At 42.8% G+C, this 144179-nt stretch overlaps 2 protein-coding genes across 7 annotated transcripts in view; both read left to right on the forward strand.

Annotated features, from left to right (window-relative positions):
- Nucleotides 1–783: 783 nt before the first annotated feature.
- On the forward strand, nucleotides 784–95802 carry ACAP2 (ArfGAP with coiled-coil, ankyrin repeat and PH domains 2). Of its 6 annotated transcripts, XM_083177561.1 has the most exons (25): nucleotides 787–1350; nucleotides 25979–26036; nucleotides 26928–27047; nucleotides 28619–28672; nucleotides 34846–34904; nucleotides 35937–36120; nucleotides 46173–46217; nucleotides 50361–50456; nucleotides 54529–54603; nucleotides 56469–56581; nucleotides 56848–56868; nucleotides 61344–61395; nucleotides 61552–61652; nucleotides 62047–62152; nucleotides 62280–62482; nucleotides 63646–63715; nucleotides 65141–65235; nucleotides 66469–66644; nucleotides 69303–69407; nucleotides 77203–77295; nucleotides 79363–79571; nucleotides 79827–79936; nucleotides 82641–82751; nucleotides 84601–84662; nucleotides 92038–95802. In XM_083177561.1, the coding sequence occupies exons 1-25, from the start codon at nucleotides 1298–1300 to the stop codon at nucleotides 92139–92141; spliced, it is 2475 nt and encodes an 824-aa protein (XP_083033687.1). In that variant the 5' UTR covers nucleotides 787–1297; the 3' UTR covers nucleotides 92142–95802. The 6 variants fall into 6 exon arrangements, with proteins under 6 accessions (XP_083033692.1, XP_083033687.1, XP_083033688.1 ...); XM_083177562.1 differs by lacking the exon at nucleotides 56848–56868 and having other exon boundaries at nucleotides 791–1350; XM_083177563.1 differs by lacking the exon at nucleotides 69303–69407 and having other exon boundaries at nucleotides 795–1350.
- A 12502-nt stretch (nucleotides 95803–108304) lies between these two features.
- The window catches only part of XXYLT1 (xyloside xylosyltransferase 1), a 242156-nt gene continuing 206281 nt past the window's right edge, over nucleotides 108305–144179 (forward strand). Inside the window, exon 1 of the mRNA XM_083177567.1 lies at nucleotides 108305–108881. Within this exon, the coding sequence (XP_083033693.1) occupies nucleotides 108414–108881 (468 nt within the window). The 5' untranslated portion in view covers nucleotides 108305–108413. The remainder of the gene's footprint in view (nucleotides 108882–144179) is intronic.

Genomic DNA, 144179 nt, shown 5'->3' on the forward strand with positions numbered 1-144179 from the left:
TGCAACTCGTGGGTGGGACAGCAAAACAGTGTGTTCTGTACGGATTACTTAAACATCCTTACAAAACTGGGACATTGTCAGCAAAAACGGTGTGACTGTTCTTTGAAATGAGTTGTTAGTTCTATAGAACCTGCAAATGATCTCATCCTTTTCATGAATTGTGTTTTTCTAGTTTGAGCACATTTTTCTTATTAATCTGTTTGCTATGAGACTGCCCCTGTTTGCTCGTGTGCATTATATGCTATGTGTGAGCACTGAGCATGAATAGGACAGCTTGTAGCAAATCAAATGATCATGGTCATGGCAGTCCAGAATATACTGTAGATGAGGATGAGCGAGCCACAGTGACCCATCCAGCCATGCATGATGACAGCGAGGGGCAGAGCAGGGGCAATACCATGGCTGCTAAGATGTTATCACAGACAGTATTGAAGCAGAATCACTGATACCTTGGCTAACCAAATATTTATAATGTACTAAATTAAAATACATTTATTACAGGCAATTGTAATAAGCATTGTATGATGTGGGATTGGTGTGCCAAATATCTGCTGAGTCAGCACAGCCAGCACCTGCTCTCCTCACTACGTCAGAGAGAAAGTGCCCCTGGGCATGACTGGAAGACGGGGCACCTTGGATTCCTGCTGGTCCTGCATCAGACTAGTACCATCGGTATCTACAGTACAAGGAAACTACGCTTGTTCTGCTACTCATGCGGGGAGGGCACACACCGTAGCTGTACGGGGTACACGCACTCGCAGTACCCGGAGCACACTGTCAGTTACTGCTCCTATTGGACCGGGTGCCTCTTGCTAGTAGCGCCTGTGTGACCGCCCGGAGCATTTCCAGGGCAACGGCAAGGATGGGTTAACACTATCTCCCCTACCTCGCCCCTATCCTTTCCCAGCAAGCCCAGGCCTCCACCCTCCCGTGTCCCTGCCCTCCCTCCGGAGTGACTCATCCTACTTCCCAGTTCCCTGGTCGGTGGTGTCCTTAGTAAAGCCCTCTAAAGCACGGAACCCCGCCCTTGCCGCGTGGCCATTGGCCACCGAAATTGTCCTTCAGTTTGTTGCCATAGTGATTGGGCGGGTAGAGGCGGGGTCGGCGCTGGTGTGTGACTGGGTTAGAAGGGAAACCCGCTGTGTCAGTATATAGGGAAAGGGAAGCTTGCTCTGTACAGCGCCACCTAGCGGCCTCCGGTACCTTGCTTGCTTCCCCCCTCCTCCAGTCCCGGCTGTACTCAGTGATCGCGGCCCGCTCCCACCTCCCGCAGCCTCCACAGCTCCAGGCCGGGAAAATGAGGGTGACTGTGGACTTTGAGGAGTGTCTGAAGGACTCGCCCCGGTTTCGGTAGGTCGGGGACTCTCCTGTATATGTGTCACAGGGCGTATAGGGAACTCTGGGGTGTCTTTGTCGAAGTGTGTGATCGCACAGAGGTGATGCAGGACATTCTACGCCTTGTAGTGCTCCAGCAACTGGCTAGCCTCCTGCAGTACACTGGCCAGTGGCAATGCATGCAGTGTGATATGGCTTTGCCAGGAGGCTGACAATAGAGGAAGTGCAATCACTAGCAAGTGATCAGGGGCTATGGGGCTAGGCTATAACTAGGCAGGCCGAGTGCAAGCTCTGTTGGCAAGTCACCTCAGTGTCTCAGGCACTGTTTTGAATGGACCTGTCAGTGTTGTTGTTGGCTGTCACCTTTTAATAACTACTTTGACATCTTTATATAAACAGATAGAGTTTGCAAAGTATTTTTACTCAACAGATCCAAAGCTGTAGTAAAAAAAAAAAAAACCCAGATACCAGCTAGTGCAAGACTTTGGTACATAATGAAGACTCTGCAGGCTGAAAATCCAGATATTGTATGTTTTTGTAAGGCATATGACCGTAAAATGTAACCCTTGCGTGCTGTAGAACTATAGAAGTTTGGCTTCACTGAAATGTCTATTTTAAAATATATTATGCCCTAAGGCATGCATGTCCAAACTGTGGCCCTCCAGCTGTTGTGAAATTACACATCCCAGCATGCCTTGCCATAGTTTTAGCATTCCTAATAGTAAAACTGTGACAAGGCATGCTGGGACTTGTAGTTTCACAATAGCAGGAGGGCCATAGTTTGGACATGCCTGCAAGGCATTGGTTCCCAAACTGTGTTTTAGCATCCTTGGATGCTTGGGAAACTTGCATGGGTGATCCAGGAAGGATCCATTACCAGTGTTTAATCCATGGTCAACATTTCGGGGCCACACCTCCACGTTGCCAGGACAATAGTAACAACAAAATGCAGGTGAAAATGAAAACTATATTAAAGCCTTCAGTACAATTAGCCTCCCACTCGCGTGCATTATACACTAATGATTTGCATAATATACTTGATAGTGTTCTGGTCACAAAGTTCCACTTTAGACCTTTCAGACCACAAGACTTCCTGACACATTACTGCGTGGTCTTCTAAATGTAATTGTGCAACTATTTGGTGTATTTGTTTGTGCAGCTGGGGTGTTTCTTTCAAACTTTACCACAAAGATCCTTTTTGTGGATGTCTCAAGGATTGTGCATTTTCTTCCATCATAGCCACAGAAAACTGTGCTTCTTGTTTACGCTTACTTAGTTTTATGTACACTATCTCATGCTAGAGCCTTGCAATGGGTGCCTTTGTAATGGCCTTGTGCTTTGGGAACTTTGTATTAGTGTGCTTGGAAACTATTCTTCTTTTGGACCTCAGTGACAGTCATATCCGTACTGATAAAACAATTGACAGCCAGTTAGCTGTATTCTCATTCTGTTATTGTTTGGAACATACGTAGCCACCCCTTTGGACGTAGCCACCCCTTTGGACCATTCCTTTTGTGCACGATACCATTAATAAATTGGTCAAAGTAAATGGTAAGGAAAATGTCAACAGATTCATGTCAGCCACTTCAAAATGTATTTTGTATGTATGTGTGTGTGTGTGTGTATGTGTATATGTATGTATATATATATATATATATATATATATATATATATATATATATATATATATATATATATATACACACACACACAGGTTGAGTATCCCGTATCCGTATATCTATTATCCGAATTATTCCAAAAACCGTGGTTTTTGGAATCATTCAAATTTTTTTTTTTACCCTCCCTAACCCTCTTTTTATACTTACCAAGTCCCAGGGCGTCCACAGCAGGCCTCCGGCATCTTCTCCACACTCGCGCAATGCATTCCTGGGACCGCTGGAGACCCGGAGAAGATATCGGAGGCCTGCTGTGGACGCCCGGGGACTGCGTGGACGCCGAGGGACCACCGGACACCACCAGGGGACAGGTAAGTATGGCTAAAACAATTTATTCTAAAAACCGGAATATTCCCCTATCCGGAATGCTCGTGGTCCCGAGCATTTCGGATAGGGGATACTCAACCTGTATGTATGTGTGTATATATATATATATATATATATATATATATATATATATATATATATATATATACACACACACACACATACATAATTACATTTCTATTCCTTAAAATGTTATGTACTGTATAATATAGTTGTGTTTTTTTTTTTTTGGTACTTGTTTCCTAGCGCGGCGCCCGTCGCAGGTGATCGCATACCTTAACTTAACGTATGCGATGGATGTGACCGATGCGATTTCAGGGCTATTTTGGGGTCTGGGGTGGCATTTAACATTGGGCCCAATGTAAAATTGGGTCTCAGGTACCATTTTACATTGGTTCCTATGTAAAAATCGCATCGTATGCGATTTGGTTGCATGCGATGCGATCAACGCGATTTTTTAGGACCCGATGGACACAATAAAAATCGCGGGTGCCGTGCTAGGAAACAAGTACCTTTTTTTTCTTCTTTATGATCTATTATCCACAAGTTCCTGAGAGGATACTAACTTCAAATTTTGTGTGGGAGAAAGTACATTTGATCGGCTTTTGATTTCTATCTCTGGGTAAAGCTGTCTGGTGACTGAGTTTGTTTACACTGACTAAATGAGTAGCCATTCTCCTCCACACAGTAAATGTAAATTACATCTACCTGCTTTATTCATTTACTTCTAAAGGGGTTGGGATCATTCGTCAGACTGCATTTAGGTCTACAGTCATTAGGTCGACCCCACTAGGTCGACTGGCAGGAAGGTCGACCTGACTTAAGGTCGACATGGGCCAAGGTCGACATGACTTAAGGTCGAATTTGCATAAAGGTCGACATGAGGAAGGTCGACTGGTCATAAGGTCGACATGGGTTTTTCACTGTTTTTTGATCCGAATGTCGACACAGTCGACATGGACACAGTTGGCAATGAGAATCGGACCCTCGCATCGCTCGCTTCGCTCGCAATGCTTCGGGCACGGTGCCTCGCTGCGCTCGGCACACTATTTTATTCTCCCACCACGCCCTAGTGCAGGGCTGGGGAACCTTTTTTGTGCCAAGGGCCAATTGTATGGTGGAAAAATCCTTCGGGGGCCATATGTAAAAATTACTCTTACAAATTCCCCTGCTGCAGCCGTCCCACGCTCCGGCGGCTGCCGCTGAATAGGACTGACAGTCTCCGGTTGCTGTTGATTAAGAGGAATCTCGCAAGAACTACTGACATCTCGCAAGAAGTCCCCTGTACTTGACTCCCGGCAAAGCCGCCGGGTGGGTAGGAGGGCCACTCAGACCGGCTACAGGGGCCGCATACGGCCCCCGGGCCTGAGGTCCCCCACCACTGCCCTAGTGGATGGTAGGGCATGAAATACCGCATGTCGGCTCAAAAAACAGTGAAAAACCCCATGCCGACCTTATGACCAGTCGACCTTCCTCATGTCGACCTTTATGCAAATTCGACCTTAAGTCATGTCGACCTTGGCCCATGTCTACCTTAAGTCAGGTCGACCTTCCTGCCAGTCGACCTAGTGGGGTCGAACTAATGACTGTAGACCTAAGTTCATTCTAATAGATGACCGCATCCCTTCTAAAGAGGGGGAGGGTATTGACGTTACAATCCAGGATGAGATATTTTGACTATATAGTCAAAATTGCTTCAGGATCACATGCAGATCGCACAGTTTTTTTTTACCTTGCTATCCCTATGCGCGCTCGTGGGGCAGCACAAATCGAAACCCAGGTAGACAAGGCAGCACAAATCGAAACCCAGGTAGACAGGGCAGCAATGACTATATGGTGCAGATCTGCACTATAGTCAAAATCGCATTCATGTCGGGTGGCTTGCCGTGCGATTCGATCCTGATGCGATCTGATCACATTGGGATCGAATAGCAAGCCTAATCGACCGTATGTACACACCATTACCTTTAAAATACAGCAACATCTCCGTAAGTTAAGTGCACTGCAAGTGGGGGGGATAAGTTTGTCATTTTAAAAGGGCACACAACTCCATCACAGGCAGCAACTGTGATGAACTTACATTTGTAAACAGAGGTCCTCCTCCTCCTCTTACTCTGGCCACATAAAATAATTTTGCGCCATAATTTTGTTGCATACTGTGAAGTTTGCGCCATTCCTTGTCACATACTGTGTAGTTTGCATCATTACTTGTTGCATACTGTGTAGTTTGCATCATTACTTGTTGCATACTGTGAAGTTTGCGCCATTCCCTGTGTCAGAATGTGAATTTCACCCTCATTCCCTGTGTCAGAATGTGAATTTTAGCTCATCATGTGTGGCATACTGTAATGTGAAGTTTGGCTCATTCCGTGTTGCATAATGTGTAAGGGACGTATTGCATTTGGAGGGGTATATTTTACACAGGGTTAGATGCCGGTAGATCCCCGGTAATTAAGTTTACAAAAAGCAGATCCCGGATTGTAAAAATCCGGCCACCCCTGATCTAGATTGTCCTGTTTATGTTTGTACTCCCACACATTGTAGTTTACTATGAGAATCAAAACAAGTGATGAATGACTGTAGATCTTTTTGCTGTCTAGAATATACGTTTCTAATGCAGCAGAACATCAGGACCACCCCTTAATATGAGCATGGAGCTGTGGGCAGGTCTGGTCTCAGTTATAGTACATGTGCATTGTAGAGTATGATCTATGAAAGGAAAAAATCGTGAAAAACTATTGACAATCTATTGCATGTGTTGACCTTTTGTCACTGTTGACCTAGTGCATATCAGCCTTTTTGGCTGTTGACCAGTAGTGGTCGACTATCGAACTAGACACTGGACCTAACAGCTAGAATGAACACTACAGCCATGGCCAAAAGTTGTGAGAAAGTTTGCAGCTTCTGTGTTTTTAGAACTTTTTGTCAGTTACTATGATATTCTGAAGTAAAATTACAAGCATTTCAAAGGGCCAATTCAAATGTCATATAGCGCCTGATCTCTGTCTAAAGCACAATGAGAAAAGCCCCATTTGCACATCCAAACGGGTGACTTTTCTTGACTTTTAGCTCTTCACCCCCGGGGGTAGCAAGCTAAAATGATGTATGCGCTCCCATCGGCAGAAACATTTAAATACCTTCAGCACACGGGTGCCGGGACGGACAGCAGATATTTGAATTCCCTCCCATAGGCTTTTATTGCCAATTACATTAAGTTTCAAAAAGTCAATGGGTAGTATTCAATACCCTGTTTTGGATTCGCTGTGCGAGCGCCATGCTTCCGCCGTCCTCCATGTCTGCCGCCAGCCCTCCCTTTCAGCTTATTCAACTCGTCAGGGGCTCAGTGCCGCTGACGGCGAAACTGATGAAATCTGTCTCATTCAGCAGCAGGGGGATGGCGGAAGGCAGGGGGACGGCGTCAGACATCCTGGCTGTGGCAGGGATGGGGAGCGGCCGGCGCAGAGGATGGGGACGGGTCCAGCAGCAGCAGACCTCCGGCTCTGGCAGCCCCAGCGCTGACATCTACTATCACAGCACTGAAGCAGCAGCATGGGAACACTGCTTCATCCTGTACTGCTGCTTCAGTGCGGTGATTAGTAGATGTCATCACTGGGGCAGCATTGCTGTAATCTGTGAAGGTGGCTGAAAGCGGAGGCTGGCAGTGACAGCAGCTGTGCTGTGTGTCTAGAATCTGCTACAGCATAAATAATGGCAATTATAAAGGCAGTGAGCATGCTAACCCCTGGCAGACATGTCAATCAAATGGAGGGGGGAAAAAATCAACCAAAAAATTAAAATATATGGTACTTGTGTAGTTTCATGGCGCCACTAGATAGGATACGATTTAGTATGCGATTTGACATCAGATATCGCATAAGATATAGTATAAGATTTACTATCGATTTCATTACCCGACTATCCACTAGGGCGTAGAGCTGATTTTATATAGTGTGGCGAGCGCAGCGAGCCACCAAGCCCGGTGAGGGGACACGGATGTTGTTTCAAAGCAAGTCACCAATATCGCATTCCATTTGCATGCAATTCCATAAAATACATTCCGTGTACCCTCGCGGGGCTCGCTGTGCTCGCCACGCTTCGGGCTCGGTGGCTTGCTGCGCTCGCCACGCTATATAAAATCAACTCCACGCCCTAGTGGATAGTGGGGTAATGAAATGGATAGTAAATCTTATACTATATCTTATGCGATTTCTGATATCAAATCGCATACTAAATCGTATCCTATCTAGTGGCGCCGTGAAACTACACAAGTACCAAATATATTAATGTGGCGCTTGTAAAGAAATAAAATAATCAAGATCCTTCAAATAATTTTGTAGACTTGTAGACACCAAAAAAACATTTATTTAATAGGTACAAATTTCAGTTCACCTAAAAAAGATGTCGAAAGCAGTAGTGTTCACTCTAGAAATTTTTTAGGGCAGGGTGCTGACCACAGGAAGGGCACATTTTTCAATTGCGAGGGCACATTTTAATTTAAAAGGTCAAAATGGTGACACCTGAGCTACAAACAATCAGCACGTTTATGCTACAGTATATAATCCACCTTGTGACACCTGAGAGCGTCACACCATCAGCACATTTATGCTATATAACCATCTTGTGACACCTGAGCGTCACACCATCAGCACATTTATGCTATATAACCCATCTTCTGACGCCTGAGGGTCACACCATCAGCACATTTATGCTATATAACCATCTTGTGACACCTGAGCGTCACACCGTCAGCACATTTATGCTATATAACCATCTTGTGACACCTGAGCGTCACACCATCGGCACATTTATGCTATATAACCATCTTGTGACACCTGAGCGTCACACCATCAGCACATTTATACTATATAACCATCCTGTGACACCGGAGCGTCACACCATCAGCACATTTATACTATATAACTCCTGTGACACCGGAGCGTCACACCATCAGCACATTTATGCTATATAACCATCTTGTGACACCTGAGCGTCACACCATCAGCACATTTATACTATATAACCATCCTATGACACCGGAGCATCACACCATCAGCACATTTATACTATATAACCATCCTGTGACACCGGAGCGTCACACCATCAGCACATTTATGCTATATAATCCATCCTGTGACACCGGAGCGTCACACCATCAGCACATTTATGCTATATAACCATCTTGTGACACCTGAGCGTCACACCATCAGCACATTTATGCTATAAAAACCATCTTGTGACACCTGAGCGTCACACCATCAGCACATTTATGCTATATAACCATCTTGTGACACCTGAGCGTCAAACATCAGCACATTTTAGGCTATATAAACCATCTCTTGCGACACCTGAACTTCAAACCATCACTTTGCAAAGTCATTTATGTAATGTATGGATCAGTGGTCACCAAGTAGGTTGACAGTTGTTAGATTGACATGCAGGAAGGTCGACATGGGTCAAGGTGAATCTGACATTACGGTCGACACAATCATTAGCACAACATATTAAAGTAGATCGACAGTAAAAGGTCAACATGGGGTTTTTCACATTTTTTTTAATACGAATGTCAGCAGTGTTGAAATGGACATGGAGGAGGGGAGGGTGGGGGTAGTACCGCATACACGCCCTAGTGGATGGAGGGCATGAAATACCACTTGTCAGCACATGTGTCGGCTAAAAAAACTGTGAAAAACACCATGTCGACCCAGTGCATGTCGACCCAGTGCCTGCATATCATTTATAAAAATGAAATTTTTTAAATCATAGCAAATAATTTAATTAAACACTCAATAAATCACTCCAAAACAATGAAACAGGCATTGTGATATTGGTGGGTTGGGGGGGTCCTGCGGGGGGGTCCTGCGCTATCACAATGACTGTTATTGGTGGGGTGGGGGGGGGGTCCTGCACTAACAGGCATTGTGATAGCGCAGGACCCCCCCCACCCCACCAATAACAGGCATTGTGATATTGGTGGGGTGGGGTGGTGCTGCGCTATCACAATGAATGTTATTGGTGGGGTCCTGCGCATTGTGATAGCGCAGGACCCCCACCCCACCAATATCACAATGCGCAGGACCCCCCCACCAATAACAGGCATTGTGATAGCGCAGGACCCGACCCCCCACCCCCCTACCCCCCCCCCCCAAAAAAAAAACAGTAATATGCCCCCAAAAATTACCTACAGGGTGATTAAATCCTTGAAGTGCCCCAGGTCCATAGAGGATAGCCATGGGCACACACTGCCTAACAAGGGTAATGCCAAGGTGGTGGGGTGGACAGGCAGGGGGGAGGCGGCATGCTGCTTGTAATAGCCCTGACACGCCACTCACCTCTTGCTATGTGAGCGGCATGTCAGCTTGGCAGGAGGGAGGAGGCATGCTGATTGTAAGAGCTGACTGCCGCTCACGTAGCAAGAGGTGAGCGGCGTGTCAGCGTGACAGGGGGGAGACAGTACACGCAGCTCAAGCTGCGTGTATCATTATGCAGGGCGGGGGGTGGAGCGGCCAGGGAGAGACAGTACACGCAGCTCAAGTTGCGTGTATCATTATGCTGGGCGCAGGGTGGGCGGAGCGGCCGGGCAGAGACAGGCACATATTATTATGCAGGGCGCAGGGCGGGACAATAAGGGCAGGGCGGAATTGAGACCACAGTTCTCTATTTTGGCATTGAATACACTTTTGGCGAACTATGCAGAAATCACCATAGAGATACAACAGCGAATAGCGGCGACTATGAAACGGCGAATTGGCCAGCAGTCGCTGTTCGTTTTCTGCGAACAGTCATCATTGAATACGGCGAATATAATTTTTGGCAAAATAATTTGCCGTTTCGCCAAAAAAAACACAGCCCTGTTCGATTAAAAAAGCTGTGAATTAAGAGCATTGAATACCGCCCAATATTTGAAGTGTTAACCCTTCTTTTAAAGACCTCTTTAATTCACCTTTGCATGCTGTCAATCAACTTCTGGGCCACAGACCGATGCCTGCCCATTCTTGCCTGAACAATGCTTTCAGTTTGTCAGAATTTGTGGGTTTTTGTTTGTCCACATGTCTCTGGAGGTGTAACCAGAAGATCTCAATCGGATTAATGTCTGGGGAGTTTCCTGGCCATGGACCCAAAATTTTTGATGTTTCTTTTTCCACTGAGCAGCTAAGTTATCACTTTTACCTTGTGGCATGTTGCTCCATCATACTGGAAAAAGGCATAATTCATCACCAAACTGTTCTTGGATGGTTGGGAGGAACTGCTCCTGGAGGATGTTTTGATACTTATGTTAGTTGGGCGCCCACTATAGTTAGTACGCTCATACCCCCACTATCCATGTCCGCTTGGAGTTGATTTAATATAGTGTGGCGAGCGCACGCGGAAAGCTAAGCAAATAGCTTAGTGGGTGCCCAACTAACATATAAGTACCGATGTTTTAGTATCATTCTTATTTATAGCTGTACTGATATTTTGATATATTGAGACGAAACCCCACTCCTGAATGCGTCAGGATGCTTTACTGTTGGCAACACACAGGACTGATGGTAGTGTTTGCCTTTCCTTCTCCAGACAGGTATTTTTCCAGACGTACCAACAGCCTGAATGTGGATTCATCAGAGAAAATTACTTTACCCCAGTACTCAGCAATCCAATTTCTGTACCCTTTGCAGTATATCAGTGTGTCCCTGATTTTCCTGGAGAGAGAAGGCTTCTCTGATGGCCTTCTTGGCACCAGGCCATCTGCCAAAAGTCTTCACCTCCACTGTGCATGCAGATGTACTTTTACCTGCCTGTTGCTATTTCTGGACATGCTCTGTACTGTTGGTGCCCAGATCACACAGCTGAATCAACTTCTAGGAGATGGGAATCCTGAAACCTTCTTCACAACTGTTGAACCTTTTGCCTTAAAATTCTTGATTATCCGATAAATGGATGATCAAGGTGCAATATTACTTGCAGCAATATCTTTGCCTGTGAAGCCCTTTTTGTGCAAAGAAAGGATGACTGCACACGTTTCCCTGCAGATAACCATGGTTAATAGAGGAAGAACAATGTTTTCAAGCACAACCCTCATTTTAAAGCTTCCAGTCTGTTATTCAAATTCAGTCACCATAACTGAATGATCTCCAGCCTTGCACTGGTCAACATTCTCACATGTGTTAATGAGAGAATCACTGACATGATGTCAGCTGGTCCTTTTTTGACAGGGATGAAATGGAGTGGAAATGTTGTTTATGGGAATTAGGTCTCCCTCAGACCGTAAAATACTGGATTGGCGTTTTGTCCAATGGTAGACCACCACCATCGAAAACCGGGGCCAAATTCGGACCCAAACGAACGGCTCTGTATCGGCCCCTATATTTTTCATGGCAAAGAGGGACTTTGCAATTCATCTGATCACTCTTCACGACATTCTGCACAATATGCAAGTTGCCATCATAAAAACTGAGGCAGCAGACTTTAAAAAATAAATACATTAAAAAAAAAATTGTTTCATTCTTAAGGTGCCCACACACGCACCGATCCCGGCGGTGCGATGCTATACGATGGGGTGCGTGCTCCCGCGGCACCCCATCGTACAGTACAAAAAGTATGTGCTGCACATACTTTTTGTACTAGCTTTTTCTAGCATCGCATCGCATGCACATCGTATGCACAAGGCATACGATGCTATGTGTGCTAGTTAAGCCCACAACGCACGCCGGGATCGGTGCATCTGTGGGCACCTTTAGAATGTTTTGCCATGGCAATAGACCTCCATAGTCCTTTTCCATAATATGCATTTCCTCATTTTTGCCTTTACAGTGTGATGCTATCTGGCTTGTATTGTAAACATATGTTAAAGCTGGCTACAGACACTTACAAAAAACCTTTTCTGGGCCCACTGTTCCCTTGTGCTATCAGTTGGAGCTTTTCCAAGTTCAGGAGTTAAGTAGTTTTCTCTGCTTTAAAGGCAGTTTTGCATTAACAGGCACAGAAACATTGAATATACTGATTGTGTCATGTTTATTTTGGAGAAATTCAGAGGAAAGGAAATGGACAAGGATAGGAGAAAAAAACTACATCTTATACTTTGCATCTTTTCTAAGCCTTATGTCAAAAACTGGAGATTATGGTTAAAAAACCCATCAGATAATTTACTGTCTCAAGTTTGATATGCACTTTGCTGTTTCCATGTAATGCTAAATGCAAAAAAGGAAGACCTAGATCTCCCAAAGAGTATGTGCTTCCTGGCTATAATCTTGTGACTGAAGCCTTGTTACTGGACATAACTAATAATACAGAGCTTCCCCTCTTGCTGTCTTCATGTAAACTGCATGACCAATGACCTTTATTTTCTGCAAATATTTATATACACTATCAGGCGCAGTATAATTAAAGCTCTATAAACAATTGCCACACCAGTTGCTTCAAATTTATGTAAATGTGTTTGGATTGATAATGTCCTGCGCTACCTTCTTACATGGCTGCCTTAGATTTGTCACTTATTAGGTCTCCCTCAGACCGTAAGATACTGGATTGGCATTTTGTGTATGTGACAAATATACCAGGTGCCGTAAGATAAAATCAGGGTAATTTTAATAAACAAATAAACAAACATACATAGAAAAATGACTAGTGTGGATTCTTACCCCTAATACCACTTTCACATCGCCGACACGTTTTAAAAACCGGTATTTTAAAATGGTAATTAAAACGGGTCAGAGCCTTTACATTGCCGCAGATTACCGTTTTAAATACCGGTTTATACCCCTTTTACATCGCACTTTTAAAACGGTAAATTGCCGTTTTTTTTCCCTTTTTAAAACGTTTAAGCCTGCACTGTGAATGCATAGCATTGTACACATTCACATTGCACAAAAAACGGCAAGGAACCGTGTAAGACTCTGCTTTTTACACGGTTCAAACTTTAAACGGTAAATCGGCTGTGGTGCATTCACAGTGCAGGCTTAAACGTTTTAAAAAGGGAAAAAAACGGCAATTTACCGTTTTAAAAGTGCGATGTGAAAGGGGTACAAGGGTTTTTGGAGCCAGCAAGGGATGGTGTGAGGGCAGGGATGCAGTCTGGAAGGGCACCCTGCCTGGCTCCAAAAAAACTCAGCACGAGGTAAGTCCACAGGTACAGATGATGTCAGTCACTGACACTGATGGGGTGTGTGTGTGTGTGTGTGTGTGTGTGTGATAGAGCGATTTACTGCATTTGTTGAGCTAACTTATAGGGCCTACACACAGCGATTTTTAGCCATTTTCTAAGCGATCTGACTAGATCGCTTCGCTACATCGCTGGGTGTGTATGTAGGGGCCATCGATAGCAGTGCGCAGCCCTGTAGGTAGCTATCACTGGTAGACTAAAGAATGAACAGTCCATCAATATTGGCATCGCCATTGTTCTCTCACAGGAGAACACTGATGCTGACAGCTCGCCCTGTGTGTGGGCTGTTAGCGCTGTGTGCTGAGCGACAGCGCTGGGTGCTCAGCCGACCGAGCATAGCTAGAAAGCCTACACACTTCAGCATGTGTGTAGGCCCCATTAGATAAAGGCCTATTACATAAAGGCCACAAGACTGTGGAATAAAACCATGGATTCTCTTAATATATGCTTGTAGTCACAACATATAAAAAAAAACATTTTTTTTTTTTAAAACAAGGTGGTTTAAACCAGCCAAATCCTGTGAAACAACCACGTGTCATCAAATTCCAAGCATTCGTTTATTAGTGAGTTAAGCTTTGTGCGCCATATAATGCTGCAAGTATAAATGTAATTAGCTTGGACCTACTGATCCCACTTGGATAAATAATTTTGTTGACTCCTGATCGCTATGCTCAATCTCCCATGGATGAGGATTGAATAGATGTTATGCCAGTCAATGTGCAATTTATGTACTCCACAGAGTCCTGATTTGGGTTCCACAGAGGAGACTTAAGGTGCCCACACACTAGAAAGATCTGCGATCATAAGATGTGCGCATAAATTAGCCTTCAAATCTTTTGTCCGATCTGGACAAAAGATTTCAGGCAAGTGCACATCTTTACCAAAGATTTTTCTTAAGATCCCGTGTGCGTTCCTATGGATCTTTTGTTAAATCTTCTGATCTTTTGTGCAGCACGTAAGATCAGAAGATTTAGCAAAAGATCCACGGGAGCGAGCATCGGCCGATTTTCGACCGATTATCGGTAAATATCGGCCGATATATCGGCCGATTTATCGAGAAATCGGCCAATCGGCCCAAAAAACGTTCTAGTGTGTGGGCACCTTTACAGCTGGTCTACATTTGGTCTTAGGCCACAAATAGCTGTTAAGCTGGCCATACATCAGAAAGATCGATCTTAAGATCGATTGCACTCATGATTGTGTCCAATTTCCCTTCAATAACCCGGCAGTCCTTGGTGGTTTTTGGACACACAATGTGCACCCAATCTGCATACAATCCATCTTACAATCAATTGAGATTGTATGATTGGATACAATATCTTTCTGATGTATGGCTGATTGTATGATGGATTGTGAGTAGATTGTGTGTCCAAAAACCACCAAGGACTGCCGGGGATTTCAAGGGAAATTGTACACAATCGTGGGCGCAATCGATCTTAAGATCGAACTTTCTGATGTATGGCCAGCTTAACTTGGCTCTGGCACTTCTCCAATTTAAACTGCCTGGGTGTGAATCGCAGCGGCGGTGCAAGTAGCAGCGAGACAGACATCAGCGATGACGCGCCTTGATCTCATGTTCTCAGGATGTAAGGAGTGTAGGTGGTAACAAGCGTCCACAGGGGAGATGGAACTGTCTGTGGAGAGATGTTTTTAATATGCCAGGATCACCTGCAGAGCTGTTTCTGCCATCAGGCACACGCCATGCAACCAGGGAGGGAGAAGGCTTAAGGTGGCCATACATCAGAAAGTTATTGTACCCAATCATACAATCTCCATTGATTGTAAGATGGATTTTATGCAGATTGTGTGCACATCGTGTGTATACAATCACACAATCTTCCTGCCCCGCTAGACTTGGAGGATTGGTCTTCTAATCTGACGTGCTGCACGTAAGATCAATTGGGATTGGGAGCCACAGTGAGATGTGTTTGGCGGCTTTCGGGTGAGTGTGCATCCAACCCCTGGCATTCAGAGAAGCAAGCTACGGGACTGAGTGAATGGGTGCAAAGTGGGGAACATACAGTGAATGGGGGCATACAGTGAAGGAGGGGCGGGCTGGGGGACATACCGAGAAGGATGGTCAGGCAGAGGAATATAATGTGAAGGGGACAGAGTGGAGGACATACAGCGAATGGGGGCAGGCAGGGGAATATACAGTGAATGGGAGCAGAGTGGGGGACCATTCTGATGTGATTAATGATTCAAAGAATGTCAGGCTAAATAGTCGGCCCCCACACATTTTCACCTCACCAAATCTGGCCCTCGTCATTTGGACACCCCTGGTCTAGGGGGGCAGGCTAGAGGAAATACAGAGAAGGGGGGCAGGCAGGGGAATATACAGTGAAGGGGCAGTCAGGCTGAATGGTCGGCCCCCCACATTTTCACCTCCCCAAAATTGGCCCTCATCTCAAAAAGTTTGGACACCCCTGTTGTAGGTGATACAGGTTTTATATTGATCCATCCAACTTGTAATCGGACTAATGCTTAAGGCCCCCATGTACTACCTTGATTTGGGCCAATTTCACTGGTTACCAACGGAATGGGCTGATAAATTGACTCAAATCGGGTGAGAATGACGTCCCCTCAGGTCTGATGCATAGTCCCATACGCATCGGACTTGAGTCGGAGGTCGGACCAGCATGCAGGTCTGATCTCGGACCTCCCTTCTGGCGGTGGGGAACAGGGGTCGCATGCGATCCATCATTAGTTAAAGGACCTCATGTGATGAATCACTAGCAATCAGCTAGCCATGCACTGCTGTGAGAATCGCAGTAGTGTATGGCCAGCTTTAGTTTAGATATATGATCCACATTGCACATCAAGTTGTGGGACAGTAGATTTAGTGTAGAAACAAATGAAATGTAATGTTTGTGTGATGTATGGCCATCTGTTGCTAAGACGGTGGTTTGAAAAGGACTGCAAAATAAAATGGCAGAGACATTCAACCGTGTGGGAAGAACATACATTGAGAAAGATCTGGAGAAGATACCCAAATTGGTTGCCATCCATATATAGGTAATATTGGAATCACAGCAAAGTATTTGGTTTCTGAGAGAAGTAGTGTTGATCTAAAGGAGAAAAGATCCAACTAGCAGGGAGAGCAGAAAAGAGATTCAGAGAAAACTGCCCCCCCCCCCCCCCCCCCTCCCTGGAATTCCAGTGTTTGAGATGTGACCGACAGTGTCAGATGCAGCACACATGGTTTTTCACTGATTAAACCGTTGCCCTCTTTAGCCTATGAAGTATTGGGAAAGAAATGATGGTGCATTAGATGGTGTGAGGACAGGAAAGGTAAAAGATGGGTGTAGCAAGCCTGTCTGGAAGCTTGGACAGGTATGGAAGTTTAGATGGTAATCAGAGAGTATGGGTCAGATTTTATTTTTCCTGGAATTGAGCAATAGCCACATGGTTGAATTGGGTGTGGTATATTTTACCGACAGTCGGGATTCCGACAGTCATTACTCAGACGTCGGAATCCCGACTGCACAGCGGGGGGAGCGCAATGAAGCCCCTTGCGGGCTCGCTGCGCAATGAAACCCCTTGCGGGCTCGCTGCGCAATGAAGCCCCTTGCGGGCTCGCTGCGCAATGTAGCCCCTTGCGGGCTCGCTGCGCTCACCACCTATTTTATTCTCCCTCTATGGGGTCGTGGCCCCCCCCACGAGGGAGCAGTCGGGATTCTGACGTTGGAGTAATGACTGTCGGAATCCCGACTGTCGGGGAGTCGTCCGGCACCCGATTGAATTGTGGACAGAGCTTCTTGCACAGGAACTACTTCTCCTCGGATTCCCTGTCTATGTTGCCAGCATGTGAATGTGTGATGTCATGAGCATGGTGGTTTAACAGAAAGAATGGGAAATCCTGAGAGAAGAAAATATGATCATAGTGTTCATCCTAGCACCTGCCATATTTGAAAACCCATGCAGTTCCTGTTCCCTGCCTGGGGTGTCGCTGTCTGCTGTGGTGTTTCTAGTACAGGTCTGGTTTGCATATCAGTGCTGATATACAGACCACATTGTGCTAGAAGCACTACAGCGGACAGCGACACCTCAGGCAAGGGTGAGGAACTGCATGGGTTTTCAAAGATGGCGGGTGCTAGAATGAACAGTATGATCACATATTGGTAGAGCGGTGTGGCAGGATCTGTCTGTAGCTGCTGTATTATGTGAATTTCCAATAAGTCCTTTTCAGAACATCTACTTGTAATCCTGAAACAAAATGTTGAAGTTTCCTATTGGATGAAGTGTGCTACAACCTGCAAAATGTACTTTGTTTATATTATTGGAACCTTGCCATTATTTTTTTTTTTAAACACTGTCTACTATTATACCAGAAGTACAGTATATGAGACTTTAGCTGTGACCATGTTGGATTAGCTATGTCCAGAAATATTCTTGCACTTGAGAAAGAATGGAAGATGTCCAAGGTAAATAAACAAAAGGGAGTAGAGAAAAATAAAATCAGCTACTTACATTGTCCAGGACAGTAAAGTTACAAATACAAAGTACATTTCTTCCCAAAACAGAAATCTGGTGCAACACGCTACAGTAATGTACACACGGTCGGCAGCCGTGCTATTCGATCCCATCAAATCTCACAGCAAGCCAAGGGATATGCATGCAATTTTGACTTTATTGTACAAATCTATACTATATAGTCAATGCAGCCCTGTCTATCTGGCTTCGATTTGAGCTGTACGGGAGCACATATCGGGATCGAATCGGGATTGAATCTTTAAAAAACCTGATGTCAGCTGCCCACCCAACGCGCATATGTATGAGTGGTCTGGACCACCCTTACATATGTGTGCGCTTCTAGCATCTTTCGATGGTCGGCCACCATCGAAAGATGGGGGAGGTTCCCACTGGCATGCGTATGGATGTTTATGTAAAACATCCATTCGCATGCCGGGCGAACAAACCTGGTGTCCGAGGGGGGGGGGGGGGGGTTTGGTTGACTCACAAGCATGCAAATTCCAGCCTGAGCGAGTCAACCAGAATAAGGGCCTATGTGCAATTCTGATGCGATTTTGACTATATAGTCAAAATTGTAAGCTAAATTGCACCATGTGTACACACCATTACACTCCTATATATATATCTTGTTTCCATGGCATTCTTGCTGTATGTGTATTTGACCTCATTGCAGTAAAACTTTGGACTTGTTTGTAACATGTACTTTGTTACTAATCGGAAGAGGCAGTCTTAATATTTGACAATATCTTAGTAAAATGTAAATGCATTCAACTGCTTAAAGGGCTTCCCACTTAATAATTATCTACTAAACTCGCTAAGTTCAGTCAAAGTAAAAAGCTTTGAAAGCTAGTCTGCTACCTTGTGATTGCCTCTGTGTTTATGCATGTGTGAAAGAGATGTAGTTTCACTCACTGCCAGTAGATCGTGTTTCAGTTACACACTGACACTAGACATACACACACCATACATACACATATATATGTGAGAGATAGAAGATTGCTGCCAATCTTCTATCTCTAAATAAGGGAAGCTACATTGTCTTCACCCGGGAGGGCACCCAGGTCTTTCTATATTAAATGGAGTGCCAGCCGCACATGGACTTATATAAGATCCCTCTTCATTTATAATTACGGACTGACATCAGGGACCTTATTCTGGTTGACACGCAGCGCTGCAAAGTTCGCAGCTTTTTTAGCCCGCTCGCATTGCCGCCCGCTCCTTTGCAGGATGAATTCGCCTGCGTGGTTGCGAATGGGCGTTTTGCATACACATCCATTCGCAGTCTATGGGGCAACACCCACATTATTCGATGGTCGCCCACCATCAAATGATGTGTTGAGTACACACAAACTAAGACATTCTCAGGTGTCTTAGTTTTGCGTGTGTCCTGTGCGAGGACAGGGCAGGCAGCTGACATCATGGCACTCCCATGGGCATTCCCATGTTCCCGTCACCCGCACTGCTGTGTCCAAGCTCCCGGCGAACACTCTGTTTTCCGTAGCCGCTTGCACCCAGTGCATTAGCATGGGAGTGCATGGACCAGAATAAGGTCCCGGATGTATGTTGAGTGCAGAATGTAATTCTGTTTGAATTGTTTGCAGTACCTATGCTCATTTATCACAGTCTACCTAAAGAGGGGATGCCGCTAGCTGAGAGCTTGACACTTGAGGCACCCACAACACAGGCAGAGGTGCTGCTGGGGCAGAAACCATGTTGCCATCTTGATCTTGTGCCTACGGTGTGGTCCTGGTGATCATTTGTTCCTGTATACCTGTAACTTTTAGCATTTTGCAATGTGTTGAGATTTTGGAAACACTCAACGGTCCCAGCCTTTCCTTGCTCACATGATTGTTTAGGCGGTACATACCTGCTAGCTAGAGTATCAGATACGTATTTCTTCTACTTAATGTTTATTTTCTCACTCTTAACATTTGTTTAAAATTAATCAAAGGAATTCATTATTTGTGCCCCCAGTTGTGAGTCAGCTTAAAAAAAATCCCATTTCAAAGAACTATAAGTAAAAGTGCCCACACATGGCACGATTTTATGAACAATCCTATCTGTCACCCTTTGTTTCCCTTGAAATCCAGAATACTCCTTTGCCAAACACAATTGTGTAAATGATCAGAGGATTTGATGGATCATTTAACAACGACAAATCATTAACACATCATTGGCATATTATTCATGACTACACATGGAGCGATGTGTGCCAAATCCTGCAAGACATGTACAGATGGAGCCGCTCTCATTAGATTAGAATCGCCATCCCCCATCCCCGCCAGCCACCATCCTCCGACAGAATGAGACACTCACGTGCCCCATTCTGTCGGAGGCTGTACAGCCCTCTGCCCGTCTCCCTGGCCTTCTCCCTGAAATGGGGACAGGCAGGGAAGCCTTCGTTCCCTGCCACCTTGCTGACGGGGATGCGCTACATGTGTGTGGGCAGCTTTAAACATAGGGTCTGATTCAGTCCTGTTAGCAAGATTGCAATTTTTGCAGGTGGGGTGAATGTAACATGTGCAGAGAGAATTAGATTTGTTGGAGTTTTTTTTGTTTTTGTGTAGGGTAAATATTTGCTGCTTTATTCTAAAGGGGCCTACACACCGTAGCGATTTTTGAGCTTTCTGAGTGATGCCAGATCGCTGAGCAAACAGCGATGTGTCAGCCCTGTGTGCTGAGCCATCTGTCAGGGTCAGTGTTCTCCGGTGAGCACAATGGCCCTGCCTGGCAATATTACTCACCAGGCGATAGCTATGGCTGTGCCCCTTCACACAGATCGATATAGAGGCATTTTCTAAGCAATCTAGCGAGATTGCTTAGAAAATGCCCCTAAATCACTCCATGTGTGGGCCCCATTACACTGCAATTTCGATTTCAGTTTGAACACGTCTTAAGCTGCCCATACACGGTCCGTTGTGGACCGGCTCCGTTCTGTACTATGCTGCACATACTTTTTTGTACCAGGTACACAACGCATCGGATCGAGTGCGATGCGTGCTATTTAAGTCCCAAACAGATCCATTAAACGGACCGTGTATGGGCAGCTTTACTCTGATCTAACGCTCTCATTTTGCTGTATACCTTATGTCATTTGTTCCCAGTGTGTCTCGGCTGCAAAGCTTTTTTTGCAGGGGTGCCTTAGTGCCGTGTTCCGGAACCTAATCAAATTATTTGTGGTCCTGAACTATAAATAATTATAGGCAAAAACGGCATACGGTCATTGGGTCTACAGCAAGTTCATGGGTCTAGGTTGACAGGTCATTAGGTCGTCACAAGCATTAGGTCGACAGTCAAATGGTCGACATGGGGTTTTTCACAGTTTTTTGAGCCGGCATGTGTTTCAGGCAGTATTTCATGCCCTACCATCCACTAGGGTGTGGTGGGAGAATAAAATAGTGTGCCGAGCGCAGCGAGGTACCGTGCCCCAAGCATTGCGAGCTAAGTGAGGGGATGCGGTGCACTGGAAACTCTGTCCATGTTGGTTAAAACAAACAGTGAAAACCCCCATGTCGACTGTCAACCTAAACCCTGTCGACCTATTGCTTCTGTCGATCTTTCCCCATGTCGACCTTGACCCATATCGACCTAGAACCAAGTCGACGTTTCCCCATGTCGACCTAACGGTGTCGACCTAAGGCTTGTCGACCAACTTGCTGTACACCCAATGATCCCAACCCGGCAAAAACAGTACTGGTGTCTGTTAATAAGACAATCCAAAGCACAAATGTATACCACCACATAACTGATCCTAAGGATGACAGGACGACACAACATACTCATCAATAAAAACCTTTTTCTCCTATGGGTGCCGTGAAACAAATGCAGATAGTTTAAGTCACTGTGATTCAAGAACCACTACTTACGTAATACGTCTTTCCTTATAGTCTCCGCCATAATTTGATACATCTGTTAGAAATGGGCTGTAATAATGTTATCCCCAAGCAGTGTTTAATATTAAATGTCATCATTTTCTCATGGCAGAATACAGTGGAAAAAGTATTAAACATGTATAAAAATAAATAAATAAATTGTAGTAACATCCGAAGCATCTCTCAAACATCTGTATTCAATTTGTGATATTTTTTTCTTTGTTTTCTTCGCCGTCCACGTCATTTATGGCTCGCATGCTTGCCGATCGTTGTTTATCAGCTGTAGTAAAATCCTCATACATGCTGCAGTTTGTAGCTTAATGAATTTAATATGTGAGCTCTCATAGGCTGGCTGCTTTATATCTTTTTGTCACATGCGCAGTCAGTGTACCTCATATGTACCCTATACAAGATTTTGCATATAAACTATGCAGCCAACTCTCATGCATTACATTTTGCCTGTGCTCACAGTACTATGATGCGCAATTCTAGTTCCGTATTTGCATTCAAGTTTGTCTTATTTATTTATTGTCTGTTGCTGTGGAACCTGTGGTGCACTATAAACAAAAAACATGATAATGAAGGGTGGCCCTTTCTTCACCACAAGGCATTGCCTCTATGTCTGGTGGCACAACAAGCTGAATTGCATTCTCACGCTCCCCTTCATTGTTTGGTCTGTAAACATCACAATATATGGGTTCTATTTGTTTTAATACATACAATATATAGATTATTTCTATCTGTTTTATCGAACAAATTGGAATCCATTGAAAAAGCCAGTTATATGTGTGAGGCACTTTTAAGGCCCCCATGCACTAGTGTGACTTATTGGAGCCTTGAAGAGGCATGTGATTTCCCTTGAACTCTTTGGCAGCGTTCTGGGCGGCAGTATCACATACGATACACTGTATGCAGTCCTTCTGCATACGATATATCATACGTGATCCCAGTTATGGCTGCAGAGTCTGATAAATCTTTGTGGCAGCCATGGTGATCTCCGGCTCCAATCCGATGCGCAAGGGACTGTATGTCGGATTGGAGGTAAAACAAGATCTGACACTTATCACACGATTCTCAGCGCAAGGCATCGGGTTTTGGTAAAAATCGCACTAGTGTAGGGGAACCTTTATTTGGATCTTCCACAGCAGTTTATTTTCTAAAATTAATATTCGTAGATTATGGGGGTGATTCTGGCTGACACGCAGTGCTGCATGTCTTTTAAAGCCCACCCGCAGAGATGTCCGCCCACCCCCCTCACATGCCGCGATCCCCGCACGGCTGCGAAGGGATGTTTAGCATAAACATGTCGCCCTATGTGGCGACACCCACATCATTTGATGGTTGCCGACCATCGAATGATATGGTGAGTACACGCAAAACTTAGGCCTGGTACACACCAGAACGATCCTGATTGTTAGCAGATTGTGTGATGGTCGCATGATCTGTTGGAGCACACGATCTGCTAACGATCTGCATCCAATCTGATCCCAATCCGATTTGAGTCTGTATCCAGTTGAATGGATCTTTTACAGATCCTACTTGCAGCAGTTAGGATCTGTAAAACGACCAAACGACAGCGGGGACGCGCATCAGATTGGAATCGGATCGGAATTGGACCTAAACATGCCCAATCTACATACAATCTGCATCCAATCGGTCGGAATTGGATCCAGATTGATGGAATTGAGCCCTAATCGTTCTGGTGTGTACCCCCCCTTAGACACCGGTGTCTTAGTTTTGCACGTGTCCTGTGGGAGGACAGGGCAGGCAGCTCACCGGCACACGCATCATCGGGATATTTGCATGAGAACGCCCCGGCCCACTGCCCCGTGAACCTCGCCCACACTGTTGTGTGCAAGCACCCAGCGAACACTGTGTTCGCCATAGCCGCTCGCACACAGCGTATGCACATTAAAACCATTGCGCTGCCATGCGAATGGCATGAATCACAATCACCCCTTATGTCTGTTAAGGCTTGCTGTGTGGATGGATTGGTCGACCTAGAGATAGTCGGCAGTCATTCTGTCGACACCGTTGGGTCGACATAAAGCAAGGTTGACAGGCGTCTAGGTCAACATGGGACAAGGTCGACAGATGCTTAGATTGATACAAGCATTAGGTCTACGTGGTCTAGGTCGACAGTCAAAAGGTCAACATGGGGTTTTTCAACCGACTGTATCCCTGTTCACTTTCCTCTGTATGAATGAGCAGCACTTCACATGTCAGGTTTTCAGTGTGTACCAGGGCTCTGGAGCTTGGCATTTACTAATTATAAGCTTGGCTTAAGCAAACATAAATAGCTTAGCAGAGTGACATAAGAACAGTTTGCACAAAGGCAGGTATATAGATATTACCTGCCCAAATAATCCAGCCATTTAGCCCAATTGTTATCTGTGCAATACACCTGTATGTGTAGAAGCTAGACTGGTCATTTTGGTGTAGGACAGAGAAAACTGTTCCCAGCCTGGGTCCCGACTGGCCACTGACCTACTGCCGTGTTTTACTACCTTTTGCTGTTTGGCTAATGACCTTCCCCACAATATGATGAAGGCCATCAGATGACTTTCATTTCCCACCTCTAGCTTCACATCCAAGCTGTTTGGTTTAGAATTTGAACTGGGACTTGGGGCCACACATACCAAAAATGTACCTCAAATAAATTGATACTTTTCCTGTTATTTTATTTGCAAGCACTCACTGTTTCAACAATAACGTTCAATGAGCAGCGCTTTTATGTGGTTGTCTTTTAAAAAAATATAATTAACATCACTTTTTAATTAAGTATTGCTGTAATTTTTACGCTTTCAAAAATTCTACAATGTGTAGGGTTGGACTGAGCCACAGAAGTACAGGGGAAACCCCCACTGGGCCCTACTACTGTATATGTGGCCCTACCCCTTTCTCTAGCAATCAGTGCACTTGAATTATACATATGTTACATTATATTGCATATGACTATGGTGTATTTGCTACAGGACTTTGCTGAGTCCACTTACCTGGTGGGCCCTTCATGCCCCAGTCCAATGACGTACAGGTCATTGGACTTGGTATCCGGGTGGTAGGTTGGTATACAGCCATGGACTTGGTATCCAGTTGACAACATTTGGTTGACATGTATATGGTCCTTTTCTGTGCTGACCTTTTGCTTGTGTCAGCCTTTTGTCACTGTTGACCTTGTGCATTGTGAACTAATATACTGCATCCCATGGACTCTAGTCCATGGTTCTCTAGCATTTCCTTTTGGCCCCTAGAATGACACATCACATGATTGGTGTTACATACATGCCATCTACATTTATAAAGCATTTATTGTTTAGTAGTTAAATAAAGCACTGACTATTATGCTGGTGAAGTACTGTCACCAAACTGGCTAGGGAACTTCTAATAACCATGAATGTAATGTTTTAACCCTTTAAAGATGTGCAAAATATCCGATAAAAATGTGAACCATCTTTCAAATATTTTAGCTAATTTCACATAAAAATGTTGTGTAAAAAAATATTCTATTTCCTGTATAAGGTAAACATTACAGGTCATTATAATAAATACAAATATTTGCTTGGCAATTTTCACACGTATTTTGACAAACTCACTTGGCACACAAAGGGTTAATGTGTAATGGGCTAGTTTACTTGGTGTCTTGTAGATTACGGGCGGTATTCAATGTCGAGCGCTATTTCTGACTGGGGAAATAGGTCCTGCCGCCTATACATTGCTGCAGTTTCCGACAGCATTGAATGTGGATTTTCGACAAAACAGCCGACTTTAAAACAAGTTGGCTCTGTTTTGTCTGAAACAGCCATGGATTGTCGAATTCACAACAGTTTCTGGACAATTCATGGCTATTTTTGCCGACACGTCCTTTATACGACACTCGACAGGTGGAATTTTAATTCCACCTGTTGAGTTGCAGACGAGCTGACCAAAAATGGCCCAGGATTCCAACTGTTGGGACGTTCCGAAAGTCAGAATGCCACATTGAATACCCCCCCTATATGTTTGTTCCTTACTTTTTGTAGGTGACGTTATGCAGCAATAGTCCTGATAGTGTTCAGCTCTCATGAAGTATAAATATCCATTTTTATGGCTCATTATTTGTATGCTTTCCAATATGTTAATGGGATTAATATGTACAAAACCTGATCTTTTTCCTACAGGGCAGCCTTAGAAGAAGTTGAAGGAGATGTATCAGAACTTGAACAGAAGCTTGATAAGGTAAAATACGTGCAGAAATAAGTATAGAGCACGGGCAAATTCATTTAGCCACAGTTAATTACCACTGTCTAATTGGTCTGATGGGGCTGTTTGTTTATAGTCTACAGTTGATGTCCATTTATAAAAGACTGAGGAGGCTCAAGCAGAAATCAACATTAACTGCACTGTTTTTAGAGGCAGCAAAACTGTTAACCCATAGTTCCAGGAACCTATCTTCTAGGAACCTAGATTCTATGGATTAATGGGGCAGATGTATTAAGCCTTAACAAGAGATAAATGCAAGGGTGATAAAGAGAGATAAACGTCCAGCCAATCACCTGCCAACTGTCATGTTACAGGCTGTGTTTGGAAAAAGTCAGTAAGGAGCTGATTGGCTTGAAGTTTATCTCTCTTTATCATCCTTGCATTTATCTCTTGTTAAGGCTTAATACATCTGCCCCAATGTGCGCTAGTGGGTAATTTACTGCTGGAGGGAATGGACCTATAATTGCATAGCTTTATGCTGCCACCCTTTTCCCTTCTAAATGAATTACGCCCCTTTTTTGTTGTACTGTATCTCGTAATGCTCTATTAACAGAGAGAGAGCGATAAGGACATTCCTACCATTTTGTTTGTGACCCAAAAAGTTTTATCCCTATTTTAAATTTTAAAGCGCAACGAAATTTGATGCACTGTATAAGAAACTGCTAATAAATGTTTGTATGCCAGTGAAAGGATTTGTTACATTTAGTAATTTTCTACAATGAACAAGTGGAGTGTGAGTTACCTCCAAATTGTTGGCTCTTTCCATATAAACAACACAGTTCACATTTTTTTCCTGTACGTACATGGTAGATCAGTGTGATTTATATGTTATCGGACTTGATAAACATTGCACTTTCTTCCTGCCAGCTGGTGAAACTCTGCATTGGAATGATTGATGCTGGAAAAGCTTTTTGTGTTGCCAACAAACAATTTATGAATGGAATCCGGGACCTGGCCCAATATTCCAACAAGGATGAAGTGATTGAAGTAAGCAAAATCTACTCAACACAGCAAGCTATGCAGAGCAATGTCCTTCTTACACTGTGCACATAGATAACAGAGCACTCGGTCAGCAGTGTTTCCAGTATGTGGACACTGTAACCAAAGTATCCTTATAACATATGATTGGTTATTCGTACCCTGGGCTGCTAAATTGCAGAGCCCTGTGGTCAGGTATACGCCATCCAGACAGCGTGAAATCCTGCCCCGTGCAAGCCTGCGAATTGCCTAGCCCGGCTTGCAAAACTTAGCTGGATTGGCGGTTCACTGCAAATCCATTTGCAAGCTGCTCACCATCTAATGATTTTTCCAGTGTGTGCAGTCTGTGCAAAGCCCAGGGCTCACTTGGTGGCTGCAATAGAAACAGGGTGATCAAGGCCAGAGCAGGCCTGCGTTTTTTCTGATACTCATCTGGTTACCACCCCCAAATGCCGGCTTCCTATCAATCAACTTGTGTACAGCCAGCTATAGAAAATAAATAAACAGGATTTTATCACAGAAAGCATCACGCATGCATATTAAAAGCCGTACACATACGCAGTTTATGTAGCGCCTTGAGTCCTGTTGGAGAAAGTGCCCTATATAAATAAATCTAACTTACTGTACTAACTAACAATTATTGCTCAGTCTGCCAATTTGCAGCCTTGTGATCAAGTTTATATAACCCCCATGGTTTGCACAGAGATTTTAGAAAACAGCATTGATAAAAAGGACCAGAGAGTGAATGATTTAACATCCAAATGCAGCCTTGCAACTTTTTTTTTTTTTTTTTTTTAAGTGAAAAAAAAACACAATATTTATATACTTGCAATCCAGCTAAATAAGCCATGAACACATCAAGGGGGTTTATCCAGTTATCAGCAACAAATCATTGAGAACAAAAAATAAGAAAATATTTTGTTTCAGGGTATTTCCCGATGTTTTGCTGCTATTTTTTTCTGGGACAATCCTATTATGACGTCTGAAAAAAGAAATGGATTTGCATTCATTTACCCAGTTCGTTTAATCACTGTTGTTTCCCCTTGTAAAGCGCAGCGGAATATGCAGCGCTATATAAGAAACTGTAAATAAAATAATAAATAAATTCATGTTACTGGAAAAAAAAAAAAAGCGGTAAAACAAAATCCCCAATAAGCTGTGGGTCTCGCCATCTCTCCAAGGACAATAGCATAATAAAGTACTGTGGGTTATTTTGGATACCTCTCATTAGCATACACTATAAAAAGGGTCACAGCATGTAAACTTTCATCTCTGGTTCTTTAGGGTGAAGCTGGTTGTTGTATACTGAGCATTTACATAAAGGTTTTTATTGCACTGTTTATCTTAATAGGTTCTGCATATTCTCCTAATTCCCCTCACTATAACCTTAAAGGGTGTATGGTTTATATAATATATGGATGATACAAGGTTCCTTATTGTCCTTTCAAGTACAGTAAATACTGTTTTTGTAGTTCATAATAATCTACACTAGAAGCTCTCACAATTAAGTGAAACTAACTGTAAATTCTAATTGTATTAATCTTTTATTAAATTAATGATTTATTTCCTGTGTTCTGCAGAGCAGCCTGACAAAGTTTTCTGAAAGCCTTCAGGAGATGATTAATTATCACAATGTAAGTATCTTACGTAAAGGATTGTGTGATTGCTTGCAGCTTCACAAAGCTGTTATTCTAGACATAGATAGCTGGGGCCTCTATCACGGAAAGAATATATCTCTGGTTTCATATACACTTGGTTATTTTATTACAGACGTGTCCTCATACATCTAGCCTCAGTACAGTATGCAGCGTGAGCAGTCGGGTCCTGTGCAGGTCTACTAATGTCACGTGTCTACTTTTTTTGCCAAAAATGAATCTTTATGGCAACGCAATGTTACTAGGGTGTACAAGGAGACTTCTGATTCATTTGATATGATACTTGTATATTGTCTGTTTACGGAGCATAGCAGAACATGTTTTGTAAAATTGTTTACTGTACCATTGTGCACAGATTCAGAGACTTCATCACACACACACACAGATATACAAGTGTTATATATCAAAGTAATCTGCACAATCTTTTTGGTACATTGATTAAGGCAAAAAAAAAAAAAAGCCTGACCCCAGAAGATTCTCACACTATATATTGAGGGGTTGTTTGGCGTGACTGCACCGGAGATGTATGAGGACACATCTGTAGGTTTACCATTTTGTTGATGCATATATCTCCTCAGACATTCATGTGATATCAGCTCGATGTATAAAAGCAGGAAGGCATGGTCAAGAGGCCCAGCTATGGCATAAAGAATAATGGGGTAGATTTATTAAGCTCGGTGAAGTGATAATGTGTCTGTTTTTTATCACCGGCCAATCAGCTCCTAGCTGTCATTTTTCAAACCAAGCCTATAACTTCACATTTAGGAGCTGATGAAGTGCAAATTGTACTAGATGAGCTGGAAGTCAGGAAGTGTCTGCAGGGTGTTGCCCTGAGGAAGGCAGCTGGCCCGGATGGGATCCCCGGAAAGGTCCTTAGAGGGTGTAGTGCAGGGCTCGACAAAACCCGGGGGCCAGGTCGCTACGGCGACCAGATTCTGCTTCCTGGCGACCAGATTTATTTTGCAGTGAGGGTGGAAGCAGAATCTGGTCATATCAGCGGCGCCCGACCCCGTTCCTCCCTCCTCCTGTCACACAAGCGCCCGCAGTGCCTGACCTCCGTCTCCCCCTCCTGTCAGAGCAGCGGCAGCGCTGTGCCCGATCCCCTGCCTCCCCCTCCTGTCAGAGCAGCCGGGCACAGTCTCCCGCAGTGCCTGACCCATCTCCCCCCTCCTGTGACTGTCACACGTGCCGCCCTGGTGTTCACGCTAAGCTTTCTATGCAGGGCGCAGTGCCCTGCCTGGATTTTAAACTTCTAAACACGCCCTGCTCCTCCGCTGCCCCCTTTCGTGCTGACATGCAGCTCAGCAACCAAGGCGCTGAAAGCTGCTGCTGCAGAAGCCTTTCCGATTTAGACCCACCGGCCAGATTCACATGGAGCTGCCTGCTCCATGTGAATGCAGGCAGCTCCTCCCCCTATGCGTGTGTAATGAGCGGCTGCCCAGGATCTCAAGACGCCGCTCATTACATCATGCGCAATGTGTGCTGGGGCAGGACGATGGCCGCCACCACAGTGTGGAGGTGCGCAGCAGGGGACATTCTGTTCGCGGGTGGGCGGCTGGTGTTACAGGTGGCCCGCTCTATCACTGCATGCATCTACTGAGAGGGGAGCCTTTCCACAGCAGTGAGGACTCGTGGCGAGAGACGGTCTCCTATCTTGGTGAGTGAGCCCAATTCAAGCGGCCCATTATATATGATAACATTTATGTCTGTGTGCCCATAGTTCAAATAGGTCTTCAATTTAACTGTAGGATGTAATTACCCTCTGCTTCCAACAAACGGGGGGTGTGTGTGTGTTTGAATAATGTGCCCTGCTTGGTGATGATGGGGGGGGGGGGGGGTGTCAGCACCCTGCCCTAAAAAAAATCCTAGGGTGAACACAGTGGCCCGCATTCCCTGACCCCTGCCTACCCCTCCTGTCAGCAGTGGCAGCGTGATGCCCGATCCCCACCTCCCCCTCCTGTCACACCAGTGGCAGCGCACCCGGGCACAGTCTTCCACTCCTGTCACACCAGCGGCCCGCAGTGCCTGACCCCTGTCTCCCCCTCCTGTCAGGCTTAGCCCCCTCCGCCACCTGCCAAAAGTCCCCCATTGGGATGCAGGTCTTTCCCCCAGCCCTGCAGCCGCACCTCCACTTGTCCGGGGCACTGTTGAACACCACCAGTGCCACCGCTTATTGCTGCATGGCTTCCAGCATGCAACCCCTGGCATGTAATGGGCATTATGGCACTTGCAAATTTTGGGTGCGCGCCTTCGGCACGCACTGTCCGTCTTATTTTTTTATCTGGCTCCTAAATTTTCATCCTGGCTCCTAGATTTTAAATAAATTTGTCAAGCCCTGGTGTAGTGAGCAGTTGGCATGGATCTTTACATTGCTGTTTAATTGTTCGCTACAGACTTGTGTTGTCCCAAAATGTCTCAAAGCTATGACGATTATCCCAATACCAAAGAAAAATCCCCCGAAGGGTCTGGATGATTACCGTCCCATCGCCTTAACATCATTGGTGATGAAATGCTTTGAGCGCTTGGTTTTGGGACACATTAAGTCTCATTTTACTGCAAATTTTGACCCATTCCAGTTTGCCTACAGAGAAATAGGTCCATGGATGATGCGATTCTGCTGGTTCTGCACCAAACGCTGGGCCATCTTGAGGAAAGGGGTTCCTATGTTAGAATTTTATTTGTGGATTTTAGTTCTGCTTTTAATACCATTATTCCAGCATCGTTAGTTTCCAAACTTTTTAATTTGGGACTAAATGGGTATCTGTGTAATTGGATTCTACAATTTTTAGTGAACAGACCACAGGTAGTGAAGCTCGGAAATCATATCTCCGGCGAGGTCATGGTTAGTACAGGCGTACCACAGGGGTGTGTCCTGAGCCCGTTGTTATATTCTTTGTTCACGCATGATTGCGTGTCAACTTCAGAATCCGTGCAGATGGTGAAGTTTGCGGACGACACCGCTGTGGTTGGCCTGATAACCAATGACAATGAGGTAGCGTATAGGTCTGAGGTTTGCAGACTGTTTGAATGGAGTAGGCAAAATTGTCTGCATTTAAACACAAATAAGACCAAGGAGATGAGAATAGATTTCAGGGGAGGTTGTGGTAGGCCAATACTTCCAATTTTTATTGAGAATAAGCCTATTGAGGAGGTGCAGGTTTTTAAATTTTTGGGGCTACTCATTTCAAATGATCTTACGTGGTTTCTAAACTCTACCACGGTGGTTAAGAAGGCCCAGCAAAGGCTTTTCTTTTTAAGGAAACTCAAAGCTGTATGCTCCGACATTAAAACACTAACTAGATTTTATGGGGGCATTGTGGAGAGTGTCTTAACTTATGGAATCATAGTTTGGTTTGGGAGCTGCACCGTGGCTGAGAGGACCGCGTTAGATCATGTGATAAAAATTGCAGGCAAAATTATCGGGGTGTCTTTACCATGCGCCCATGAATTATACAAAAACAGATTGCTAAAGAAGGCAAATTGTATTTGAGCAGATCCTAGCCATCCAAAATACGAGGCTTTTGAAGTTTTGCCATCACAAAAACGCTATCGCAGCATTCCGGCACGTACAAAGCGTATGTCAAATAGCTTTTTTCCCACTGCTGTTCGTATGCTAAATGCTGTAAAGTGATATGGGAATTGCCCTAAATGTTTTTCTTTTGTGTAGGTTCTTGTGTTAAGTTTTGTTGACAGTGCATTGTTGTGATGTATTGTTAATAACAATAAAGTATTCTTATCTTATCGGATTGGCCGGTGATAAAAACCAGACACTTTATCACTACATCGAGCTTAGTAAATCTGCCCCAATATGTGATCTAAACTAATTCCACAAACAGAAACATCACAAGTGGCTTACACAGTCACAAGATCTTAATCACATATGTGGTGGTGTGAGAGATTTATACAATGAATATGCAGCCAATCAATGAGCAGTAAATGTGTTAGGCCAGCATATCAACATAGACCAGAATCTGTAAAAAAAAAAAAAAAATATATATATATATATATATATATATATATATATATATATATATATATATATATATATATATATGTTTCCAGCACCTCATATAATCCACGGCAAAAAGAATTGACTACTTCATAGGAGTACCTAATAAAGTGCCCCATTCTTTAAGCTTGACATAGTTATTTTGAAAGTATTAATTGGTATGTTCGATACCTTTGGTTTACCTAGCAGGTAAAACTCTATAGATTAACCGAAAAAGGGAGGGTAAAGCAATGCACACAATATTGAAGATAAAAATTTATTAGATTAAGTAGATTGGATGAACTACCCCGGCAGCTGCAGGAGATTCCACTCATAGTTAGTGCCCCCATTTCTGCCCCTCTTTAGGTTCAGTCCTGTCATCGCCCAGTCTAACCATTACATTCCATTTACCAGTGCTAACAAGCTGTATGTGATCCCCGTAAACACCATGCTTGCCGTCATAGCTCACCGTCTGTATTCAACTGCTCCCCCTTCACTCGCTGTTTCCACCTCGCTGGTTCTTTTTCAGCAAGGTGGAAACAACGAGTGTGGCCATCAAATCGGCGGGGCTCACCACAAAATGCTGTGGGCTCGCTGCATTTGCAGCAAACCTCGCAGTTTAAGGGGATTTCCCCAGAACATTGAATACAGCGAGGGTGTTTGACAGTGAGGATGGCTTGTTTTTGCTGACCCTCACCGAAAAGAAGCCATCCTCACTGCACAAACCCCCTCGCTGGCGGCATCAGGATCGAATCACATGGCGCAGTGTACACATTCCCTTTTGACTATATAGTACAGGTATGTATTATATAATCTTGCCTGCACATCTATTTTTCTATTCGATCTCAATGCGACGGGTCACACATCAAAAATGCATTGAATGCGGCTGAAAACCAATTGATGTCTATTTGATTTTGACCATATGGTTAAAATCAAATTGAAACCTAACCCTAATCGCATCATGTCTACGGGACATTACAATGATAACAATCAAGGTGATTTTGTTGGAATCCAGATCTGGGTGATACCAGTGATTTTGCATGTGTTAAGGGCATGGAGCAAATTTTTGCTATTTTCTGAACAATCTGACAAGATTGCTTAGAAAGTAAGCACATATCTCTCCGTGTGTATGCCCCGAGATATTAAATATCTCCTGCTAAGTCAGTGCATGCGGATTCGGTATGAAATGCCGGCGGTCGGAAACCCGACTGTTGGAATACCGTCGGCGGAATCCCAACCACCGAAATGCCGACAAGGGGGGGGGGGGCGTGGGTCGCCCCCGTCTCTATGTGTTCAGAATGAGAGATTCTGATCGCAATCTCTCATTCTGAACCACTACCCCGCCTTTTTTTGCTTAAGCAAAATCGCTTAGCACAAATCTCTGCATGTGTATGTGCTCCCCATTGTAGATCTGGACACCACGAAATCACCTACCCTAAATAGCTTAGCAAAATTGCTTAGCACACATCTCTACGTGTGTATGCCCCTTTACACTGTAGTGTTGTGTGTAACTTTGTATATAGGTTAGTTGTTGTTGTTTCCTTAAAAAGGGCTGATGAAGAGAATGTGAAACATGCTACAAATGTATTGTTACTTGTTGTAAAAAATACACTTGATCAAGATTTTTAAGAATATTTGTATTCATTTTGTGAGTTATTTGCAATGGCTAACGTGCTGCCATATTTGTTATTATGTTTTACAATGAACTGTATCCTAAAACCATTCTATTGATTGATTAAAGGCGTATTTACTGAGCCAAATCCTGAACTGATTTGATAGTGCATAAGGAAAAGGATATCCTCCATGGATTGTAAGAAGGAAACTGATACTTTCCTCCATAAATTGTTAGTGGCTAAACAAGCATTAGGAGACTTTTTATTTAACATAAAACAAAAGCGTCATTTAACTGTTAGTACAGCTAAGCAGCCTTATTGCATTTACATTGTTTTTTTTTTTTTTCAGTGCTTTTTTTCTAGACTTTGTCTCTCAAAAGTAAAGGTCTTATGTCTCAATACTTTGAGGACACCAGAGCAGTTTCTTGTTCCTGTTTATATAGGGGTGTATAATGTGCATGAAGTCAGACAGTACATTTATCATTGCACACTCCTCCAATAAGCTGTTTCAGTTGCTTTAGGATTTTACTTTTGTTGCTTAAATATTTCAGATTCTGTTTGACCAAGCCCAAAGATCAATCAAAACACAACTCCAGACATTTGTTAAAGAGTAAGTTACCGTTCTTGGAAGTTCTATTATACATGTATTGTCTATTACCCAAAGTTTCCACTGTACAGCCAAAAGTAGCTACTTTTAAAATTGTACTTCACCATTAACATAATACCTGTGTTATAGCCTGTGATTTGCTGACACTTCTTTTCAGCAATTTGATTTAAAGAGGCAATCATTTAATAGGAAAAACAAAATGACCATGTTTTTACACTTGGGCCTTTATTCAGATCTGATCGCAGTACAAATTTGTTCTCAAAATGGGCAAAACCATGTGCACTGCAGGTGGGGCAGATGCAACGTGTATAGAGAATGTGTGTACACACGGTGAGATTCCCTTGCTATTCGACTTAAGATTTGACTGCTATACAATCTTTGCTAACTCTGTACTATCTACATACAATTCATGCTATCTACATTCAATTTGCTTTATATAGTTATTGCAGCCCTGTCTATCTGGGTTTCCATTTGTGCTGTCACGGGAGCACGCATCGGGATCGCAAGGCAAAAAACCTGTGCGATCTGCATGCGATTTTGACTATATAGTCAAAATCTTATTCTGGATTGTACCGTGTGTACACAGCATTAGATTTGTGTGAGTTATTTTGTTTCTGTGCAGGGTAATTACTAGCTGCATTATTTTTACACTGCAATTTAGATTTCAGTTTCAACATACCCCACCCAAATTAAACTCTCTCTGCACGTGTTACATCTGCCCCACCTGCAGTGCACATGGTTTTGCCCATTTCGAGAACAAATTTGTACTGCACGTGTTACATCTGCCCCACCTGCAGTGCACATGGTTTTGCCCATTTCGAGAACAAATTTGTACTGCAATCAGATCTGAATTTAGTATTTATCCTTGTGATGTGTATAATACATGAAATTACCTTAATATGCGTGAGTATTGGGCACATACTGTCCACACATAATAATGCATAGTTGGGCATAGACCTGCAGTTATTTATTTTGTGACATTTTAAGAAGCTGATTGAGCAAATTCTATAGACTAATAATCCCTCTTACTTACAGGGATCTTAGGAAATTTAAAGATGCGAAGAAACAATTTGAAAAACTTAGTGAAGAGAAAGAAAATTCCTTGGTGAAGAACGCCCAGGTGCCCAGAACCAAGCAACATGAAGTGGAGGAAGCTACAAACATCCTGACTGCAACTCGGAAGTGCTTCCGCTATGTTGCTCTGGACTACGTCTTACAGGTAACGGAGACTTCAATAAAGTTTTATTTGAACCCCCTTTCAACCTGATGAGCTTGCTACGCCGCTGCGATCTTGCAATGGCGACCAATGTTGAAGATCTGCGCATGCGCATAAGTGAATATGCACATGTGTAGGTCTTCAATGCGGGTGCCCTCGGAGACTTGCAGTCTCCATGGAGCCTCCAGCTGGGGGTGCAGGAGGCGTTCAATGCATTTTCTGGATGCACCCAGCATCTCCGTGGCTACGCCTAGGAAACGCAGGAGCCATGGAGACTATACGCCACATTGGGCGTCCCCATGTGAACGGGGGTGGCCGGCCTTCTGTGGGCGGGCAGCTGATGTCACCGCCCTGTAGATTGACTTAGATTAACGAGCTCATAAAAAAATTATTTGATAGTCAGGCACCATCGAATGATTTTGGGCACCCACACAAGGCTGTGAATGGATGTTTATGCAAAACATCCATTTGCAGACCTACGGGGAAAATTGGTGAATTGGTGATTTGGGGGGGGTGGGCATTCGGCTGCTCGGCGGGTGGTGCTACAAGGCTCGCAAAGCAGCACCCTAACGCTGCTTTGCGAGCTAACCAGAATGAGGGCCTCTATGCCTTGCTTGAGCAAAAGAACAGTCTGCTCAATATGAAAGCTTCTCGGTATGATGCAAAATCACTGTTATATAACACGCTAACTGAAAGAGTGGTAACTTTTGCTTTTCGATATCTATATATATATATATATATATATATATATATATATATATATATATATATATATATATATATATATATATATATATATATATATATATATATTCAATAAAGAACTGGAAGGGGACAAGGAATTGTCATACGAAGTATTATTCAGTGATCTCCTATATATTTGGCTACATCTGTCACTCAAAGTGGGTGTCTGTGTCTATAACGCTCTGTTCCTGGACTTTCCTCTTAATGTGTGATTGCCTTCATCTGTGCTGAACACCTTTCTGAGACATTAACCTGTTTAAAACAGGTGATGGCAATCATACATTAAGGGGAAGTCTAGAAACAGAGCATTGTGTCCCTCCTGGAGAGGGTCATGTTGGGAGGTATGTGACAGAGAACCAGCCCAGTGAGCCCACAGACAGTGCCAGACACCCACTGCCTTCCCATGTTGCCCAGCACTGCTACTCCACAGCCACCAGGTGAGCGCCCCCCTCCCGCGATTTGCGGCAAAACCTCTCCCCCCGAGCGCCCCCCCCCCCTCCCGCGATTCACGGCAAAAACACCTGCTCCCCCGCGACCCCCCCTACCGCGATTCGCAGCAAAAACACCCCCGCGACCCCCCCTCCAGCGATTCGCTGCAAAAAGAACCCCCCCACGACCCCTCCCGCAATTCGCGGCATAACCACCACCCCGCGACCCCCCCCCCCCCCCCCTAAATTCGCAGCAGCCCAAGGATTAAATGGCACATGCAAAACACTGACATGGCTATGGTCGACAATGAAAAAGGTTGACATGAGTTTTTGAAGATTTATTTTTAATTTTTTTAATTTTTTCATATTCATTGTCATGTGTCGACATGGACACCAATGAAGTGGCACACTTATATCAACATTTACATGTGTTGACCTTTCTGTGTTGATTTTTTCTTGTGGCGATTCGCGTCACACACCCCCGCAACCCCCCCTCCCGCGATTCGCGGCACCCCCCCGTGACCCCCCACCTCCCGCAATTCGCGGCAACCCCCCACCGGAACCCCTGTGAACCCCGCCCTCCCGCGATTCGCGGCACCCACCCCCGCGACCCCCCCTCCCGCAATTCGCGGCACCCCCCCGTGATTCGCGGCAGCTCCAGAATTAAATTGCACATGGAAAACACTGACATGGCTATGGTCGACAATGAAAAAGGTTGACATGAGTTTTTGAAGTTTTTTTGTCATTTTTTTAATATTTTCATATTCATTCTCATGTGTCGACATGGACACCAATGAAGTGCCACACTTATGTCAACATTTACATGTGTTGACCTTTCTGTGTTGATTTTTTTCATGTGGCGATTCGTGTCACACCCCCCGCAACCCCCCCTCCGGCGATTCCCGGCGACCCCCCCCCCTCCCGCAATTCGCGGCAACCCTCCACCGGAACCCCCATGAACCCCGCTCTCCCGCGATTCGAGGCACCCACCCCCCGCAACCCCTCCCGCAAATCGCGGCACCCCCCGTGATTCGCGGCAGCCCCAGGATTAAATGGCACATGGAAAACACTGACATGGCTATGGTCGACAATGAAAAAGGTTGACATGAGTTTTTGAAAAAGTTTTTTTCATTTTTTTAATATTTTCATATTCATTCTCATGTGTCGACATGGACACCAATGAAGTGCCACACTTATGTCAACATTTACATGTGTTGACCTTTCTGTGTTGATTTTTTCTTGTGGCGATTTGCGTCACCCCCCCCCACCCCCCCCCCCCACAACCCCCACTCCCGCGATTCACGGCACACACACACACACCTCCCCCGCGATTCTCGGCACCCCACCCCGTGACCCCCCCTCCCGTGATTCACGGCACACCCCCGCGACCCCCCCTCCCATGATTCACCGCAACCCCCGCCCCGTAACCCCCCCTCCCTCGATTCGCGGCACCCACCCCCGCGACCCCCCCTCCCGCAATTCGCGGCACCCCCCCGCGATTCGCGGCAGCTCCAGAATTAAATTGCACATGGAAAACACTGACATGGCTATGGTCGACAATGAAAAAGGTTGACATGAGTTTTTGAAGTTTTTTTTTTAATTTTTTTAATGTTTTCATATTCATTCTCATGTGTCGACATGGACACCAATGAAGTGCCACACTTATGTCAACATTTACATGTGTTGACCTTTCTGTGTTGATTTTTTCTTGTGGCGATTCGCGTCACACCCCCCCGCAACCCCCACTCCCGCGATTCACGGCACACACACACACCCCCGCAATTCTCGGCACCCCACCCCGTGACCCCCCCTCCCGAGATTCACGGCACACCCCCCGCGACCCCCCCTACCATGATTCGCTGCAACCCCCGCCCCCGTAACCCCCCTCCCGCGATTCTCTGCAATCCCTCCCCTCCCGCGATTCGCAGCATCCACCCCCCCACAACCCCCCCTCCTGCAATTCGCGGCACCCCCCGCGACCCCCCCTCCTGCAATTCGCGGCACCCTCCGCGACCCCCCCTCCCGCGATTCGCGGACACCTAAGTTGCAATACAGGGCATCTTTCATACAATTCTAACCATATTTCTCATATACAAACGTTCACAAATTAAGGGGGCGCAGCCCCTTGCGACGGTGTGAAGAGCGCCCGTAGGGCGCGATGAATCACCTAGTTACTATATAATCGACTACGTGGTACTAAGTCTAGCGCGCTCCGATAAATCTATTTTTTTGTGTATCTTTGTTGTTAGACTCTTACTAACAGGAGAGTCTTATCGGAGTAGCAGCTTACAAAAACTCTTTAGCGCAAAACAAAGGCCACATTGTATTTATATATAAATATGTTTTCTTTTTACTAACGACAGAAATACTCCTGTTCCCTGCATTAATAGATTGTTTATAGCATGCAGTTAATACAGGCCCATTATTACATTTTCCATGTTATTCATTGGTGTAGCTGTCTAAAGCCCCATACACATTAGGCGATTCCCACCGACAACGACATTGGCAGTTGCAGGAACACACTTGTCGATGCCGGAAGGGAGTGACCATGGTGAGGGAAGTATGGCCGTCGTTAACAAGGACATCCCTCACCTGTATGTGCAGGACAAAAGAGGGGGTCATTAATGTTATGCTCACCCTAAGGGAGACAGGACCTGTGGGAACTCGTGGATGAGAGCTTGCAATCTTCCTGGAGTCTTCTGGGTAGTCACCCAGAACCTCCTCCAGCTCAGCCCACAGAGCACACCAGGGAGCCTTCCTGCCTATAACAGCCCTGTTCCCTTAAGACTGACTGTGTCTACCGGTACTAGGATGCTGCCAGGACTTACGTCGACAGATGGCAGTGTAGTCTGAACCGGGGGAACCAGAGTGAGCTACCGGTAGGTATTGAGGGGACTACTCTAACTACAGGACTAAAGAAATGACAAGGGACAGAGGAATGGGCTAAAGGAGCAGTGCAGGCTGAAATCTCACTAAAGAGAATAACTCAGTGTAAAAGACAATAACAAGTGCTAGATTGGTGAACCACACAAACAACAGGACATACAAGTGAAATAAGAGAGCACACAAATGACAGGCTAAGAGCCTGCTAAATGGGTGATGGCCCCTTAACTAAGTCCTCTAACAACTCCCTAATTGGAAAAAGCTGTAGCAGCATAGGACACGAGCTATACTACAGAGAAACGCTGGACACTCTATTTAGCAAAGATATAAATGGATTGCATAAATAGGTACTGTACTAGAGAGTGCTCCACACCAAACTCTATAACCGGCATTGGACTGGCTTAAAAAGGCTTCCCTGACCAATAACAGCAAGTGCCCTGCTGGAGGTAATTAATGAGGTAATTAATGAGTGCAGCTGTGTGCTGCATCAGAAGCCCGCCTAACACATGGAGACAGTGGCTGCCTGGCGTGCCCCTTGCCTCGGCAACTGCAGCGGAAGCAGGTCTGCAGGTGCAGGGAGGCGTCCAGGTTGTCCTAAAGCTGCCGCAGCGACACCGTCCCCCACTGGAAGTGTGGACACGGAAGCGTTATGACGCCTCAGCCGCCTTGCAATAACCGGGGTCAACGCTCCAGGACCAGCAAAACGACTCCTAACGCAACCACGGCTCCTAACAATTAGTGATGCGCGGAAGAGTGCATCTTTAATGATATTGCATGTACACACATCTCGTCTAGTGGGGCTTTAGTTATCTCATTCGTGTTTTTTTATGTTCTAAAAATATATTATGTGGCTTCTGATACTATATATTTTTTTTATTATTTGGACCACAATGGGTGCTTAGAAAATAGACTTTATTTAAGTATTATTATGAGAGAGGAGCATAATATCCCTTCTTGTCCTCTGTCTGAACCCTGTAACATCTAGATAAAAATGTCTAACAATGTGGTGAAAGGGGATTTGTAATCAAATTCTATAAAGTGCATTTAATCAACTACAGTACTAAATACATTTTTATCTTACAAAAAATATTTCAATATACTATAAAAATATTTTTCTAACTTAAGATGCCCATACACGGTGCGATGAACTCCATGCTTTTAGTACTAGATTGCATTGTATCTAGTACAAAAAGCATACACTGTGCTACAGCACGGTGCTTTTTTCTACTAGATACAATGCAATCTAGTACTAAAAGCACAGGCTGCACAGACTTTATGTGCTATGGGATGCCCACGGGAGCGAGCATTTCATCGCACTGCCCTGTTGCACTGTTTATGGCCACCTTTAGTTTAATTATATTATATGTTGTCCATGAAACCAACTCAATGTAAAAGTTAAGAAGCATTAAGGGTATTACCTCTATGTGTGTGTGTGTGTGTGTGTGTGTGTGTGTAATATATAATACATTTTCCAATCTGTGAAATACAGAAAGAAATTCAGTACCGGCACCCACTGTTTTAATGACAAAAATAGAGGAATCTTTTAATCAACAGAGAGACTTATGATATCCCCCAATGGTGTCCCTTTCATCCTTAATCTAGGTTTCTAGTGTTCACTTTAGGTTTTACAACGGGCAGGGCGCCGGGGGCGGTCTGGGCCGGCTGACGTCACAGCTGGGGGCAGTCCCGGGCCACCGACGTCACAAGAGGGGCGTGCCCGGGCCGCCACCGTCATCAAAGGGGGCGGGCCCGGCCACCGCCGCCGTCACTGTGCTACCGGGGAAGTGCCAGGCATCGCCGGCTACGGCGATACTGGGCTTCCCCTTGAGGCTGTTTTAGCGGAGCTCTACTAGCGGGGCAGGGCGCATTTTGCCCTTTAAAAATCGGGCAGGGCGCGGCACCCTTCTAAAACAGCCTAGCGGGAAAACTAGGCTTCATTAAAATAAAATATATTAATACAGTGTGTGTGTATGTGTGTGTGTAATATAGATAGATAGATATTAAATGACTACTACACCAATTAAAAGTAAAATTAAGAAAATAAAAAGTATTCCACCTTCTCCCATCTCATATGACTAGAGAAGGACCCTACACAGTTCACGTTTTCCAGGTCTTTTGGCAGGTGCACAGGTGTATTCATTACTCATTGACACATTTGAAAAGTTCCAAAGGTGGAGCAAATTATTTATATTTTGATTCTATGAAGAGACCTGGAAAACATTTTTATAAGGGTATTTCTACACTATTAACCCCTTCCCGACATTTGACGTATATATACGTCATGGCCAGGATGTACTTCCCGACACATGACGTATATATACGTCATGACTTTAAACTGTCACCGCGTCTAGGGACGCGGTGACAGAGGGACGATGTCTGCTGTCCCTGACAGCAGACATGTCCCAGCATGCCCAGGGGGGGCGGTGATGCCTCCCCCCCGTCGGCGATCGCTGCGATTGGCTGTTCAATGTGAACAACCAATCGCAGCGTTTTCCTGTGTTACCGGCGAATCAGACGCGAATCTGACGCTCGGTAACACAGGGATCAATCACCGCCGGGTGTGAGGGGGCGTGAGGGGGTCACCGGTGATGACCACACCTCACCCCACCTGCCCCCAAGGCTGTGATTGGTCCGACGGACCAATCACAGCCATGGCGCGTGATTTAAACTAACGGTGACTGCGCTGCAGACGCAATTCCGGTCTGGAATTGCGTGCAGAGCGGTCACCGACCAATCTGTCATGATATACATACCTGATCCTTGCCTGATACTTACCTGATCACCGCTGGTAGCGTGCTGCCAGCAGCTGGATGCTTCCTGGATCTTGTCACTTCCTGTGTGCTGCTGCTGCAGTGTCATAGAGTGACAGATAGTGACAGATAGTGACAGATAGTGACAGATAGTGACAGATCAGTATAAATTAACTGATCAGCAACTTTTTGGGGGTGCACCCACCATTCATTCCACCAGAATCTGAGCTGCAAAATCCAAAAATCACTCCTTCCCTTCTGAGTCCTGCCATGCACCCAACTGGTATTTTTTGGTCACATATGAGGCATTGCCATACTCGGGAGAAATTGGGGCACAGATTTTGGGGTGCTTTTTCTCCTTCATACCTTGTGAAAATGAAAAATTTTGAGCCAGAACTGCATTTTTGTGTAAAAAATGTAATTTTTCATTTGCACAGCCCAGTTGTATCAAAATTGGTGAAACCCTTGGGGGTTTGAAATGTACACTATACCTCTAGTTGAATTCCCTGAGGGGTGTAGTTTGCAAAATGGGGTCACTTGTGGGGGGGTTCCACTGTATTGGTGCTTCGGGGGTCTTGCTAATGCGACATAGCACCCACCAACATTCCACCAGAATCTGAGCTGCAAAATCCAAAAATCACTCCTTCCCTTCTGAGTCCTGCCATGCACCCAAATGGTCTTTTTTGGTCACATGTGAGGCATTGCCGTACTCGGGAGAAATTGGGGCACAGATTTTGGGGTGCTTTTTCTCCTTCATACCTTGTGAAAATGAAAAATTTTGAGCCAGAACTGCATTTTTGTGTAAAAAATGTAATTTTTAATTTGCACAGCCCAGTTGTATCAAAATTGGTGAAACCCCTGGGGGTTTGAAATGTACACTATACCCCTAGTTGAATTCCCTGAGGGGTGTAGTTTGCAAAATGGGGTCACTTGTGGGGGGGTTCCACTGTATTGGTGCTTCGGGGGTCTTGCTAATGCGACATAGCACCCACCAACATTCCACCAGAATCTGAGCTGCAAAATCCAAAAATCACTCCTTCCCTTCTGAGTCCTGTCATGCACCCAAATGGTCTTTTTTGGTCACATGTGAGGCATTGCCGTACTCGGGAGAAATTGGGGCACAGATTTTGGGGTGCTTTGTCTCCTTCATTCCTTGTGAAAATGAAAAATTTGGAGCCAGAACTGCATTTTTGTGTAAAAAAATTAATTTTTCATTTTCACTGCCCAGTTGTACCACAATTGGTGAAACCCCTGGGGTTTGAAATGTACACTATACCCCTAGATGAATTCCCTGATGGGTGTAGTTTGCAAAATGGGGTCACTTGTGGGGGGGTTCCTAACTTTTAGCATCTTATGGTGCCTAGAAACCTACATGGTGCCTAAAAAATAATCTCATAAAAAGGAGGCTCCAAAATCAAGTAGGTGCTCCTTCTATTATGAAGCCTATGGTTTGGTCAACGTGCACACTAGGGCCACATATAGGATATTTATGAAAACAAAAGAATTGGGGGAATCAATTTTTAGTCACATTTCTCTAGTAAAATCTACTGTGTTCCTTAGAAAAATGTATTAAAATTGCAAATCTGCAAAAAAAATGAAATTTTGAAATTTCACCTACACTTTGTTTTAATTCCTGTGAAACACCTAAAGGGTTAACAAACTTCCAAAATGCTGTTTTGAATACTGTGAGGGGTGCAGTTTTTGAAATGGCATCATTTATGGGGGTGTCTCACATACAAGTCCCTCAAAGTCACATCAGAACTGAACTGGTCCCTAAAAAAATCAGTGTTTGAAATTTTCTTGAAAATTTGAGAATTTGCTATTCATATTTTAAGCCTCCTAGTGTCCAAAAAAATTAAAAGGAGGCTGAAATAATGATGGAAACATAAAGTAGACATATGGTCTATGTTAGTTATTAACTATTTTGAGTGGTATGATTATTTGTCTCACAAGCAGAAAATTTAACATTTTGAAAATTGCTAAATTTTCCATTTTTTTACGACATTTTGGTATTTTTCACAAAAAAACACAGACTGTATCGACCAAAATTTACCACTAACTTGAAGTACAATGTGTCACGAGAAAACAATCTCAAAATCACTGGGATAAGTAAAAGCAAAAAAAAGTTATCCCCACTTAAGTGATACATGTCAGATTTGAAAAAAAGGGCTCTCACAGGAAGGCAAAAACATGCTGCGTCAGGAAGGGGTTAACCACCCTGTATATACAGTATACACTATGTAGACCAGTGGTTTTCAACCTTTTTACCTTGCGGCACACTAAATAGGTTTTTAAAATTTGCCAAGGCACACCATGAGATGCCCACAGGGCAAGACACATTGGCCCCCACAGGGAAAAAAAAACCTATTGGCCCCCATTTAGAAACCAATCACACTGGTCCCCACAGGTAACAAAAATAAAATACATTGGGCCTTTACATGAAAAGAAGAGTCCACTAAATAACAGATGAACTGGTGGTGGCTGCAAACAGGTTTGGACATCTCTAGATCTGGGGGCACACTTAAGAACAGCTCAAGGCACACTAGTGTGCCACGGCACAGGGGTTGAAAAACACTGATGTAGACAAAAGTGTCTGGGCACTGACATCAAAAAAGCAATTTTATTGATGTGAGTTTGTTCCTGGACAACAGGTATGTGTTCTCATACTGTCTCCCACACAGCATGGCCCAGAAACATGACAGGTGTCATTGTTGTCCTACTGTAATTAAAAAAAACTTTCTTTTTTTTACAATGGAACTCAATTTAGGGCACTTTGAATTATTGAGACCACCGCTATACTTCTCAGAATTAATATGACCATGCATTACAACTAGTGGCTGCCAAACCAGCTTAAACAGCCCGGAAGCATAATGAGCAAGCCTTTTGCCCCCTGTTATTTTGCAGCTCTCTAAAGATATCAGGTTGTACTCAGACTTGCAAAACCCTTATGGGTTCAAAATTCTTAACTTTTGACTCCACCTAATTTGTATAACATCATCCGTGCGTTTCATTGCATAGGATTTATGATGCATCAAAAATATGACCTGTTTTTATTGGTGTTGTATTTGGTACTATGTTGCTAGTGGTGTAATTACTGGCTTCACAAACATCTTTTCTTGTATAAAGTATATAAAAATGATATTTTTACGGGCAAGAGTCGTTTTTTCCATGTAATCTAGAAGGCCAGCATTGGTAGGTGTGCTGTAAATGGTCATATATTGGTTACATTCCCTTTTGTATTTTTTTGTAGATCAATGTATTGCAATCGAAAAGGAGGTCAGAGATTCTCAAGTCTGTAAGTATTAAAATAAATTGGCAGCTGAGCGATGGGTTTCCTAAACTGCTTTGAAATGATTTGTATAATTGTTATTGATTTATAAATGCAGCTTAAATGTGTTTGCGTTCTATCTTTTTAAAATGATGTACCATGCATTCTTTAACCTTTTCAATTTGGGAGGTCCATTTGCCAAGAAAACAGTATTTGCTTCATATTATTTTTGTAAAATCTTCTTACAGAACGCTGCTTGTATATTTAAATAGCATAAAAATAGTTTTACATTGCCATGCACAAAATGTGGGAACAGGCTTTTCTGCCTTTTTTTTTTAACCATTAAATTGTTTTACTCATTGCGAGTGTAAGGACAGCCTCCTCTGACCACAAGGTCATGGCAGGGTCATTCACTGCAGTCGACTCCTGCAGCATCACCCACAGCCAGCCATATTTTCTGATCCACAGATAGGAAGGCTGATAGCTGGCTAAACTTTTTCCTCCTTCAGTAGATATTCAAGTTGGGTGAGATTTTATTACCAGAAGGCACCTCCGTTTAATGCTTTGCGTTGTAGAAGCATAGACTTGTTTGGCATGTAATCATTTCTGGTTTGGAGGGATCTGTAGGTGTGAGGAACATCACAAGAACATTTCGTTGACCCTCTTGCTTGGTGTATACTGAAGAAATAGATACGGGAGACCATTGTTTGGGATGCTGGCAGTCATAAGATCAAAAGTGGCATCCCAATGCTCAGAATCTCGACAAGTGGTTGATCAGTCTACTTACTCTACTCCCCTAACCTTCCCACTGCACAGCCCAACCCTAACCCTCCGCCTTAGTGCCGAAACATATCAGTTTCCCATTATTACCTAAACCTAACCGACTATCCCTGCAGCCTACTCCTTCCTCTTACTACTTTACCTTAACTTTCTCTCCCCACAGCCCAACCCTAAACCCCTCCTAGTGTCCTGACATAATCACTATCAGGATGCTGACTATCAGGATTCTGTGATCGGCATGGGGAGCAATGTCGGGATTCTGGAGCCAGGATTTTGCTTGCTGTCATCCCGACTGCCGGTGTGGTAACTACATCCCATACTGAAGCAGCCAGAACCTACACATGGTTCATGTGATATGGACTAGCAAATAGAGTAATACAGAGATAAATGTCTCTTGAGTGATCAGTATTCCCCCAGTTCTGTGCTACAGCCTGCCACCTAAAGCGTTAAGTTTGCGACAGACTCCACATATAAATAGCAATATCAGTTAATGGGGCAAAATGGTGCCTGGCTAAAGCCATCCTGTGAAGCACATGGTACAAATACAAATGTCTGTGGTATCTGGTAAACCGGCATATGGGTTACATACACAAGTTTTTGGGGGATTTACTCCTAAATAAATGAAGGGCCATGCATTTTAATATTAAATGAAATTTTGATCATTTCCTAATTTTAGAGACACCATTGGCTTTTCTTCTAGATCTCAAACAGTAAACTTTTGAAATCGTTTAAAGACATCTAGTGCGGAATTTAATGCCGCCAGAGTTCAGCAGCAGTGTGAGATGTCCGCTGCACTTTTTTTCAAGGGGAATTAACTTACAAGGTAATGGAATATAATAAATCAACCTGCGCTTCACTCAAAATAGCTGCAAATCTCTATATGAGGTGACTATCACACTTTAAAAGCAATACAGGACAATGAAATTATAGAGATAACCGCGCCATAAATCCTCACACAAACAAACCTGTGTAAAAATCCCAAAATATGTATGTCCTTTGATGTAGATGGTGATTCTCTTTCAACTATTTTCTCCGATATCAGTAAGAGACAGAGAAAATAGTTGTATGGGAATCACCATCTACAATTCTACATCATAGGACGTATATATTTTGTGACTTTTATACAGGATTTATGGTGCAGTTATCTCTATAATTTCATTGTCCTAACTTACAAGGCAAAACTGTGCCTTGTAAGTTAATTCCCCTTGAAGAAACATTCAAGTTCGGCAGACCTCTCACACTGCCGCTGAACTCGGGCGGCATTAAATTCTCGTTCTGCCGAGATACCCTGCTCAATGCTGTCAGAGAAGACAGCATTGAATAGGGCCCGGCGAGCATCTCCCCAACGGGAGATGCTCGCCGGTGATTGAATATCCCCCTTAATCTGAATTTGAATCAAGACCGGTATTACGCTTCCCCCTACTTAAATTGTGTATATACTTCACCTATTTCCCTTTATTATAGTTGCTGTAAATACTGTATACATTGCCCATTATCTCCCATTGTGCTTAGGCCATCTAAGTATTGTATAAATTGCAATAGATTACAAACCAAAAATAACAAATAAAAATTTGTTTAATCTTTATCCTGATTGATTAACATAGGACTACATAAGTAATTGCCTGCAAGAAAGCAATTTGATTTAATTTATTTACATATCAAGGGAAAAACTACGACATAGTGTTAGAATAGATGGAATTCGCATTCCATCTATTCAGTCTTTTTAATTTTTTCCCGATTTTCGGAAACAATCGGAAAAGACATTGATCCGCAAATCCATGTCTTGTTCTGCGGAAAAAGTCTCTAATTTGAAAATTTTGCGGGCTGTTTACGGATCTGCAGACTAGAAAACGGCCGGGATTGAATACTGAAATCCCATTATTCTGGAAAATCGGAAATAATGGTAAACATTGAATACCCCTCCCTTAAGTTGAAAAACTTGCAAGAATTTGTAATATCTCGACCAATCAGCTTGTGGTGCTGTGATTGTGGGTGCCGGACGGGTTCCCGACAGTCCGCAAGGGGCTTTTGTGCGTTCGCCATGCTGTCTAAGTACAGACAGTCGGGATCCCGACGTCGGGCAAATGACTGTCGGGATCCCCACTGTCGGAGTCCCATACCACACCCGTGATTGTATAGCCCCTTCATTATACTGTCTGACACTTGTCTGTGTGGAACTGTTGTTGTATGCAATGTTAAACATGGCATAGAATAGAGTGATTTCTGAATGGGAATCTGCAATATCTGCACATATACCATGCACGGATTCATGGGAATCCTATTGATCCCTGCAGCACAGTTATGAGCTTTTCTGCATCCGTAGTTCTCTTGAAGGAGCTGCAGCAGAATGCTTCATAATGGATTCAGTATTGAATCCCGGCGGTCGGGATCCCGGGGTTCAGAATCCCGACGCCGGAATCCCGACAGCCGAAATGCCGACAAGGGGGGGACGTGGATCGCCCCCCCTTGCGGGCTCGCTGCGCTCGCCACGCAGCGGGCCCGGTGCCTCGCTACGCTCGGCACACTAATTTATTCTCCCTCCAGGGGTGTCGTGGACACCCACGGAGGGAGAATGTGTCGGCATTTCGGCGGTCGGGATTCCGGCGTCGGGATTCTGAACGCCGGGATCCCGACCGCCGGGATTGTAACTGCATCCCTTCATAATAGCTTCCTGCTTATAGGGCTCTAAGCCAGGTTTTCAATAAAAGATGATCTGTAGCTGGAAAACTCTACAGAAGAAGGAAATGTATAGATGACGTCTTTAGATGTCTTTATAAAATGAGGAGAGTGGGTTTGTACCAAAATCTGCTGACTCATTGAATGCTTGGTTCCAGTTCTACCGGGTATGAATCGTAAGGTCGACAGGCAGAAGGTGGACAGGGCCCTTTGGTCGACCGGCGGAAGGTTGACAATGCACAAGTTCCACACATATTTTTTTAGCCGTCTATACGCCTTCTAGTTCTGGACACAGCCTAAGTGTACGTCACCCCCTCGCATCACTCACTGCGCTCGTGATGCTTCAGGCATGGTGCCTCACTATGCTCAGCACACTATTTTATTCTACCTCCATGCCCTAATGGATGGTAGGGCATGAAATCCCGTCGACCTTCAGTCCCTGTCGACCTTCTGCCTGTCAACCTTCCGGTGTCGAACTAAGGAGTGTCGACCTTTCTTGGGCCGACTTAATGACCGTATCCCGTTCTAGCAATGGAGGAAGATTTATAGGACCCCAGTAGTGTATTGAGACACCCACAGAATGTGCATGTATTTGTCTAACATCTCCCTGTGGTTGCTGTTTGATAGCATGCACAGCAGTTGGTGTGTGCATGTTCTACTATATAGTGTACAAAACATTTCTTGCATAATAGTTTTTTGTGTCTTTATTCGTAGATGCTGTCTTTTATGTATGCCCATCTGGCCTTCTTCCATCAAGGTTATGAACTTTTCAGTGAACTTGAGCCCTACATGAAGGATTTGGGCGCACAGGTAATTAATTATGTTGTCTGCTTATACCCTGGGTGATCAGTTAATTGAAAACATTAAATATAGAAATATTTTATATTGGTGGTAAGCTCTGCAGGATCCTTTTCTTCAGCTCTCCAGACCCATAGAAAATGTTTTGCTAATTATCTTAGCCGTTATGATTAGTTGGTCACTAACTATGAGTGAAAGAAAAGTTTGTGAGTTATCATAGGCTATGTAAACTTATGAGCACACCTGTGTGTATGTATGTGTGTGTGTGTATATATATATATATATATATATATATATATATATATCAGGGCTCGACAAACCCCGGTCGCCAGGTCGCCACGGCGACCAGAATTTCCTGTGTGGTGTGGTCTGCCGCTGTGTGTCAGGATAGATAGGATGCAATACAGTGTCCCAGCTCCTGCTAAGGGGGTCACATCGCCTCAGATATCAGTGTGACCCTCGTCTAAGCATATCTCGGAGATCTGGCCCTGCCCCCCCGCGCGCGCCATAGCGGAGACACTGGAGCCTCCTGAGTGGCATTCTACTACGGTATTAGCAGCAGGAAGCTGCGGGTGTCAGCGCGGCTCCAGGCTCTGTCCTGCAGCCCTGCTCTGTTTTCATCCCTGGCAGTTGGTGAGACAGCACCCTTCTAAATGTAAGTGCGGTGGCTCCCCTGCCCCTAGCTCTGTACACCTGGAGTAAGCAGCGGCCTCAGTAATGGGAAGCTGCAGCTCTAGTCTGCCAAACTTCCAACCACCCTCCTGCAGTGCTTTGGTCATCCTCCCCCGTCGACCCCCTCAAAGCGGCAGTTTTCTAGGGAACCCTGCACGATAATCGAATTAATACTGGATGTGGTGGCCTGTCATTTTATGTATAGAACTATAAATGTGGTGGGCAGTCAAAAGAGAAATTATTATGCAGAGAAGACCTATATATGGTGCATTTCTACAATAAAGTCAGTAACTGGATAATGTCAACTAAATTACAGTTGACATTATCCATTTACTGACTTTATTCTACAAATGCAGTATATATTTCCCTTCTGTGCAGCATACACACCTTGTCCAAGTTTTCAGTCATTTTTATTGCTACTCCCTCATCTTTGCAGCCACCTCCTATGCCAGTTACAGATTTTCACCGTGCCACCACCCTGGGTCCACGCCACCATCTATTACCTTTAAGTAAAGTTGTGACAAGCGGAGTGCAGCTAGCCACGAGCCTGAAGCGTGGCGAGCGGACGATGATGCTTACGTAAGTCCCATAGCGTAAGCAGTGGCCGCAAAGATGAGGAAGTACCTTTTTAGTTTTTGAGGGCGATTTTATTTTGTCTGGCTCCTACACTTTTGTCCTGTCTCCTAGATTTCAGAGATTCACTGGGGCAGGGACCTAGGATATGAATGTTTGATTTTATTCCAGTTGCATTTCAACTATTTGCTAATCTGATTTTGCCGTACTACCTTCTAAATTATGTCATGTGGAATTGTTTGAAGAAAATAATTTCCCCAGTCAGTTTTGTATGCCTGTTTAGTATATGATACCTATGTATTTGGCTCTCTCGTACATACAAGTTCAATTAATAAATGTATTGCTATAAACATTAAATTGCTGAGAATAGCTACATGCCAGGGATTACATTCAAAGGTTGTTTCTCTGAAGGTGCCCATGCACGGTGCGTTTTAACCTTGCGATGCGAGCTCCTGCACACATCACCATCACATTGCAAAGTACAAAAGTGTGTGTAGTCTGTACTTTTTGTACTAGATCGCATCTATTTCAAAACACACGCTGTTGTAGAGAATCGCATTCTTTGGATCTAGATACAACGCGATCTAGTACAAAATGCACAGTGCACATCGCACCATGCGTGGGACACCTTAAAGCTGGGTGCACACTATGGGGGAAATTTACGAAGATGCGAGTTCTATTTCAGATGGGATGTTGTTGTGAGTCAGACACTATTATCTTGTAGAACAGAACAGATGCGGCCTGCAAACTGATTCTGCCTGGCCTGCTGCCAGGGGCGGAACTATCTCCGGTGCGTTGCACCGAGGCCCGCGGCAGTGAAGGGGCCCGCTGCTGGCAGCATTATCATCCGCAGTATTAATGAATCACAGACTGAACAGCTGCTGTGCTGTGCTCAGAACACATGCGGGCCCCTTCACTACTGGCTGTGCCCGGGGCCATAACAAAGAAGGGGAGAAGAAGAGGAGGGAGACCACATCCCCTTCCTACCTCTCCTGTCATCACTACTCTTCTTCTCTGCTCCTCTGGCTGCAGGTGCAATGGAAGCCAGAATGCTGTCCGGCAGAGTGGCTACTTCTGACAGCACCCTCAGATCTGCGCCGCCTCTGTACGTAGAGTGTCGGCTAGCTTCTTTTGTAGCCGAGTAGCCAGGCAGCACTACCCCTGCAGCTTCCGCTCCAGTTCCTCACCCCGCTTCCAGACCTCTCCTGCAGGAGTAGAAGCCCCCACCCTTTTAACCATGGGGTTGCCGGCTTCCTTTTAGACCTCACAGACCGTCATGCATGGCACAACAAGTGCACACAATATTTGAAATGTCCACTGGAGGGGACACCTGGGGTGAGCAGGAGCTTGCTCTGCGCTGCGCTCTGCTCCTCTCTCAATTCATGCAGCTGCACCGCTCTCCCTCTCTCCCTGCAGTAGCAGTGAAGGCTTTGCTCGCCCTCATAGATAAATGTACAGTAAGTGGCACTTTTGGGGGCATTGCTTAAGGGACACTACTAGTGGCAGTATGTGGGGCCATTACATATATCATAATGTGTGGCTTCATGTCTAAGGGGAATTATGGTGTGCAGCATCATGTTTAAGGGACATTACAGTGTGCAGCATCATGTGTAATGGGCAATTCAGTGTGTGGTATCATGTGTAATGTGTACTATGATGTGCGGCATCATGTGTATAGTGTAAGGGGATCTACTATTGTGTTTCATAATGTGTATAAGGGGTACATGGTGTGGTACACTACACTCAAGGACACCCCCTTTTGAGTGGTCAAACCCCCTATTGAGTGGCCACACACCCTTTTCTGGAGTGCGGCCCTCAAATATTTACTGGAAGCTCTAAGTTGCCCCCCAGCTGAAATAATTGCCCGTCCCTGTTCTAGAAGGTGCTAAAAAAATAAGAAATACATTCCGATTGGTTGCCCATAGCAACATATGTGAAATAAAACTTCCATCTTAGTAAATTTCCTTCATGTGATTTAAGCAGGGGTTAAAATGATCATGCAGAGGTGGGGGAACTCATTTCTGTATGCCACCTACCCACTCTCCCTTGCCACCATTAGGCAAAGACAGGGCCATTGGTAGGGTTTTTGGTATTCCCCTGCAAACTAGAATGCTTTTATGTGAGAATTACTGTGCAGGGCCAATGTGGAGGTTAAAATGGTCCACGTCCCCATTAGAGGTGATGTGGAACATTTTAACACTTTAACCCCTGGATTTCAACCAACGGTATGCATGATAACAATATTATCATGCATATTGTTTAGCGTGTACCCACTATATCGTTAGCAATGTGTGCTCCTGCGGGTACTTAACCATCTCCCCTGTTGTCTGAACATTCATTAAATTCTGACTATATGGTCGGCGACTGCATATTCGGTGCGGGGTCCCGGTGATGTCACTGAACATTATTGTTAACGATGTCTTTCAGTATTTAAGTGCTAAATAGTTCATTCAGCATCACCGCCGATGTTGTATAGTGTGTACCCAGCATTACACACACTGAAAGAATACCCCTAATTCTTGGTTTGCTATCACTGATGCCGCATTCTTTTATGGAACTTGTGTACTAAACAGAGATTAATATTATTTTGTCAACTATTTTTTATTCCCATATAAATCTAGGCAGCACTACACATCCATAGCTTTGCATAGCTGTTTTAATTCAGTAATGAATCAAATGTTTGCTCCATTAGATTTGTTTACATTCTGTCCAACACTTCCAAAGGATACTTGTTATACATTCACCAATGATTTGGTTACTTGTCCTTGAGATGTTTGTCAGGAATGAGTGAGGACTGTGACAGGCTGCTAATTTTACCTTCCCTTTCTGTATCTTACAGCTGGATTGTCTTGTTGTCGATGCAGCAAAGGAAAAAAGAGACATGGAGCTTAAACACTCAACAATTCAGCAAAAGGTATGTGTGTGTGTGAGAACTAGTACCAAAGGATCTGCTTTAACGGAACACTCGACTTTATGTTCTGGCAGCACTGAACATTAGTATGGAAGCTTGATTGTCTCTTTCTTGGGTTAGGTTTCCAATCAAGGTCATGGCTGCAGTGAAATAGATCATCCTCTGAATTATTTATCTGGTGCCAGTGCGCAGCTCACCGCTTTGAATACTGAAATGTTTACAATACCCACAAGGGAACGCTTTGTGGTTATGTGTTATTGTTGCTTGGTTTTTATTGGTTATTGCACTCAAAAATACTATAATGTGTTCTCTTTTTAAATAACCTATTGGTGTTGTATTTGAAAGAAAAAATATATATTAATTGCTATGAAGAACAAACATTAATTGTCCAGATATAGTTGAAATACATCCCTTGTAACATTAAAGCCGGCTGGCAAGTAACATCAATTGCTGGGTACCGTTGGTTGTCCTACCAGCTGCATAAATCCCAAGATTAGTAGTAAAACCTGGGTTAGCTTCTAACTTTTACAGACAGCAAAGGTTTATGTGATGACACAGAATAAAAACTCAGTGATAACCTTGGTGTTTAGTCTCTCATCCACCCAGTAATGGTCTCTTGGAGGTCCCATCATGAGGGTCCTTCTTTATGTATGCAACATTCAGGCCTGTCTTATCATCCAAATGTTTGATGCAATGTAACAAAGGAACATGGAATCAGAAATGTGTAAATTGGGGAAAAAGGAGAGCCACATAAGATGCTAGCATAAATGTGGACATGGGATGCAGTTGAAATACAGGTGGTTGGGATCTTGGCATTTGAAATACAGGCGCCGGGCTATGCTGCTCGAGGAGGGTTAGGGTTAGGCTGCTCGAGGAGGGTTAGGTTGCTCGAGGAGGGTTAGGTTGCTCAAGGAGGGTTAGGTTGCTCGAGGAGGGTTATGGTTAGGCTGCTCGAGGAGGGTTATGGTTAGGCTGCTCGAGGAGGGTTATGGTTAGGCTGCTCGAGGAGGGTTAGGCACTAAGAAGGTAGGGTTAGAAACTAAAGTGGGATAGTTAGGGGCAGCCTGCATGTAGGGGTCATTAGGGTTTGAGGGTTAGGGGGAGGCGAGATACTTATCTATGCAGTATCGGGAGCCTCAGACATTGGGATTCCGCGACTAGTCTTCTGACTGCCGGCATCCTCAGAAGCAGGATACCGTACCCAACACGTGGTACATATGTAAGACACTAATTAAATTCAGCACGGTGTCCATAAAGAATATCACTGATTTTTATTTTTTTTCTTGCACCCTGTTAGAGGTGCATAGGCAAACTAGCAATGTTCCTGGTTCCATATATTGTTTTCAGCCAGACATTACGGTAATGTGTGCCTGCACAGTATTCTCAGTGAAAAGTGAGTCTATAAACAGACACCAAATGGTCGACATTGTATCATTTTTTAACCTGTTGCCCTAAAGCAGTTTCAGAGGGTTGGCATGACAATAATTGATAAAAAAAAAATTATTTACCATGCATGTGGATACTAACCTTGTCCAAAGCAAGGCGAGCCTGCAAGGGTACACATTTCCACTAATTGGGCTCTGATATGGTGAAACATACAAAATGACATCAAAAACACCTTCAACCATTTTTATGTAAACTTTTTCTATTGTCTACTTTTGACTCTATCGACCATTGCTGGTCGACTGATAGTCTTTTTACAGTAGGTCTTTTGAACCACACCCAGCTGCACATCCTCCTGAAATGAGTCAGCCCCATGGGATAAGAGTCGGATTATCTGTTGCCCTGAGGCATGGGTTCTCAAACTTTTTTGCTCTGAGACCCTGTCAAATTTGTTTCCTCTCACAAGTTTTCTATTCTTCCATTAGGGTTTATCTGCTGATGACTCCAATCTAGAATGCAATGTTGATGCGGACAATGGTATTGTTATGGAAGGATACCTGTTTAAACGAGCCAGCAATGCTTTCAAAACGTGGAACAGGTAATAATGTGTTGCTTCTGATCAGTCCCTTATTGGTGGCATTGCTATTCATCCTGTTGGAGATAATCTATGGTTACCACTGGCTGAGATGATTGACCATCACACAAACAGAAGATGCTGTATGTTTTTTTCTTTTCTTTTGGTAGTGCTTTAGCTGCAATCTTATTTTCTGATTTCATGTCATGCTGCTGCTCTTATTTTGCATTTTCATTCCTTCTCCTCCTTTCCAGTATGTTTTAATCCTGCCCCATTTTTTCACATGACAGGAAAAAGCCAGATCACATCAGGTATCAACCAGCGTCTTCTTCCCTTCATGTATTACATGTGGCACGTTCCTCTCAATGTGATCCTCGTACTTGACATAGATCTCCTGCAATGGATGTATCTCATACTTACACATAAATAATAATTAACACTTTAGAACCTGCAATGGTTCTGATACTCTGAATACAACACTTGTGTTCTGTGTTACAGGAGACTTGCTATTAGAAAACATTAGGCTGATAGATGAATACTAATTTCGCCTACCTACTAAGATTTAGAGGGTGTAAAGAGGCACAAATCTATATCACAATAGTAAGCTGCCATAGGATTTGCATGAATACTTGGAGCACTTTCACATCCCGATCCTCAGATCTTTTACCTTCTAATAAAAACTCTTGTTATGAGATGCTGTCCATTGCATGTTATCTCTCCCACTTGGTTGCATTACGCTTTTGCTTGCAGTAAGTATTAACATTTTACTATATATGTTTACTTGTTACTAATAGTCCTCTTAAATCCCAAAGTGTGCTGTATTGAAGCTTGCATTGTGTTGCATCCTTTTGCAGTTTTGTACTGTTAACAGAATTCTATGACTCTTGCATGTTAATGGTTGTACCTTTTATGTGGAAACAGTTATTTAGATGTTATCAGTAGTACTTTCTGAGGTGCTTTGTACATAGCTGATCATTTCACGTCATGCTGTGTGTTAGCATCTAGAGGATAGGTCAACAGTCAATAGTTCCACCCATACGGTTGACATGCATTAGTTTGATCAGTGGCATAACTAAAAAATGTGCAGCCCCCCGCCAGAATTTTTCTGCAGTGCCCCCCAAAGTAATGTTAAAACCCCTACCTTATCCCTCCTCTTTCTGCCACCGGGTCTGTGGCTGGGACCCACAGATCTACTGCTCCTCATGCTGCTAATGAAAAATTACTCATACAAAATGGCTGCCCTTTACTGCAGACCATTTTTAAGGATGCTAGAGGAGGCCACCGTTGCCGCCTCTAGCATCCTCAAAAATTGTCTGCTGTAAGGGGGTGGACATTTTGTGAGGGTCATTTTTCATTGGCAGCATGAGGACCGCAGACAAGCATTGCAGCTCAGCAATAGCCTCTGTGCTCACAGTTACTCATCGCCTCCACGCCACAGCGATGAGGTTCAAATTATCAACATGACAATGATCGACACAAGTTTTTATTATAAAATAATAATGTTATCTATATAGCACTTTTCTCTAAATAGGACTCAAACATAATTTTTTCACCTTTTTTTTTTATCATTTATCATCTAGTAACCTGTGCCGTGCACAGTGGAGTGAAGTGTGGCGAGCATAGTGGTACACTAATTATGGACACATAGTTTAAAATGGTAAATGGCACCTAAAAGTCCCCCCCCCCCCCCCCACAAAAGTCAACTCTTTGTGCCTTTCGACCTTTTGAGGTGTCTACCATGTACATGTCGACCTTTTGACCTATATGGCGTCCCCATATGGGGTCAATGTAATTATGATCAACCAGGTGATGGACACCCCTGTGTGTTTATAGGTTAAACTAAAGCTATTTTGAATACTGTAGCTTGCCATAAGATGGATGCACAAATCTACTCAGTAGAGTGTGATGGTGTTAGACAAGCGGAACACAGAATATAATAAGCTATAATAATATAGTGCATGTCCAGTCTCAATACTGTTTTGAAGCTCCTCTTCATTACGTGCAAGTTATCCCTTTCACATGAAAGCACTTTCCTAACACTCAATGCAGTGGCTGCATCACATCTGATGCTTTCACAGATGAAAAGGATAAGCAGGGTGACATTTAATGAGATGCGAAAATGTTTGAGCGAAATTTAGGCAAAAAAACTGCTGAAATTGCACTTTTTCCCGAATTCGCATATTTAATGAGATGCGAAAACGGCAAAAACCGCACATTCTGAAAGTGCAATGTTTTCCCATTGAAAGTATACAATTATACAATCCGCATATTTAATGAGATGCGAATTTGGGAAAATGTGTCTAAAAATCGCCACACTTGCAGACCAGGTTTTGACAGGCGAATTTGCCAGAACCAAATGTGTAAAAGTTTTTTTGTTTTTTTAATGGCGTGGGGTCCCCCCCCCCCCCGAGCATTACCAGCCCAGGGCTCGTTGAGCGGGACCTGGTTCCAAAAATACAGGGGACAAAAATTCTGGGGTCCCCTGTATTTTAAAACACAGCCTGCGGTGTCATGCCACAGCTGGGGACACTTTTTACATAAGGTCCCCTGGCCGAAACATGAGCCCGTCCAAGGCTGACCATCCATGGTGCTCATGTTTCAGCCGGGCTGCTGTGGCATGACACAGCGGGCTGTTGGAGCCCGGTGATGGTTTAAAAATACAGCGGACCCCCAGAATTTTTGTCCCCCGTATTTTTGGAACCAGGACTGGTCCAAGAGTCCGGGGCTGTTTCAGAAATACGGGGGACTCCTATGCTTTTTGTCCCCCATATTTTTGGAACCAGGTCCGGCTCAATGAGCCCGGGGCTGGTTATGCTCAGGAGGGGGGACCTCGCAACATTTATTTATTAATTTTTTTTAACACAAATTCGCACATTTCCTCTAATTCAAACATTTTCATGCCTAAAAATCGCACACTATCGCACTTAATCACACTTTTTGCCTGGAATACGCACCTAATTAATTACGCGAATTCGCAGCGAAAAATTTTATTTTAAAAAGTGCAATAATGGGCGAATTTGAAATGTTACTAAAAATCGCATTCTATTAAATGTCACCCGCAGAGAGGTTATAATGTATTTATAGACTGCAAAATCTGCAGCTCTGCGGTGCTACTTTGTGTGCAAGTGTATTTTTCTTACAAGTGCTCTTTATGGATCACATTGACCTCATGGTTTTTTCATGTACATACAGTAGTTTTGCAGAGTGACAGAAGCTCCAGTTAGTGTCACATTAAAGTAACTGTATATGCGACAAAAGGGTGGCTTACTGTCACTAAAGGACTTTCTATTCATTTAATGATTGTCAGTTTTTCTTCCAAAAGACCCTTTTTTTTTTTTCTAATGCCACCTGAGGCGCTTCCCAGTTTTGCCATAACTGTGAATTGGAGAAGCTTTCCAACCATACTTGATTAATTCTTTACACACAATAAATGGTATCCCAGTGTTAACCCATTCAGTAAGACGATAATCTGTACAATGAGAGTGCATGCTTATTACCACAGAGAGGTAAAGCTTGAATCTGTCTATGCGTTTGCTAGTAATCCAGACACTAACAGAATACTGTTTACCTGTGTGCTTGAATTTGGCTTCCTCTTATATTCCTCCTGTGTCAGTATTTTCCTCTTGTCACACTTCCTATTCTTTTCCCTCTGCTCCGTAGCTTTCCATTTCCTGTACCATGGTGTAGCATTTCCTCTTTTACTGTGACCATAGAACTAGTATAGAGAAACATTCAGTTGTCCACCTTTATTTCAGAAGCGTGTCTTTATTTTTTCATTGCAATTTATAGTACTGTTTTTATCGATTTAAATACCAGGAACACAGTTATGCACTTTCCTTCTTGAAGGTTCTTGAATGTCACTGTTTTAGATGTAATACTCTACTGCATTTTAAATGTAACTTTCAGTCTGCCCAACTGTTTCTGCTCTCAGAACTAACTACCTGTCACTTGCCCCAGATGGGATGTGAGATCCCATCTGAAACCTTCTAAATAAGTAAAGAACGATTCATTGCCTGTGGCTTGCTTTCCATGTAGGAGGGTATTCATTATTGTCATGTCATGTTATCTCTGAGTTTGTAAGTTCCTAATGTAGTGCAGATAGGTTCCACCCCCCAACACAAAAATAAATGTTCCTGCACTCGGTTAACATTAACCCATATGATTTCTTCATCTTGACTTTTTTGGAGCTATGCATTTGGTATACTGGATGGGTGATATTTTGTTATTTTATATGGGTGTTAGTCTAATTCTGAGAAAGCAGGTTTTAGCGGGGATGGGGGAGAATTTTTGTGCAGTATTTTCATGAGCTAGTTGCCTTGCTGGTCTATTACAGCCACCACTTGAATAGTATAAGCATATACTGTACCAAGTATATTTTAGCATGGTGATGTGAGTTTGAGAGATCAGCTTCGCTGTACCTCTTGATTTAGAATTCATTGTTAGGTTTAACAAAATATGTCAGAACTACACTGGTTTTTATGTTTTTGATTTATTTATTTACTTGTTTTATTGGCCACTCAGGCTATGTGACCTACATATTTAAAAAAAAAAAAATTATACTTTTCAAGTACACAACCTCTTTCATTTTACTCACGCCACCCTCTTCCTGCGTATTTTCCCAAGCTGCTCTGCTGTTGTCCAAGTGGTGGTTAACATTGTACGATCATGTTGCACTAATTTTTTGCATTAAATGTCCTGTGATGCTACTGATAAGTGTACACACCCTGAAAGTACGGTAGCTAATACATTTTTTCGTTATATGTGTTTTGTATTTCCATTTGTGCAGGCGCTGGTTTTCAATACAGAATAATCAACTGGTGTATCAAAAGAAATTTAAGGTGAGTGGTGTCAGGAAGTCTGATTTAAGTTTACTATATTTTTGGGGGGGCGGTTTGTAACCTTTATATTAAACCTTAGTATATGGAATGTGCCCTTCATGTTTTCTTATGAGGTTTTTCCTCTTCTTAGTTTACTAATGCTCTCTTTCTACCTAGGACAATCCCACAATAGTTGTAGAAGATTTACGCCTTTGCACAGTGAAACACTGTGAAGATATTGAGAGACGCTTTTGCTTTGAGGTTGTTTCACCTACTAAGTAAGTATTAACTGTACCAATATTTTATTTGTTCTTTCATTGGTCAGGAAAATTTGGATTTTAAATGTATTCTCAGCTTTTGGCTGATAGGGCGTTATGCCAAAGCAGAAACTTGTGGGTGTTTGGAAGTTGTGAAATGTAATGAATATTTTTGTGCATAAAGTAGCTTTGCATGTGAAGCTTACGATATTTATTATTTATTACCAGTTATTTATATAGCACACACATCCCATATTACTTTACAGAGAGTATTTGGCCATTAGCAGCAGTACCTGCCACCGGTGGAGCTTAAAATCTATATTCCCTACCACATGTACATGCAAATACATTCACACTGGGGTTCATTTAGTTGGGATTAACTTAATCTACCAGTATATGTTGATCTCCTCTCCAGGAGCTGTATGCTGCAGGCTGACTCTGAGAAGCTGCGCCAGGCATGGATCAAAGCTGTACAGACAAGCATTGCCACAGCTTACCGAGAAAAGGGAGATGAAGCAGAGGTCGGCAATCAGGATCTTTTATCACATGATCCACATCATGCTTCATCATTGTTTATAGAGATACATAATCTATAATGTTCTTAATAAAGGTTACTAAATAGTATATATATATTTTTTTTGTGCACAGAAAATAGATAAGAAGCCTTCCTTATCTACCACTAGCCCAATATCCGAGACAAAAGAAAAGCTGGTTAAAGGGGAGAGTGCGCTTCAGAGGGTGCAGTGTATTCCCGGGAATACAAAGTGCTGTGATTGTGGCCTTCCAGATGCTCGATGGGCTAGTATTAATCTGGGCATTACTCTATGCATCGAATGCTCAGGAATTCACAGGTGAGCAGCAGCTTGTTGTTGGTAATCTGTGTACTGTAGGTTTATATTGGGACATCTACATCATACTATACATTGATTAGAATTGAACTATAGTAGGCTCGGATATCTGGGTTATTTTGGGTCAAACATTCCTATGCCCCAGGGGTTGCTGCCCACCAGCGTTTGAAAATGTGTGCATAGAAGCTATTTACATAGACTTGTTTAACCTTGCCTGATAGGTTAATGCCAAAGTAAACTGGATCACCTTAATTTATTTAAATAATAATTACAAAAAAATGATATCTACATCTGTAAAGTAAACAGGCTGTATTTGCGCCAAGAACTTTCGAGATGTACCCACATCCTCAGGCATAACAGACAGACGAGGATGGGCTTGGCGCAAATACAGCCTGTTTACTTTACCCATTATTGAGTGCCTCCTTCTTTTGGATTGTATACATGATACCTATGGAGGGCACCCCGAATTGTTAACTATTAGTGTGGAGTGCCGAACTAATGTGGATAGTGTGTATATATGCTTGTGTATGTATGTGTGTGTGTGTGTGTGTGTGTGTGTGTATGTATGTGTATAGATAGATAGATAGATAGATAGATATATGGGTAGGTTTTGTGTCCTGATGATGGGGCCATACCCTGAAAGCTTGGTTTCAATACACCTTTGAGTGCCATTATTTACAGTATATATTGTGATGATCAGCGGCACTCGGCATAAAGGTGCCTTTTGGCTACATTTATTTCCGAGTGCTGCTCATTGCAATATACAGGAGTCGCCACATTTGCGTTTTCCATAGGAGGGCATTAACTTGTTATACTGAGGCATACAACGGCTTATGGAGTGGAGTCCATACTATGGAGAGCATACATTTTCACATTGCATGTAAACGCTAGGGCTGGAGTATAACACCCAAAAGCAGAAATGAAAACCTTCTCTGATCAGGCAGTAAGTAAATAAGCAACTCTGCAATCTGAGGTAGAAATTGAAACTAACAAAAGATTTCACAATGTGGAACATTGATGGTAAATAGTTGTACAAAGGTAAATGTGATGTTGCCAATACCAACCAGTTCCAGTTTGTAGTATTGGGCAAGCTTGATGATTGAGGTTATGATCATGCTGATTTCTTTTTTGAACTAACCTATTTTGTGTTTCTTTTGCACTATAAGGAGTCTTGGCGTTCATTTTTCAAAAGTGCGATCTTTAACTCTGGACACTTGGGAGCCAGAGCTTCTAAAGGTATTAACTGTTCGTTCCACATCTTCATATCATTTGTTTACATGGCTCATAATGTGAATACACAAATCTTTTAAAAATTCTCTTATTTCTAATTTTCTGTAAGCCAGTGATGACTAAGGGGCCACTAAAGGCAGTCATGCACAGTCTTAAATCGATGCATGGCCGGAGGGTCAAGCGTCGGGATCTCTGTGCAGTATGGACGTGCAAATTAGATATGGTTATTTGGTGATTAGGCCAAGAGATGGTTCTGTCTTGTGTTGCGGAGGTCAATAAAAGCTTTAATACACACAAGCTGATAATAGTCCTCTTTCCGCCACATTTACCAGAATGCCCTGTTAATGGCCCTGTCATTATCAACATCTCACTTTGGCATTGCAGATAACACAACACTGGGCCAGTTATTTTGGACTATGACAGTTGCGATGTCGCAATGTGTGTCGTCCTCTTCAGTGGCCTAGCTAATCAAGGAAAGCTAAAAATAGTTATTGCTAAATATCAGTTTCTGTAATTATGCTGATATTAAACAGGTTTGCTTTTTATGAGCAACTAAACAAAAGTTGAATAGATTTAATTTTAAACCACACAGACCTTTTGGGTTAAACCGGTAAACTCCTGCAATATCTCTTTTTCCAAATTGAGAAAAATAAACCAGTGTTTTGGTTTAGAATGTTCCCTGTGTCAGAGATCTACTCACATCTTATGTGTTGTATATGGACGTTAGGAATATCAGAGAGAATTTTATACAATTTAGTTGTGTATTACACCATGCAATTTGGGCCCAATTCCACCCGATTCTGGCGGATCGGGCAGAGAAATTGGGTAAAATCAGCCCAAATCACATGTGTATTACATCCGATGCGTGGTCCTGTTCACATTGGACCGGAGTTGGAGGTCGGACCTCCAGAACATAAGATGAATAGGAGCCATCAGTGGCACAGTGCAGGAACTTTTTACCACCTGCGATGTATTGTGTCCGATTCTGTCTGTAGGTGTGTGCCAGCGGTGCCGCACTGCTGGCACACACACCTATCTGCAGGTCGTCCATTCTTTTGAATGTTTTTTTTAATGCTCCTGCGGTCCACCACTGCTGCTGCTCCCCAGGAGTCTTTACATGCAATAAATCAAATGCAAATATGGCACATCAAGTGCCAAACCGCATGTGAGCCTCCCTGGAAACTGCTAGGCGGCTCACTGGAGAATTGGATGCGACTTCTCCCCTTGGATTTGGGTGAAGTGTGTTCAAACTGAAATCTAAATTGTACTGTCAAAATAAAGCAGCAATAACTCACCTAAATCTAACTCTCTGCACATGTTACATTTGTTATCAACTCTGAATCAGGCCCTAAGTATACCGTCATGCATAGCATCTAATATTTAAAACTAGACTTTAAAATGCTCCTTTCTTCTCTTTTCCAATATCAATAGGTTATGTGTGAATTGGGAAATGATGTGATAAACAGTATATATGAAGCGCGAGTGGACTTAGTGAGTGTTAGAAAACCTCACAATGGGTGTCAAAGGTAAGTTGTATATTTCAATTTCATACCGACTACATTTGTCCTTTTAACAGTTTTTATTTTTTATTTATTGGTTTTCTTTCATTATTTATATCCTTGGGAAATGTGGGGTATTTCACTGTAGATAATATATTTATGTAAAATTTTCGTGTATTCAAAGGAAATGGAAGTAAACTGGAACTATACTGCATTGTGGGCTCTGGAAACTGACTTACTAAGACCATTATAGAAACTTGGGAATGGACCTAGTGCAAGAACTTCTTTATACTGTACACTGTGTATATTTCTGTTCAACAAATATAGGATCTTTTAAAAAATGTACTCTGAATTCAAATGCTCAACTTTCTATCAGATTAGTTGGTTAAAATATTTTGTTCAACATTTTCCTCAGTTTAAAAAAAACAAACCCTGAGAGTGTATATTAACTTCAGTGTTCTCCTTGGAGATTTTTTCAAGCTGGGTGGCATCAAAAAGTAGCTGGGTAGGGGCCGTCACAATAAAATGTTTAAATCATGACAATAATAATTTAAACGTAATATTTATATATTTATATATATTAGAGGCTCAGAAATACTGGCTGACCTTACAAACAGGAGCTGTGCAGCTGTGGGCAATCCACTGGGGTCACAGAATGTCCCACTGTCCCCAGTGGATCTGTTTTTTGCTTGTGTTGTGCGCTCCCTATTAAGGAGTCCTCTGTTATGTGGGTACGAGGATCCCAGCCTAGCAATTCTAGCAAGTATCTGTGTGATTGTGGGTCCTGGCATCTCAGCCTAGCTATACTTGCCACATGTCCGTGCACACTGCCCAGTGTTTAAATTTAAACTCCCCATGCTTTAAATTTCCAAGGGTAGGTGTCCCTCTGCCTGTGTTTCAATGGTCTGTGCATTGGCAGTACTGTCTATCTTATACAGTCTATATGCGTCCCTCAGACCCTAGCGCTAAGAGTAGGTGGGGAGAGCTGAGGTAGTGCAAGTTTCTTACTTGTTGACCGGTCCTTTCTCCCTCGGTGTTCAGTCGCTGACAAAGGCACCTGTGTTGTCCTGTCAGATGTCTGTGCCGGTTAGTCGTGGATTCCCACCCGTGGTCTTGGCTCCCGGTGCCGGTCGCTAAAGGGACACATTCCGTCAATTTAAATAGTTGGAAGAATACTAACCTTTACGGTTTGGGGATAATTTGTGGAGAGTTGAGGAAACATGTCTAGTAACACACATCTATGTGATTGTTATCCAATAGGCAGGAGAGAGAGGCCTACATCAAAGCCAAGTATGTGGAGAAGAAGTTTGTAGATAATAGTGGTGAATCTGTCGTGGTGGCGAGGAAGAAAAGCTTATCCCGGAAGAGCAGCCTGATTTCCTCTGATAAAGCCCTAACAGCAGCAGATCACACTAGGACGCCCTCCGGAGGCTCAGGTAACTGCAGAAAAAAACAATGAATTTCAATAATTTAGGCTGAAAAAAAAAAATAATAATTTTTGTTTTCTTCTACTAGATATGTTATTTAATTGTGTTAGAGATGGATTCATTATTCGATTAATAAACACTAAGCATTTTAAACTCAGAATTCATTCATAGTGACTGACTGGTTGCAGTTGCTCCACTGCTCATTGTTTTATCAGAATCTTTATTTTCATATACAGTATTCTGTCTTCAGAAGAGTCATTTAAAAAAAAAATCGATACAAAATTGTTTTCATAAAATTTTTTGAGGAATAATGTTGTCATGCTGCTAATGATCACTGGGTTACTTTGGGTCTGTAAATTTTAGCAAACACCTAATGAGCTGTATTTTTAAGAATCTGAAGCTGGGCAGATAATATAGTAGTTTGTGAGTACATAATAATGCTATTTGTAGTCCATCATGGGAAAAGTATGGAGTAAGCATAGCATTGGTTTGCGGTCCTTGTTTGCTAGTAAGTATGACACTCAGGTTGGTGTGGCTTGCTATGGTCTACAAGGTTTTCTTGTTTACTAGATCCATTGGGTGTACCATAAAGTTGCTTAAACTGCATATTTTCTAGTTGATCGTAGTTGATACGATCAAAACATTAAACTTGATTGCAAAGGTAAAGGCTAATAGCAGCTCGGGCTCTGCGTTAACAACCTGCACTGACACAATCCAATGCTACCACAGTTATGCATAATTAGGCAAAAGTCATGTTATAATGTTACACATTTATTTACAGTATGTAACAGGCCAATTGTCATGTCTGTTTTTTTTTACCAATAAGGGAAACTATTTTGCTTTTTATATGCCTGTTAATATGTACAGTATATGAAAAAAAGATATTGTCAACATAAGAATACTCAATGAAGCAGCAGTTTGCTTCTTAGAAATTGTGATCTGTGCAGCTCTAATGCTGCCAAACATGGTGCTTTCATTAGTCTTTTTTTTTGGTCTAAATTGATATTTTGCCAACATGTGTGGGTAACTTTTCACTTCAAAGATGACAGATAATATTACAATGATGCTACTTGCCAGCCACAATGCAGCTGCCCGGTGCCCAGAATTGTGGGATGTTGATTAGTAACAGAGGCTAATTCAGTTGTGATTGGAAGCAGCAACTAACACACTGCATATAAATGCAGCAGGAGGTGTCTTAGAAGTAGTGATCCAAGCTGTATCATAGGAAATAGCATCAGATAACAGGGACACCATCGGGCTGTTTGCGGCAATTATGGGGTCATGCAAGCCGCCCGTCACAGATTTACATAAGGATAAGATACCTGGCCTCTTCCCTCCCCCTAACCGGCATTGACATGCCTCTATTTTCATAAACGGAGGCAGTCACTGGACCTCCATGCCACCAAATGGCATCATACTATCAATCACTGACAGTATGATTCCACAGGCTAGTGGTGTTCCATAATGGTGCATGGTGTTTTCAAATGGCAAGAGTTTAGCCCTGTAGTGCTCCTGAACACATTATTGAGTGGTAATTGCTAGGTTACAGTGCTTGGTGACCGTATATATCCCTTCATGGACTTCATGTATCCCCACAACAACGGAATATTTCATTGTTCCCAAATTATCCAAAGTTGGTTTGAGTAGCAACGAATGGTATGGCATTCACGTTTACCTGGCATTAACCCAATCAAGCATTTATGGGATGTGGTGGAGAGGTCCATTTGCACTCAAGATCTTGCACCTATAGTTATTTTGGCAATCCATCAAGATGGCCCGATTCATAGAATTTTACAGCAGGTAAGAACCAGTTGGCTAATTTAGGCTGCCTCAGTTCTGCCAATCAGTGGATCTACATAGTTGACGATCAATAATTGATGATCTGTCAGCGAATCTGCAAAAAAATTGCATGTTAAAAATCGCTGACTCGTCATTCCCAATTATTTTTGGTTAGTATTGGTGAATCGAGGATTTCCAACATGTTGGGTTTCTCCAATCCCCTGACCCATGCACCGTCAGAACGGATAATTGCCCTAATAATGTATGGGCTCCTTAAACGGCCAGATAAAGTGTTTCTTTCACAATTGGAAGTAATGTATGTTGATTTTGGCTAATAAATTATATAATCATCTACCAAGGTGGTCAAAGATCAATAAAGTATGTAAAGATTATATGCCAGTAAATTTCTCTCACTGTAAAGATACACAATATTAAAACCTTAAAAAGAGCCATGTTGGCATTTGATTATAATTGTGGTAAATTCTCTTAAAACCTTAGTAAGGGAAGTTGCAGATATGATCTACCCTCTCACATACCCACATGCCAATACAGTCGTTTCAGATATTTGAAGGATGTACCTCTGCCTTCACCGCTGGTAGATGCCTGTAGTGGCATTTCTGCTTCAATAATTTCAACTGGCCCCTAAATTAGTGGAGATTAGATTTATATTATATAAATATATATTGATGGAATTCTTTTTGGCATGTATTTTTTATTGCCGAGTGTTAAAACATTCCAAAGCAAATGTATTGCTAGATCTGTAACCTCAGCTAGTTGTTTATCTCTGACGTCACACTTTCTCTTTCACCAGATAGCTGTCTGGTTTTACTTGACCCTCTTTCTCCTTTTGCTGCCCGCTTTATGCTTTGCTAACCTGCATGTCCCCAGCGGTTGCTGTTAGCAGTGACGAAGCACGGCGGGAGTCTCTGTTCTGTCCCGATGAGCTAGACTCGCTGTTCTCCTACTTTGATACTTCCTCAAAGCTGCGTAGTAGTAAGTAACCGTTTTTGTATGGTGTGCAGTCCTTGCTGTCCTAGTGGCTTCTGTCTGCTTTTCACCATTTTCTGCTCATTAACTATTTTTAAGGTTACATTTTCTGACCTTAAAAATACGCAAATACTTACATTTTGATAGTGTCAATGTTTTCCGCTCTTGTTAAAGTCTTCATACATCATCTTGGGTTTTTAATGATTACATCCAAAAGAATATGGGTGTAAAGAGAAGTGCTACATGGGAAACTGCAAAATGCAAACTGCTCCTTAACTTGTAGCATGTATTTACCTATGCAATGTTCACTATAGTCTGAACTGCTGACATGGATATAAAGTGGTTTAAATGTCAGTGTAGAATATACTGGACATTATCACACTGTACTCTGATCACCTGGTCCAAGAGTCCTGTTGGAGAAAGCGCACTATATAAATAAAACTTACTTTGCATTTCGTTCTTGTAGGGTGCTATAGATTCATCTGCCTTTATTCGTACCTTACAGACATTGGCCTGCTGTGTGTTGGCTAGCATAGCAAGCTCTCCTATTCCATCAGCATTTCATCAGAAGAGCGGAGTGTTAGAGCTGGTTCTGTTAATGTCGTCCTGACCAAGGCGATCATACAAGTTGTTTTTCCTGTGCAAGCTGCTACACAGCAAACCAACACCTTTAGTGGATATTGGGACACTGAATGTCTGCTAGCACCATAATGTGTACAAGGCTAAGGCCCCTTATTTATTTGATTAGTATTAACCTTTACTTAGTAATTGACACCAAATCATATTTATGATATGAGCAGTTTGTATACTGGTCTCAGTTTCCCTTTGGAGGAGTACAGTATTCCTTTAAATATAACTACATAGATGATGTGCACAGCAATTCATGAATGCTGTTCCCCGTGCTGTGGTGTCTCTAAGCTTAGCTGCATGTGCAATGAAATGTTGCAAACTCTATTTTGCTTTCTTTTTCACATTGTCACAGTAGAGACTAGATCCCTTTCAGTTTTGATTACAGGATGTGATGTTCAGTGAGGGCGGAAGTTGTTGGATGCCCACACAATGTTTTTTATTTTATCTGTAATTCACATAGCTGTAGGTTATTTTCTTTCATTTTAGCTGCATTGTATCCTCGCGGGCTTGCTACACTCGTACGGTGGCTCACTTCGCTCGCCACAGATTTATATTCCACCTCCAGGTATACATGTACCATGGGCATGATGAGAAAATTGTCAAAACTGAAGGAGATCTAGACACTACCATATTGTCACATGTGTTAACGTGATTGCAGAGTTACAGCAGCCAAAAAGGTCACTTTGAACATCTGCATACCCTCCAACTGTACCTTTTTGGCAGGTACAGTACCATTTTTATATGACCTGTACCTTTTTTGGGGTCTCCAACTGCCCATTGTAAATATAGGAAAGGGGGTGTGGCCACATCCCCTTTACCTGTGGCCACACCACCTTTCCAGATTTGTATTGGTTTTTATTCTTCAGATGTTGGAGGGTATGCATCTATAGTGCTGGCAGTGGAATGTAGAAACTTTGCCAAATTCACAGCCTGTTTTGAAACCATACCTTATAGTGTTGAGATTTCCACAATTTCTATTTGACTTTACTTCTACAAGCAAAATCTAATCGAAATCAATTGCTTTTAGCATCATTCGATGCAGAGTCAATCCTGATGTGCACTCCCGAGTAGTGTAAATCAAATAGAAAAATAGGCTTGGCAGGCACGACTATACTGTACAGATCTGTACTATATAGTCCATAACTAATGCATGTTGCGTACCGTTTGAATCGATCCCAATTGAATCAGGATCGAATCGCAAGCAAAATCACACTGTGTGCACCCACTATAATAGTGGGGTACACACAGGGAGATTTCCACTATTTTCCTAATCCATTTTGGTTATAGAAGCAAAATCGAATCGGAATCAAATGGGCATTGAATGGTTTTTCCACATTCGATGCAGATTCCATCCCGATGCGCATTCACATTTAGTGGAAATAAATAAGAAAAATAGTCTTGCCAAGACTATATTGTAGAAATTTAATCAAAATCGAATTTTGTACCCACTATTAATATTGTAACTAAAAATCATTATATGCATTAAGTAGTAATACATGTATAAACAATCCTGTGCCCCCAAATCACACCCAAACCTTTGGATCTAGCACTGATCTTGGTGTTTGTGTGCATAATGGCAATTTTACATGAGCATTTAGGAAGCCTGTTGGGAAGTCTATCCTGGCTGCCTCCTCTTTGCTATCACAGTATCACAATTCTAGGAGTCCGTTCTCTGCCATGTTCATCTGCAAATGTGGCCAAGAATTACAGTAGTCCAACATCACACCGTTCCCTGTGGACCTCTCTATGACGATGTTATCCATGGTCTGCTAGCATTCCGACCATCCCCACTAAGTTCTGCCAGCACTTTGCTACTATTGCAGAGAACAGAATTTCCACCTGAGAAATAAAAGCTGAACGACATGGCCCTGTGTATTTTTATTCATTTATTTAGAATTTATTTGTAATAATAGAAAGACAAATAATGTTAGTAATTGGAGAGCACATAATGCGAACAAGTATCTGAACTATGTATTTTGTTTATTTTGCGAATTTACCATCTTTGTAGCTATGCAATGAATGACAAGCATGAGCTAAAGTTGATGTTGGATTACTGGCAGAGCTACAGTCAGAATATGAAGCTGCTGTGAGGAGGTGAATAGAGGAACAGCAGGAGAAAGTCACTGTGTATAAAATGACACATCATATGGTTCTGTGACTTTTTCAGAATAGATAAAATACTGCAAGTTCTATTATATATTGTTCCATAAACATATTTCCCCAATCACTGCAAACATGACATTGCGTGTTTTTTTTTTTTTTTTTTTTAATACAACTTGTCAACTCCTTTTTGTTTTCCCCTATCTTGGTTGTATATTGGGGATGCGGTCAGAATCCCGGCGTTCGAAATCCCGACCGCCGATATCCCGAAACGTTCTCCCTCCGACACCCATAGAGGGAGAATAAATTAGTGTGCCGAGCACAGCGAGGCTCCGGGCCCGCTATGCAGTGAGCGCAGCAAGCCCGCAAGGGGGGACGATCCACGTCCCCCCCCTTTGTCGGGATTTTGAATGCCGGGATTCCGACCACCGGGATTTCATACCGAATCCGTATATTGTAGCCGTGTAATACCACACACAAAAGTATACATTTTAAAATGCTGGCTATCTTTACTGGGCAACAACTGAGGAAGGTAACTCTGGGTTTACATGAAGTTAGTTCACTGCTATAGCACCTTTGGGCCATTGTATGTGATGGAAGTGGATATTTAAATATTCCATGAATAAGGTTGAATAATGGATCAAGAACTTTCATTCTTAAAGCACATACACACTAGGCATTTTTGCCCAGTGTGAATGAGGAGCGATGATGTGAAAATCGTTGGGCTGAAAATAGCTCAGTGCATGCACACTGAGCAATTTCTTACCCGCCGCCAGTAGTAGCAGTCTTCGTGGTAGGATACTATGGAAAGTGGTTCACTTGGCTGGTAAAACAGACTGTGGTCAGTGTTGATGTGGAAGCGCATCAGCACTCTTGCCTGGCCATATACACTAGCAGATTTTGAACTGAAAGTAGGCTAAAAAAACACCACAAGTGAGCTACGACCAGCTCAAAATTACTTAGTGTGTATGGGCCTTTAGAGCATAAGTCAGTTAAAGCTTATAGTTGATTCTAGTCAAATAAAAGGACAAACCATAAAAGGTGAGAACATTTAGTTCTGTGAAAGTAGACCAGTGGTTTAAAACCGGGCTCGACAAAACCCGATCATCATAGCGACCAGATTTTGCTTCCTGGCGACCAGTTTTGCCAGGAAGCAGTACTCCCCGGGCAGAGTGACTTTAATTAATGACAGTAGTGGGCCCCTTGGAGGATTATACTTTTATTTATAACATCCATCTAGCCAGCGCCGCAGCAGCCGGCAGAGCAGTGCACAACTCACCCGGCTGCTGCTGTATCAGAGCAGGTCTGAGGCGCGGCTATTTAAAACTTCACTTGAGCACAGAGCTGCAGTGGTAGCTCCTGATTGGCTCGGGAGCCGTCTTGACTTTTCAAATAGTCGCGCTGCGGACCTGCTGTGTCTTCTGATACAGCAGCAGCCGTGTGAGTTGTGCGCGGCTCTGCTGGTGCGCTGGATGTTGTAGCTAAAAGTATAACCCACCGCGGGGCAGCAGCAGCGTGTGTTGAAAAATACAGTATGAATAGGGGTAAGCTGGTAGAACTAATATCACCATCAGTTCAGAAGTAGGTGTCAAAATTGTCGAGGAGACTGAATATGAAGTAGAGGAAGGGAAGGACAGGAGCACAGGTGAGGTAAAGAGGAAGGAGGACCCTACTCATAAGAGTTAACATACTAAAAATAGGTGGGTGGACGAACGAAAAACAATAGGATAAGTAGGAACGGAGGCAGAATAGGAGGAGGGATAAGCTTGTTGAAAAAAGTGGGTTTTGAGGGAGCGCTTGAAGGAAGTAAGGGAATCAGAAAGCCTGATGGGTGGCGGGAGGTTGTTCCAGTGCAGGGGGGCAGCGCAAGAGAAGTCTTGGACACGGGAGTGGGAGGAGGTGATTAGGTGAGAGGTCAGTCGGCGGTCAGCGATGGAGCGAAGTGTCAGATGACAGGGGCACCAGAGGCTGCTGCAACTGCTCCTGGGTGGACTCCTGCTATGATTACCCACCACGGGGACCCGATGCTTACATGTCTGATAGCAAAGACACCAGAGGCTGCTGCCAGCACCCCTGACAGAATAAATTCTGCCAGGACTCACTGCTCTAGGTACAGTAAACAGCACTGCTTCTATTGGGAATGAAGGGATTGGGAAATGGAGAGAGGGTATAAACAGTGATGCCTGTGTCACCCTTTGCTTCTCTCACACTGCCACTCACTACCTCTCCCTTTCACCCATTATCCATCAGTCTCCCTGTCACTCACTGCTTATCCTCTCTGTCACACTCTATCTATCCCTTTCACCCCACTCTTGGTCACCCTCTTCCTCTCTCTGTTACCCACGGATTCTTCCTGTCAGTCACCCCTTGTTTGTCCTCCTTTTTCTCTGCAACACCCCCTGCCTCTCCCTGTCCACCTTTACCTTCTCATCCACTATCCTGTAATGGTGCACCCCCCCCCCCCCCTGTAATTTTTTCTGGATCTTCCCCTGCCTGGTATCAATGTGGCATAATATGTAATGGACATTATGGCATGTGGTATTGTGTGTGTGTGTGTGTGTGTGTGTGTGTGTATATATATATATATATATATATATATATATATATATATATATATATATATATATATATATATATATATATATATATATATATATATAATGGGCATCACAGTGTGTGGCATTAGGTGCAATAGGCATTATGGTGTTTGGTATACCATGTAATGGGCATTATGGCATGAAGTATAATATGCAATAGGTATTACGGCATGTGGTGTAATGGGCATTGCGGCAGGTGGTATAATATCTAATGGGTGTTCGACATGTGTAATAGGCATTATGGTGTGACGTTTTGGCACGCACTTTACCTATTTTTCGTTTTCTGGCTCCTACACTTTCATCCTGGCTCCTAGATTTTTTTTTTATAAATTGGCGAGCCCTGGTTTAAAATATATAAATATTATTGAATTTGTTCTCCTGTGCAAGAAACAAATGATTGTTTAGGTAACGGAAAAGGAAATGTGGAAGTTTTTTTTCTCATACAGGTAATTAGTGCATTTGATATATATGGCTACAGGGTGGCTCATACATATAAGCTGATTGAGAAAGGTACCCTGGCAGCTGATATTCATTTTCTAGAGTGGCAAACTACACCTAAAACACACACACACACATATATACATGTATAAGAAAAGCAGGGTGCGGAAATTAAAAAAATCTTCTCAAGCTGATGATGCTGCAGCTGTTAACAATTACTCTACTGCTACCATGATAATTTCATTTCCAACTACAGTTTCTTAAATATGTATTTTCCACCAGTATATTAATGCCACTCTTGACACAACATCATTGTCAAACAAGAGGTCATTAAACAGGATTGCTTTGGCTTGGAACTTGACTAGTGTTGGTAGAAGGGTATTTGAATGTGGATATTTTTCTTTGGCAAACTTAAGAGATTCTATGTTTTTCTTCTGCAGTACCAGTACCACAGCAACGTGGGTCTATTAAGAGTGAATGAAATCAATTTATTTTAAAATCATGTGATTTAAATCAACGTGATTTAAATAAGCGCACCCTAAAATTAAGTATGTGCAAAACATTTACAGATGTGTCCACATAAAGCTATCCTCTGTGTGCTAAGTCGCGTTACACATAATGGCCCTTATTCAGATCTGATCGCAGATCAAATTTATTCTCAAAATGGGCAAAACCATGTGCACTGCAGGTGGGGCAGATGTAACATGTATAGAGAGAGTTACATTTGGGTGAGTTATTTTGTTTCTGTGCAGGGTAAATACTGGCTGCATTATTTTTACACTGCAATTTATATTTTAGTTTCAAAACACCCCACACAAATCTAACTCTTTCTGCACATGTTACATCTGCCTCACCTGCAGTGCACATGGTTTTGCCCATTTTGAGAACAAATTTGTACTGCGATCAGATCTGAATAAGGGCCAATATGCAAGCTCCATGCGTCTCTGTATTACAATATGTCTTATTGCAAACAATAGGACGCAGAAGCAGCTTCTGTTGCTAAAAATGATATGTGGCATGTCTTCTATTCAGTATTTGACTGCAGCTATATCTGCATATGAAATGCTATGTAAGTGTTTTACTGGAAAGCATTGCAATGTAGCATTAGGATGCATATACAGCGCGGTTGCAAACAAACAATATATGGAGCATGTCATTTTAATGAACAGAAGCTGCCTGTGCGTCCTATTCACATCGTTTTGTGAATAAGACGCATTTTAATGGAAATAGTTGCACGCAAAGATGCTAAATATATGTAGATACATCTGTATATTAATATTGAGTGATAGCAAACTTTTTACATTTACTCTTGAAATACTGATATTCCGTTCCTTTGTTTCCAATAGTAGCTAGCTTCATTAGGTTTAGCATTTACAGAAATACTAATGTTGCCACATATCTCTTCACCAGTATACCGTACATGTTTTTTACACCAAATTAACCTTGAAAAGCAGTGATTTTGAAAATTAATTTTTTGCACTCTGGTCCCAATTTCTATGGAATGACACCTTTGGTCAATTCCTATTTGGGCAGTAGTGTGAGGTATCATGACATGCTTTCCTGCAGTAGACCCAGTCTTCTGATTTTAATGTAATGGTAATTTATATTTGAATCCTACAGTATTCTATTACAAATAAAGATGATTAAAAAATGTTTAAAATAGTATTAGTCATATTATACTGATTGACAAAGGCTTTTGGATTTGTCTTAACCTGCCTATCCTCTTTTACAAACCTCTGGGTCTGTGTAATCCTTATGGCATGCCTTGTTACACTACTCTAGAGATACTATAGCTCAATTTACCTTTAAACTAGAGCCATTGTAACTGCACTAATAGCCACAGCCCTGCTGTCCTCTGCTCACCTCCCATCAAGTGTAAATGGCTTACTGCAGCATGTACATTACTTGTTTTTGGTTTTCATTCAAAGAAATGAGCACCATAGTGCCCGTGATTGCATTGCTACTTTGATACAATGCGTGGTGGCGTACATGAAAGAGCCAGACCTTGAGCACTATATGTTTTGTTATTTTACTAGTGAAGAGCAATGACAGTGGCATTCAGTTCAGCGCAGATGGTAGTCGGGAGCTCCTAGCCGCTACACTGTCTTCTAACAGTTTGTCTGATGCAGGTTAGTGTCTTCATTACTAGTCATCAAATAAATAATAATAATAATAATAATAATAATAATAATAATAATCTATTTATTGTAAAAAAGGAGGAAACTCATGTTGCATCACAACATTTTTCACATTGCAGCCATGAGGTTAATGTGGGTAAAGAACTCAACCCAGGATTATACAGTCGGGTCCATAAATATTGGGACAGCGACACAATTCCATATTTTGGCCTGTATACATCACCACGATGGGGTTGAAATTAACCAATCAAGAGTTGCTTTAACTGCAGACTGTCAGCTTTAATTTGAGGGTATTTACATCCAAATCAACTATTCCTATATGTGCCTCCCACTTTTTAAGGGACCAAAAGTAATGGGACAGTTGACTTGAAAGCTACTTCATGAACAGGTGTGGACTTTTCCCTCATTATTTCATCATCAATTGAGCAGGTAAAAGGTCTGGAGTTGATTCCAGGTGTGACATATGCATTTGGAATCTGTTACTGTCAACTCACAATATGAGTTCCAAAGAGCTTGTCACTATCAGTGCAGCAAGCCATCATTAGGCTGAAAAATAAATCAAAACAAACCCATCAGAGGGATACCAAAAACATTAGGTGTCGCCAAATCAACTGTTCGGAACATTCCTAAAAAGAAAGAATGCAACAGAGAGCTCAGCAACACCAAAAGACCCGGAAGACCACCGAAAACACCTGTTATGGTTGACAGAAGAATTACTTCCCTGGTGAAGAAAAACCTCTTCACAACAGTTGGCCAGATATCTGGAACACTCTCCAGGAGATGTACAGTATATGTGTCAAAGTCAACAATCAAGAGAAGACACCACAAGAGTGAATATAGAGAGTTCACCACAAGATGTAAACCATTGATGAGCATCAGAAACAGGAAGACTATATTAGAGCTTGCCAAACAACATCTAAAAAAGCCAACATCCTATGGACAGATGAGACAAAGATCAACTTGTACCAGAGTGATGGGAAGAGAAGAGTATGGCAAAGGAAAGGAACTGCTCATGATCGGAAACATACCACCTCATCAGTGAAGCTTGGTGGTGGTAGTGTCATGGTGTGGGCATGTATTGCTGTCAATGGAACTGGCTCCCTTGTATTTATTGATAACGTGACTGCTGACAAAAGCAGCAGAATTAATTCTGAAGTGTTGGGCAATATTATATGCTCAATTTCAGTCAAATGCCTCAGAACTCATTAGATGGTGCTTTACAGTGCATATAGACAATGACCCAAAGCATACTGCAAAAGCAACCAAAGAGTTTTTAAGGCAAATAAGTGGAATGTTATGCAATGGCCAAATCAATCATCTGACCTGAATCCGATTGAGCATGCATTTCAATTGATGAAGACAAAACTGAAGGGAAAATGCCCCAAGAACAAGCAGAAACCAAGCGTTCCAGGCCTCTGTCTGTACTTGACTGCAAAGGATTTGCAACAACAAATTGTTTCGTTTGTCCCATTACTTTTGGTCCCTTTTAAAAAGTGGGAGGCACATATAGAAAACATTGTACTGTAATTCCTACACTGTTCACCTGATTTGGATGTAAATACCCTCAAATTAAAGCTGAAAGTCTGCAGTTAAAGCACATCTTGTTTGGTTCATTTAAAATTCATTGTGGTATTGTATAGAGGCCAAAATATGAGAATCGTTCCGATGTCCCAATATTTATGGACCTGACTGTATGTCTGTGTCATGTGATTAGCTCACGACACAACTGGGAATGACCTCAATAGCCAGGTTCCCTACAGGTCTATGCTGTTTTCTTTAAAAGCGTTATACAGATTATTCATATAGTTGATATAATCTTCTGACGTTGTATTAATTTTCATTTTTCTATTTGTGTGGCTGTGCTTTTTATCAGTACATGGGTAATCCAAATTATATGTATGTTTTATGTTACGGTATGTTTTTGGGGGGGATGTTTTTTTTTTTATGTTTGGGTTGTGCAATAACAATATAGATTTTAAAGGTCATATCTCCAGTTATACAAGGTGAAAGAGCTCTCCTTTAATTAAACCTTTATTAAGTTCCTGTATCTTATTTCAGAGTTTGGAAAGAAAGAGGAGAAACGGGATTCGGCCATGTTTCAAGACCCTAGAAGCACTAGGAAAGTTCTCCCAGGTCTCCAGCTGTACCAAGCAGCATTTAAGCAGAACCTTCCAGTCATGGCTGAGGCCTTGGCTCATGGGGCAGAAGTCAACTGGGTTAATGTAAAAGAAAACAACTCTACGCCTCTTATACAAGCAGTGCATGGGGTATGAGATACGTATTCATAACTTACATAAATGTATGTACGTATTCTATGTAGTTCAATTAACCTTGATGCTGCTCCTGACTGTTTGCATGCCATGGCTGCTAAACAGCAAAGGATCCCGTAACACGTTTTATAAGAAATAATTTTTTTCAGGATTATCTGCATCTTGATTATTGAAACATGAACTTGATTTTTCATGGGCGTTTCCATTAATTTGTATTAATTAAAAAGGGATCTTAATTATCATCCTGTTTAGGGCTCTCTATTGGCCTGCGAGTTTCTGCTACAAAATGGTGCCAACGTTAATCACCTTGATGTGAAAGGGCGAGGACCGTTACATCATGCAACAGTGCTGGGTCATACAGGGTAAGTGGCAAGAGAGAGACTCTACTTTATACACTAATGGGTTATTTCACAGGGAAGGAGGATCCAATGTTGGAAATGCAAATGCAGTTTGGCAAATGTATTACAGTGCTGCATTTCGCCCCTAGGTTGCCAGCTGTACAGTAAAATGATATGACCCATTACCAGCACTTCCTGCCCACTTAAATGCAGCCCATAATTCATGAGTAGAATAAAGTTTTCTGATATTGGTCTATGACGGTATACAGAGTAAAATGATCATATACTAATTACCTGTAAGCTGTAAAAAAAAAAAAATGGCACCATTCACAATTATAATCCCTGGGGTCCAGTACTTTATTTTCTGTTTTACACTTATATTTATTAAACAACTCTGATGTTGGTGATATAAGATTTGCAGTATTTATTCTGCATATGGTGAATTTGTCTCCATCACATATTACAAGATCTGGGGGGTAACAATTCTTAATGCAGCATTAAATGAGGAAATTGGCATCTTTTGTGGCATTTCCCCAAGCTTTTGGGTTGCAGTACTAGCCTGAATCAGATAGGCTGGAGTACAAGTACACCTGTCACCCCTGATAGTGTGTTTGTTTGAACTTCATCTTGATATCCCCACACAATATATTACTGATTTATTTACGGAAGATTAGGTATTGCTAGATCATGGATGGCTAATAAAGGCCCAACGATATAGTGCACACACATTTAGTGATATCGTTCATTGGCCACATCCAGGAGCATGCTGTCACACAGGGGGTTTAGAACAACCCGCAGGAGCCTTAAAATGTGGTGTCTGATTGCTTGTCCACAGTATTACACTCCAATCAATGAAAGGTGCTGTGAACAATAAATACCCCAAAATGCAAAACCTAATAACATGAGTGACTTATATCCTCTGTACAACGCTGCATAAATCTGTGGCGATTATATAAATGATAAAATTGATAATTGTAAATAATAATAGTGCATCCTGTTTAAATTAATTGCAAACTGTATATCCATGCTGGTTTGCACTTACCATAAATACAGAAATAACAACAGGAATTGGGGAAAATATGATGATTTTTTATTTAGGGTAAGATAAATTTATTACCCATATTTCTTAATGCATTTTACAGTTATGGGTACAGGTAATGGTCACCCAAGGTCACCTCAGTCATGAGTTGTTTAAGTAAATAAATATTCTAAACAGAACATTTTAGCAGCAAATAAATAAACACGGCAGCATACAAATGAAAAAGAATCGGGGAAGAAATTAGAAAAACAACTAACACAGAAATAAGAAAAGAGAAAGTACCACACGCCTTTCTCCCTCAGCGATATGTGCCTCCTCATCCCAAAAGACAAGACTCCGAAAACCTGATCAGAAACAAATATATTATGCCCGCAGTGCCCCAAGCGGGAGACTCCGATTGAACCCTGCCAACCTCCAAGTAAAGAAACAATGTACTTCTTCACAGCCTCCTCATCTAAACAGCATATGACTGGTGTAGTTAATACATGAGGAATGCCAGTAGTTAAAAGAACAAACAGAACTATTTCACAGAATGTATGAACTATAGGGCAGTCCCATAAGAGATGTATTTATTTTTTATTAACAGTTTCTTATATAGTGCAGCATATTCCGTTGCGCTTTGCAAAATGAGACAGTGATACAACAAACAGGGTATTTACAGGCAGTCAAAAGGTAGGAGGGCCCTGCTCGCAAGCTTACAATCTATAGGAGATCCCACTGTGATGAAATTTGAGTGCTAAGCATCTGTTGTTTGTCTTAAAATGTAATACTCTTACGGACTGGGGGTTAAGTAGGAATGATGTAGGATAAACTGAAAGCCGAGATGGGAAATTTTGTCCCTTTATGACCGAATGTAACACTTACAATATACTGGTCCAAATGGCGATAACGTACAACAAACCCCTAATTTAGGAGAAGGGGCGTGAAGCGGTTTAAAAAGAAAAATACAACTTCGTTTTAGGGAGATTTTAAATTTTTTTTGCCCTGACATTCAAATTAACAAAGGTACAGTAAGTGATAATCACACATGAGGTGTGAGATTTGGACCTGATAGGGACAGTTCAGGTGTCAGGTTTCAGCGATGTTCCCACTAGATATTCCCGCTATGTTTGGTTGTGCACATTTCTACCATACAAATTTTATTCTTATTATTATTTTATTTTTAAATCCTTTGGAGAAACTATGTTGAGGGGAAGCTTTGATGGATTTATCCCTGCTACTTAATTAGAGACTTGGTATGTCATTGACACCTCTGACCCTCCAATGGCAGGGTGTCCATGAGTAATGCTGGCCAACATTTATATTTAGTTAGACATATAGATGAGAGGACATTGTAAAATTGCTGGTCTGGAGGTTGGTATTGTCTATAGACAAAGCCAGTATTAATATCACGTACATACTGTTATTTTACATGTTTCATGTTTTACGTGTTCCTCTCACACAATAGATTTGAAGTGCCATCTTTAAATTCTTTAATATCATAGTATGTAATTTGTTTGTATCTTCAGTGTATAGTGCTTTGTTCTTTTAGAATTTTATAAATTATTAGAATAGTCAGTGATATATATATATATATATATATATATGACTTTTTTTTTTATTTGCTCAATTAGATTTATAAAATGATGTATTTGTCTGCTTACCTGCCTTCATATTAATAAATATTATTATTTATTTATTTTCACCAAGGCAAGTGTGTTTATTCCTGAAACGGGGTGCCAACCAACATGCTACTGATGAAGATGGAAAAGACCCTTTGAGTATTGCTATAGAGGCTGCTAATGCGGACATAGTAACACTGTACGTATGAACGCCATTGCATGTTTGTTGAGGAATGTAACCACTTATACACTTTTCACCTTAAGAAATATATCTATATTATAATAATATATGTTATATTCGTAACATGAATTTTAGAGCATATATATATATATATATATATATTTTTTTTTTTAAATCGAATGGATTTTTGTTTTTAAACATTTTTTCATAAAAAGTTAAAATGTAACTGATTAGCGTTTTATTTTTTTAGACCCCAATAATTGTAGATTTTTTATTTAAGAACCTTTTTTTTTCCAAAATACATTTAAATATTTGAGTGAAAAAGAAAATTAGTGAGCGTCTCATACAGAAAGACCCATCACACTAATAAAACTGGGACTGGTGGAGCGCTAAAAAATGAGTTTAGCATAGTACAATAAAAAATTACTATTTATTTACTGATATTGATTAAAATAGGTATATCTAGCAGCAAATGTAAATCACAGTAAACAATTTAAAATGCATAAATAAAATCAATGATTTTGTAAATGTGGACAAGAGAGGTTTTATACATAGTAGATGGATCCCCACTGGTTGATATGTGGTAGCTTCTTGATCAATCGGTCATAGAGTCCCTGGTGTGTATCTGGACTGGCAAGGTGTTTATAAGAGAGTCCATAAACCCGCAGGATAGGTTTCGCAGGAGGGTGAATTGTAATCTTCACTTGGTTGTACGATTGTGCGATCCTTATATCCTGACTGTGAGCAGGTGGTGCTGTCCCAGTTGAAGTAGTGGTAGAACAATTGGTAGCCAGAATCCAGGGAATTAGCAACCACTTGAGATCAGAAATTTAAATACTCCAAATAGAAACCACCCTGTTATCCCCTTGCTGTATTGTTCCCTCTATATTGTATTGCAGCTGAGAAAAATAGATGAAAGGAAGCATTTTCTGCGCCTAGGTGCAGAAACTTAGTCAAGATGAGCCTGGCTCTATCTGTATGTCCATCTGTTTCCATTGTATTGTTAGTACCCCAGTGGCATAACACACCTGTTCCCATTATGACCCATTCCTTGCCCCCCTACATAAACCAATCCCCCCCCCCGGGTCAGAGTTAAAAATTAAACCTCCACTTACATTGCATGTTGTAAAAAGTATATTACTGGTTAATTACCGTTTTTGTACCTTTCACATTGAACCCATTGTGAAAGGTACAAAAACGATAATGCACCAGTTAAATCCTGGTACCTGCCCCCCCCCCCCCTCCCCTGGTACTAGGCAGCGGGTACCGTACCCCGGTTCCCTCCCCCTCCCCTGGTACCTGGCAGCAGGTGCGGGCTAGCTGTGCAGTTTGTAGCGGGGTTGCCCGCACTGGGGATCTGGGCAGCGCGGTCCGTGCTGGGGAGGCAATGGGGTCCCTGCGGTGAATGGGCGGATGCCGGCTAGCACGCTTTTTACCCATTTTGAATTATCAGCTTTCTTGAACCGGTAATTTTAAAACTGGCACTTTCACACTGCAGCTCTAACCGTTTTGAAAGGCAAAAAAATTGGCAATATACCGTTTTAGAGCTGCAGTGTGAAAGGGGTATAAGAAGCTAACACTTTACTTTTTAGCAGTTTTACCAAAAATGCATACAAACTGATTTTTAAAAATTACTTTCTATATTTGTAAGTTATCTAGTAAGAACATTACATAGAATAATAATTCACATAGATACATATTGTACATTCATTGTTGGGATAACTGAGTTGATACAAAATTCACAGGCAACAGCATTTGTCTACAGTACATTTTAGGACATTAGTATAGGATAACAAATGATTTACTGTGCACCCTTTTATTCAGACTTTTTAAATTGATTTCTTCACATCTTCTCCAATCTCTATAGATTGCGCTTGGCACGTATGAATGAAGAGATGCGGGAATCTGAAGGATTTTACGGACAGCCAGGTCAATATTCCACTAACAGCCATACTGAAATGCAATATAGAAAGTGCATGCAAGAATTTATTAGCTTACAGCTTGGCCATTCTGAGTCTTTAGGGAGGAAGGTGAACAGCAACTCATCCAATTAGTGTGTCACATATTATTTATATGTTCACATAACTGGAATTATTTTGATCTTTTTTTTTTTTTTTAAATAAGGGGATTTACATATTATGAGGTGATATATTTTTTTACTGTAGTAATCACTTCAATGATGCAAATCATTTTACAGTATTTTATATGAATAACCAGTTACCCATAAGGATTGTGTATGAATATATGAGACCGATGAATGAGTAATTTATATTTTAAAAGTGATAAATGGATAAAATGAGTATTTAGCATTGAATGTAAAGGTCCATACACACTGGGCAATTTTGTCCAGCGTGTATGGACAGCGATGACTGCTGTCATCGCTGGGGTGAAAGCTGCTCACGGCATACACCAGCAGATGCTGGTGTATGCAGTGGCGGCCGACAACGATGATGTGGGAGCGCACAGCAGTGCTCACCGTTCATGCCCTGTTACACACTGGGCAAACTGATGGGAGCGCACAGCAGTGCTCACCGTTCCTGCCCTGTACACACAGATGGGAAAACTGAGTGGCTCTGAAAGACGCCCAGTGTGTATGGGGCTTAAATCATGCCAGTGTGCGCAATTATGTGTCTGCACATTTAAATTCATAGTCTGTGTTTTGAGCTACATGCAACCTTAAAGCTTACCTATAGATGCTATAGGGGCAGATACGTGGGAATTATCATCATTAACTCAATATCTGAACCAACTTGTGTAGGTGCAAAATATGTACCTTGTGCAAAATTATGTTCAAAGCTGTGTGTAACCTACATTATACCCAACATAAAGGGTGTTGTGAACTGTACTGCTAATCATAGTATTTCCTAGTTAGCCTTTCCAAGTGCAAAGGGCCAGTACTGGTATGTAAGAGAATTTCTGTGCAATGTATATTTACTGACCATCTTTGTCCTTAGGGGACACAAATTTAATGCAATTATAAAACTGTGCACTAGTTGAAAGTGTTTGTTTTGTGTACTTCTCAGCTACTTGAAGATCATTGTATATATTTATAGACTACCATAAAAAAACGAATTCGCAATAGATGTTGGAAAATGTATTGATGTTCTGTGAAAATTACCTTTTTTTTAGCAAATAAGAAGTATTAATGAAGTTCTGCTTTCTGGCAGGGCCAGTCACAGGACATTATGGGGGTATGCAATGTGCCGCCGCTATTTCCGACGTGGGAAATAGCGGTGGCTCCCTATTCAATGCTGTCATTAATGAAAGCATTGATGCAGGATCACGGCAGAACGGCCTGACTTCAGAAGCTGTCCGGCCCGTTCTGCCGATAACGCCCGTGGATTGTCGTGATCTGGGCCACAGATCGACAATTCACGGCCGTTTTCGCGGCCACGCCCCCTTTGCGCCCATCGGCAGGCGGGACATTGAATCCCGTCTGTTGTTTTGCGGTCAATCTGACCGCAAACGGGCCAGGATCATGGCTGTCGGCGGGTATCGACAGCCATGATCCCAGATTGCATAGCCCCTTAATTTGGTTATACATGTGCACTAGAAATATAACTTGTTTATTAAAGATATAGCCTTCACTAGTGTGGTTTATAGAGGGTTTTAGCATTGATAAGTGAAACAATTTATTTCCACATAGATTTAGGTTTTGGAAAATTATTGTAACCGCCAAAACTGTGGAGTCTTCTAATACAAATCCTTCAATCCATAACGGTATTGAGCAGAATAATATTATTCAAGGTCCACATGGCTGTAGGTCGACAGGGTGATTAGGTTGAAACAAGCATTAGGTCGGCATTGGCAAGGCCGACATGCATCTTTCAAATTTTTGTTCTGAATGTCGACACTGATGACATGGACACCATATTGGTGCACCGTGTCACCCTATTACATTTTACAATTACCGGCAATGGCAGAAAGTCTAATCAGCCAGAGTTGAAGGAGGTGCAGGTCTTTCACCTCAAACCCAGTGTTTGAGGTGGAAGACCTGCAGCGTAGTATGGAGACTCAGTAGATTTCATGACTTTGTGTCCAGGGATGCTTCTTCTGAATAGAAGGTATTGCATTCAGCTTCTCTTAGCTTTTTTCACAATCCACGTGATCAAGTAGTGTCCCCCAGGAAGAAGAAGGAGAAAAAAAAGATACTTAATGTTCCATCTATGAATTTTGCTAGATTACACTGCGATCCCTCCCATATTTGGTTATTCGTGAGAATGGTATGACTTCTGTCTTTTTATCTTTCTTTAACCTACACTTGTTCAAATTGAGGGAGAGGTTGGAGGGGAGGAACTTTTGTATTTGAAACGTTAACCTGTTAAGTGCTAGTGCCTCAACCCTCACTATACATCATGGTCAAGAACTGTCTACATAAGGACATACTTTTCCCTTCAAATAAATTGTGGGCATACTGGCCTACTCCAAGAATATCTGGGAGACTTTTGGGTATGGATCATTGGATAGACAGCAACTAGGTCGATGAGCATTATGTCGACATGGGGTTATGTCGACAGGGTCATTAGGTCTACATGGGGAAGGTCTACAGTCAAAAGGCCGACATGGGGTTTTTCACTTTTTTTTTGTCCCGAATGTCGACATGGACACCTTCAGTCATGCATGTCGACCTTGTGGTGTCGACCTAATGCTTGTCGACCTAGTTGTTGTAGACCTGGTGACTGTATGCGGATAATCTGAGTAGTTCCCACAGGCCTCCCTGGAGAGCAGTTTACCCTCTTGCATCCATCCCTAGTGAATAGGTGGTTTGCGGGATGATCTATATATCATCATGGCCTTCCCCATCTCTGTGGAACCGCGATCCACAGTATTACATTTATGATTTGGCATGCCTTGAGGAAGGGGATTCGATCCCCAAATTTTCACATCAACAATGCACCTGCACTTTTTACTTTTAAGCAAGCCTTATGAGTAACGCCTACCTCTTTGCTGCTGTAAATAGGGATTGTTACCCCTGAAGGAGGGCACCAAAGCCAGCTACCCCAGATGGGGAGACTGGAGTGTATCATTTAAGGCAACTCCTTTTAATGTGATGCGTTGTTCCTTTAATGTCATGACTTGTTTTTGTTCTCAAGAGCTGAAAACATGAAAACAATACATGAATATTTGCCATCGAAAACATGTTTGCAGTGGAAATGTAACTTGATGGGGGGCGTCCTAATACAATCACCTTTGTTCAAAATATACCTTCTTTTATGCATATGATTTGAACTTCCAACTCCAAGAAAAAAAAATTCCATGTGATATTTTAATGCAAGACATATGAATCAAAAATTCCAGGAATTATGCAGTGCTTGAGGGTTTTGGGGATCTGGGAAAATCATGCTGGTTAAAGCCTTTCTTGTTTGAAATGTGATAGTTGTTGTTTTTTTTTTTTTTTTTTCTTAAAAATGTTGAAAGCAGACATTTAGAAGTACATTTCTTTTATTTGAAGATTTGATATTTATGCTTTAACAGTATCCAAACCAGACTTTCAGCCACCTGAGACCTTTCTGTAACAATTTAACCATTTGTTGACATTCAATCTGCTGAACAGATGCAAAATATATATATATATTTTTAGTCCTTTACAATGTGTCATAGCCTACCTATATAGATATTTACTTGTATTCAAATTGTGTTTTCTATATTTAATAATTGCAAAGTTTGACAAAAAAAACTTTGTTCGCATGTGAGGCAATTTAATATTGATGTCCCTAACAAAGTAACGTCTTAGAAACCTTTAACGAAGTTTGGAAGAATTACATTTTTATTATTTATAGTTGAATAAAACTTTTTCACCTTTCCTTTCATTTTGTAAAATTTAAAAAAGCTATTATTGCAGACCCCTTCTTCCAATGGCTGTTCATATTCTTACTCCCTTCTCATTTAGCTGTCCCCTATATTATGCTCTAGAATATAGCACATAACTGTAAAAAATAAATTTGAGCCATAAAAGGTATGTTCTACAATTTAGACTGTACACTGGGTGCATTTTGAACGTCATGAGAATTCAACTACACCTGAATTGTGACTACACTACAATAGTCAGGTCAGTTATAGGGTACATGCAATTTAGTTCAAACCTATCTGCCTTTACATACATTTTTGCCTAATGATATGGACTATATGGGAGCACACATGGCATCGCAAGGCAAAATAAACACTGTGTCATTCAAACTAGATCTATAGATTGTAAGCTTGCGAGCAGGGCCCTCCTACCTTTTGACTGTCTGTAAATACCCAGTTTGTTGTATCGCTGTCTCCTTTTGTAAAGCGCAATGGAATATGCTGCTCTATAGAAGAAACTGTTAATAAATAAATAATAAATAAATGTAATGCGATTTGAAATATAAAGTTTGCACACAATAATAGCACTGTGTGTGTGGGCACCTTTACTCTTCTCATGGAGATATAGCGATATACCATAGTAACAGATATCAAGTTGTACTTGCACACCTATCCCATTTGCTGCATCTGGCATGACATGCCTGGCTTAACTCCCACGCTGTGAACTTTTTCCTCCATTGTGCCATGTTTTACCTCACTTTGCATGTTTTTTGCTTATAGTGTAGAGGGCACTTAGAATTAATGTTAAGTCACAAAGTCTGTAGCAAACTAAATTGAGCTGTTTGGCTTGATTTGTGGATGGGTGTATGCGGACACATCTGTATTGATAAATAATGCATGTTTAGCATATGGCTGCACCTTGTTCCCCTTCTAGTCCCATTATTGTCTGATCATTTATAGTACTGGCCTATGATATGCTGGTTTGCACGTAGCAGGAGGGTTTGGTTGTAAAGAAAAAAGAAAGGGGAGCAGAGCTGCAAAGGTTGGGACACATAGGACTTGAGATTGAGGTAACCCTTCATATGCCAGGCCCAATGTAGTAGTAGGATGTTCCATGTAAAACACATGTTCTAATTAAATTGAATATTAGAACACACTGGGGGAAATTTACTAAGATGTGTATTCTACTTCACATGTGATGTTGCTATGGGCAACTAATCAGATCCTGTCTACTATCTTCTAGAGCAGGGGTGTCAAACTCAAATTCATCGGGGGCCGCATCAGCAGTTTGGTCACCCTCAAAGGGCCGGTTGTATCTGTAGGACTATGTGTCCACTCTTTATTATCATAAATTTATTGTCACTGCATTCAATTATTACTGTTTTTTGTAATAATGTAAGTAATAACTAGCAGGGAGATTGGCTGGGGGCCTGGGACAGGGCACAGTGATGTGACGTCAGATCGCCCAGCAGGTGACCTGGGCCTCTGGGTTCGCAGGACTCTCGCTAGAGTTCTGGACTGGTGGTGACAGTGGAACTGATAATGATAATGACCCTGGACACAGGCAGCCGCACTGCAGATTTGTGGGCTCAGGCTGCGGCTGTGTGCTGCTGGCCTGGCTCTCTGCCTGCCCGGCCACGGACTCTGGACTGGACAGACTGGTCTGGACAACAAGAGACAACACAACTGTGCCCACCCCACTGCCGAACTTACAGTAAATATACTGAACCAACTGATGCCACTGCTGCGCAGTGCGGCACCACAGGCAGGAGGCAGCTCACCGCCGGGCCGGCGTCCAAGTCCGACAGGCAGCCGCAGCAGCATGCACGTCACAGTGTCACTGGCACTGCTGTCAGGCGGGCGTGTGTCACACATGGCAGCGCCGTAGCCGCTGCCCGCAGGAGGAGCCAAGGAGGAGTCGGGCACGTCACACAGTGACACTAACAAGTCTGTGTCCACTGTCCTGCCTCCCTCCTCCTCCCAGCGAGCGTCGCGGCGGAGTGACTGTGTCACCCGGCTTCCTCACGTTGTTAGGTATGTCTGTCAGTCTCGAGTCGTCATGTGAGTGTCACTGAATGTGATGTGACACTCACACTGTGATGGCTTCCCGCAGTAATGTAATCGGCGCCAGGCGGGGGTGGGTGGCGGCGGCTGCGCGGGCCACATGACGAGATCTGGCGGGCCGGATTTGGCCCGCGGGCCTTGTGTTTGACACCTGTGTTCTATAGGGTACTAAATAAATAAGAAGTAGATTCTGATTGGTTGACCATATCAACATCATATGAAGTAGAATACACATCCATACCTCCCAACTTTGATGGTCCCTGAAAATGAGGGGGTGTGACTATCCGGAAAGGGGGCATGGCCTATACTCGCATCTTCCCACAAGGCCACACCCCGAGGGATGCGGAAAAGTCCCCAAAAACCACAATGTTCCCTTGTTAATCGGGACTGTTGGGAGGTGTGCACATCTTAGCTAATTTCCCCCACTGATTCTAATGGTATCCCCCAAACATCACTGTATAGACATCACTTATGTATTCTTTAAAAATAATGCAGAGTAACAATTACTTAGATTCTAGATAAGATTTCTCTGTTGCATCCTACAAAATTATAGAATCTGACTGGTTGCTATGAGTAAAGGGGCATACACACGTAGAGATCTGTGCTAAGCAATTTTGCTGGTGTCAAGATCTCCCATGGAGAGCACATACACACGCAGAGATTTGTGCTAAGCAATTTTGCTTAAGCAAAAAAAAGCCGGGTAGTGGTTCAGAATGAGAGATTGCGATCAGTATCTCTCATTCTGTACAAACAGAGAGATTTGCTAAGCAATCTAACTAGATTTTGACTGCATGCACTGACTTAGTTAGCAAGAGATATTTAATCTCTCGGAGCATACACACGGAGAGATCTGTGCTTACTTTCCAAGCAATCTAGTCAGATTGCTTAGAAAATAGCACAAATTTGCTCCGTGTGTACACCCCTTAACACCTCCACTTATCTGTTAGAAGCTTTAGTAAATATACTCTTAAATATTTTTAAACCCGTTCTGGACATGTTTGATACAATTAGGATGGGTGGTTAATGAGAGAGGTTTATATGAGACCCGAGTTTTCCTGTACCCTCGCCTCGAGCCTGTGGGCCTGTTTATTATTTTTCCTATGGTGCAAGTACATCTTTGTGTATTTTATATATTGGATACTCTGCTCTTTTCTTTTTTCCTTTCATCTGTCTGGATACATGGAGGCTCCTAGCAGGTATAGATCTTTGTATGTTAGTTACAATTCATCTAATGCATGCAAAAGGTCTATATGGTTTATTTATCATCTTGTCCAGCGTAAACTTTAACACATTGTATGGTGCATATTTTGCATAATATCCCACTAGGACATTAGTAGTTATTGTACCATGTCTTTATCCTGTATAATGTGAAACTTTCCCAGCAATACGCTATATTTCAATTAAGGATTTTTCATATTTCATGTAACTGATTACAGTTTTTTTTCCCTCGTAGGTGATGAAACGTATCAAGATATATTCAGAGATTTTTCTCATATGGCATCGAACAATCCTGAAAAACTGAATCGCTTTCAGCAGCCCGATTCACAGAAGTCTTGAATTTTGTGCAGTATCTGCGTGCTTCATGTAACAAACCTTCCTTGCCCACCCAACAACTAACTAATAACTATTATTCCCAATTAAATAACTCTGTATATCGAGACAAAAAATAACATTGTCTGCTGTTCTATGTTACTCTAATGCAATAATTTATTTACAACACATGGAGATTTTTTTTTTTTAACTCCCCCTGTTTTGATGAGCAGTATAACGCAAATATAATTTTCTGTTGACTCCCTTTCCAATCCCAATCACCACTACCTAGTGTTATTCGGCACAACTATTGGTTTGTATTGCACTTCGTAATGGCAAAAAGCTATTGAAGCAGTATTTTGCGGCTTTCAATCAGAATCCTTCAATTTTATCATAAACTCGGTTATCAAATTGAGTTCCTTTTAAGTGAGTTTAATATTTTATTGTTTTTATACTTCAGTAATAAGGGGCATACTTAGTTTGTGGATATTACTTATCTGCTGTAACCCATGACAACCAGATTCTGGGTTCCAGCATTTGGCTGTACACCTGTGTAACAAACTATTTTATGCAGACTGAGAACCCCCAGTATCTGTATTTTATGTGCTAGAGAGGCATCTGAGGGGCATATCCAGGCAGCCGCAGATTTTACCCCATGGCTAATTGTCGGCTCAGACCTATTCAGTTAGGTCCAGTAGTCCCGCACAAAGCACTTGGGTAAGCGCGTGTTACTGTCACGTTAACCGCGTGGGCAAAAGGCAGAATAATTTAAGGGCTCCAACGCAGTAAACCCTGCATCAAATTGGACAATGTCCCATAACTTCAGTAGTAACCACATTACTGAATGTGACCTGTCTTAATTTAACCCTTTGAGCGCCAACGTTGCTGTGAGAGGTCCTCAAAATATCCACTAAAAATTCCAGAGTCGGTCACAGCGACTGTTCTTTTTTTTTTTTTTGGTGCAATATTTAACTAAACTCCAATGGTCTTGGCTGTATTTGTATTTAATTATACTAAAATAACCATTTTTAGCAGATATTTTGAGGATCCTCCACAGCAACGTTGGTACTTAAAGAGTTAAGACCGTATTTTGTAGCTGAATAGTCATTTCTTTTACTTGTTAAAAATGACAGTGTTTTTAACCATTTATCGCCTGTGCATTTATAGAAAGTGAGATCGCACCATATGAATTGCGATCTATTTCTACCTATTTTGCTTTTAAGCAATGGTTTATATACATTATAAAGATTGTTTTAAATAATGAAACGACACCTGATCTTAGCATGCGTTCTAATGTTGCTGTATTATGACTATTAGAAATGAAATATGTATAAGTATTTAAAGATTGCATTAGTCTTCTTGTATTGGTGAAAGCCATATCTCATATCCTTTTTATATATAAAAAAAATGATTTGTGTTTGCAAAAGAAGTGTACATAGAATGCAGTACTATAAAATATTTTATAAATACATTGATTGTACATGGACTGTTCTCTAAAGAAATGTTGTTGATCTTCTATGATGGCACATAACGGTGGCAGCAGTGTCATGGAATTCTAAAATGTCTGCCTGTGTATAACACAGGATTGTGTGTTTTCATTCTTATATGAAGTCTTAATGGAGAAAGCCTAGACCAGGGGTAGCCAACTCCAGTCCTCAAGAGCTACCAACAGTTTACATTTTCCAGATAACCCAGCTGCTGCACAGGTGCACTCATTACTGACTGGCACATTTTAAAAGATCCATGGGTGGAGCTAATTGCTTCACGTGTGATTCTGTGAGGAGATCTGGAAAACATTAACTGTTGGTAGCTCTCGAGGACTGGAGTTGGATACCCCAGGCCTAGACTGTCCACACTTCCACCATTGGCAATATCGCAAACAGCCAGGTAAAGCTAGAGACAAAGCATACTGGAAAATAATAAACCTTTTACTTAGGGTCAGCTTTTATTTTATAAGGATGATTGTGTTGGTAAAATGTGACCACAGTAATACTTGTTTATGCATAAGACCAAAGCTGAATACCAGCGAAAAGTTTTCTATTTGTTAAAACTTGTGGATATTGTGAATGGTGCTTTCAGCATTTATGCATTTTATAGTAACGAGGATATAAAACATGGTTGTTCTCTTACTGCTAGATCTACAGTCGTACCTCAGTTTTGTTTGCATATGCTGTTCTCATGACTTTCTATTGAAAGTGCCCTATTTGCAGACATGCTTGCACCAATTTGCATTCTGTTTTCTGCATCAGCAGTTCCCTACAAGAACAAGGAGCTCCTTGCCCTTCTCGCCTTAGGACACTTGCATTACAGTTTGACAGGTGTACTAGCCCAGTCAAACTGCCCACCTGTCACTGCCCCTTGGAAGCTAGTTCATTCTGTCTACAGGCAAGGCCTTGTTGGAGAGGCATATCCAGATCCTCCCTGGTTATCCAGTTCCTTGTTTCCCTCCTGCGATAAAAATGTGTATGCTATCACTGTACAGAGATGAGTGTCTTGATAAATTGTCCCCAGCCAGCATCTTTAAATGGAAGATGTAATATATGAGGCCAATTTTGCAAACATTGTTTTTGGTAATTGGCTCCACAGTGCTATTGGCTAGTTGTGATGCATGCAAGAAGAAGTTAGGAATGTGTTTAAAGATAATTTGCTGGCTACAGCTATAGGTTATGGAGAAAGAAGCCTCACCGAGTGAGACCTGACTACTGTGGAAGTGAGGCTTTTGTAGAAATGTAACGGGCCTACTGACATTTATTATAGAACAGTATTCTGTATTTTAAAGTTTTCAATATTAAAATGTTTTTTCTTTGAAGTTACTATAATATAGTTTTATATTATACCCCCTCATGCTGACAAAAGAGACATGCATATTATATTTTACAGCAACTTTTTATGGATATCCCTCCACCAGTTTTATATTAAATGATGGCGGACATGAAGCATACAATGTTCCTCTCTCCATTAGAAGCATGAGATGTATAGCAATGATGTCCGTTAAACTGATGATATGCATTTCAAAATATCTGTAACACATTCCTATATTTGTTGTAAGCTTGACAATAGCATGTGCCATGACACCTTACTTTTCATGATAGAATGTTCTTGTCCCACATCTCCCATTTCACTCATTTTTGACTGTCTAGTTGATTTTTTTTTTAAAGAAGTGATTGAAATCAGATTGTACATTCCATCTTATACCAATGAAATGTGAATAATGTTTCCCAGTGGTAAGATGCTCATGTTCTGCAACTGAATAAAGGACCTTCTGTAAGATAAGAAACTGCCACAACTTTGGCAAAGCGTCTGCTTACTATATTATATAAGACGTGCTTGCACACCACTCAGTGTCCTATTTTCCATTGTGTTCTTCCCAGCATCGCTCTATTCTATTAAAAAAGTGCAATATTTTTCACATGAATGAAACAAGTGCTTTTGGTTTGGTAGATACGGTTATTTGGATTTGCAATATTCCTTCCAGTAAATATACTATGATGAATGTCAAACATATCTACTTTTATTGTAATCATTTTTGTAAGTTAAACTTGAATGTAGTTTTATTTTTCCTTACTCGAAGATAAAATAAACTGTCAGCACAGATGTATATTATGTAACAATTGTAAATACTTGATCAAATAATTTGTACACTGCAAAATGGAAAAATGCCATTTCAATAAAAAAAAAAGATATCAAACATTGTTACTTTGTTTGCTAGGACTTAATAATTGATGCATATACAGACTTATTTTGTACTGATGCTGTTTTAGTGTTCATTCTAGCACCTGCTAACTTGGAAAACCCATGCAGTTCCTCTTCCCTGCCTGGGGTGTCGCTGTCTGCTGTACTGCTTCTAGCACAATGTGGTCTGTATATCAGCACTGATATGCAAACCAGACCTGTGCTAGAAACACCACAGCAGACAGTGACACCCCAGGCAGGGAAGAGCAACTGCATTGTTTTTTAAAGATAGCGGGTGCTAGAATGAACACTACTGTTTTATGATGCCTATATACCACTGTCTTTTGCACTACAAGTAGTATCCAGTATCCAAACTTCAAAAGTGATAAAATGGAGAATGATAAACAACCAACCAATCAGCTCTTGCCTGACATTTTTTGTACTCCGTTTGTGGTGTGGCAGGTATGAGCTGATTGGCTGGCTGTTTATCACTCTCCATTTTATCACTTTTGAAGCTTAGTGCATCTGGCCCTATATCTTTAAACTGAGCAGCCCCAACAAAAGCGCAGTAATGTTTTAGGAATTATTCCTAATATTGCTACAGTACTATTTTAACTGGCAACACCAGCTAACTTCCCGAAATCCCCCAGATGGCTGCAGCTTGTAAGCTATCATACCTCCCAACATGACCCTCTCCAGGAGGAACACTTTGCTCTGTTTCTGGACTTCTCTCTTAATGTATGATTGCAGTCACCTGTTTTGAACAGGTAAATGGGTAAGAAAGGTATTTCCACAAAGGTGGTAGCAATCATACATTACGAGGGAAGTCCAGAAACAGAGCATCGTGTCCCTCCTGGAGAGGGTAATGTTGGGAGTTAAGAGCTATTAGAGTTACACTGCATGTATAAACTGAGAAGAGGGTTCTACTGACCCCCTTCCCAAACACAACAATGGTCCCAAGACTGATTTTGGAGATACAATAAGAAGGGATTAGCATAACTACTAAAAACACCTATAAACTTTTTCAACTATATAAGAGATGATTTGCACGGTAAAACATTCCACGCTAGAGTGTTTTCTTTAAACCTATATGTGTAGTGCAAAGTCTGTGGGCAGTAGAAGAGCGTGTATAGAGGTCAAAGTTAGGCATAAGTCTCCTTGATGCTTTAATGGATACATCATAGCTTCAGAATTATCAGATGATAGCGCCTGATAATTCCTAAGATTTATCACACATGTGTTTCATTTAAGTCTAATTCTTTAACTACCAGGTATTTCCAGGCTAATGGTGTAACTTAAATTGTTTTTTTTTTTTTTTTTTAACAAGGCATCCACTCTCCGTAATAATCCATGTCAAAACATGTAGAGTCATCTCCCTGAAGGGCCTAGCACCTTCACCCTTTTATTTTTTATTTTACTTAGGGGGCTTTTCCACCAGGTGGAAAATCATTTTTTGGGGTGAATTTGACTCACCCTATTCAATCCCTTTACTGATTTGTTTGCATCGATGAAAAAACATGATGCAAATTCACATGTTTCTGGCAAATTTACATCTGTTTTCACGTGTTTTGGGGATAAAAAAATTTCTGTTGAAAACTGATAGGCAAATTTTTGCTGTGTTTTTCACCTATTAAAAAACTCCCCCTTAGTGGGGGCAATAACAGTAAACGGACATATAGGTCTATTCATGAAGCAGTGAAAAGTCTGGAGAAGTCGCCATTGTTACATCTTTGAAGTAACAATTATCAAGTGCATTTGATACAATTATACATACCAGATGATTGCTTGTCACCAGTGGCTCACTTCTCCACTCTTTTCACTGATTCATGACTTGTATCTAGGTGTGAGTCAAAGGCATACACAAGTCTGTGGAAAAAAATTCAAATAACAAATGGCTTTATACAACCGGCATTAAAAGTGAATGCTAAATCAGAGTGGTTTGGCAGTCATTACTATTGCGCTTTGGAATACATTTGTTAAAACTGAACAAGTAATGGATTTTCTCCTTCAAAGTTTTCAAAATTATCTTTCTAGCAGCTTTTTGCTGCAGGTGCATATAGTTTATTTGTAACCACCATTCTCTAAATTAAATTAGTATTGGGTCTTATTTTCTTTTACTAAAATTACTGCACCGTCATTTTTAAACCTGGACCCTAACAGACATACTTTTGTGTATGCACTTTGTCTCCTTTCCTATTTTAAGGTTGTTTGAAGCAAAGCTAGATAAAGAAAAAAAGACACTGTTAACAGCCCACTTATAGCTCTTTCTCCTCTGTCCCGTCTAAGTGAGCTGCTGAAGCTCCAGAGCCGGGGGGATGAATTCTGCCCTTTTGAAGGATTTTTATAGGTGAATATTTTCGGGATATGGTGATAGTCAGAAATTGAGGCAGAGACAGACTCACATAGACAATTATAACTTTTTATGTAGTATTTATTATTATTATTATTATTCTAGACACAGCAAAAATACCGGTACAGAAACCATACAATTTCCAAAAGAGAACTTTACAAAAAAAAGGGAAAAAAATACACATGATCCAACAGGATAATTGTGGTACATGGATCAAACAATATCCATTAAAGCCTTTATTGTAAATTTTGGTACTTGTTTCCTAGCACGGGGCCCACGATTTTAATCTTGTTACATAGTTTTGATCGCATCGCATGCGACCAGATCGCATGCGATGCGATCAATGCGGTCAAAGCGATGATTTCATTGTATAATCACCCTGATGGGTGATAAGTATGTTATATGCACCCCCATTGTTAACACCACCGCCACTAATAACGCCAACCCGAAGCGTGGCGAGCCCGCGAGGGGCGGTGGTATGCGTCCTCCGACCTTTTCATACCCCCACTATCCACGTCGGTGTGGAGTTGATTTTATATAGTGTGGCAAGCCCCGTGTAGCGAGCCCCGCGAGGACGTGGATAATTTCACATTTATCACACGTGGATAATTTCACATGCTCGCCACGCTTCGGGCTCGGTGGCTCGCTACACTATATAAAATCAACTCCACGCCGACGTGGATAGTGGGGGTATGAAAAGGTCGGAGGACGCGTACCGGCGCATACCATCGCATATTACTAATTAAGGCATGTGATGGGTGCCGTGCTAGGACACAAGTACCCAAATTTTTAATTCAATGTAGCAAAAGGTCTCAGCTTGATATAAAGTAACAAAGTGGAGATGCTATAAGAAAATCAGAAAATTACTACCTTCTAGGATAAATGACAGTCATATTCCCCAAGATACGAATAAGGGGGGGCGGGATATGGTTTCATCACCTAAAAGTTGGTGTGACTACCATACTTTAAGTGCCCATATTGTAATTGGAGGAAAGACCAAAAGAGGACTCAGCAGGTAAAAACTACACAACAGTTATAAGCACGGACGGTGTAATGGTTAGCATTACTGCCTCACAGCACTGAGGTCATGGGTTTGATTCCCATAATCGATAAACTGTGCAGAGTTTGTATATTCTCCCCGTACTTGCGTGGGTTTCCTCTGGGTACTCTGGTTTCCTTCCACATTCCAAAAATATACTGGTAGTTTATTTGGCGCTTAACAAAATTAACCCTAATTAATGTCTGTGTGTGCGTGTACATGTGGAAGGGTATAGATTGTAAGCTCCACTATGGTAGAGACTAATGTGAATGTTCAAAATATTCTCTGTAAAGCGCTGCGGAATATGTGTGCGCTATATAAGGAACTGTTAATAAATAAATAATAATAAATAAGAACACCAAACTGCGGTGTCCAATGCCCATCCTTACACTGCAGCATAGCTACCCAGGTTCCCTTATGCACCAAATATGAAGCCAAATATAAACATTTAATATCAGGGAGGACTAGTCCATCATTACTCTGGTAGTGTGTTCTGAGCTGTACAACACAGTGTGTTGTAAAATGTACATAAATGCTTATTGCCCCAGAGGAAAGAGGTGTGTGTATTTTGGGGGGAAAAAGAAAGTAGAAGATAAACTTAGGAAATCTGTAGGACAACCTAGGTTGGGTAATAATGTTCACTATCCTGCATAGTGAGAGAGCTCCTGGCAGACACAGGTTTTCACTTTAAGGTAAAATATTGGAGGGTGATAAATACTAAGCCATCTGATAGGAAATCAAAATCCCCAGATAATTACCAGAGGCAGGGTGGGGGGCACCGGGAACCCACAGATTTATTCCACTGCATTTGGATATCTGATAGATGCCAAACACATCTTCCATTGATAAAACGGATCTCTTACAAACCAAAGTCCTTGAATGTAACCACTTCATATATGCAGGGGAATCCTGAATACAGATAGCAGGGACTGCTATGGGGTCCAACGTAGCTCCTGCATATGCTAACTTATTTATGAACTCCTATAAAATAAATATATTTGAAATAATTATACAGACGGTATTTTTTACTATGGGAGGTTTATATATGTGTTTCTGATATGGATTGATACAGTCATGTTTCATCACCATGGTAAATACCCTTAATAATTTGGATTAGTCAATACGATTCACTTCTTCCATTGATAAGGGAAGTATGAACTTTTTGGTTGTATCAGTGTTCAATAATGGAATACACACTGTTCTGTAATCAAAGGGATAGCTACACTCTTTTGTGGGCATCGAGTCACCACCCTGACTCACTTAAATCGATCTACCAGTATCTCAATTTCTAAGAATCTTGTGTAATAACTCAAGTCAAACTATAATGCAACACCAAGATTGTATTGAAAGATTTGCGATTGTGGTTGCAGAATAGAAAATGTTAAAAAGTAGAGCTAAAAAAAATCCACCACCAAACACTTTATGGATTAGCATCAAAACAGGAGAGGACTGGCAGAGTGATCCTAAATACATGATGTAATTTGCAATCAAGAGTTGTACAGAAATCTATTTGACAGCATCTGATCAAACTGTTAAGACGACCAAGGCTCAGGACCCTCTGTTAAGTATTAGAAGGAGACCAAACTTTAAAGACACCTTGCTGAGACCTACCATGCAACCTGTGAATATACAAGATACGAACTGGGTGTAATGGATGTTATAAATGACTTGGCTGTCTTTCTTGTCAAGTGATAACCAATGGTAGAATTTTCTGATATCCACATAGTGGTAAGAAGATTTACATCTCCCAATGGCTAACCTGCACTATCAACCATCTGGTTTATACACTGCGGTGTCCTTGTGGGCTGGTATAGTTTGGGAAAACCATAAGGATATTTTGTAAATGTATGAATCAACACATTTAGACAGGCATAAGCAAATAATGTCTCTGAAAAATCAGTGTTTGGAAAAAGGACACCAGGGGTGAAATGTAATAGGATGAGAGATTCAGAAAGTGAGAGATTTGGTAAGAAATCTCCAGTTTTTTTAAAGTGGCAATCATTTACACTGCAAAACCAGTGTGATTTAAAAGTGTGAAAAAAACTGTAGATTTCTTACCAAATCTCTCACTTTCTGAATCTCTCATCCTATTACATTTTACCCCTGATCTCATCTATATGGTGTATGATAATTGTTCATGTCCCCCTCTGCTGAGAGGTGGTGACCAGGGTCTGGTGCTTCCCCACAAGGCCTAAATGAAGAAAACACTCTGTCCATGTTTCTATAAGGAGCATGGACGTATTAATATTAATATATCGAGGATGACCATACCTTACCTGGTGTTGAACACGGCACTGTAAAGGTGTGATTTTGTGTATGCTGATTTTTTTTTAACCTTTTTCTGAATAACCAGCAATATGTGATTAGTTTAATTGATGATGTTAACCCCTAAGTTTCTATGGTGATTGGTGGCATCAATCATTCAAAGATGTCGGCACTCAGACAGACTCCCAAAAAAACATGGATGATTGTTATGGGGTTCTAGGATCACCTTGGATGGCACCGCAGCAAGCTACATTGCAGTAAGTGTATGGAATCATATGTTTGGGTGCCGGACTCTTCTATCTGCACTCAAATAGTGGGTGCCTGTCTCTGTGTGAGAGCACAGTAAGTATAGGGCAAACGATGGAGGCATTCCTGGGACTTCTTTCAAGTACAAACGACACAGACATGGAGGTCCGGGGGTGACGTTTTGGTCCTTTTAATGACCGTTTTCAAGCTCAAAATACAAACAAAAATGCATATACCTTACACCAGCACCGTAACCAGGTCGTCTGCTTCCATTGACGTCACTATCCAGTGACACATACCAGTTGGCATGCACGAACCAGATGGGTTGCTAGGTGATCTGAAAAACATAAACAATAAACGTGTGAATTTAAAAATAACTGGCAGCATTACCAACACAGCGTAGGCATAAGTACTTCAGCATGGGTTATGCTGGAATACCAAAATACATGCAATGTAACAATAACTTAAGCCCCGCACACACGGGGAGATATATCGCGGAGCGATATATAGCTCAGTGTCCCGTTTGCATCAGCGACCAGAGATGGTCGCTGATGAAAAAGAAACTGCCGGGAGAGCCCGGCAGTGGAAATCAGCTGGTCGCAGGAGCATGTTCCTGCGACCAGCGATCGATACAGGGGAGAAAACGGGAGCGCGCACCCGGCGATATCTACCACACTCCCATCGCGGGCAATATGGTCACTCAGTGACCATATTGCCCGCGATATTAGACAAAATAGCCCCCGTGTGTACACAGCCTTATTGTTACATTGCATGTTTTTCTTAGAAACACTGGCAGCAAGTGAAGCTACATCTCTCTCCCTCTCACCTACATACACACACTGACAACAGTATTCGGACACCTGACCATTACACCAACAGAGACTGTAATTATATTGTACTCAAATACACATACTTTAATATGGGTTTTGTTCCTCTTTTGCAGCTATAAAAGTTTCCACTCTGCTTGGAAGGCTTTCCACATGATTTTTGAGTGTTTATGTGGGAATTTGTGTCCACTGATTCTGTAGAACTTTTATTAGGTCAGGCACTGATGTTGAATGAGCAGGCTTGGCTTGCAATCTCTGTTCCAGTTCATCCCAAAAGTGCTTGATGTGATTTAGGTCAGGGTTCTGTGCAGGCCAGTTAACTTCTTCCACACCGAACTCAGAAACCATGTTTTTATAATACCTTCGTTGTACACTGGGGCACAATCATATTGTAATCGACAAAAGCCTTCCTCAAATTTTTACCGCAAAGTTGGAAGCATAGGATTGTTCAAAATGTATTGGCATGCTGAAGCATTAAGATTGCCTTTCTCCGGAGATAAAGGGTTTAGATAAAACCATGAAAAATAGCCCCATACCATATCCCTCGTGCAACAAATCAGGTAACTTTCTCCTGGCATCTGCCAAACCCAGACTTGCCCAGAACCTCTGACTGCCAAACATAGAAGTGTGATTCATCATTCTACAAATGTGTTTCCACTGTTCCACAGTCCAGTGTCTGTGAGCTTTATACCACGCCATCTGACGCTTGGATTTGGTGCTTGCAACTATTCCACCGCACAGATTTTTTACTTTAATTAATGCCAGTGGAATTTTGGCACTCTTCAGCTATGGAATAAGCAGATCGCTGGTGACTTTTATACACCATGCGTCTTAGCAGCCATTGAGCCTCATCTTTGATTTTTGGTGGCTGAGTTACTGCTGTTCCTAAATGCTTCCACATTCTAATAAAATCACTTATAGTTGATCGTGAAATATCCAGCAGGGATGAAAATAACAAGCTATCCAATTGCAAAGGTGGCATCTAGGGATGCTAATCCCAGGGCATTTTCCCAGGATACCTGTATTGAGTTCATCAATATACAAACTTCAAACCCCCTCTATCCCCTCCAAACCAGTGTCACAGTACCTGGGCTGCGGTACGGTGGATGGGCGAGGAGTGGCAGTCAGGCTGCGTAGCATGACCTTTGACATCAGATCATGCTGCGCTCATCCATGGAGCAGAATGATGGGATCAGGAACAGCAATGCAGCAATAAAGAGTAATGAGGAGGCACTACGTGGGTAGTATGGTTACCGGTGGGGGGATGGGTGGAGGTGTGTGTGGAGATGTTCAGTATGACCATTACTTACTTGCATTAGGGTTAGGCTGCAGGAGGGAACTAGGTTAGGGCTAGGTCCTGGAGAGGAGTTAGGATTAGACACAGGATAGGGTTTGGATTGGAGGATTAGGCAGCCAGCAGCAACGACTGGTGTGACTTGCCCTTTCCCTGGCCATTATGCACCCTCTCTCTGTGCACCTGGCAACATGTACTCACCCCACACTGCATCACCCATGTAAATGGCTGAAGATCTGGGAAATGCTTCACCCAGGGCTGGCACATGCCTAATGCATCATTCATGTGCCTACTTTCAGCAGGGTCTGTTCAGTGCTGTGTACCAGGCATTGTGCAAGAGAAATAGCCTACACTTATCTGGAGGGGATATGTGAAGGGCTAGCTTCACTGTGCCAATGCCAGGCACCTCTTCAATGCTGAATGCTGTCTACTATAGACTTTGTATAGATACATGTAGGACACTGCATTGTACATATGCAAAATACAAAAATTAACTGGAATAATCAATGTCACCATCATTAATCGTAAAATAAAAACTGTAAATAGGAATCTGGAAGGATAATTAAATCTTCCCCCACCCTACTAAAATAACAGTCTAAATCTGCCCCATGTGTCAGGAGTACAGGCAGTAACTGTGGACTGGAGAGAGCTTTGACATGCGACACAGAAATATGAGCCTGTTACAGGGGTTGCCTCATAGCAAAACAGCCAGACTGCCATTGGTGCAGTTGCCATCAATGGTGATTCTGCAACCAGCCATCAATAGTCAAAACCTATATGATGGATAACCATTGATAGTTTTAGCAAACGATGATCATCCATTTTCTGTGACTGACTGGCCATGGGCCAATCAAAATGTGGGGGCAGGGCTTCAGGGTTGTCGGGAGGCAGATCTATACTCTGTGTCCTGGCACCTTGTAAAAAAAAAAAAAAAAACATTGGTTCTGCTGTGCCATTGCTGGAGGGCAACCATCTGGTTCTCCCACATTAATGGCAAAAGTATTCAACATCATCCATAAACCATTGATGATTTCAAATCATTGATGGATGATGTTCATCCCTAGCCTGCCATCGTCGTGGCTGCAGCACAACCCTCTCTACTCCCCTCCCGCTCCTTGTGGCATCCGCTCATACACTCACCCACCATGCGGTGTTTTCCTGGTGCCATTGTCTGTGCTCCAGAGGGGCTGCTCGGCCGACATGTCCGCCTTCATTACATGCATGGCACGGGGACAGAGCAGCAAGAATTCAAGAAGTGCAGCAATTTTAATTTAACAGAAGTGTCTTAAAATGACAGTAGGGGCATGTGCCTTTGTGCACTTCCCCATATATCCGCAATTGTTTCAAGCAATTGGATGGAAATTCACTGCTGCTTTACCCAAACCTTTTTAAACTCCTTTTTTACTACTCAGCTTGTCCCATTGGAGAAAACTAGGCGGGCAAATCAAATGTAATGGCCTGCAGTTTGCGGAAAGTGATGATGTTTTATAATTTTAAACATGAGATTGAAAGCTGCAATTTTTTAAAAGACAACAACCTGGCTTTGCTAAAACAATAAATTGCTGATTGACATTGTCACTGCCCTTATCACACATGTATTAGAGTTTCTACAAAAAATTATAAGACTAGAGTCTGCACGAATCAGATGTAAGTTGGCCATACACTACTGTGATTTATCAGGACAAGTCGGACCTGATTTCCCCTGCAGCTCCCCAGGAGGGGGACACACAATTAGACACTTGATCTGCCAAGTTTTGCATATGATACATCACATGCAATGTATCATATGCAACTCCCCAAGAGCTGCTAGGTGGAGGGAGCAGGGGGGCGGTGGACATCGAGGTGGAGGGCAGGGGACGCTGCAAGGCGGCTGGCGGTGGACACTGCTAGTAGGGCAGAGGCAGCGGGCAGGGGACGCTGCGGGAAACAGTGACACAGAGGCGGGAGTAACGTAGATCCGGGCAGGGAAAAAAAAGCCCATACAATGAATAGGCAGCCTGTGATTGGCTGAGCGCTCTCTCAGCCAATTGCTGACTGGCTGAGAGCGCTCAGCCAATCACAGGCTGCCCATTCATTGTATGGACTTTTTTTTCCAGCACTGACAGCTCCTGGCTCCCCCTGCCTGGATCTACGTTACTCCCGCCTCTGTGTCACTGTCCCCCACAGCGTCCCCTGCCCACTGCCTCTGCCCTACTAGCAGTGTCCACCACCAGCCCACTGCCTCTGCCCTACTAGCAGTATCCACACCGACCCTGCTCCCTCCACCTGCCCGGAGCACATCTCCCTGCTCTGGCTCGCCAGCCACCTCACAGAGTCCCCTGCCCTGCTGCACATAAGATTTAGCAAATCGGCCCCCATACACTATGCGATTTTGGACAGATTTCACGCAATTTCAGCATTTGGGCCGATAAATGGCGTGAAATCGGACTAAAATCTCATGTGTTTGATCCGATCCGATGTGCGGTCCTGTACGCATCGGACTGGATCAGGAGTTCGGACTTGCAGCATGTACGAACCCATCTGACCTCCTGCAGCGGGTGGGCGGCGGCTCTTAAATGAGTGAGTGGTGGGTACCCGTAAGGAAGCAGTGCGGCCGCAGCGGAGAGTGCTGTCACTGTGTGTAGCGGGCAGGCAGCAGCAGCAATTACAACTTTAAAATAATGTGTCAAATGACTGACAGTCTAATGATTGGTTGAGATAGAGCACTCTGAGCCAATCAGCGGCCTCCCTCCGCGGCCGCTGATTGGCTGAGAGTGCTGTATCTCAGCTAATCAAAAGCCGGAGAGCCATTTGCCACATTATTTTAAAGTTATAATAGCCGCCGCTGCGGCGCTGGACACTGATGATCACCGTCGCCTGCCCCACTATTCTGATTACCACCACGGCCGCACTGCTTCCTCACCGCCCCCCCCCGCCAGCCACTCATTTAAGAGCATCACCGCCCTGCAACTCCCGTTTTTTTTTTTTTACATGTGATAACTCGCATGCGAGTTATCACATGTAAAAAATGGCACATCAAGTCCTAAATTGTATGTGAGCCTCCTGGGGAGCTGCCGGGCGGCTCGGAGGAGAATTGGGTCCTAATGTATGTGGGCCTTTATGTGCAGCCGATCTGACCTCCCGACTCCACGACGATACGATGCGCACGGGACCGTGCATCGGGTCGGACCGGGTGTCTAAACATGTGATTTGGCCCGATTTCACTGACGGATCCATCTGAATTGGGTGAAATCAGGACCAAATCACATAGTGTATGGGGGGCCTTTACAATTACCCCACCTGCAGTCCATTGTGAGAAGAAATTTGACCTGCAATCAAGTCGGATTGCAGATAAGAAATGAAATAGAACTGAGCAGAAACAAATAATTCTATTGCATGCTTCGTTCTTCTGTCACACCCAGGGACGGATTATAATGGGGGCACAAGGGCTCAGTACCCTTGGGCACCCCCTCTATCTAGGGGCCCCCTGTGGTTGGCATGTATTTAAAAAAAGCTAATGGTTTCGTGCATGGGAGTGGGGTAGTGCTGCAGCTTCACCTATCTTCCAATGTAACAATGATTAATGGTGCTGAGCATAAGGAGTCAAGGCACACTGACTGCACAAGTGTGCAGTGCATTACTGGGAGTTGACGAAGTCCCATAAGACTTTGCACAAGAGGTCAGAGGCTGAGTGGCTTGTGCTGAGCTCTGCTTGGTGGAGCTCATCATATGCTTCTTATGCTGTGTACACACGGGGGCGATAGGGGCTATAATCGCTGGGAATATGGTCGCAGGCGACCATATTGCCAGTGATTGGAGTGCGCACCAGCGATAAATCGCAGGGTGCGCGTTCCCGTTTTCTGCCCCATTGTAATCGCTGGTCGCAGGAGCTTGCTAATTACCTCTGCGGCTCCCCCAGCAGAGGTTCCTTTTCATCAGCGACCATCTCTGGTCGCTGATGCAAAGGAGACACTGGGCAATAGTTGCTCAGCAATATATCTCCCCCGTGTGTACGGGGCTTAAGGCCCATGAAGGATAGCAGCACAATGCTAAAGCATTGCAGGAGCATTTTAAAATTCATGATTTCCAGAATGCAATGCATTAAACTAAAAGTTACATGTATTACGTTACAGTTACGTTTATTTACTATCTTCGCTTTGAAAGTAGAATTGCTGAATGACTTTATCATGTTAATGTACTCTGTGTATGATTGTACCAGTGACAGTGCGCTCTGATGTCATTTGTGCTGACATATAATTATATACGCACACACATATATTGTTCTGCCTTTTTTAACCATATCAGCGATCACACATGTATAGTATGCGATGTGTCTCCTCCGAATACATAAGTTCTGGCTGCACATGCAGACACTGTCACACTGGGAATAACAAGCATCTGCCCGCCATCCACCGCAACACAAAATGTTAACGCTTCTACTAATAATCAACTACTTTAGGGCGTGACCAATCCGCTTCTCCCGATGTGGTTACAGGCAGGCAGACTTAGCGGCGATAGGCTGTTTGTCATTTTTCGATCACGTGATCGTTCATGTACATCCAATATGGCTTCCTCCTGTAGCACGGCTAAGAACTGGCAATGCGCGTAAATAGGCAGACAGCTGGGCATGAGTAACGGGCAGCTGCTGGGTAGGATCATCGCCATGAGGTCCTACCAAGCCTTCCTGCTCTTCGTGGCAGCCCTGGCTGTGTTTGCCTTCTATTACTTGGGCTCGGGAAAGGAGAATTTCTCCAGCGCCACTAGGCGGATGAAGCAGAACAGCGCTGCCCACAGTATGAGCCCAGAGTCGGACCTGTCCTCTTCCTCATCGGAGCTGAAACTCAGTGAGGGGAAGAGCAAGACCCTGGAGAGCCGCGGGGTGCTGGATTATCACCTGCTGATGATGTTCACTAAGGTGGACAGGAGTCCAGGGCTGGGGGATAAGTTCCAGGTGGCTCTCAGCTCCCTGGTGAAGTATGGCAAGTTTGAGAGCAATGAGGTGCTCAGCCTGCACTTTGTGTCCGACGAGGCCAGCAAGGAGATTGGCAAAACCATGCTAAGGGACCTGCTGCAGGGGGCCAGCTTCAAGTATAAGGTGGGTGTCTAAAAGGGTGAAATTCATTTTTATATCTTGCCTTCAGCTGTTTTGTACTATCTTGGATTTGAGTTTTTTTGCTGCAGTTATGTCTGTGACTTTATGGTAATGCTGTTACAACGCCCCTCCCTGGTGTATATTCCATTCATGGTGTCCAAATGTGCAGGGACTTAGTGTTTACATTAGTTTTGTGCATCTTTTAGATGCTACCACATGGCCTCCAATGTGAGCTATTCAGCACCTCTACACAACATTACTGGGTCACTTTTTTTAACACCCCATAAAATGCTACATCTGCGTCTGATTAGAAAACCATGTAACCAACAAGAAACTTGCATCACTTTTCAGTTCTTGCAACTGTGTACTGTACGATCACCAATGGGATCTATGAGTAGTGCAACTCAGACACATGCATGAAAAACATCACTGCATCTGATGCCGTCAGGCCCATATTGCTGTATATTAAGCTATAGTGGGGCTTGCTCTAGAAAATTACTACAGAAGGGACATGCATATTTGCTCTGTGTTTGGTAGATGGTAAAATTGACACAAATTTAGGGGGGGTACACACCAGAACGATTAGGGCTCAATTCCATCAATCTGGATCCAATTCCGATTGGATGCAGATTGTATGTAGATTGGGCATGTTTAGGTCCAATTCCGATCCGATGCGCGTCCCCGCTGTCGTTTTACAGATCCTACCTGCTGCAGTGAGGATCTGTAAAAGATCAATTCAACTGGATACAGACTCAGATCGGATTGGGATCAGATTGGATGCAGATCGTTAGCAGATTGTTAGCAGATTGTGTGCTCCAACAGATCGTGCGAAAATCACACAATCTGCTAACGATCTACTAACAATCAGGATCGTTCTGGTGTGTACCTGGCCTTAGTTTTGGCTGCTCTTCAACGGGCAGAGGTTGAGCAATTTAACATGATGGAATTAAGGTGGTTAACTAGCTTTTCTTTTGGCAATCTCCTAAGCTCGCTGAGTTTCAGTTGTCAGCTAGCTTCTCTTTTTTTTATTTTATTTATTTTTTCATCCAGACCAAGTGGTTCTCTCCACTTGGCCACTTTGTTCCTAAAGTGGTTTTAAGATATCACTTAAATCAGGAGACTGGTTCCAGTGTTCCATCCATCTGATCCAGAGAGTCCCCACCAGTTTCTAGATGTTGTACAATCACTATGTAGATAGGACTGCTGCCAAGCATAAGATGGACAGCCTGCTGGTAGTTTCTGATGCCCATAAAAGAGGCAGGCCAGCATAGAAAGTCTATTTCTCATAGGATTACTCCCACTATCAAGCAGGCCTATATAGCCTTGGGCGAGTCAGTACTTGATCCCATTTGGGCACAATTGACTCGGGCTGTGTGCTTCTTGGGCCACTTGGCAGGGGGCATCGATTGAGCAGCGGTGGAAGGTGATCACCTGGTCCTCGGTGCAAGCCTTTTACCAATGAATAATCCTGCTACCTCTTAAAGCTTGCTTGAGGAAGTCATAGCGTCAGTGGTTCCTAGATAGTTTGAAAAAGGAAACGAGATTCTAGGTTACTTACCGTAGAAGTAATTCCTCTCAGTCCATCTGGGAAAAGCTGAATTTCTTCACTGGTGTGTATGATGGATTATATTAATAAACGTTTTTCGATGTATTCACATCGTTATCAGGATAACAATGTGTATAACATGCCTTTTTTTTATAGTGTTCCTTCTAGTAACTGGGCAGGGCGGTGCTGCACGGGGGCACCATGAAGGGGACTGGCCCGGGCCGACGACGTCACAAAAGGGGGCAGGTCTGGCCGCCGCAGACACGAAAGGATGCTGGGCGGACCGCCGACATCGCCAAAAAAGGCAGGCATGGCCCAGCTGAGGTCACTACCGGGGAAGCACCGGGCATCTATGGCGGTGCTGGGCTTCCCCATGCTTCCGGCAGGGACAGGCAGCAGGATGTTTTAGCAGGGCGCTGCTAGAGGGGCAGGGCGCATTTTGCCCTTTAAAAATCTGGTAGGGCGCAGCCTCCTGCTAAAACAGCCTAGCGGGAATACTACCTTTAAACCAACATCCCACACCATGTGAGGTCGTCCGTCCGGTTCCGTGATGATGCGTCAGATGATGCAATCATCCTTGCTCGGTTGCCATGGAGACCAACTAAAAACAATGATATGACAGGCGTTTTAACAAATGAATATCTGGCCTAATGAGCATGATAAATGCCTACTGCACATGGGCCTATAACATAATGATTAACAAAAATGAACCCTAATATAAAAATAATAAAACAATGTCACCAAACAAAAAAAGGGAAACGAACATGAAGATAAAGCGTAAAAGAGAGAAACCCAATTTAAATGCATGCAGTAATGTATAACAGGGTACCGAATGCCTATGCATGCTACTGGGGGTCTAACATAAGCATCAGAAAAGCACAGTGTTACTATAATAATAAACAAAACATCACAACATTAAATCACCAAGCACAGGGAGAGTCCTATGAAGAAATCAAAAAAAGAGAGACCAAAAAGCCGTATTATAAAAAGCAGTGTAAGCCAGCGGACTCATTTACGCCCCTAGGTTCTAATGTTCACAACCTGTTAATCCACCTAGCCTCTTTTGTAGGAGACATAGAGATCTATTTCCTCTATGCAATTTGGCCGGTTCATGGCCAATGATGGTGTACTTAAGCATACCTATACTGTGACCATTGGTGACAAAATGTCTGGCCTCCGGCTGGTCACTGTGTCCGCTGGTTATGATGGCCCGAATTGTGGATTTGTGCCCAGGAATGCGCACCCGTAGAGTATGGTCAGTTTTTCCCACAGGGACAGGTAATCAAATATATGATTGCGTCGTACAAGTAACCCGATGACCTATAGGGATACGCAGTACTGCGTGTGGGTGTGAAAAGTACACTGACCGTACCCTACGGGGAGTGCATTGCTGGGCACAAATCCATGATTCCAGCGGACACGGTGTCCAGACATTTTGTCACCAATGGTCACAGTATAACTATGCTTCATTGCATCATTGACCATGAACCAGCCAAATTGCATAGAGGGAATAGATCTCTACGTCTCCTACAAAAGAGGCCAGATGGATTAACAGGTTGGGGATGTTAGCACCTCGATGCTTAGGAGTCAGCTGGCTTACACTGCTTTTTATAATATGGCTTTTTGGTCTCTTTTTTTTCCCTTCTTTATAGGACACTCCCTGTGCTTGGTGATTACTTATTTAATGTTGTGATGTTTTGTTTATTATTATAGTAACATTGTGCTTTTCTGATGCTTATGTTTTGGTGTTACACATGGTCTAATTGCTATTTGATCCCGATGCAGGCAAGCCACCCGACAAGCATGCGATTTTGACTATATAGTGCAGATTTTCACTATATAATTATTGCTGCCCTGTCTATCTGGGTTTTGACTATATAGGAAAAAAATTTAGCTGGATTGTACCGTGTGTATACACCATTAGATTGCCAGTAGCATCCATAGGCGTACAGTGTTATACATTATTGCATGCATTTAAATTGAGTTAATCTCTTTTATGCTTCATCTTCCTGTTTATTTACCTTTTTTTGTTTGGTAATATTGTTTTTTTTTATTTTATTTTTTTGGGCCTATAAATAATATTATTATGTATAGGCCCATGTGCACAGGCATTTATCATGCTCATTAGGCCAGGTATTTATTTGCTAAACCGCCTGTCATATATCATTGTTTTTAGTTAGTCTCCATGGCAAGGATGATTGAGTCATTATATGGCGCATCATTGCAGAACCGGAAGCGGACGGATGACCTCACCTGGTGTGGGATGTTGGTTTAAAGGTACCGTATGTTTGTTATACACTATTGTTATCCTGATGTGAAAACATCGATAACGTATGATCACGAAGCTGCCTCCTGTGTATTTCTTAGTCTCCACTTGTGGACTTTCATTTTCTATTCATGTTGGTTACCTTGCGAGGTTGATCCAGGTGGGGACCGGAGCAAGCTATTTAGTCAGCTGGGAGTGCTACCTTCTCCCTTTACTATATATCTCTATCGTTTTATATGATGCCACAGCAGCACCTAACAATACATAGATGAGCAAAAGAACTAACAATGGCAGAGATATATTCTTAGAAATGCACATGAGGAGAGAGGGCCCTGCTCGTTAGAGCTTACATTCTAAAGAGAATGTGAAGACAAACTGGGGTGACACAGCTGGAATAGAAGTGAGACTAAACAGAGGAAAAGGATGAGAAATGGTTAGAGTTAAGAAGTGGGTCTTGAGAGCATGTTTAAAGTTTTGTAGAAAGTTTGGGGTAGAAAATTCCAGTGAAATGGAACACAACATCCCAAATCCTGGAGGTGGGAATGGGAGGAAGTAAACAGTCTGCAGGAGAGGTGGCGTGCACTTGTGGAGCGGAGAGGGTGGATGGGGGTGTATAGAGGGACAGTCAGATATATGGGTGGGAGAGGAGAATTGTAAAAAGAACTGACGTCTGAATGAGAGACAGAGCAGTAGAATTGCTGAAATGGAGGAGAGAGCATTACCAGGGGATTCACACTGGGTATGAAGGCATGTAATGTATGGCTAATTTACTCAGGTTACTAGTGAGGCAGAAGTATAGTTTAGAGCAGTGGTTCTCAACTTCAGTCCTCAAGGACCCCCAACAGGGCATGTTTTCCAGGTCTCACAGGTGAAATAATTAGCTCCAACTGTGGATCTTTTAAAAATGTGCCAGTGAGTAATGAGTGCACCTGCCAGGTGAGCTGGAAAACGTGCACTTTTCGGGGTCCTTGAGGACTGCGGTTGAGAACCACTGGTTTAGAGGATAGGATTATTTATATCTATGTATATATCTCTTTAGTGTTTTCCCTTTAGTATGTCTGGGACTGTAAAATATTTCATAAGCTTGGCACCAGCATAAATATCTTGCAGTTAGGCACATCTATTCTTTCTAAAGAATATGTATCTCCTAGCACAAAGAGTAGTAGTACCAGTACCACCCGTTTTAGGTGTGTAAGAGAATAAGGAGACCAGAACTGACTGACGGTTGATTTATACTCAACGTGTCTTATAGAGTTGCTAAAAAAAGTATGTGACCCCTTTGGAATTACCTGAATTTCTGCATAAGTTGCTCATAAAATGTGTTCTGTACTTTTATCTGAATCACAATAGACAAATACAGTCTGCGTAAACTAATGCCACACAAACCATTTTATGTTCTCATGTTTTTATTGAACACACCATGTAAACATTGACAGTGCAGGGTGGACAAAGTATGTGAACCCCTAGGCTAATGATTTCTCCAAGAGCTAATAGAAGTCAGCCAACCTGGAGTCCAAGCAATGAGACATGTTTGGAGGTGTTTGGTAAAGTTTACTAAAGTTTCTCTAAAGGTGCCCACACACTAGAACGATTTTTTTTGGCCCATTTCCGATAAATTGGCCGATATATTAGCTGATGTTTACCGATAATCGGTAAAAAATCGTCCGGTTTCGGTCCGATGCGTGCTCCCGTAGATCTTTTGCTGCATCTTCTGATCTTACATGCTGCACAAAAGATCGGAAGATTTAACAAAAGATCCATAGGAATGCACATGGGATCTTAAGAAAAATCTTTGGTAAAGACGCGCGCTTGCCTGAAATCTTTTGACCAGGATGGACAAAATATTTCAAGGCTAATTTATGCGCACATCTTACGATCGCAGATCTTTCTAGTGTGTGGGCACCTTAAAAGTCTTGCTGTTCACAAGTCCACGGTAAGACACACAGTCTATAAATGGAGAAAGTTCTGCACTGTTGCTACTCTCCCTAGGAGTGACCATCCTGTGAAGTTGATTGCAAGAGCACAGAATACTCAATGAGGAGAAGAAAAGAATCTTGGTGTCAGCTGAAGACTTACAAAAATCTCTGGCACATGCTAACATCTCCGGTGATTAATCTATGATATGTAAAACACTAAACAAGAATGGAGTTCATGGAGGAAGCCACTGCAGTCCACAAAAAACACTGCTGTACGTTTCAAGTTTGCATAAGAGCACCTGATGTTCCACACCACTACTGGCAAAATATTCTCTGGACAGATGAAACCAAAGTTGAGGGGGCATCATGGTTTGGGGCTGCCTCAGGGCCTGGACAGATTGCTATCATCTCCTAAAAAAGGAATTTCTAATGGCCCCCATACATTAGTCCGACTTGTCCTAGGGACAAGTAAGACCTGATTTCCCCTGCAGCTCCCTGGGAGGGACACACAAGATTAGGCACTTGTGCCAAGTTTTGCATATAATAAATCGCATGGATTTATCATATGCACTCCCCGGGGAGCTGCAGGAGGAGGGAGTCTTGAGACGGGCAGGGGAGGAAGCTGTACGGGGGACGACAGCGGGAGGGGGATGCTGGCTAATAGAGAACTGGGCGGAGGGAGCAGGGGGAGGCGGCATAGGGAGCCGGACAGGTGAGGAAGCCGCTGCCCGGCAGCCAGCGTCTTCTCCTGCCCGGCACCCTGCTCCTGCTGGCACTCTGAGTCTGAGGGCAACCGCTTCCTCACCTGTCCGGCTCCTTACACCGCCTCCCCCTGCTGTCTATTAGTCGGCATTCCCTGCCCGCTGCCGTCTCCCACACGGCTCTGGGCTGCACAAAAGATTTAGCAAATCTTATGTGCAGCCCGTCTCCTGACTCTGATCCAATGCGCATGGGACTGTCTAGAAGTGCGATATGGGCCGATTTCACGGGCCGAATCTGGTGAAATCGTGCCAAAATCGCATAGTGTATGGGGGCCTTTAGTTTATCAAGACTTTTACAGGAGAACTGAAGGTCATATGTCCACCAATTGAAACTCAACAGAAGATTGGTGAGGCAACAGGACAATTAGCAAAGCACAGAATTAGATCAACAACAGAATGGCTTCAACAGAAGAAAATATGCCTCAGAAATAATCACAAGGCAGAAATTATGGAAGCTGTGGTAAATTTTGATTGTGATGGAAATTCTTTTTGGGGATTGGGTATGGTTTCTTTAAGAGAATGCAAAATGATAAGCGTGTGAAGAAGGCAGAAGCAGTCTTGCATGTTTGTCATCTTAGGCCAGGCCTTGCCAACCTGTGGCTCTCCAGATGTTGTGAAACTACAAATCCCAGCATGCCTTGCCACAGTTTAGCTATAAGGGAGTGTTAACTGTGGCAAGGCATGCTGGGATTTGTAGTTTCACAACATCTGGAGAGCCACAGGTTGACCTGTCCTGTCTTGGGCTATTCAGGCCCTAATACCACCTCCTAAGTATATTAGTTCACAAAGAGAATTATGCAGTGAGAGACTCTTTTGAACACCCCACCCCTACAACTAATCAAATGTAGATGGGCACAGAGACTGATGGGATAGTGAGGTAGGAAGTGAACAAAGAAATAAGTCAGAAGTAGTAATGGAGTTAAGAGTGTAGGAATAGAGGATGACCAGCAGTGTGAAAATATAGTAGGATGATACGTGGCTGTAAGTGGATTGTATATTTTGTGAGAGCAAATTTAGTGGACTATTGGTGATGGAAGCCCAATTGTAAAAAGTCATGGGGGAGTGATGGAGAGAGAGAACAATATCGGTTGTTGTAGTTTGGAGAGAAATTGAGCAAAATGGGGCCAAGAATCTTTCCTTTTGAGATTTGTGTTTTTAAGGGAGTATTGAAATTTGTCAGTGTAAAGCAGTGATCATGCAGCAAGGATCAGTGAGCAGAAAAGTTTTAGAGGGTAGGGTACAGGTTCTACACTGAGACAAAGAGGCTAATACAAAGGCAGGTATTTAATGCGGCTGGCGAGGGGGTTAAACCGCAAGGATTGCAGAAAACCAGCGATCCTCGCTGCTTAACCCCCTCACCAGCCGCTCACCCTATTCAACGTTCTGGGGAGTCCTCGCCGTCACAGGATGGCGAGGATTCCCCCAAACAACGAGACCCGCGCCTAATGCAGCGAACCCGCTATATTTAGCCGCGAGTCTCGCTGCTTCTGGAGCCGCATAGGCCAATTCTCCCTCGCTCAAAAAACGGAGCGAGGGGGAATTGACGTATGAGGGGAGGGGGGGGGGGGTGCGTTGAATACTGACAGGGTGAATGTTGACAGCGAGCAGGAACCCTGCTCATTGTCGCTGCTCACCCACGGCATTGAATACCTGCCACTGACTTACCGTAAGTTCCATACACACTAGATGTCAAAGTAAGATCGCTCAGACGGGCCCTTCTGAGTGATCTATTGTTTAATGTGTACATAACATTGTTAAAGACCCCTTCTCTTGTCTATTCAGTACAGATGAGGGAGGACCTTAACGTCGCTGATATCAGGGACACACACATTGCCTAGTGTGTACCTGACATTAGTCCTTGGCAAAAATTAGCTCAGTGGGTTGCGGAAAAATGAGTGGGGCATGAGGAGATATCTTGTTGAACTGTGCCAATCTTTTTTTTCTTTGAAGTAGCTGACAGTCATGAACATCAATGAGGTTGGAGTGCGCAGATGGGCAGCAAGAAGCAAGTTGGAGGTGGTAAAGTTGTTCTGGTATTTCAAATACTTGGCTTGGTATAAGAGTAGCTGTAAAGCACTTTGTAGAGGTATCAAGCTTCAAAAGTGATAAAGATGAGAGTGATAAACAACCAGCCAATCAGCTCCTACCTGTCATTTTTGAAACCCAGCCTGTAACATGACAGGTAGGAGATGATTGGCTGGCTGTTTATCACTCTCCATTTTATCACTTTTTGAAACTCTATACATCTGGGCCTTAGACTGCCAGTTACAGTATGGATAGAACTTCCTGAATTGTGTGCCATCGTATGTGTAGTTTTTAAAAAGATGTGGCTTGAGTTAAAGTGTGGATTTGGTTGCAAGCACGATCTCCGGTTTAGCCAGGACTTCCCAAAATCTGTACTAAAAAAACCCTAATAGTACAGGTGTCAAGAATATCCATATTTGTGCTCACCTGTGTATATGGATAACCCAAACCCCTAGTGTTTTGAAAACTCTCTTCCTGAAGCTGGTTGTGGCTGGAGAGCAGCAGGGCAGAGTTGGAGAATCCAAAGATTGAGCAGAACAGGGAGAAGTTTAGGTCACATCACTGTCCTTTATGGTTTCATAGGCATTTGGTAGACATTTCGGTACTTGTGTAATATCTGGGCGCCCGATTTTTTTTTTTTTTTTATTATTTTTTTTATCGGGTAGGAATAATCGGGTCCATCGCATACGATGCGATGCGATCGACCCGGTTTTTATCATTGGATCTAATGTTAAATGGTGCCTGAGACCCGATTTTACATTGGGTCCAATGCCCCCCAGACCCCATTTTTTTTTTATTGTATACCCACCCTGTTCATACCCCCACTATCCAAGTGGGCATGGAGTTGATTTTATGATATAGTGTCGCGAGCGCAGCGAGCCACCGAGCCCGAAGCGTGGCGAAGGGACGTGGAATACATGTTAAGTAATCTGCGTCCCCTCGCGGGGCTCGCTGCGCTAGCCACACTATATAAAATCAACTCCATGACGACGTGGATAGTGGGGGTATGAAAAGTTTGGAGGATGCGTTCCGCCGCCCCTCGCCCCGCTTACGGCTGACATGGATAATGGGGGTGTGTTATGGACACATTCACACCAGCAATATCATTCATCTGACACCGTAATGACAATGTGTGTTAACGAGTAACTGGTCGAATTTAGTCAATAAATAATGATTCAAGAACATTATAACAATTCATAGTAACATTAATCAAAAATAAGTGACAGTGGGGCAGATGTATTAAGCCTTAGCAAGAGATAAATGCAAGGGTAATAAAGAGAGATAAACATCCAGCCAATCACATTCTAACTGCCATGTTACAGTCTGTGTTTGAAAAAAGTCAGTAAGGAGCTGATTGGCTGGATGTTTATCACTCTTTATCACCCTTGCATTTATCTCTTGTTAAGGCTTAATACATCTGCCCCAATGATTCAATAACAATTATAGTAACAATAAGTTAATTAAAAAGTCAATCAGCTTTTGGGAGCAGAGTCAGCGCATGCATGATTCTATCAAATGGCTTATCTCCTGCCAAAAATTTGCTCCAAATAAATTCTTGCAAATATGAATCCAAGTGGACCACATTGGCGCTTGTTCCTCCATTTAGCTGAACCCTCTCAATTGTTTCCGGATCCACAAAATTGTACTTGTGGTTAACACGGGCATGGTGGTATCCTGCCCGTTCCAATTCCTCCGTGCTGTAAGCACACCAGCAATCACTATAAATAGTGGTTCTCAGCTATATGAGGCTGTTAATAGCGCCCATGAGGGTGCTGGCATTCCGTTGTGGCACTGCGGTGATAAATCACTGTCCGTTTCGTGGGCTATCCCTCCAAACACCCATTGCTGAGGTAAGTCTTCCCACGTTACTTTTCCTTTTGACAAAAAGGCTTTCATCTACCTCTACTATCTGCCGCATTGGGGGGGGGGGGGGTAAGGCGCTGCGGCTTTGCCAGCAAGTCCACTGTGCATGCCTCCCGCATCCAGTTATTACAGTGGACCACTGTCTTGTTAGACAGTTTCAGCTCACGCTGGCCAAAGTCAATTGAGGTCATCTTCTCTGACCACGCGTAAATGAACCTCATCGGGTGCCCATTACTGTACATCGCCGACACTGGGAGCAGGTGACGCTCCTGCAAAAAATGAACGGCGTCCTCCTCATTCTGCGGGAGCGTGAACAGACTCACTGAAGATGCTGCCATCGCACAGAAATCAGTCGAAATTTTGCCAAATTCACTGAAACTACTGTAAATCACTCTAGCTCTGGAAAACACATCTTATCACCTCAGAGTGAATTTCTGACAAGTTGTGCCAGGGGGCGGTAATAACACGGAGCGGGAAGGGTAAAATCGCATTGCATGGTAATAGAACGTTATACGATGTGATTTCACTAAGTTAACGTACATCGGCAAAATAAGAATTTAATCTGGAGTTCAATTCAGTTTGTTTTTTCCACACTGGCGGGAGGATTTTAAAGGAAAGGACAAAAATTATAATTTGGGTGTAAGTCTAGAATGGCACTTTATAAACAAAATCTAGTTCTAAAGTAAACTTGCAGTTCCACAGGAGTGTCACTAGATGTCCCCAGTGCTCAGTAAATTGATTTAATGTTTTCTAAGAACAATGTATTTCATCTGAGACCTTTTTTCTTTACATACCTCTAGCTGACTTGATTTTTTATTTTTATTTTTTAACCTCAAGTTTTAAATAGCAAATACTAGTTTAGTTGCATTCTGCTATTAATGCTTTTGGAGTCACAAGTTATGCCTCTTGTTGAGTAACTCACAATGGCAAAAAATGTAGGGAAGAAGCCGCGGCACTTCAGTAAAGTTTTCAATACTCCAGTGTATTTAAATCAACCTGTACAATAGTGATCAATGTTTCAGGACACATTTCTCAAGACAGTAAATGGCAAAAAGCATCATTTTAGTATAATATATCTCCTCTATATGGCACCAGGAAATATAAGCAGATACAGAACAATGAAGACAGAGGTGTATCTTGTTAGTCAGAAGGTAATCAGATGTGCAAAAGAACAGGCTGAGGAGAAAATGGCCCAGTCAGTGGGTACAGGGGGAGAACTTTTTTTAGGTATATAAGCAAAAGGAGAAAAACAAAAAAGTGGAGTAATAAGACTAAAGATAGAGAGTGGAAGTCTTGTTGATGGAGACAATGTAATAGCAGATCATATTAATAATTTACTCAGTATTCACTGCTGAAAGAGAGGGGAAGGTGCCACAGTTAAGTTGCAAGTATATTCTAAAAAATGAGGGCGAAACAAGTACATTTACAGAGGAGAAAGTCCTAATAGAACTCGCTAAACTGAAAGTGGATAAATCAATGAGACCAATGGGATACATCCAAGGATACTAAAGGAGCTTAAAAGGGGAGCGGGTAAAACCATTTACAGAATTACATTCTGTCACTAAATCTGGAGTAATCCCAGAGGACTGGAAAATAGAGAATGTAGTCCCACCGCTCAAAAGTGGAAGCAAGAAAGAGGTAAGCAACTACTGACCAGTGAGCCTTCCATCAGTAGTAGGAAAATTGATGGAAACACTCTTAAAACAGAGTTGTAGAATATCTCAAAACCAGCAATTTACAGGATCCAAAACAGCATTGGTTTACTGGGGGGAGATCGGGTCAAACCTTATCGACTTTTTTTGACTGGGTGAAGTAATAGATCAAGGGTGACTGTAGATGTAGCTTATCTACGTTTCGGTAAGGCTTTTGACACTGTCCCACATCGCAGACTGTTAAATAAACTGGAAAGCTTGGGATTGGACTCTAAGATGGTTGAATGGATAAGATCTTGGTTGCAGGACAGAAAACAGAGTTGTAGTAAAGGGAGTACAGTCACAGTAGGGAAAGGTTACCAGTGGTGTACCCCAGCGATCTTCTCTTGAACCAGTGCCTTTTTTTTTTTAAATTTATTTTTTATTATTCTTAGTACAATACAAACATTAAAATCCATATCATTACACATCTTCATTAATATAACATTTTTACACAGGTTTGCAGGTTGACTTTACACTACTTTATTTTACTTTTCTATCCCCTTACCTCCTTTTCTATGCTTATTGACCCTTCTCCTCTACCCAATTTTCTCAGAATGGGGGTTCATTATCTACTATTTCTCGTATATACCATTCTGTATCTGCAAATGAGTTTCTGAGAGCTAGTTTCATTGGTACCGATATTGTTTTTACATAAGGTAACCATATCTCAAAGAATTTTTCTGTTAATTTTTCTTTCTGGGTGGCTGTCTCCGTCCAGTCCATAAGGAATAAATATAATATTATCGGGTGGACTAATGTTATTGGAACTGGAGTAGGTGTAATCCATTGGGCTAGTATTGTTTTTTTTGTTGCTATCGCAATTTTTATGAGTGCTTTCCTGGTGCCTACTGTTATTTTTTCTTTCTCCTGTGGCGAATAGATTCCCCAGATTACCCAAGTTTTTGAGACTTTGAATTCTATATGTAGAGTGTGTTTAAGATATTCTTGTATGTATGCCCACAATTTCTGTACTTTTGTGCATGTCCACATGCAGTGTATTAGGTCTGCATTAGGTTCTTTGCATTTATAGCAGTTTGTATCCACTGCTTCTCCAATCAGGTTTTTTAATTTTGGAGTGAGGTAGGCTCTGTGTAATATTTTTTGGTGCATCTCCATATATGAAATGGATGCTAAGGTCTTAAGTAATTATAAGCCTCCAAAATCTCTTCCATGTTTGACTCTGGGAAATCTATACGCCATCTTAACATTCCTTTGGGTTTTTGTTCTAACTTAAATTTTGGACGACATGTATCATATATCATTGATGTACTAACTGCTTTCCCCATACCCACCCATTTGTTCAGTAGACCCAACTCCTCCTGTGTTTTATATTTTGTTACTATGGGTTTTTGTATTTCTGGGTATTTTTCTTTCAATTCCGTAAATGATAGTGGGGTCACTGTGGTTGCATTTAAGACATTCATTACATATTTCAACCCCCCTTTATACCATTCTCTAAAGATATTTATATATTGGTTTGGTGGGAATTTCGGGTTGCCCCAAAATGGTAGAAAGACAGAGTCGTTTATCAAGCTTCGCCTACTTGAACGCACCATTCTCCAGGCTACACATGTGGTATTGAGTAATATGTTGTTTTTCACTTCATCTGGTATTGCTCTGGCTGTTTTATGTAGCAAAGCTACTAAATTTATGGTTGGGATGAGGTTTTGTTCTACCTCAAAGCTAGCATATTTATTTTTGCCTGTTATCCAGTCTATGGCAATTCGGTAGTTTGCTGCTATGGCATATGTTTTCAGGCATGGTAGGTTTATTCCGCCCAATGCTTTTTAATATCTTTATTGGTGACATTGCAAATGAAATTGAGGGTTAAATATGCATTTTTGCAGATGACACAAAGGTATTTAACTGGGTGGACACCAGGAGGGTTAAAACAAATGATTGATCATCTAGGTCAGTGGTGTCAAACTCATGGTCCTCCAGCTGTTGTGGAACTACACATCCCAGCTTGCCCTGCCACAGTTTTAGCAATCCATTATATAAAATCTGTGACAGGGCATGCTGGGATGTGTATTTCCACAACACCTGGAGGGCCATGAGTTTGACACCACTGATTTAAGTAGATTAGAGCAATGGTCAAGAGCATGGCAACTACAGTTTAATGCCCAAAAATATGAAATCATGCACTTGGGTCTCAAAAATCCAAAGATTAAATATAGTATAAATGGCACTATAATGGAAACTACTGAGAAGAAGAGGGATCTAGGTGTCACTATTTCAGGTGACTTAAATGCAGGTAGGCAATGAAAAAGGCAAGTCAGATGCTTGGTTGCATAGGGAGAGGAATCATTGATACGACCTCATCTAGAGTACGCTGTTCAGTTGTGGAGGCCAAATCTCCAGAAAGATAAAAATACATTAGAGACTGTACAAAGAAGGGCAACTAAAATGGTGCATGGCCTACATTACAAAACTTACCCAGAAAGACTATAATAATTTAATATGTATAGTTCAGAGCAGAGAAGGGAAAGGACATGATAGAAACTTACAAATATATCAAGGGCTTTAACAAGGTCCAGGTGGGAGACATTCTTCACAGGAAGAGGAGCACCAGAACATGAGGACATGCACTGAGACTAGAGGGAGGATTGTAATTTTAGTTACAAAATTAAATGAATTGTCGATTGGCTATGAATGAAGATAATATGAATAAAACATTTTTAAAATAATAACAGGAAAAACAAGCTGTTAATTTCTAAAAACTTTAGAAACTTTTGATGCTGTATCTAACAGTATGCTCTTCATATTTATTTTGAATTTAAGTTTACAAGAAAATTGTAATGCTTACTTTATATGTATTCATTGACTTTTCATTAATAAAATCTATATAAAGTGAAACTAGAGGGAGGAAGATTCATGGGCAAAAACGACTTCACAGAAAGAGTAGTAGATAAGTGGAATAGCCTCCTATCAGAGGTGGTAGAGGCAAATACAGTAGAACAATTTAAACATGCTTGGGATCGGCATATTGATATCCTTACAAAGAAATAAGGATCAAATATGGTTTGAGGTAACATGTTTAAAAAAGGGACAGACTAGATGGGTCTGATGATCAAATTCTATGTTACCATAAGCAGGACGCTATGGAAAGTCGTCCACCTCATTGGTCATCTGCTGGTAATTCCAGCGGATGAGTGGCAGGGCCAGTGATGATGCAGGAGCCCGCATCAGCGATCACTGCTGCCCCATACACTGGGTGGCTTTTGAGCTGGAAGCAGCTCAAAAGACAAAACTGAGCTACTTTTGCAGCAAGGGATAAGCTCACACAATGTATGCATTAAACAGACAAGCTCCATTACATCATCATATACACCTGTTATTAATCATGTTAAATGTCAACCGTGCACGCTTTCCCACATAACCTAACCTATAAAAGGTACTCTCATTACTACAAAAATTACAGGATAATATAATAGATTTTTATGAAAGCATAAAGGTGCAGCAATAAATGAAGTTTTGGGGTCAAGCCTCGTTTTCAAGGTGCAGAAGTGACAAAGTAATACAACACTGCCATCTGCTGGCAGAGAGTGAAGCTACATCTTTCTCACACATTCACAAACACAGAAGGTAGCAGACTAGCTATCAAAGCTTTTCCTTCAAGCAGGTCTTTTCTTTTTATTCTTTTTTTGGTACTCTTTACCTAGAACGGCGCCCACGATTTTAATCTTAGGCATCGCAAGGTAAAAAATCGCGTCTGTCGCATCGCATGCGACCAAAAAAAAAATCGCATGCGATGCGACCGACGCGATTACCGCGATTTTACATAGGAAACAATGTTAAATGGCCCAATTGACCCGATTTTACATAGGGAACAATGTTAAATGGCCCACAGACCCCAAATAGCCACCCTGAAGTGTGAAATGTCCCCCCCCCCCAATTGTTAACGCCACCCCATGATCAACGTCAACCCAAAGCGTGGCGAGCGCAGCGGTACGCGTCCTCCGACCTTTTCATACCCCCACTATCCACGTCGGCGTGGAGTTGAGAATAGAAAGTGTGGTATCCGCGTCCCCTCGCGGGCTTCACAGGTATCCGCGGGGCTCGGTGGCTCGCTGCGCTCGCCACACTTTCTATTCTCGGTACTTATGTAGTATCTGGGCGTCCGATTTAGAAATCGCATCGCATGCGACCAAATCGTATGCGATGGTCAAGATTTTTTCATAGGATTCAATGGGAAAAAGGGGTCCTTTTCCTTTCCCCAATATCCAAGTGGGCGTGGAGCTGGATATAAACCTGTAGCGAGCCACCGAGCCCGAAGCGTGGCGAGCTTAGCGTGCCCCGCGAGGGGACACAGAATACTTTTTTAAGAAATATGCGTCCCCTCGCGGGGCTCGCTTCGCTCGCCACGCTTCGGGCTCGGTGGCTCGCTGCGCTCGCCACGCTATATAAAATCAACTCTATGCCCACTTGGATAGTGGGGAAATGAACAGGACCTTCTTAACATTGAATCCTATGCAAAATCGCATCGCATCTGATTGTATGCCTTAAGATAAGGCATACAATCACAAAATCGGACGCCCAGATACTACATAAGTACCCTATTCTCAACTCCACGCCGACATGGATAGTGGGGGTATGAAAAGGTCAGAGGACGCGTACCGCCACCCCTCGCGGGCTCTCTGCGCTCACCACGCTTCAGGTTGACGTTGATCGTGGGGTGGCGTTAACAATTGGGGGGGGGCCATTTCACACTTCAGGGTGGCTATTTGTGGTCTGTGGGCCATTTAACATTGTTCCCTATGTAAAATCGGGTCAATTGGGCCATTTAACATTGTTCCCTATGTGTAATCGCGTCGGTCGCATCGCATGCGTTTTTTTGGCCGCATGCGATTTTTTGGCCGCATGCGATGCGACCGCCGCGATTTACAATTTAATATGCATTTCGATGTAAAATCGCGGGCATCGCATCGGTTGCATCGCATGCCATTATAATGGCATGCGATGCCCGCGATGGGCGCCGTTCTAGGTACCTTTTTTTTTCTTATATAGCGCAGTAGATTCCTTTTGCGTTTTACAATTTTAGACAGTGATAAAACAAACTGGTTAACAACTGACAAACTTAGAGGTAATAAGGCCCTTCTGCAAGTTTACAATATATAGGGATATAGGAGGAAAGGACAGGCACCAGTAATAGCAAAAGCTGTCGTGCCAAACCCCCCCCCCCCCCCCCCCCAAAGTTGCAAGTCAATAAGAAAAGCTTGAGTTTGGAGGCTAGTGGAGAGTCTTATCCTGTGATCCATGCAGAAGAGAGATGCAGGGCGGAGTGGTCGAGTTGGGAGATATTTTGAGAAGATATATATGCTGGTGTACCTCCTGAAGTTGTCCTGTGGTATCTGGCACCTAGACAGCAGCAGATATTTTTTAAGTCTTGTACTTTGATGTTGCGAGTTGGGGGATCTCCATGACTCCGCTTTTTTGTTTTCCAAAACACATCACAGATACTCCATCAGATTAAGAGCTGCAGATTTTCTGTCTTCAGCTTTCTGTCATAACCACCACTAACTTTTTCAGCATTTTGCGCCCTAGTAGCTCTTTGGGATCGTACCAGACAGGCTATAAAGACTTCACTGGCTCACCAGTTGTCCTTCCTTGGATTTGCATGTGGGAACATCCTACAAGACGTACAGTTTTTTTTTTCCCACTAAAATATACTAGAAACAAAATATGGGGTATGTAATATTTGCAGAAGAAGAGAATGCATTATGAGAAAATTGTGATTTCTGACCATCTAGTACAACCACTTGGCATTGGTGCTGTATTCAGACATTACTAAGCTTAAGTCTTATGTACAGTATTGGCATTTTCAGCTGTGCGATTGGATGTAAGGCACAGACAACACAGGTGTTGTATTCTTTTGAGCAGAGTCTGAAGTATGCATGTTGGTATGCTGGGAGGGGCAGGATGTCTGTGCGAACACAGGATATTAGGAGAGGAAGCCAGTGATACCTTCCCACATACAGGGCTTCAGTCTGTTTTCAGGGCTTAATTCAGAAGGTTACAGAATTGGTATCTGCCCTCATAGTGAAAATGATCTTGCGACAAAAAGGATTCTTTAAGTCTTAGGTCTCTTAAAGAGGATTTAGGTGGTAGCTCTCTGGCTTAATACACTTGTTATAGAAAACATTGTATTACTGTATTTGGTGTGGTATAGCTTAACAGTCAGTAGGTCGACCCCAAAAGATTGATATGCCTATAGTCCATGCATGAAAAGGTCAACATTATTTTCACAGGTATTTTTCGTTTTGTAAAAACAATGTTTTGATCAACCTCTTTAGTAAACAGACCATTGGCCATTTACTCCCAAACCTAACTATATACATAGATGTGGTGTCCACAGTCTTTTACAGTAGATCAGTGATCGTCATACACTGCAATCATTTATTTATTTATTAAGTTTCTTATATAGCGCACACATATTCCGCAGCGCTTTACAGAGAATTTTTGAAAATTCACACCAGTCCCTGCCCCAGTGGAGCTTACACTCTATATTCCCAACCACATGTGTGTGTACACACACACACACACACACACACACACACACACACACACACACACACACACACACACACACACACACACACACACACACATTCTAGGGTTCATTTGTTGGGTGCCAATTAGCCTACCAGTATATTTTTGGATTGTGGGAGGAAACCGGAGTAAACCCACGCAAGTACGGAGAGAATATACAAACTCCACATAGTTAGGGCCATGGTGGGGATTGAACCCATGACCTCAGCACTGTGAAGCATGTAACCATTACACCCTCTGTGCTGCCCCATTTCAAGTTTGAACTAGTGGTCAAAGTGGGGGTATGAAAAATATAAGGGGTGTTTTTTGTTGCTCGTGCACCGAAAAATGGTGGCTTTCCATTCAAAAAAGGGTATTATAGCATCCCTAACTCCCTACACTACATCACTACTCCACTAACCCCTCCCCCCTCATTTACATAGAACATACCCTCCACATGCACTTACCTTTTGTCACTTTCTAGATTCTCTGTGGAAGTTCCAGGTGCCAGCTTGTTTGCCGTTTTTGAAGGACTGGAAACGGTGGTGCATAAATAAGTATTCATAGGGCATTCTGAATATACATTGTAAGCTGTAATGGTGCAGAGATGGTAGTTACTAATTGCTAGTAGATCTGTGCTGAAACTACCTTGTTTCTGTTACCAGATTTCAACTGGCTGAAAAGATATAAATACTAGTAGCATTATTGGACTAGTACTGGCTGGAGATCCACAGATGCATAATGCAGGTAGAGGATTCCCGTATCAAGATAAAAAGGATTTGTTACGGATTGTTAAGACAAAGTGCGCCGCTGGGCCCTTATATTTCCCTGCCTTAAGCTGGGATGGTCAGCTGAACAGAGGGCCAGGCAGTCATCTGACAGTCCAACATTGTGACACCCAGTGATTGGAGCCAGCAGGAATGCTGCAGGACACAGAACCTTTGAGATGCCCACATGCTGAGAAGCTGCAAGAGATGTGCCGACCTACATAACTAGACAACTGAACTCCCTGCCTCCTTTTTTAAATATTTATTTTTCAGTACACGGTGTGCACAGGAGCTCTACCTTTTGGAGAGTAAGTAAAGAGAGGCCAGTCTCATACAGGATAGGGGGTCAGGTGTTGCAGGCATGAACCTGGGGAGTAGAGCTGTAGAATAATGCCCCTTTCAGACCGCACTTTGTAAACTGTATATTGCCGTTTTTTTACCGTTTTAAAACGGTAATCTGTGTGGTCTGAAAGGTGCAGGACCACTTAACCGGTTAGAAAATACCGTTTTTTCTAACCGGTTAAAATGCAGGGTCCTACCAGTTTCAGAACTGGTATTTTAGGCTCAAAATTGGGTTCTGAAACGGTATTTAGGACCCAGCCAATGAGCTGGGTCCTAAATTCAGCACAGTGAATATTTAATGAGCGCTCATTAAATATTCACAGCACTGGAGCCGCCCCGCGCCCCCCCGTGCGCGTGTCGACGCCCCCCCCGTGTCGACCTACCCCCGTGCAGCCGGTACCTCCGTTGTGGATCCCGGCACTGCAGTTCTGTATGGTCGGAAGCACTTATGAAAAAAAGTGTCTTTCAGAAAATGGCTGCCCCATAGGAAAACCTGTTTAAAAAAACTGTCTTTCGTATGGGGGCAGCCATTTTCCAAAAGTCACTTTTCTTATAAGTGCACACGGTTTTGTCCATCTGAGGAATATTTTGTCAGAAACAGTGAACTAGAATAAGGGCCTCAGTTCCTGCTGGAGCCTGCGCAAAAATAGCCCTGCATATAATGCATTTATGCGTGAGGCATGTGAGCAGGATCTCCTGGCTCATCCACAGCGCAGGATTGGCGGACCAGGGAAAGTGGTGGAGGTGGACGAAACTGTCTTTGTGCGGCGCCAGGCCAATGTGGGCCGAAAACTTCCCCAGCAATGGGTGTTTGGTGGGGTCTGCAGGGATACAGGGCAATGCTTCATGCTGCCAGTTGCCCAGAGGGATGCTGCAACCCTGATAGCAGCTATTGTAGCTAACATTGAACCCGGATCCACTGTTATGTCAGACTGCTGGCGGGCATACCGAACCAGCGAGTTGGAAGCAGCTGGTTAAACACATGCTAGGTTGAATCACCGCTTTAACTTCGTAGACCCGGAAAGTGGGGCACACACCCAAACTATTGAACGTTTATGGGATTGTGCAAAATGGAGGAACAAGTGCCAGCGGGGAACAGCTCGCCACAATCTTGCCAGCTACCTGGGCGAGTTTGTCTGGCGCAAATGTCTGGCAGGTGATGATGTCTTTGGACGTATCCTCCATGCATTAACTTTACTCAATAAGCCAAAGTAATTTTTTGTTGTATTTTTCTTCTATTTCTGATGTCATTTTCAATATTATTTTGTATGTTGTGTTCTTTTTTGGATTACTTCAATTTCTGTTTCAAATATATTGTTAATCTTTAACTCCCAGTTGTCATTAATGTGTCAGATGCAAGTGAGATTGAGTGAGATATGACTTTTTCATACCCCTACTATCCAAGTGGGCATGGAGTTGGATATAAACCTGTAGCGAGCGTAGCGAGCCACCGAGCCCGAAGCGTGGCGAGCGAACGCAGATTTCTTAAACCGTATCCTGCGTCCCCTCGTGAGGGTAGCAGAAGACTAATGGGGCATACACACGGGGCGATTTCAGCACCTTTTCTAAACAATCTGACTAGTTTGCTTAGAAAAGGAGCATGGATTGCTCCGTGTGTATGCCCTGCAGCGATGGCGATGTGCGGTCCCACGTGTCATTATCGCCTGAAAGGTAAGCCAGTGTTTGCACTGGCTTTCCTACATCAAGCGGGGCTTGACCTATAAAAACAATAGGCAAAGCTCCACTTAGCACCAATCATCGAGGGTGTACTGTGATGTGTGCTAATCGATCGTGCTGAATAATGTTGCACAGCGTCCCAGCACCAATGGCCCGTGTGTTTGTGGCTTAACGGTTACCAGATGTTTACTGCACAGTGCATATACTTATATAGTGTATGTGTATTACAACATCTAGTCCCACCTGCCTGCTTGATAAACACGTTGCTGCCAGGCACTTATTATATGAAAACAGTTATCCCTCTATGGCAGGTATTCAATGCGGCCGGCGAGGGGGTTAAACAGCCAGGATTGCAGAAAACCAGCGATCCTCGCTGTTTAACCCCTGTGCCGGCCGCTCGCTCTATTCAATGTTCTGGGGAAATCCTCGCCATCACAGGACGGCGAGAATTCCCCAAAACAGCGAGACCCGCGGCTAATGCAGAAAACTCGCTGTATTTAGCTGTGAGTCTCACTACTTCTGGAGCCGCATACGCCCCCCTCGTTTAAAAATGGAGCGAGGGGAAATTGGCGTATGAGGGGGCTGCGTTGAATACTGACTGGGTGAGTGGTGACAGCGAGCAGGAAGCTCTGCTCGCTGTCACCACTCGCCCACAGCATTGAATACCTGCCTATGACTGCAGCTCTCCACTAAATGCAGGATTTTTTTCAGGAGAAGATCGTGTTTCTATAATATCTGATATATAAATAACAAATTAAAATTCTCAGGCTAAATCATTTTTCATATATGTAGATTATAATATTGTGCCACAACCGGGTCATATATAAAATACCTGGACCACATGAATCCATAATATGGCTCCACAACACTATTATGTTCAACAGTTCCGACACAGTGGTGATACTGTTACCATTCTAATAAGATACAAACTATAAATCGAGCTGAGGTGAAATTTTATAACGAACAACTGCAACAAAGTTTCCTGTGATAAGCCTGTGCTCTATATGCACACCGCCTGTCTTTCTGTGAGACTTCTGACACATTAATAACTACTAATAATAATTAAAGTACAGTATATAACGTCATAGCAGTTTATATATAAAGACTCAAATACACAGTTAGATACGAATAAGATGAGTGTCAGCCTTTATTATAATAAGTGCATAGACACTGATTACTGTGCACTGCCTGCTTGCCATCTATTTTTAATGCAACTTTTTTTTTTTTTTTTTTTTTCGTTCTTAGTCACTATTGTTTTACTACTTAGTTTTATTATATCATAATAGGTGCACCATGCACATGACCGCTTTTCTTCTTCTATACTTTCTTCTATACTTTCTTCTTCTATACTTTCTCTGTATAATTTTTTCCTATTGGTATCACACCTCCGCATTACAATGGCCTTATAGGCATGTATAACAAATAGGGTGTCCTCTGTAATGACATATGATGTCTTGTGCAATTGGCACCACCCCTCTCTCTTTGCCAAGAAACCACTGGCAGCAAGTAATTTGAAGCCTTACTGTTGGGCATAATTAGCAAGGGTAATTTTTGTGTGTGGGACATAAAAAGGTGTCAGCAGCATAATGTGCAAATGGGCATAACGGTATGTGGTGTCATTGGCATTAAGGTGTGTGGCATATTGTGTCATTGGCATTACATTGTGTGGCGTAATATGCAATGGGCATCAGTAGCATGGTATAATATGTAATGGACATTATGGTGTGTGGCATAATGTGACTATGCCTCTAGTGTTATGTAGCCACTCCCCCAGTTGCGTGTGATGACACCCTTTCATGACACTTGACCACGACCATTTTTGGTACCACGTAAGAAAAAAAATCTGCTTGCACCACTGCTTACAAACCAGTGCCTCACCAGCCACTGACCTCACTGCACGTCACTGGCTGCAGCATGCCACACAAGGCACTCCTCAGCGGTGTGGTTGATGAAGAGAACCCTTGGCAGCATAGACAGCAAGTGAAAAGCGCTAAATAATGCTCATTGAGTGTTTTAGCCCTGTTTGTATGTATGTGAGAGACTGGGGAGGTTAGTCTCCGAGATGGTGAGAAAAATAACCTGCATGATTTGCAGTGCAAAATTCTCCCCCGCATCTACCTCACAGGTCACTTGTGAGCAGTGCATGTCGCCACAACCAGTGGTGTATCTCAGGGTGAGTCTCAGGAACCTGCTTGGGCCAGCAGCATCAAGGCTATGCTTGAGAATGTGTCTTCCCGGCTTACTGTTAATACATAGCAGATCAAAAAGTTGCAGCAGGATTTATCCATCCTGTCTGCCCTGGTATGGGAGTAAGAATATCCACTCTAGCAATCACGCAAACGTGGTACTGCCACCATTACCCCTGACTCAGATGGAGAGGTTTTGGAGGAGGGAGAGGATGAACAGGAGCCTTATCAAGGGTCTCAGTCATTTTTACAAGGGTCAGAGCCTTCATGGCTATCGGAGAAGTTAGACCTTTCTCTGGCTGATCTCCTAGTGTAGGGCAGGGCAGGGTGCATTTTGCCACCCTAAAACAGCCTAGCGGGAACACTAGAAGGGGACCCCTTTTTTGTCTCACAAAAGAGATTAATTGTATATTTTCCAGAACAAGCTGATTTTGAGGAAACATTCACAAAATCCTGAAAAATGTTTTCAAGTATCAAAACTATTTATGTCCACATTTCATTTTGATCCCTCAGGGAAAGATGTGTGGGAGAAGCCCTAGGTGGTAGATGCCTACGTTTCCCATTTGTCCAAAAAGGTGGTGCTTCCACACAAGGATGGGGCAGACAAGAAACTTGAACACTGTAAAGTCCATGTATACTGCCAGTAGGGCTTCACAACATCCTGTTCTAGCCAGTTGTTGGATGGCTAAATCCATTTACACCTGGGAATTCCAGATTCAGGAATGCTTATTGGGAGACAAAGCTAGGGTGCTCTGTGAAGCCCAAAAGGAGCTTGGCGCTTTAAATGCAAGCAATTAGGTCATGACAGTGTCTGCCCACAGGACCCTGTGGTTGCGTCAATGGGTCGCAGATTCAGACTTTTTGGGATTAAGTTTCTCCCAACGGCATCCACACAGGTCCAATGCCCCTTTTCAGGGCCGAGCCAGCAGTCCTTTCCGGCTAACGGGTCCCGCTCAAAAGCCAGAGGTGCCTCCAACGCCAATGGAGGCAAGCAAGGTAAATTAAGGAAGGACAAAACCTTGGGACCTCAGGACCATAGCTTCAGTGTAGCTGTGTCATAACCCCCGACTGCTTTTGCCCACCCTGAGACATGCTTACTGTGGGAGCTTGGCTGTTGTACTTCAGTCATGTGTGGAATGCCTCTTGCCTAGATTCCTAGGTCAGGGATCTTGTTTTGCAGAGCTACAGACTAGAGTTTGGCAGATCACTTCCCAAGATGAGTAGTAGTCAACGACCGTCCACTGAAAAAGAATTGGGTAAGTGGTTTAGCACTGATCATGGCATTCCAAGTAGGGGGTGGTGATTTTAGGATTGATGATAAACCGGATCCGTTTATGCCGCCGATGGATATGGGCACAGGGAAGGCTTCCTGTGGAGTTGGTTCGGACTACAAACCAGGTAGTAAATGGGTAGGTGGGTGTAGCAGCAGTCAACGCTTTTCGCTATGCCTGATATAGCTTTTTCTAAGGTAGATTTGGCACTTGATCAGAGGCCGGCCAGTCTTTTCAAAGTATTTAAAAAATAAAAATAAATTTCTGCTGCCACTTCCCGCCCTGTGGCACTTGCACTGTCTGCCCCTGCACATAGGTGTGTGCCAGTGGTGCTTCATCACCGCCACATGCCTACGGATTGGACCCAATACATTGTGGGTGCTAAAAAGCACCTGCGATGGGTTGGATCCGATTAAATTTTATTTGCACCAGGTTCCATCTGTAGGGTCTGACCTGATGCTCTTGGGACGAGCATCGGTTCGGATGGGATGTCACAAAAAGATTTGGGGCAATTTTTCAGCCAGATCAGTGGGGATCGAGTGAAATCAGCACAAATTGTAGTTTATGGGCTCTTTTAGCAAAATAGTGGTTTATATCGAGGTGGGGAGTGGAACTTCCTTGTTCTATCTCTCCCAGGTGGGACTGGTTTGATGATATCACACCATTAATGCAGCAAACCCAGAAGCAGGAAAAGCAAATTTAGGTGTTCCATCTCTCCCATCTGGGTACCTACAGACTCCAGGTTACACTTGAGACTTATTTTCTTGCGATCGCTTCAAAATTATTATTAACCTCTAGAGGACCCTTTATTTGAAAGAGCATTCTTTTTCATATGATGTGGCTATTTTTCTGCCTGTTGATTACCAGAAAATATCAACTAGCATTATAGATATACAAGTAGAGGCTAGGAGGGAGCACTTAACATTCACAATCAAGACCTCCCTTTAATCCTGAGGCTTCATACAGCTGGTCCTTCAAGTCTTCTCCATTTCCTAATGCCTTCGTTAATGCAGTAGGCTGTCAACTTTTAGTTTTGTATATATGTTAGGGAAAAAAGAATAGGAATGCATTTTAAAATTACTGTAAATTTAATAATAACCTGTGTGTGATTTTGGAAAAGTGAGAGAAGAGAAGGTGCCCATACACGTACCAATTACTCTGTACTTTTTGTGCTAAAATAGCATCGCATCGCATGCACAACACATGCACAACGATGCTATTTTAGCACAAAAAGTACCGGGTAATTGGTGCGTGTATGGGCACCTGAACACCTTTATTTCTTATGCTGGCCATACACGCTGCGACACGTGCGTGCTTTCCGTGCTTAACAAGCACGGATCACATTGCATTGCATTGCATTGCATTGCATTGCATTGCCTGTGCATGTGTTGTGCATGCAATGCGATGCAATGTGATGAAAACAAAGAACAAAAAGTATGTGCAAGCACATACTTTTTGTACTGTGCGATGAGGTGCCGCGGGAGCGCGCACCTCAAAGCACAGCCCTCATCGCAGCGTGTGTGGGCTGCTTAAGTGTATTAATGACTGTTAAAGAGAACTGTAGTTTTAGGCATTATTATGTTTATTTTGTGGGACTTGTTAATTTTAAGATGCATCCTTAATGTACTAACCAGCTGAAATATGCATCTCAGATACGTTAAGTGTCATGCATCTTTATAGCAGAGAGGCACAAGCACCAGTCGGTGGCACTAGCGGTCCACAGGTACTACAGACAAACTAGTCACATAAGGCAGATGTTATTGGTAGATGTTTTGTCTGTATCGTGGCTGAGCAATATCATCCTTCGTCGTTTGATTTTTTTTTTTTTTTAAGACCCCCACATCAACTTCTTCCATTGCCTGATCACTATGGTGATGTCCTATTTTTATATCTTATGCTGAGATTGCTTTTGCAGTTATTATTTCCTAAAAGTGTCAGGAGCTCTCTGTTGGGGAGAGTAAAGTGTCATCAAGACCTACCAACCTACATTCTGTGACCAGCCTGGTTATCTAGAAAGCAGCAACCCCCACTGCTTTTCTGCACTCTGTGCACATTAGGTATGCAGTCCTGACATACTGTTTTTCTTTTTTTGCTTTGTTCACCTTGAATATTCCCCCGTCGATTTGCAGGAGTGTTTCCTGTTAATCAAGAGCTTTGAGTTACTGGCGAGAGGCAGTGTATGATCTGTACCAATAGTCAAGGCGGACAGAGATACAAAAACAAAACTTGGGAATAGCTGTTCTGTTTTCAGGAAATATGATAGTGTGCAAATATTCTAGCTATGTTCCATGTAGGGATGTGCCTTGTGGTCCGCAACTAGCCTGACAATACTTAATAAGTACAGTATCAATATAACAATATATGAATGGTGACTTTTGGATATGTATAGAAACGTTTAGACATACTGACTTAAGGGATTTTTAGTTTTTACATTTGCCTGCCTTTTGTAGCCTTAAATGTTTTAACCCATTCTTTTGCATGTGTAAAATTCTTATAGTGCCAGTATACGCCAAATACTTAACAGACTGATTTAACAGGTAAAGAGCAGTAAGCTAGATTTTTTTTTTTACTAGGTTTTTTACAGTAGAAGCTTAAACTTGGGAGAACCTTCCTTCTGCTTTGTTTGGCAGGACCAATTGCTGATTTGCAGAACAGGATTTGCTGCCATGAACTATTATCCTATATAATAAAAGCCTAACGGATCATAACACAAGGGGGTAAATTTACTAAGTTGGGAGTTCTATTGAAAATAGGATGTTGCCCATAGGAAACAATTTGATTATACTACTTTTATTTAGCACCTTTTATAGAAGATAATAAATATCATGTGACTGGTTGTTATGGGCAACATCCCATCTTCAATATAACTTTCATCTTAGTAAATTTACCCCAAGTAGTGTTCCTAGGCTGTGTGCTAGGCTGTTTTAGCGGGGCGCTGCGCCCTGCCCGTTTTTTAAAGGGCAAAATGCGCCCTGCCCCTCCAGCAGCGCCCCGCTAAATCAGCCTGCAGTTTGTCCCGCCGGAGTGCCCGGGCCGTCGCATTGCTGAAGGGGGCTTGCCCGGCCATGGCTACGTCCCGGCAGCTCAGTGACTTAAGTCATGGCCGGGCACGCCCCCATGTGCGATGCGGTGCCCCGGGCACGCCTCCTTTGGTGATGCGGCGCCCCGGGCACGCCTTCTTTGGTGTTGCGGCAGCCCGGGCACTCCCCCTGTAGTGACGCGGCGGCCTGGGCACGCCCCCTCTAGTGACGTCGGCATGCCCGGGCACACCCGTCCAGCGCCCTGCCTCATTTGGTTCCTAGAAGGAACACTACCCAAGGTGTCAGTTTTCAAAAGATCAGCACATGAAAAGTTCACGAGGGTTTTTTTCGTTTGCTTGTTTTTCCTGTGGCCTTGTCCACACCATAGCATGTGGACACCTATTTAGTATAATCAGCATCTCATCATGCTTTTGCACAACCAACAATGCACGGGTATCTACAGGAGCTGCCCTCCAGATATCAGTGATCATCTGCCCCACGCTGACATTGGTGGAGGCAGCAGTGCCATTAATCCTGCAGGCATTAGTGAGAACCCCAAAGACTGTACACAGTCAGCGGCCAGACACAGGGAAGTTGGCAAACAGTGGTTCAGTGTGACCCTTCTAGGTCAAATCAGCTGTTTTGACACTCTGCGCTGTAGGATTGCAACAGAGACAATCTGAGCAGTACATTTTTGACAAATAGAAGCGAACACTACTTTATATCTTTACCCTAGTGCATATAAGACTGAAGGATCTAACTCTCATCCAGTATCTGATGTTTACACATGATACTGGAAAGCAGAATGGACCTAGCATAAGAGAAAATGCACCATTATTCTTTTTTCTCTTTCAATAAGAATATAACAGTTTTCAACAGCACCTCAATGAGAGGCTACTCTGCAACATTGCATGCATAGAAGAGTGTTTTTCCAAGAGCATCAACTAACCATCTACTCTGCAACATTGTCTGAGTTGATTTGACTAACATGTTGTAACATTATCTAGAGATAACATTGTAAAGGCACAAGCCCTAGACTCCCAGTAAATGTCAATAGAATTGTGAATGAACAGTGATGTATTAGCATAAATAATTTCTGCAAAAAGGGAGTCAGACTGGGAGGGTTTTTGGATGAAAGCAGTGGTGACCCTGAATATTTGTATAGGGTATCACTAAATCCTTTATACTTTTACAAACTGGAAACAAAAAAAGATCAAAACAAATTTATTTGAGATCTGAGCAATTAATTCAGTACAAACTGGAAAATATCTTATCTGTATGGTGTGACAAAGAATTGTCTTTCATTGTAAAGAGTCTCAATTCAGGAGACAACGAAAGCACATTTTATTTTAAGGCATATCAAATAAAAGTTAATTTTTTTAATTGTAACATATACATTAACTAACAATAAAGAGTGCCCCCAAAAAGACTTAATCAGTCTCTACTTGCATCTTTCTTGCAAGGCCCCCACACCCCCTCTAACTAAGTTTTCCTGAACTTACACTGGGAGCACCACCAACCCTGTGAATAAGGTATAAGATAGCCTGTGATGCAATATATGTTGGGTTTCACTAAATGATACAAGAACGCTTCCGAGCATTTTTTGTGTGCAGACTCACCTACATCTATTTAGATATTTATTAGTGAGAACCCCAAAGACCGTACACAGCCAGCGGCCAGACACAGGGAAGCTATTCCTGACTGCACACTACTCCACTTCTCATTAATATAAGGACACACATAAGTACTGTGGATGTTTCAAATTGAAAGGAGGGGATACTCCTAAATGAAAAGATCTAATAGAGGGGTACGGGAGTAAAAAAAGGTTGGGAACCTTTGTCCTATGAACAAGCGCTTTTTCTAACCTTACTAAACCTACAAGATACTGGTTTTATATCGTAGTAAAATATCACTGTTTGCTTTGAGTTTTTAGAACCAGTCATTATATAGTTATTTATTGCTTTCCTATCTATAAATACATCATCTGGCCTTTTTTATATCTCTTCCTTCTACTTTAGTATTTTAGAGACCATGAAGTACTGTGCAGTTTATATTCCTAATGTGATGTGCACTGTTGCATTGCGTAGCTGCATCTGATGCATCCTTCCAGAACAACTTATATTTAAATAGGTTAACTCTTTACTAATTTCTATCTGTGCTTATATAAATAACCCATTTGTAACATTCAGATCACATACATAGCAATTTTATAAATAAGGGGCAAATATTCTCGAATAATATTGATCAATTGAAATCTGCAGTACATGACACAAACGTTCTTGTTTCTCAGAAAAAGTTTTTGAAAGTGGATGGGGTTCCTACAGCGCAAGCCGCTGAAATGTATGGTCAAGGAAGCCAAGAGGGAAACACCCACCCTCTAAAAGTGATAATAGGAAGGCCCTTCACCAATCATATAGCGCTAAACTGAATGTTACTTTCCTGATTGTTTTTCACAGATTTCAGGTCTGGTCCTTTTGATGTTATCTGTAAGAGAGAGACACAAACGCCTTCCCCTCGTATAATATTGTTGTGTCACTGGGATATTTAGTATAAGCCACTAAGGCTCTGAGAATATACAGATGGTGATAGACAAAAAGTATTCGGGAGATCCCCCCTTTCTGGGTACTCACACTATTGGTGTGAAAACAAGCGTATCTCAAATTCTTTTCCACTCTCCACATAGACTCTTTTAAGACAATGTAGGTTGTCTTAAAAGGTGGTGCCTTCCTCTTTGATTCCTTTGCTGCCTTCCTGCGCCTCCCATTCTCCCCAATGCCAAGCTAGCCGTGCAATGGCATTGGGCATCTGCATCCATGGTCACTGTCCTTTTTTTTTTTTTTTTTCTTTACCTGTATTCCATGTGGTCTGGCCATCTCAATGGAAATCTGTTGAAAATGTACCAAATAAAACTGCCTCCGCTTTCGAGGAGACACTGCTGAAGGATTCTAGAGGAGGTAACAGCCATTTTTGGAAGGACTTTTAATAGATGAAGCTGGAGGAAGGAAGCAAGCCCAAACAGAAGTGCCAGAACTGCGACAATGGCGGGGGGATGACGACCGAGACAGGAGCAGCATTATGCAACCATCACAGACAACAAAACACGTACTGGTAGTATAGCAATTGGGAGGGGCATTACTATGTGAAGGATGCCGCATGTTAGGTAGTGCATAATTAAATTTGCCGATAGGGGCATTACTGTGTGTATCATAACTTGGTGCCAGGGGCATTACTGTGTGGTCAAAGCATTCACAATATTTGTCCCTGCAGCTACCACCATTTTAAGATTGCATTAGCCTGCTGTGCTACCCATTGGGAATGTAGGTCCTGCAGGAAATGAACACTGTACAGTGCAGTCTGTCTAACCATGCATGCGCAGAACACCTGTCATCCCTCACAGACTATCACGGTAAGTTCCTTTCAGAGCCCCTATCGCCACAGGTCTTGATGTATACATCCGCACTTGTGACCTCATATTGCAATGTGATCCTGGGTGGTAAGATCTTGCCCAGATTGCATGCATTGAGTATACAGTCTATAATAAATGGGCTCCTATTGTGTGTAAAATTACATAATTTCACAGTCGCATTGTGACCACCTCTTACATTTGAAGGAGAAATTGCATACCCCATTTAGTACATCGCACGTCGTGCGCTAGCTTGGTGGTAATATAAGGTGTGCAATAGGACGTTTGCACATGCATAACTCATTGCTGTCATGGGTAAATAGAACATTTTATCAGAGTTGTGAAAAGGGGTGATTATCTGCTGTTGAGCCAAGGGTGGCAGTGTTTCTGAAACAGGGCTGTTTTTGAACTGTTCATGAGCTGCTTTTGTGTAGGTGTATCATTCCTGGACAAATGGCACCATTTCCAATAACACATGGAAACTGTGGGGCACCATGTGCATTGATTTGAGGTGAATGTCCTCTACGATTATGTGTGAGGACTGACCAACGCACGACAGTGGAGCAGCTCAGTCAAAATGGTTTTAGGTGTGTCTAATATTACCTGCTGTGTATGGTGTTCTGAAGAAAACAGTTGGTGCATTTATGGTAATATAACATGAAGGTGCATTGGTAGAAAGGACGTCAGTGTGCACAACTGTATAGGGATTGGACCTCTGCAGGTTGGCAAAGGGTTGCCTTTTATGAAAACCTTTTTCAGCATCATCGAACGGCTGTACGTTGTAGTTTCAGATTAGAGCAAACAGCCTGCAACCATACTTGGAAGAATATGAATACCCTTCATACCATAAACCTCTAATCCTGGGGCTTTTGTTCCCACAGGGTAATTTTACCTGCCTGGTAAATGTTTGTCTGGTACAGTGTATCAAGTGGCGTTCCACTGTTATGATACATTTACTGGCTGGGGTCTATTGCTGCAGTTGCTTTTGGGAAGTCAGAACTGAGCCTCTTTTGAGGTGGTTGTTGTTGTTTTTATTTATAAGGTGCCACAAGTGTTTCGCAGCGCCGTACAAAGGATCAATACAGGGAGACAAAACTTGGCATAACATTGAATAAATAACAAAAATACAGTTCAAATAAAGAGCACCACAGATCAATACACATTACAGCTTAAATGTATGGCCCCGTACACACCAGAACGATCCTGATTGTTAGTAGATTGTTAGCAGATTGTGTGATGGTCGCACGATCTGTTGGAGCACACGATCTGCTAACAATCTGCTAACGATCTGCATCCAATCTGATCCCAATCCGATCTGAGTCTGTATCCAGTTGAACGGATCTTTTACAGATCCTACCAGCAGCAGGTAGGATCTGTAAAACGATTAAACGACAGCGGGGACGCGCATTGGATTGGAATCGGATCGGAATTGGATGTAAACATGCCCAATCTACATACAATCTGCATCCAATCGGTCGGAATTGGATCCAGATTGATGGAATTGAGCCCTAATCGTTCTGGTGTGTACCCCCCCTAAGAAGTGAGGACTCGATCAACATACAACTAGAGGCTTGAGGCCAATGATGGAGATGAGTACGCAGATGAAGATGGTCACTGAGTGTTGGAGTATAGGAGAGCTGTGAGTGAAATGTGAAGAGAAGTGGGCTTTGACAACAGGAGGGAAGAGGGCCCTGCTCGGAGGAGCTTACAATCTCTAGTAGGAGGCGGAGACGGACAGATTACAAGAGGTGCAAGTGGGTGGTGGTTAGATAGCAGGATGTAAACAGGCAAGGGGTCGGAGAACCAGCTAGTTTATGCAGTGGAAGGGTACGCTTTGATGGATAGGTGAGTTTCAGTGCCCGTTTGAAGCTTTGCAAGGTCGGGGAGAGTCTAATGGAGTGAGGGAGTGCGTTCCACTGAAGGGGTGCAGCATGGGCAAAGTCCTGTACTCTAGCATGGGAAGCAGTGATCAGGGTGGAGGAGAGACGACAGTCGTCAGCCGACCGTTGAATTAGAGACCCCTTGTTTGCAGGCTCTACCCAAAGGGTTTGTGGGATCCTGGTTGTAAATAGTCACTCTGTAAGCAGCTTTATCACCGAAGGTTTGTTAGTGTGTCTGTTTATAGAAGGGCATATGTTTGGATACCTTTTGATGTTAAAGTTCAGCTTTGCACTTTGCTCGGGATGCAGTTTATAACCCGGCGTTCAGAATCCCGGCGCCGGAATCCCGACCGCCGAAATCCCGACACTTTCTCCCTCTGTGGGTGTCCACGACACCCCTGGAGGGAGAATAAATTAGGGTGCCGAGCGTAGCGAGGCACCGGGCCCGCTGCATGGCGAGGGCAGCGAGCCCGCAAGGGGGGGCGATCCACGTCCGTGTCCCCCCCCCCCCCCTTGTCGGGATTTCGGCAGTCGGGATTCCGGCGTCAGGATTTTGAATGCCGGAATCCCGACCGCCGGGATTTCATACTGAATCACTTTGCTCTGTGTGCATCTCCATTAACCAGGGAACTGTCCTGTGCTTCAAAGCAGAGCGTGTCAGATAGAATTGCTGCTAGCTTTTCTCTCTGTGTTTGTTCCTATTTTTGCTTGCTCTTCAGCCAGAGAGTTCTACTGTTGCTAGCGTTTGATTGAGGTCGTGTTGAATGGTCCAAGTCTGTGGCGCTTTCCACATGTTCTTGATAAAGTCATCTGACTGAAATATTGAACAGCCAAAGGTTCTGCATGTGTTATTCTTCATCTTAAGAATGGAGTGTGCCACCATGATTGTGTGTGTGTGTGTGTGTGTGTGTGTGTGTGAATATTTCATGTTTTAATATAATATATCTGGATCATTGGTTGGTGCTTACCACAGGGGGTTTGACATTAAAGATCTCGGGCTGTCAGTGAATCCAATTTTAATTATTAGAACTACGTAAATCAGCTCATGTCTCTTCACACAGCACCTACCAGTGAATGACCAGACTTGATTGCTCTTTTGCTGTGGCTTGGCCAAGGGAACAGCAGGTACTGTGTCCCTGTGTTGCATGGGGTATAGGGATGCCAATCCCAGGGCATTTTTTCAATCCCGAGTATCTGGATTGAAAAATGCTCAATCCAGGCATTTGCATTGGCATCCCTAAAAGAAAAACTCCCACAGTCACCCACATTAACTTACTTGTGGGGAGCAGGTGGAGGCAGTCGGTTGGTGTTGCAGTGGAGCTAGTAAAGTGGTGGCAGGGCTGCTAAAAAGGCGCTGGGAGCAGGCAGCAAGAGGTTTCCAGCGGCGGTACAGCCAATCACAGCTCAGATACGGCCACCGTGTCCCGTCCCCAGCCGCAGGCAGCCAATAGTAAGGGGAGGGAGCCCTTGCCGCGTGACGTCAGCGCGACGCACGCGGGCTCCAACCTCCCCCTCCCTCTCCCACCGCGCCATCACACAGCAGCACGTGTAGTAGGCTGTGCCAGCAGGAGTCAGAACTGAAGCAGGACCGCCCGGCGCCCTATATCGGGATTCGGAAAGACTACAGTGAGTTCATTCTGCAGATTCTGCAGACGTTTGTTTAGGATTTGGGGGGATGAACCTTAAGCTCGGGACGCAGCCCGGCAGCTGTTTGCAGGGTAATGGTGGGGAGGTGTAGCTGTGATTTAACAGGGGGCGGTACAGCTGCTTTGGACAGGGCTAATTAAATGCCAACAGCTGCCCAAGACGTTGACTTATAGAGATAGTATTAAAGCAGCGAATTATACTCACCGATAATTCCATTTCTTCTTAGAGATCCCATGGCAGCCATAACACTGGGATATCCTCCCTCTCCTCTAGTTTAGACAGGATGTTTTTCTAGGGACCGCCCACCTGGTGGTATATAACCTCACTCCTCCCCTTCCTCCTTGTCTTTCGAGTGTCTCCGTATTTAGGTCCCTGGAAAAACACTACAAGGGGAGGGCATTCTGATGGCTGCCATGGGATCTCTAAGAAGAAATGGAATTATCGGTGAGTATAATTCGCTGCTTTCTTCTACGATCCCCATGGCAGCCATAACACTGGGACATACCCAA

Source organism: Crinia signifera, chromosome 3 (genome assembly GCF_055691185.1).
Source record: "Crinia signifera chromosome 3, ASM5569118v1, whole genome shotgun sequence".
Taxonomy (NCBI): domain Eukaryota; kingdom Metazoa; phylum Chordata; class Amphibia; order Anura; family Myobatrachidae; genus Crinia; species Crinia signifera.

What these genes read in the sequence shown, in the direction of transcription:
- ACAP2 (XM_083177561.1), top strand. Translation starts at nt 1,298, where the DNA reads ATGAGGGTGACTGTGGACTTTGAGGAGTGTCTGAAGGACTCGCCCCGG. An exon ending in AAGGACTCGCCCCGGTTTCG is followed by an intron (nt 1,351 to 25,978) that starts GTAGGTCGGGGA and finishes TTTTTCCTACAG; the next exon opens with GGCAGCCTTAGAAGAAGTTG. An exon ending in CCTCACAATGGGTGTCAAAG is followed by an intron (nt 65,236 to 66,468) that starts GTAAGTTGTATA and finishes GTTATCCAATAG; the next exon opens with GCAGGAGAGAGAGGCCTACA.